The sequence below is a fragment of the Rhinoderma darwinii genome, assembly GCF_050947455.1.
Source record: "Rhinoderma darwinii isolate aRhiDar2 chromosome 4 unlocalized genomic scaffold, aRhiDar2.hap1 SUPER_4_unloc_12, whole genome shotgun sequence".
NCBI classification, from domain to species: domain Eukaryota; kingdom Metazoa; phylum Chordata; class Amphibia; order Anura; family Rhinodermatidae; genus Rhinoderma; species Rhinoderma darwinii.
The window spans coordinates 321,578-465,756 of record NW_027461756.1 but is presented as its reverse complement, the minus strand read 5'-3'; the positions used below and the strand labels follow the sequence as shown (position 1 = coordinate 465,756).

Here is a 144,179-nt window from a genome sequence, read left to right as displayed (position 1 = left end):
CATTATACCTGACTCCTGACAACACCTACTACATTATACCTGACTCCTGACAACACCTACTACATTATACCTGACTCCTGACATCACCTACTACATTATACCTGACTCCTGACAACACCTACTACATTATACCTGACTCCTGACATCACCTACTGCATTATACCTGACTCCTGACATCACCTACTACATTATACCTGACTCCTGACAACACCTACTACATTATACCTGACTCCTGACAACACCTACTACATTATACCTGACTCCTGACATCACCTACTACATTATACCTGACTCCTGACATCACCTACTACATTATACCTGACTCCTGACAACACCTACTACATTATACCTGACTCCTGACAACACCTACTACATTATACCTGACTCCTGACAACACCTACTACATTATACCTGACTCCTGACAACACCTACTACATTACACCTGACTCCTGACAACACCTACTACATTATACCTGACTCCTGACATCATCTACTACATTATACCTGACTCCTGACAACACCTACTGCATTATACCTGACTCCTGACAACACCTACTACATTATACCTGACTCCTGACAACACCCACTGCATTATACCTGACTCCTGACAACACCTACTGCATTATACCTGACTCCTGACAACACCTACTACATTATACCTGACTCCTGACAACACCTACTACATTATACCTGACTCCTGACAACACCTACTGCATTATACCTGACTCCTGACAACACCTACTGCATTATACCTGACTCCTGACAACACCTACTGCATTATACCTGACTCCTGACATCACCTACTACATTATACCTGACTCCTGACAACACCTACTGCATTATACCTGACAACACCTACTGCATTATACCTGGCTCCTGACAACACCTACTGCATTATACCTGACTCCTGACAACACCTACTACATTATACCTGACTCCTGACATCACCTACTGCATTATACCTGACTCCTGACAACACCTACTACATTATACCTGACTCCTGACAACACCTACTGCATTATACCTGACTCCTGACAACATCTACTACATTATACCTGACTCCTGACAACATCTACTACATTATACCTGACTCCTGACAACACCTACTACATTATACCTGACTCCTGACAACACCTACTGCATTATACCTGGCTCCTGACAACACCTACTACATTATACCTGACTCCTGACAACACCTACTACATTATACCTGACTCCTGACATCATCTACTACATTATACCTGACTCCTGACAACACCTACTACATTATACCTGACTCCTGACAACACCTACTACATTATACCTGACTCCTGACAACACCTACTACATTATACCTGACTCCTGACAACACCTACTACATTATACCTGACTCCTGACAACATCTACTACATTATACCTGACTCCTGACAACACCTACTACATTATACCTGACTCCTGACAACACCTACTGCATTATACCTGACTCCTGACAACATCTACTACATTATACCTGACTCCTGACAACATCTACTACATTATACCTGACTCCTGACATCACCTACTACATTATACCTGACTCCTGACAACACCTACTGCATTATACCTGACTCCTGACATCATCTACTACATTATACCTGACTCCTGACATCATCTACTACATTATACCTGACTCCTGACATCATCTACTACATTATACCTGACTCCTGACATCACCTACTACATTATACCTGACTCCTGACAACACCTACTGCATTATACCTGACTCCTGACATCATCCACTACATTATACCTGACTCCTGACAACACCTACTGCATTATACCTGACTCCTGACAACACCTACTACATTATACCTGACTCCTGACAGCACCTACTGCATTATACCTGACTCCTGACAACACCTACTACATTATACCTGACTCCTGACAACACCTACTACATTATACCTGACTCCTGACAACACCTACTACATTATACCTGACTCCTGACAACACCTACTACATTATACCTGACTCCTGACATCATCTACTACATTATACCTGACTCCTGACAACACCTACTACATTATACCTGACTCCTGACAACACCTACTACATTATACCTGACTCCTGACATCACCTACTACATTATACCTGACTCCTGACATCACCTACTACATTATACCTGACTCCTGACAACACCTACTGCATTATACCTGACTCCTGACAACACCTACTACATTATACCTGACTCCTGACAACACCTACTACATTATACCTGACTCCTGACAACACCTACTACATTATACCTGACTCCTGACAACACCTACTGCATTATACCTGACTCCTGACAACACCTACTGCATTATACCTGACTCCTGACAACACCTACTACATTATACCTGACTCCTGACAACACCTACTGCATTATACCTGACTCCTGACAACACCTACTGCATTATACCTGACTCCTGACAACACCTACTACATTATACCTGACTCCTGACAACACCTACTACATTATACCTGACTCCTGACATCACCTACTACATTATACCTGACTCCTGACATCACCTACTACATTATACCTGACAACACCTACTGCATTATACCTGACTCCTGACAACACCTACTACATTATACCTGACTCCTGACATCACCTACTACATTATACCTGACTCCTGACAACACCTACTGCATTATACCTGACTCCTGACAACACCTACTACATTATACCTGACTCCTGACACCTACTACATTATACCTGACTCCTGACAACACCCACTGCATTATACCTGACTCCTGACAACACCTACTACATTATACCTGACTCCTGACACCTACTACATTATACCTGACTCCTGACAACACCTACTGCATTATACCTGACTCCTGACATCATCTACTACATTATACCTGACTCCTGACAACACCTACTACATTATACCTGACTCCTGACAACACCTACTACATTATACCTGACTCCTGACAACACCTACTACATTATACCTGACTCCTGACAACACCTACTACATTATACCTGACTCCTGACAACACCTACTACATTATACCTGACAACACCTACTACATTATACCTGACTCCTGACAACACCTACTACATTATACCTGACTCCTGACAACACCTACTGCATTATACCTGACTCCTGACAACACCTACTACATTATACCTGACTCCTGACAACACCTACTGCATTATACCTGACTCCTGACATCATCTACTACATTATACCTGACTCCTGACAACACCTACTGCATTATACCTGACTCCTGACATCACCTACTGCATTATACCTGACTCCTGACAACATCTACTACATTATACCTGACTCCTGACAACACCTACTACATTATACCTGACTCCTGACATCATCTACTACATTATACCTGACTCCTGACATCATCTACTACATTATACCTGACTCCTGACAACACCTACTACATTATACCTGACTCCTGACAACATCTACTACATTATACCTGACTCCTGACAACACCTACTGCATCATACCTGACTCCTGACATCACCTACTGCATTATACCTGACTCCTGACAACACCTACTGCATTATACCTGACTCCTGACAACACCTACTGCATTATACCTGACTCCTGACATCATCTACTACATTATACCTGACAACACCTACTACATTATACCTGACTCCTGACATCACCTACTGCATTATACCTGACTCCTGACAACACCTACTGCATTATACCTGACTCCTGACATCATCTACTACATTATACCTGACAACACCTACTGCATTATACCTGACTCCTGACAACACCTACTGCATTATACCTGACTCCTGACAACACCTACTACATTATACCTGACTCCTGACATCACCTACTGCATTATACCTGACTCCTGACAACACCTACTGCATTATACCTGACTCCTGACATCATCTACTACATTATACCTGACAACACCTACTGCATTATACCTGACTCCTGACAACACCTACTGCATTATACCTGACTCCTGACAACACCTACTACATTATACCTGACTCCTGACAACACCTACTACATTATACCTGACTCCTGACAACACCTACTGCATTATACCTGACTCCTGACAACACCTACTGCATTATACCTGACTCCTGACAACACCTACTACATTATACCTGACTCCTGACAACACCTACTGCATTATACCTGACTCCTGACATCATCTACTACATTATACCTGACTCCTGACAACACCTACTGCATTATACCTGACTCCTGACATCATCTACTACATTATACCTGACTCCTGACAACACCTACTACATTATACCTGACTCCTGACAACATCTACTACATTATACCTGACTCCTGACAACATCTACTACATTATACCTGACTCCTGACATCACCTACTACATTATACCTGACTCCTGACAACACCTACTGCATTATACCTGACTCCTGACAACACCTACTACATTATACCTGACTCCTGACAACATCTACTACATTATACCTGACTCCTGACAACATCTACTACATTATACCTGACTCCTGACATCACCTACTACATTATACCTGACTCCTGACAACACCTACTACATTATACCTGACTCCTGACAACACCTACTGCATTATACCTGACTCCTGACAACACCTACTACATTATACCCGACTCCTGACAACATCTACTACATTATACCTGACTCCTGACATCACCTACTACATTATACCTGACTCCTGACATCACCTACTACATTATACCTGACTCCTGACAACACCTACTACATTATACCTGACTCCTGACAACACCTACTACATTATACCTGACTCCTGACAACACCTACTGCATTATACCTGACTCCTGACAACATCTACTACATTATACCTGACTCCTGACAACACCTACTTCATTATACCTGACTCCTGACAACACCTACTACATTATACCTGACTCCTGACAACACCTACTACATTATACCTGACTCCTGACAACATCTACTGCATTATACCTGACTCCTGACAACATCTACTGCATTATAACTGACTCCTGACAACACCTACTACATTATACCTGACTCCTGACAACACCTACTGCATTATACCTGACTCCTGACATCATCTACTACATTATACCTGACAACACCTACTACATTATACCTGACTCCTGACAACACCTACTACATTATACCTGACTCCTGACAACATCTACTACATTATACCTGACTCCTGACATCACCTACTACATTATACCTGGCCCCTGACAACACCTACTGCATTATACCTGACTCCTGACAACACCTACTGCATTATACCTGACTCCTGACAACACCTACTGCATTATACCTGACAACACCTACTACATTATACCTGACTCCTGACAACACCTACTGCATTATACCTGTGAAGGATGATTTATTTGCTTATATTCTCTGTTTGAAATTACATTGTGAATTATCAAGCAGGAGGCCGAATTACTAAGATATGTATTATGTGAAAGTGATGATAATGTTTAAATGATTTAGTTTCGTGCAGCAGCCATCTTGTCTGGAGTTCCCATCTTGGTTTTATTGTAGTGAATAGAAAAGTCATTGTTCCTTTAATACAAGTAATGTTGATTTCGTATGTTTTATCTTTGACCTTGGTTCCCATGCGAAGATGGACAGGGAGTGAGATGGGAGTGAGATGGGGGGATGGCAAGTATGCGTGAGGGAAGGTCTCCCCCCATCTCCACGAGGACATTCTGTCCAAAAGAGAGATAAGAAACCTGTAAACATAATGTGTGGAGAATTATAATGATGTATTTTATTGTATGCTTTTTACTGAATAACAAATATTGTTACATTGTCTCTGATTGGTTTACCTCAAGCCTACACCCCTTCTGAATTTCAGTTTAACAGTTTGAGTTTGGTAATAAATCCTTCAGATGAGAATTTTGAACATTTCAGCGTGTCTGTGTGTTTTCTTCTCGTCTCTCGATATATATCGGTGAAATATCCTAATTAGGATTCTGACTAATGGAGTCTGGCCTTGAGAGTCTGTTGGGACTCGTATAAATTTCAGTCTAATATATTTTGAGCGATGCATTTCCACGACAGTAATGGTGCCGAAACCCGGGAAGATTGCACGTCTGATAAGCTGTCACTGGAGAGGTCTGGCTTTGCATCTGTGAATTACAAAAACCGCGGTAGGTAAGGAGCTTATTCTTACACCATTCACACATGTATTGCGTAAGCCTTGGAATCCAGCTGTCAGAACGTCACTTCTATGGACGAGACTCCTTAGTCAGTGGGTTGAAAGATGGATCCAAAAAGGTATGTTGAAGCTTTTTGTGTGATGAAGGATTGCAGGTGTGTACGTGATCTTAAACTGTTGATATGAAAGACATGAGAGAATTTTTGCCAGCAAATACATAGTTAACCAGGAAAAATTGTGAGAAGCCTTTGGAATGCAGTGACGTAGCGCATGGCAGAGAGAAGTCGTAACTCACATGTGAAGTATTTGAAATGCAAAGAGTTGTTTTGGACTGTGAGGAAAAAACAAAACTTCTGCTTGCTGCTTTGTTGTAGCGTTATTTGTTATTTAGTTGTGTAAAATTGTTGAGGATTAATAGTTGTTCTGTTACCCGTTTGTCTGGGATTATAGTTGGGAGGTACTGACTGGTATTGGCTCAGACCCATAGAAAGTTGGATAGTTATGAGTAATATCATGTAGTACCACAGGGGCTTCAATGGTTAAGTCCTGATAATGTAGAATCCAGTGCAAGGAGAAGCAATTGTGTCTATATTGAATTTGCACTCAATACCATTACCCAGTGCAATAGGGAAAACTTTGAATACTGTATTAGAAAATCATTTATATTTTCCTAACGCATTGCCAGCCAGTGATATTGTGTGTAAGGCTCCATAAACCAGTTGTATGCATTGCCAGACTGGCATAAGGTGGGAATCAGTACAGACTGATTTCTAGCACATGTGATAATCCGGCATATACACTTTGATGTAAAATAACATCCAAGTAATTAAGTCTGTAGTAGTATAACATCAGACCGCTGGATTGAATACCGTTGTAATATAACATCCTGTATTCATTGAATGACCCTGACACTTATCCCAGGTGCCACCTGTGTCGTAGTAGTAATTACAGTGAAGAACATTGGTATTGGATCAGACCCATAGCCCGTAAAGAAATTATCACCAACATACATAACAGCCCCCTAAACTACAACCCACAAAGTGAACGGCTGAGCGGGGAGGATAATATATATATGTTACCAAATATAATTTGCATGTGAAACCATTGCAAAGTGCTAGAGGAAAGAGTTTGGGATATATGTTACATCATGGGCTCTATGAACTGAAAGACACCCCCCGGCAGCAAGTGTTCTGCATAAGTGAAGTGTTACCAACTCCTGCTTGAATCAATGGAGGTTCATGAATGTCGATTGTGTTGAAGAATTTGCTCTTGTAATTGTTGATTGGCAGCATTTTGTCTGTTCTTGATGTTCAATCCAGTGAGGGATCAGAGGATCCTACTGCTAGAATGTCTGGAGGAACGACTTGTGATATCGTATTGGTAAGACAGTCTAGGAGATAGACTGGTCTGAGATATCTGTCGGCAAACGTGGCCTGTTTGCCTGGAGGTGGGGGATTTACCGGAAATCACCCTACTGCTCTCCGACCATGGGGTCAGGAGGAAGTTGGACAAAGATGCTTTGGGGCACTGGTCCCGGCCAACATTAGAATGAGCAAAAGGAGCTGGGGCTTTAATTATAAAGTATGTGAAGGCAAAATAACACACTGTAAAAAATTGTTGAAAAGGCTGGCAGCGGTAAGAAGGATGTTTGCATGTGAGAAAGAACAATTTAAATACAGGTGTAAATTTTCATTGGAAGAGTGAAGAAAATGGAGCAGCCAGGTACATTGCAGTGACTAACGTGGGTCAGAACGGGGGGAGTGCAATGTGAACATGTGTGATGTGATGAAACATCTGTGTGATGTGTGTAATGTAACATGTGTGATGTGATGAGACATCTGTGTGATGTGTGTAATGTAACATGTCTGAAGTTTGAAACTAATGGCCACAATAAAAGCAGAACTATATTGTATGTTTCCTATTTTTAACAGCAGTAATGTCTAAAAATGTTAGTGTTTTGTGTATGGGGTTAAAATCAGTTCTACGTGTTTTATTTTCGCGCAGCGCAGTCGTCTGTAACTACACCAAGCGAGAAAAATATTACAGCCGGCTGGATCTGTTTGTAGAAAGATAAAAGCTACACTGCAGATTAATGTGTTATAATGTGATAAGATTTATTGTTGGAATGTTTTAATGTTAATTCAAATGTATTAAACTACAGATATTGTGAGACACGGGGTCTTGAACATGTATGTGCCCCCACTGTTCCCTATTCTTATGTACAGCTTATTGGTTTGCAGTAATTAATATTACCAGATATATTATTTTCTGTGTTATTGAATAACTAATTACAATTGTCTTGTTTTTTGTTTTCACACATGAGGCACGTGCTATGGTGCTGCCTAAATGTTATTTTTTTAAAATGTGAGATGTTTTACAGGTAAATGGTTGCAGGTCATTTTAAAGATAAAATGTATTTTTGTCAGGAGAAAGTAATCTTTTTTGTTCCAGGCTGTTGTGTATTACAGGGGGTTAAACTAGTGCTCCCCCGATAGAGTGCCTAATCTCATTATGTTGATATGTAGTTTTGAACCCTGCTACATTACTTTCGCAGAGTCCAAATAGGAGGGAATGTTGAAGGGACTGATCTGTTCTCCTTTTTACAGGCAATTTTATGACCCCTTCACAGCCAGAGGGAGCTATGCCAAGCACTGCCCTATCCCAGTGGCTGAGAAAGGGTTGAAGATTTCCCAATGGTGAAGGGACTGATCAGATAGTTTTGTTTTGTGTTTTATTTTGTTTTGAATTAATGAATTTGGTTCTAGGAGATCTACAAAATGTGTATGAGTTTCAAGGAGTAACCCAGATTAAATGTGTATGACAGTAACTTATATTTTGAGGTTTTTCTGTGTAGATGGTTCCAGATCCCCCTCCAGCCAATTTACACAGGAGGTGAGGTGACGTCACTCACAGATGAGTCTTTACAGATTTAGATGGGGAGAAGGCAAAACAAAAAAAAAAATTGTTTGAATATTGTTTCTTTTATGCCAGATTTCAGTAACATATTTTGTTTGTTTTTGTATTAATCAGGTATTTACAGGACCTGGTGGGTGGGATGTACAAGTGTTCTGGATCATCAGATAAATGTGGAACAATAAAACTCCACCCTTTTGAAATGTTCTATCTATATGTGACATGGGTTTCCAATGTAAATTTGTAATGTAGACATACTTTATCATATACAGCATGTGTAGAACAGGATACGAGGCACCAGGTAAATTACCCAGAAACCACTCTCACCTTCTTGTTCATCTCAAGGAGCGGAGCTGGAGGTGCTCGCTGAGGCTGTAACCTGGCAGAAGGTAAGACGGCCGACATATACACTGACTCTAGGTACGCTTTTGGCATCGCCCACAATTATGGGCCCATTGGTAGTAGGAACTTTATTGGATCATTGGGTAAGCCAATTGAGAGAGCAAGAGAAAACAGAACTGACAACAAGGGTATATGCAGCCAGGTGTCAGTAAATTGGCTTGTCCCTGGATACAATAATGCCACCACTAGGTTTGTAGCAGCCGGCATGATGTGCGCACGGCATGACATAGGTAAAACAGCAAAGGTACCTGTGAAAAGTGCATCCCAGCCAGATTACCCGTCCCAGCGACTGCAGAACATACAACTACCCGAGGTAGAAGTGTATGACAATGTGCTCATGTGTGTAGACCTGTTCTCAGGGGGGCCTGAAGCCCGGCCTGTATTTTCCCCACTGCAGACGTTGTGTGTAAGTGACAGGGGAATAGTGTTATCCCAAGTATTGACCTGATGTTTGTACAATACGATATCAGCAGTTCTTCAGATGTTATTCCAAAGTTAGTTTGTTTAGTAATTGTATTTAAGAAGGGCTGTGGGAATATTAAATACTGAAGTTAAGTTTTATGTAAAGTTCTGGACCAGCTTTAGCATTGGACTATTAGAGTCATGCGTCAGATAAAAAGTACAGAAGTGGAATATTCCCATTTGAAAATATTTTTAGTTATTTGTTTTTTGTCGTTGTTATTGTGAAAGGAAAATTCTGTGCAGTGTTCGTGTGTGTGTGTGTATATATATATATATAAAGAAGAAAAATGAGTTTGCATGTATCATCTCTAGTTATTGCTCAATGTGAACGTTTGATGTAAAGATGTTATTTGTTAATGTTTTTCTTCAAATTAATTATTTGATTAAGATCAATTAATGTTTATACAATGAAAAAGCTTGTTCTCCATAGGACGAGTCCAACTGGGAGCGGAAGGCGTGAGAACCAGATTCTAACAGAATGTGGACGGATAAGGGAACGTGAACCGGTAAGACCCAAGGCACTCTTGATGGCTTTTGCATTGATGGTGTATGACCTCACATATGCCCCAAGACTGCAAGGATCGATTTGGTAAGATCTAATTGGTATGTCCCAGGCTTTACAGCTGTTGCTGCTAAATTCTGTTAGAGCTGTTTGATTTGCCTACAGAACAGTCCTGGTAGACCGGTGCCAACCTTATCATACCCGCCTCCCACGAAGAGAACAGACCTTGAGAGGCCTCCCCATGCAATACAAATTAGAGTAAGGAAAATTGGTTTGTGACATTTGTCAGATAAACATGTGGAATCTGTGTATATTTTGGTGAGCTGGAAATGTTCCAGGCAATCAGCTCAGATCAACGTACAAATCCTGCTGGAAAGCGTGACACCAAGTGCATATGAAATGTACCCAATAATTACACATCTTCTAGGTGCCCTGTCCATTGGAACAGAGAAGTTTTTCTTATATAAAAGGTGTTTGTTTGTTTGATTTAGTTTAAGGGCCTGACATTGTTATTGTATGTACTTAGAACAACTTTTATAGTACGTAGATGTTATCACCAGATTAGTAACAATTGACAAGGGTTGGGGTTCCCCAGAAAGTGCCAGTAAACATGAACTAAAAGATTTTTGATACGATGAACTCCATTACTGAGGTGCGGCAGGCGCAGCCGGAGCCAGTACAACGCGTTTGTCATGAACTGACGGCAGTGTCACAATTCCAAGCAGCCGCCCAGACAAGATAAGAAGACAGATGAGCGGAGGGTTTGTGGGGTCACAATAACACCCCACTAATCCGCCTACGTGGGATCTCACACCAGGCTCACAGCATGAGGTGTTGTGTATAGCCCGGTGACGTAAACTAAAAGAGACGGTGTCTGACAGATGAAAAAGACCAAATCAAGTCCTGATGACATCAGCAAAGATCAAAGTAAGGACCAAAGACCTGAGTGAATCCATCAGCAGTATCAAGTGTTCTAATCAGAAGACAGGAGAAGAAGAGGACGATGATGTACATGACTTGTCAATACACTGGTGCGACCCCATACCCTAACCGGACATTGGTGATGGCATCATATTAGTTGTGGCCCTATTGATATATTGTTTGAGTTTCATAATCATAATATATAATTTCTGTAATTTAATATGAGAAAAAGGGAGGTTTGTGAAGGATGATTTATTTGCTTATATTCTCTGTTTGAAATTACATTGTGAATTATCAAGCAGGAGGCCGAATTACTAAGATATGTATTATGTGAAAGTGATGATAATGTTTAAATGATTTAGTTTCGTGCAGCAGCCATCTTGTCTGGAGTTCCCATCTTGGTTTTATTGTAGTGAATAGAAAAGTCATTGTTCCTTTAATACAAGTAATGTTGATTTCGTATGTTTTATCTTTGACCTTGGTTCCCATGCGAAGATGGACAGGGAGTGAGATGGGAGTGAGATGGGGGGATGGCAAGTATGCGTGAGGGAAGGTCTCCCCCCATCTCCACGAGGACATTCTGTCCAAAAGAGAGATAAGAAACCTGTAAACATAATGTGTGGAGAATTATAATGATGTATTTTATTGTATGCTTTTTACTGAATAACAAATATTGTTACATTGTCTCTGATTGGTTTACCTCAAGCCTACACCCCTTCTGAATTTCAGTTTAACAGTTTGAGTTTGGTAATAAATCCTTCAGATGAGAATTTTGAACATTTCAGCGTGTCTGTGTGTTTTCTTCTCGTCTCTCGATATATATCGGTGAAATATCCTAATTAGGATTCTGACTAATGGAGTCTGGCCTTGAGAGTCTGTTGGGACTCGTATAAATTTCAGTCTAATATATTTTGAGCGATGCATTTCCACGACATACCTGACAACACCTACTGCATTATACCTGACTCCTGACAACACCTACTACATTATACCTGACTCCTGACAACACCTACTGCATTATACCTGACTCCTGACAACACCTACTACATTATACCTGACTCCTGACAACACCTACTACATTATACCTGACTCCTGACAACACCTAATGCCTCATAACTGGCCTCACTATCGTCCTGACAACACTTACACCACCACTGCCACACTATATGAACACTACGCCCCCCGTCACCTCAGCCACTAGCAGTGACCCCATAACTGAGACATAACCGAGACATAGAGAACGCAGTAGTAATATTACGTCACAATGACAGCGGTCAATGACGTCACCATTGCCGCGTCACACACATCCGCCCACACGCCCCTCACGCTACATGGTATTGCACGACTGTTGGGGGACGCGCACAACCAAGGCGTGGCTTCACCAGGCCGGATCCTGATTAGTAGGCGTGGCTTGGGTGACAGTTGTGTGCGAGCGGAAAACCAAGCGTAAACGTCACGACGTCGGCAGCCATATTTGGAAATATAGCGCGCTCGGGGGACATCTTTGATGTGGGCACGCATCTTACGTACTATACCCAGTGTATGCATGTTTGCTACGTTAGGACTAATTACGAAATGGCCGCAAGGGGGCGCGCTGTGCACATGTAGACGTCTCGTAATAATCATCTATCACCCAGTTCTCCGTCCTAGTGCGAGATCTGAAATATGAAGTAAGATATGGAGAACATCAGCTGAAACACAGTGCCCCCATAACAGTGTGACAGCAACAGTGCCCTTTAAGGGTATGGCTGCGGACCACCACACTGGGCTCTCTGGACCACTGCATTATGGGGGCTGCGGACCACCACACTATGGGCTCTTCGGACCACTGCATTATGGGGACTGCGGACCACTGCATTATTGGGGCAGCAGACCACTGCACTATGGGGGCTGCGGACCACCACACTATGGGCTCTGCGGACCACTGCATTATGGGGGCTGCGGACCACTGCACTATGGGGGCTGCGGACCACCACACTATTGGCTCTGCAGACCACTGCATTATGGGGGCTGCGGACCACCACACTATTGGCTCTGCAGACCACTGCATTATGGGGGCTGCGGACCACCACACTATTGGCTCTGCGGACCACTGCATTATGGGGGCTGCGGACCACCACACTATTGGCTCTGCAGACCACTGCATTATGGGGGCTGCGGACCACCACACTATTGGCTCTGCAGACCACTGCATTATGGGGGCTGCGGACCACCACACTATTGGCTCTGCAGACCACTGCATTATGGGGGCTGCGGACCACCACACTATTGGCTCTGCAGACCACTGCATTATGGGGGCTGCGGACCACCACACTATTGGCTCTGCAGACCACTGCATTATGGGGGCTGCGGGTCACCACACTATTGGCTCTGCAGACCACTGCATTATGGGGGCTCTACAGGGGGGGGCTCTATCTACAGGGGGGTCTATATGTGGGGATGTGGAGCACTATATACAGGGGGAGCTATATGTAGGGCACAATCTACCGGGGTGGGACACTATATATAGGGGAGCTATATATAGGGCATAATCTACAGGGGAAGGTTATATGTGGAACACTATATACAGGGGGAGCTATATGTAGGGCACAATCTATCGGGGTGGGCTATATGTGGGACACTATATACAAGGGAGCTATATGTAGGGCACTATCTACAGTATCTACAGGGGAAGGCTATATGTGGAGCACTATCTATTGGGCGAGCTATATGTAGGGCAGCACAGTGGGTCAGTGGTTGGCACTATTGCCTTGCAGCTCTGGAGTCCATGTGAGCACTATCTACAGAGGGGCTATATGTGGGGCACCATCTACAGGGAGCACGGTGTGAGAGTGTGGGGCACAGTGTATGGTGCTATTATAATCAGGAACACAGTGTATGGCGCTATTATAGTTAGAGGTACAGTGTATGGCGCTATTATATTAAGGGATGTTGAGAATTTTATCTTCGTTTATAGGTGCAGAACTGTTTGAATAGAGAGAAGCCGAAGACATCTGAGCGGAAAACTGCAGAAATGGGCTGTGACCAGGAGAAGTCATCATAGAGAAAAAGAACAACTAGAATCTGAGACTTCACCTGTGAGTCACTTCATGTCACTTATTCTGCCTCTAATCAGTAATGTAGGAAATATATAACCCCAGCACACACAGAGGTACAAGAGATCCAGATGCAAGCAAATGTAAGTTTTATTGCAACAAAAGTTGGTAAAGTTGAGGTAGTAAGCGACTTGGTAAGACGTTCCGGCGGACATCCCATACCAGCGATATCGACGAACAGCGACAGTGACAAAGGCCAAGGGTCGACCGAAACGTCTTACCAAGTCGCTTACTACCTCAACTTTACCAACTTTTGTTGCAATAAAACTTACATTTGCTTGCATCTGGATCTCTTGTACCTCTGTGTGTGCTGGGGTTATATATTTCCAATATTGTGGGATTCTCGTCCCTACCTTACTAGCACCACGCCAATAGACTGAGGAGTGCATCCCAATATCTCATTTTAATCAGTAATGTAGTCACTGTATGATCTGCAGCGAGATGATGGGTGGTGTGATTATGATATGATTTTTTTTTGTGAAACAGCAACTCCCAGCATATCCTCACCATTGTTCGGGCCATGCTGGGAGCTGTAGTTTTACGCCGTACAAACCTGTACGGCAGGGGTTACACTAAATTGAGCTGTATTTGTTCTGGTGCTGTATATATGTACTGAGCTTGTGTAATGATGGGGGTAGGGAAACAGACAGTGAGCCGTAATCTACCCGCCACTCAGTCCCTGCCTACTTGCAACGACCCGCCCTAGGCGACGGGGTACAACTGGGCGACGGTCCCTACGCTCAATAAGTGCACGACAGACAAACAGACATTGGTACAAAGAAGAAAGGGAAAAGGGGCAGTTGCCCACGGCAACATCGTGAGCAACAAGAGAGGTGAACGAGCCGACTCAAACCAGGAGTGTACGAGGTACCAAACGCAGAGCAGGAGAGTAGTCAGTAAGCCGGGGTCAATACGAAGCAGGGACAAATAGTTCAAGAAGCTGCAGCAGGGCCAGGAAACCAACAGAGAAGAATCACAAGCAAGGAGGCTGTGATAGGTTCTCCCACTCCTAAGCCTGCCATCCTGAGTGGTGGAAGATGGAGTCAGTCTCACAGACATAGAAGCAGGTGCAGACTGATTACCTGTGGGCGTGGATACAGAAGCTGTGCCTGGCAGATCCTTAACAGTACCCCCCCTTTTATGAGGGGCCACCGGACCCTTTCTAGATGGACCTGGTTTATTGGGGAAACGAAGGTGGAACCTCCTGACCAATACCCCAGCGTGAACATCCCAGGCGGGTACCCAAGTCCTCTCCTTAGGCCTGTATCCTCTCCAATGGACCAGGTACTGGAGGGAGCCTTGGACCATCTTGCTGTCCACAATCTTGGCCACCTCGAATTCTGAACCCTCAGGGGTGAGAACGGGGACAGGAGGTTTCCTCGAGGGAGCCAAGGACGGGGAGCAGCGTTTAAGGAGGGAGGCATGAAACACGTCGTGTACTCGAAAAGATGGGGGCAACTCCAGTCGGAAGGAGACAGGATTGAGGACTTCAATGACCTTGTACGGCCCTATAAACCGGGGAGCAAACTTCTTGGACGGGACTTTAAGGCGCAAGTTCTTTGACGATAGCCACACCAGATCCCCGACCATAAACAAGGGGTTAGCAGAACGTCTTCTATCTGCCTGAGTTTTTTCTATGCTCTGGGACGCCTCTAGGTTCTTCTGAACCTGGGCCCAGACTGTGCACAGTTCCCGATGAACGACCTCTACCTCAGGATTGTTGGAACTACCAGGTGAAATGGAGGAGAACCGTGGATTAAACCCAAAATTACAGAAAAAGGGGGAGACCCCTGACGAGTTACTGACCTGGTTATTAAGGGAAAATTCGGCGAGGGGAATGAATGAGACCCAATCATATTGACAGTCAGAGATAAAACACCTTAAATATTGTTCTAGAGACTGGTTAGTCCTCTCCGTTTGGCCATTAGTTTCAGGATGGAAGGCAGATGAGAAGGACAGATCAAACTCCAACTTTTTACAGAAGGCTCTCCAAAACAATGAAACAAATTGTACCCCTCTGTCAGAAACAATATTGACAGGGACCCCATGGAGACGCAGGATGTGTTTGACAAACAAGGTAGCTAACGTCTTGGCGTTGGGTAGTTTCTTGAGGGGCACAAAGTGGTACATCTTACTGAAGCGGTCTACTACAACCCACACCACCGACTTGCCTTGAGATGGAGGCAAATCGGTGATAAAATCCATGGAGATATGGGTCCAAGGTCTCTGGGGAATGGGCAAAGAACATAGTAAGCCCGCTGGTCAGGACCCGGGAGTCTTGGACCTAGCACAAACCTCACAAGTGGCGACGTAGGCCTTAACGTCTTTAGGCAACCCAGGCCACCAATAGTTTCTGGCAATGAGGTGCTTGGTACCCAGGATGCCTGGTTGACCAGATAGTGCGGAGTCATGATTTTCCCTAAGTACCCTTAGCCGGAATTGCAGGGGAACAAACAGCTTGTTCTCAGGAAGGTTCCCGGGTGCTGAACCTTGATCAGCCGCAATTTCAGAGACTAAATCAGAATCAATAGAGGAAATAATTATACCTGGAGGCAAAATACAAGCAGGAAGCTACGTGACAGTGCATCAGCCTTAAAATTTTTAGACCCAGCCCTATAGGTAACCAAAAAGTTGAATCTGGTAAAAAAATAACGCCCATCGAGCTTGTCTCGGGGTTCAGCCTCCGGGCAGATTCTAGGAAAACCAGATTCTTGTGGTCGGTAAGGACCGTTACCTGGTGCCTAGCCCCCTCCAGGAAGTGGCGCCACTCTTCAAATGCCCATTTAATGGCTAAGAGTTCGCAGTTGCCAATATCATAGTTACTCTCAGTGGGCGAAAACTTCCTGGAGAAGTAGGCACAGGGACGGAGATGGGTGAGGGACCTGGTACCCTGGGACAAGACAGCCCCCACTCCCACCTCGGACGCGTCAACCTCCACGATAAATGGCTCCATTTGGTTGGGCTGAACCAGCATCGGGGCTGAGATAAAGCACTTCTTAAGGACCTCAAAAGCCTGGACAGCCTCTGGAGGCCAGTGGAGGAGGTCAGCACCTTTGCGAGTGAGATCCATAAGAGGCTTAGCGATGACCGAGAAGTTAGCAATAAATCTCCTGTAATAATTAGCGAACCCCAGGAAGCACTGTAACGCCTTCAGGGAGGCAGGTTGGACCGACTCCGCCACAGCCTGGACCTTGGCGGGGCCCATGCGGAATTCATGAGGAGTGAGGATTTGACCCAAAAACGGTATCTCCTGCACCCCAAACACACATTTTTCGGTCTTAGCAAACAGTTTGTTTTCCCGAAGGACCTGGAGCACCTTCCTGACATGCTCAATGTGGGAGGACCAGTCCTTGGAAAACACCAGTATGTCATCAAGGTACACTACAAGAAATACCCCCAGGTAATCTCTTAAAATCTCATTTATGAAATTCTGGAAGACCGCGGGAGCATTACACAACCCAAAGGGCATGACGAGGTATTCGAAATGACCTTCAGGCGTGTTAAACGCAGTCTTCCACTCATCCCCCTCTTTGATGCGGATAAGGTTATACGCCCCCCGTAGATCAAACTTAGAGAACCATTGGGCCCCCTGAACCTGATTAAAGAGATCAGGAATCAAAGGAAGGGGATACTGGTTCCTTACAGTGACCTTATTCAAGTTTCGGTAGTCAATGCATGGCCTAAGACCACCATCCTTCTTCCCTACGAAGAAGAAGCCAGCACCTACCGGAGAAGTAGAGGGGCGAATGTAACCCTTGGCCAGGCATTCCTGGATGTACTCTCTCATGGCTTCACGTTCGGGACAAGAAAGATTAAATATCCTACCCTTAGGGAGCTTAGCTCCTGGTACCAAATCGATAGCGCAATCGTATTCTCTATGAGGAGGTAACACTTCGGAGGCCTCCTTAGAGAAAACATCAGCGAAGTCCTGAACAAACTCAGGTAGCGTGTTCACCTCCTCAGGGGGAGAAATAGAATTAACAGAAAAACATGACGTCAAGCATTCATTACCCTATTTGGTAAGCTCCCCAGTATTCCAGTCAAACGTGGGATTATGCAACTGCAACCAGGGAAGGCCTAAAACCAAATCGGACGATAATCCCTGCATCACCAGTACAGAGCACTGCTCCAAATGCATGGAGCCAACATGGAGTTCAAAAACAGGGGTATGCTGTGTAAAATAACCATTAGCAAGAGGAGTGGAGTCGATACCCACTACCGGGACAGGTTTAAGCAAATCCATCAAAGGCATAGCTAGAGACATAGCAAATTCCACAGACATGATATTAGCAGACGACCCTGAATCCACGAAGGCACTGCTGGTAGCAGACCTACCACCAAAAGAGACCTGAAAGAGAAGCAAGATTTTATTACGTTTCATATTTACGGGAAATACCTGTGCGCCCAAGTGACCTCCCCGATGATCACGTAGGCGCGGAAGTTTTCCGGCTGCTTATTCTTACGCCTAGGACAGGTGTTCACTTGATGCTTGTCATCCCCACAATAGAAGCAGAGACCATTCTTCCTGCGGAACTCTCTACGTTGTTGGGGGGACACGGAAGCCCCGAGTTGCATAGGTACCTCCGAGTCTTCCGTGGAAGAACGAAGCAATGGAACCTCGGGAGGCATCATGGGGGAGTCAGAGGGGAAAACACAAAAACGTTCAAGTTGTCGTTCCCTGAGACGTCGGTCAAGTCGTACCGCTAAAGCCTGGTCTAGGGAGTCAGAAGAGGGATAGCTTACTAGCAGGTCTTTCAGGGCGTTCGACAGACACAACCTAAACTGGCAACTTAAGGCAGGGTCATTCCACCGAGAAGCTACGCACCACTTCCTAAAGTCAGAACAATACTCCTCAACAGGTCTCTTACCCTGACGTAAGGTCACCAGCTTACTCTCGGCAAAGGCAGTCCTGTCAGTCTCGTCATAAATGAGTCCGAGAGCAGAAAAGAAAAGATCAACGGAGGAAAGTTCAGGGGCGTCAGGAGTCAAGGAGAAGGCCCATTCTTGGGGCCCTTCCTGGAGCCTGGACATAATTATACCCACCCGCTGGCTCTCAGAACCTGAGGAGTGGGGCTTTAAGCGAGAATAGAGCCTACAACTCTCCCGAAAGGAGAGAAAAGTCTTCCGGTCCCCTGAGAACCGGTCAGGCAACTTGAGGTGGGGTTCAAGAGGTGAGGTGAGGGGCACTACCATGGTAGCATCAGGCTGGTTGACCCTCTGAGCCAGGGCCTGGACCTGTAGGGAGAGACCCTGCATTTGCTGAGCCAGGGTCTCAAGGGGGTCCATAGTAGTGTGAGGGACCAGGGTAGACTAGGTATATGGCTTGTGATTATGTAATGATGGGGGTAAGGAAACAGACAAGTGAGCCCTAATCTACCCGCCACTCAGTCCCTGCCTACTTGCAACGACCCGCCCTAGGCGACGGGGTACAACTGGGCGACGGTCCCTATGCTCAATAAGTGCACGACAGACAAACAGACAAGGGTACACAGAAGAAAGGGAAAAGGGGTAGTTGCCCACGGCAACACCGTGAGCAACAAGAGTGGTGAACGAGCCAATTCAAACCAGGAGTGTACGAGGTACCAAACGCAGAGCAGGAGAGTAGTGAACAAGCAGAGTCAAACCAGGAGTGTAAGAGGTACCAAACGCAGAGCAGGAGAGTAGTCAGTAAGCCAGGGTCAATATGAAGCAGGGTCAAATAGTACAAGAAGCGGCAGCAGGGCCAGGAAACCAAACGAGAAGAATCACAAGCAAAGGAGGAACAGGAAAGGCAGGTATAAATAGACAGAGGGCGGGAGCTAGCTCCGTCTGGCCAGGCTGTGATAGGCTCTCCCACTCCTAAGCCTGCCATCTTGAGTGGTGGAAGATGGAGTCAGTCTTACAGACATAGAAGCAGGTGCAGACTGATTACCTATGGGCGTTGACACAGAAGCTGTGCCTGGCAGATCCTTTACATCTTGGTTCTGGGGCTGTATATATGTACTGAGCTTTGTTGTGGTGCTGAATATATGTACTGAGCTTGGTTCTAGAGCTTTATTTATGTACTGAGCTTTGTTTTGGAGCTGTTCATATGTACCTAGCTTGGTTCTGGTGCTGTATATATGTATGAGCTTTGTTCTGGCGCTGTATTTATGTACTGATCTTGGTGCTGGTGCTGTATATATGTATTGAGCTTGATTCTGGTTCTGTGTTTATGTACTGATCTTGGTTCTTGTGCTGTATATATGTACTGAGTTTGGTTCTGGTGTTGTATATATGTGACTGAGCTTTGTTCTGGAGCTGTATATATGTACTGAGCTTTGTTCTGGGGCTGTATATATGTACTAAGCTTTGTTGTGGTGTTTATGTACTGAGCTCGGTACTGGGGCTGTATATATATGTACTGAGCTTGGTTCTGGTCCTGTATATATGTATTGAGCTTGGTTCTGTTACTGTATATATGTACTGAGCTTTGTTCTGGAGCTGTATTTATGTATTGTGCTTAGTTCTGGTGCTGTATTTATGTAATGAGCTTTGTTCTGGTGCTGTATATATGTACTGAGCTTCGTTCTGGTACTGTATATATGTACTGCGCTATGTTCTGGCGCTGTATATATATACACTGAGCTTGGTTCTGGTTCTGAATATATGTACTGAGCTTGGTTCTGGAGCTGAATATATGTACTGAGCTTGGTTCTTTTGCTGTATTTATGTACTGAGCTTGGTTCTTTTGCTGTATATATGTATGAGCTTTGTTCTGGTGCTGTAATGATGGGGTAGGGAGACAGACAGACAGGTGAGCCCTAATCTACCCGCCACTCAGTCCCTGCCTACTTGCAATGGCCCGTCCTAGGCGACGGCGCACAACTGGGCGACGGTCCCTACGCTCAATAAGTGCACGACAGACAAACAGACAAGGGTACACAGAAGTTAGGGAAATGGGGCAGTTGCCCACGGCAGCACCGTGAGCAACGAGAGTAGTGAACGAGTCGAGTCAAACCAGGAGTGTACGAGGTACCAAACGCAGAGCAGGAGAGTAGGGAACGAGCCGAGTCAAACCAGGAGTATACGAGGTACCAAACGCAGAGCAGGAGAATTGTCAGTAAAGCCAGGGTCAAGATGAATCAGAGGACAAAATGTTCAAGCAGCAATAGCAGAGCCAGGAAACAGAATCACAGGCAAAGGAGGAGCAGGAAATGCAGGTATAAATAGACAGAGGGCGGGAGCTAGCTCTGTCTGGCCAGGCTGTGATAGGCTCTCCCACTCCTCAACCTCCCAGCCTGACTGGTAGAAGATCGTGTCACTCTCTCAGACTTAGGAGCAGGTGCAGACTGATTACCCACAGGCGTCGACACAGAAGCTGTGTCTGGCAGATTCTTTACAGGTGCTGTATATATGTATGAGCTTTGTTCTGGTGCTGTATATATGTACTGAGCTTTGTTCTGGTGCTGTACATATGAGCTTTGTTCTGGAGCTTTGTATATGTACTGAGTTTTGTTCTGGCGCTGAATATATGTACTGACCTTGGTTCTGGAAATGTATTTATGTACTTAGCTTTGTTTTTGGAGCTGTACATATGTACTGAGCTTTGTTCTGGTGCTGTATATATGTATGAGCTTTGTTCTTGTGCTGTATTTATGTACTGATCTTGGTGCTGGTGCTGTATATATGTATTGAGCTTGATTCTTGTGCTGTATTTATGTACTGATTGTCACGTAGCGGGTTTGTGGACCCACTAGGCCATACCGCCGTAGCGGTGAGGCAGCTGGCCAATCAACAGGGAACCCTAGCAATACAATGTCCCGCACAAGGTACCTGGATAGTCCAGACAGTGGCCTCAGCTCTGGTACTGATGAAGATGGATGCAGCAGATAACGCCAAACGTGGCAGTTTGCGCCAGACTTGGCGAATTCCGCCGGACGTGGCAGATGACACAGGACGTGGCCGATGGCACAGAAGCCGCAGGTTGCGCCAGCCGGGGCGAATTCCTCCGGACATGGCAGATGACACAGGACGTGACACGACTCCGACACTAATAGGTACACGGACAAGAACAGCACAGGATACAGTAACAGGTAACAAGGCACGGGTAACAACTAGAACAGGAAACACTAAGGGACCATTTGCAAGACAGACTTGGGATAACTAACAAGGATCAGAAGGGCTGGGAACTTCTAATAGGCCAGGAAATCATGGGCAGTTGATGATGATGATTCTCACCTGTGTCCGCGCTGGCCCTTTAAGGCCGAGCACGAGCGCGCGCACACACCCCGTGGGACACAGCAGGCTGGAGCAGTAGTGAGCGCTGGCGTCTCCTAGGAAGGAGATGGGAACCAGCGCTCACGGATCCATGGCTGCGGGCGTCGGGAGGTAAGTAAACCCGACGGCCCGTGGCCATGGACGCTGCACTGATCTTGGTTCTTGTGCTGTATATATGTACTGAGCTTGGTTCTGGTGTTGTATATATGTACTGAGCTTTGTTCTGGAGCTGTATATATGTACTGAGCTTTGTTCTTGGGCTGTATATATGTACTAAGTTTTGTTGTGGTGTTGTATTTATGTACTGAGCTTGGTTCTGGTGCTGTATATATGTATTGAGCTTGTTTCTGTTACTGTATGTATGTACTGAGCTTAGCTCTGGTGCTGTATTTATGTATTGAGCTTGGTACTGGTTATGTTTATATGTACTGAGCCTTGTTCTGGTCCTGTATTTATTCACCGAGCTCAGTTCTGGTGCAGTATATATATACTGTGCTTCGTTCTGGTGCTGTATTTATGTACTGAGCTTCGTTCTGGTGCTGTACATATGTACTGAGCTTAGTTCTGGTGCTGTATATATGTACTGCGCATTGTTCTGGCGCTGTATATATATATTGAGCTTTTTTCTGGTGCTGAATATATGTACTGAGCTTGGTTCTGGAGCTGTGTTTATGTAATGAGCTTGGTATATGTATGAGCTTTGTTCTGGTGCTGTATTTATGTACTAACCTTTCTTTTGGAGCTGTACATATGTATTGAACTTGGTTCTGGTACTGTATATATGTATGAGCTTTGTTTTGGTGCTGTGTATATGTACTGAGTTTTGTTCTGGTGCTGTACATATGTATTGAGCTTTGTTCTGGTGCTGTATTTATGTACTGAGCTTTGTTCTGGTGCTGTATATATGTACTGAGCTTTGTTCTGGTGCTGTATATATGTATGAGCTTTGTTCTGGTGCTGTATATATGTACTGAGCTTGGTTTTGGAGCTGTATATATGTACTGAGCTTGTTTCTGATGCTGTAAATATGTATGAGCCTTGTTCTGGTGCTGTATAGATGTACTGAGCTTTGTTCTGGTGCTGTATATATGTACTGAGCTTTGTTCTGGTGCTGTATATATGTGTGAGCTTTGTTCTGATGCTGTATATATGTCAGAGCTTGGTTCTGGAGCTATATATATGTATTGAGTTTTGTTCTGGCACTACATATGTATGAGCTTTTTTCTGGTGTTGTATTTATGTAATGAGGTTGGTTCTGGTGCTGTATTTATGTACTGAGCTTGGTTCTGGTGCTGTATTTATGTACTGAGCTTGGTTCTGGTGCTTTATATATACTGAGCTTGGTTCTAGTGTTGTATTTATGTATAGAGCTTGGTTCTGGTGCTCTATATATGTAATGAACTTGGTTCTGGTGTTATATATATGTGCAGAGCTTTGTTCTGGTGTTGTATATATGTACTGAGCTTTGTTCTGGTGCTGTATATATGTACTGAACTTGGTTGTGGTACTGTATTTATGTACTGAGCTTGGTTCTGGTGCATTATATATGTACTGAGCTTCGTCCTGGGGCTGTATATATGTACTGAGCTTGGTTCTGATACTGTATATCTGTATTGAGCTTTGTTCTAGTGCTGTATTTATGTACTGAGCTCGGTTCTGGTGCTGTATATATGTATGAGCTTGGTTCTGGAGCCGTATATGTCAGAGCTTGGTTCTGGAGCTGTAATTATATAGGATATAAAATGATAGTTTTTTACCGCTCAGACGGTTGTAGTTGTAAAGTCTGAAGTGTCCATCAAGGGTTTGACCTTCCCCCAGCTAGCATGCAGAAAGATATATTTATAACAACAAAAATGCAGGGCAGATAGAATTGTTCTCAAGTCATTGTATAGTTCATGGGAACCGGTCTGGTAGTTTTAACCCCTTGAACCACCACCATGCGGTAATACATGCCCTGACAATATTTCCAAATATATGTTTTTTTCAGATGCAGCAAAATCTTTAAAATCAACTTTTAAACCGGCGCACACTATATGCTAATTACTCATTAAAGGGTCATGGGGCGGTGCCGCTATCCTGAAGAGTCACATAGTCCTGCCTCCAAACCCACCTTTCCATGTTTGGCTGACATCCCCGTGGCTGATAAAACTTTCTCGGATTTGCCATTGCCTTGTACTACTTGGGCACGCCCCGTCCAGCGAGGTGTACTTTGCCCGGCTTCATCACTGCACCGCACATGCCAGGGGAGTACAAGGCAACGGCGCATCCGCAAGAGTTTGAGGTGGCTGATAGTGATGTAGAATAGCCTGGGGGATGTCAATTAAAATCTGGGGGGCGCCATTTAAATTTTCGCATCAGGCAGCAGAAAAGCTAGAATCAGCCCTGACAGGGACATTGTAATTAATAGGGTTGTAGAATGTGGTCGTTGACTAGTCCTGTCTGTGTAATGAGCGTGAACGAGGTGCAGTAATGACAAGAACTCCTCATTAGTGTGGAAACAGCCCCTCCTTACAGAATGTCTCCAGAATGAATTGCGCATTGTTACTGGGGACGAGGATGTTTATTCTGATGAATGCAGCTCTGAAGCATCACAATGTCTCACAGTATAATGTACAGAGGAGATAATAATAAATAAATGGAGGAGATAATAATAATAATAATAATCTTATTAGATCTGATCCCAGTCACCTGTAAGTGTTATTATCATCTGCTAGATCTGCCCCAGTCACCTGTAAGTGATATTATCATCTGCTAGATCTGCCCCGGTCACCTGTAAGTGTTATTATTATCTGCTAGATCTGCCCTGGTCACCTGTAAGTGGTATTATTATCTGCTAGATCTGCCCTGGTCCCCTGTAAGTGTTATTATCTGCTAGATCTGCCCCGGTCACCTGTAAGTGTTATTATTATCTGCTAGATCTGCCCTGGTCACCAGTAAGTGTTATTATCTGCTAGATTTGCCCTGGTCACCTGTAAGTGTTATTATTATCTGCTAGATCTGCCCCGGTCACCTGTAAGTGTTATTATTATCTGCTAGAACTGCCCTGGTCACCTGTAAGTGTTATTATTATCTGCTAGATCTGTCCAGCCACCTGTGTAATTATTATCTGCTAGATATGTCCAGTCACCTGTAAGTGTTGTTATTATCTGCTAGATCTTCACTGGTCACTTGTAAGTGTTATTATTATCTGCTAGAATTGCCCGGTCACCTGTAAGTGTTATTATCTGCTAGATTTTCCCAGGTCACCTGTAAGTGTTATTATTATCTGCTAGATCTCCCCTGGTCACCTGTAAGTGTTATTATTATCTGCTAGATCTGTCCAGGTCACCTGTAAGTGTTATTATTATCTGCTAGATCTGCCCTGGTCACCTGTAAGTGTTATTATTATCTGCTAGATCTGTCCAGCCACCTGTGTAATTATTATCTGCTAGATCTGCCCTGGTCACCTGTAAGTGTTATTATTATCTGCTAGATCTGCCCTGGTCACCTGTAAGTGTTATTATCTGCTAGATTTGCCCTGGTCATCTGTAAGTGTTATTATTATCTGCTAGATCTGCCCCGGTCACCTGTAAGTGTTATTATTATCTGCTAGATCTGCCCTGGTCACCTGTAAGTGTTATTATTATCTGCTCGATCTGTCCAGCCACCTGTGTAATTATTATCTGCTAGATATGTCCAGTCACCTGTAAGTGTTGTTATTATCTGCTAGATCTTCCCTGGTCACTTGTAAGTGTTATTATTATCTGCTAGATTTGCCCGGTCACCTGTAAGTGTTATTATTATCTGCTAGATCTGTCCCGGTCACCTGTAAGTGTTATTATTGTCTGCTAGATCTGCCCCGGTCACCTGTAAGTGTTATTATTATCTGCTAGATCTGCTCCAGTCACATGTAAGTGTTAATATCTGCTAGATCTGCCCTGTTCACCTGTAAGTGTTATTATTATCTGCTAGATCTGCCTTGGTCACCTGTGAGTGCTATTATTGTGAAGGGGAAGCATTTAGGTGTAACTACAGCTCAGCCACGAAGTGGTAGACCACCTAACTTCCAGAGCGGGACTGCCAAGGGCTGGAGTGTAACAATCGCCTATCCTCTGTTGTATCTCTCAGTACAGAGATCTGGAAGGGACAGCAGAATCAGAAATGTGCGTCCGGATCTTCATGAAATGGGTTTCCATGGTCGCTACACACAAGCCTAAGATCACCATACACAATGCCAGACAGTGGCTGGAGTGGTGTAAAGCCACTGGACTCTCGAGCAGTGTGTTCTCTGGAGAGATGAATGATAGCTCACTATCTTGCAGTCTGATGGAGAAATCTGGGTTTGGTGGATGCCCGGAGAACGCCGCCTACCTGACTGTATTGTGCCTGCAGAAACATGTTGTAGAGGAGGGGTAATGGTCTGCACTGTTTTTCATGGTTTTGCCCCTTATTTCCAATGAAGGGTTAATATTACAGCATACAAAGACGTCACACAATTGTAGCTTCCATCTTTGTGGTAACAGTTTGGGATTCGGCCATTTCCTGTTCCAGCATGACTGCGCCCCAATGCACACAGAGAGCTCCATAATGACATGAGGTGAGGAGTTTGTTGTGGAGAACGCGAGTGGTTGCACAGGGCCCCGTCCTCAACCTCATCAAACACCCCCAACATCAGCGCCTCACCTCACAAATGAGTCCTTTTCACTTCATACCACCATTGTCAGCTACTCTCTGATAACAATCTCTCTATTTGGGTTGTAGAGAAGAGCAGCCATGGGGAGAAAAAAACAACACCAGCAGAATATAAGCAATGTCTATATAGGAGGGCGTCATCTGTTCACTCCACTCAGACAAGGCAAGCCACTGTAGACAGAGCTGTCTGCTGCTAACATGGCCATAATGGCAGTCTGCAAGCACTATTAACCAAACTGTTCCTCAGGGGCGGGGCAAACTCTCTTGGTGCACCACCCTTATTCCTAAAGGCCAGCAGGTTAATTGTCAAATGAACAATCATTACCCTTTCCCAATCACTCCATAGTGATATAATACATAATCTACATTTTCCTCCACTTATATACCCCCACATATGTGCAGCTGTCAATGCAGGGCAGTCTTACTACCCTACCATATATGGGTCCATAAGCTCCTACAGGGCCTTCCCCAGCTCCATTCCTTACCTCCTCATATATATATATATATATATATATATATATGCATATGCCCTGGGTGATTTGAATTTGTTTAATGCTGGTTCCTACCATCCCTGGATATATGTAGGTTTAGTCCCAGTTCTGGGTGTATGTGCAGCGTAGGGACCCACCTTATTGAGGGCGCCTTGTCGTGGCGGGTCATAGCTTTGCCTCTATATCAATCACTTTTCAGACCACACATGGAATGTTGTGTACAATTTGTGTATAAGAAAGACATAGCTGAACTACAGTGGGTGCAAGAGGATGACCAAGGAAATGGGTGGACAGCAGTACCAAGAAAAGTTATCAAACTTGGAGTTATTCCGTTTGGAAAAAAAAACGTCTTCGGGTCGTCATAATTGGAGTCGGGAAGGAATTTTTCACTTTTATAAGGGGCAAATTGCGTCTGCCTCATAGGGGTTTTGCCCTCCTCTTGATCTCTGGACCCTGTTCTTGACTGTACCCAGCTCGGAGAACTGCGAAATAACAGCTGCCAGTGAAGCACAAAGTAAAGGTCTCCCATGACATCTTCAAACTCTCGAACCCATCATATGCGTGAGATGGAGTAAGGCTTATGGGACCATTCAGCTGCCACTGCCCATAACTTCAGTTTGTCCATGAGACTCTTTTTTTAAGGTGACTGTATAAAGCTGCCCATACCTGACGAGACATCTTACCTCTAGTCTCTTGTTCTTAGATCCCTCACCCCCAACATAGCGGAGGTCCTCTCCTTCCTTCTTAATATAACTGCACGTTGGACAATGTCCAATACCGAGTGCAACTTATTATAATAAAAGGGGTGGTCTCATGAAGACAGAGAAGCCAGTCCAAAAATCATTGCCAGGGGAACCCGCGTCTGACCAGACATTCAAAAATATGGCCGAGCATGGAATACATGGACGGGCTGGATCCACCAGTGGTTCTCCATTCTGGCTCATAAAAGGGGGACTACCAAACTCGAGACCCCCGACTGACATCTAATACGGATTATGGACAACCCCAAAATATTGCACCAATTATGGTCGGCTAGAAACACAAAAAGACTCAACATTTGCCAAATTTTAAGGGTCACTTTATTTAGAGAAGGAAGTTCCAGAGGACAATGGCAGAGATTTCCCCAGATTTCTCCAGTCACATGACGATTGGGGAAAGTTTTGGTTCATTGATGATCCCGGGATATTCAGGAAATATTCTAATCATTTTCTAAGTCCTGATCATGTCGTCCTTCTATGGTCACTGTGGAAGATACAATATAAAGTCAATTTCAAGGCAGAGACCGGAAGATGATTGACCCATAGTCGCCCAAATGTGTAAATTTTTTATGAGGACACTTCAGCTTTGACAGGACGTGGTTTGTTTGGGCATGGTTTGCCATGGGGGGCAGGTTGTTTTTCTTTTGAATATTCCCTGTTTACGTCCCATACAGTGAGCACAGTATAGAGGAAGGGGATTGTACACAACGAAATTCTAAACTAAAGGTATTATTTTTATAAAGCCTCGATAGCCCCTTTAATCCAGATCAGCCCCCATATTTCAGACCCCATTATTCAGACACCAGGCCAGACCCCATAATAAAAACCCCAGACCCTATAATTTACACCATAATATTTAGACCCCAGACCAGATCCTGAACATCAGACCCCATATCAAACCCTTTTAATTACTCATATCTCCTTGCTCCCGGCTCATTTTAGCAGCTCCGGCTCCTCGTCGGCTTCGTACACCAACGTACTGGCCAGCTGAAGAGGAGACGGGCCCGGAGAGGTGAGTAATATTGGCCGTTATCCATTTAAAAGACATTATCCCACGAAAACCGTTTATCACCTATCCACAGGATAGGTAATAAATGTATGATTGCTGGGTTCCCCACCACCGGGATCCTCACCGATCATTAAAATGGGGGCCCGAGCTTCCTGTTCCTCCTCACGGCACAACCAGGATCAGTTGTCCCATCAACCCCATAGACATTGAGTGGAGCGACAGGATGCATGCGTGACCATCGGTCCATGCAAAGTCCTTCTCATTGCGGTCTTTGTGATCCCTGTGGGACCTAGTTGTAACGTCTACGGCTGGGGGCCGTCATTCAGACTTACCCTCTGACGGCCCCGGCCATATACATCTGTCTTCCCGGCGTCTGCTCCCTCCAGGGAAACGCCGGCACGCACTTCCGGGTTCTCGGACTGTTTCCCGCAGGGCGCGCGCGCCCGCACGTGCACAGCCTTAAAGGGTCAGTACGCGTCCAGCTGTCATCCATCAATAATTAGCCCAAATAGCTGCTGGACTATAATAAGGGACTCTGCGCACTTGATCCTTGCCTGAGCATTGTTGTTTACCTAAGTTTGTCTTTAAAATGGTCTCCCAGTGTTTCCTAGTTCCCAGTGTTACCCGTTCCTGTACCCTGTATCCCGTGCTATCATATCACCTGCTGTGAAAGTCAAGTCGTGTCTTCCGCTGCATCTGCGGTGCCACAAGCTGTGAAAATCAAGTAGTTCCTCCACTACTGTCTACATTGCCTCAAGTACCCGTTCTGAACTATAGACATTGTTTTGTACCTTGTTGGCCAGCTACAACCCCGCTACGCGGTATGGCCCAGTGGGTCCACACCCCGCGCCTTGACAGTACGCTCAGGCCATGGACCCCGCTGGCCAAGTCAAGGGCCTGTCATCCTCCCAAGCCATGCAGGCGGACCTGCAGGATCTGCAAGCACGACAGGATCAACTCCTTGTGGCAGTAGACTCCATGGCACAGCAGCTAGGGGCGCTAGCTAATTCCTCCACTGCTCCTATTCAATCTCCGATCGACCCTGCTGCTACACCTCCTGGCAGTCCCAGTTTGGACCCTCGGTTCTCGTTGCCATTGCCACCTCGGTTCCATGGAGACGCAAGTTCGTGCAGGGGGTTTCTGAATCAATGCCATATCCACTTCAATTTTCACGCCTGAGCATTCCCTTTGGACGGAGCCATGATCGCCTTCATTATATCTCTACTTGCCGGCAAGGCCCTGGCGTGGGCGAATCCAATCTGGGAACGACAGGGACCCGAGACTTCCAGGGGTTCATACGGTTGTTCCGTTACGTATTTGAGGAGCCTCGTTGGCAGACACTGCTATCTTTAACATGCGCCAGGAGGACGCCTCCGTGGGAGAATACACCATCCATTACCGGACTCTGGCAGGAGAATTGTCCTGGAACAATGAGGCCTTGGTAGCATCCTTCTGGCATGGCCTATCGCCCGAGATCAAGGACGAACTGGCTGCTCAAGATCTATCTCCCAGCTGCCATGGACGACCTGATTCTACTGGCTACCCGAGTGGACATAAGGCTTAGAGAGAGAGCCCAAGAGATTCTACAGGAGAGACGGCTTCCTAGACTGGCACCCAACTTCCAGCTACCCCTCTTGCCTTGTTCTTCTGCTGTGCCCAGGGTTCCGATGCAGGTGGATCGGCTTAAACTGTCCGTTCAAGAAAAACAGCGCAGGCGCACCTCTGGACTCTGTATATTGCGGCCTCGCTGGCCATGTGTTCCCAGAGGCCAAAGGAACCCCAACGCCTGGGATTGGTTGGAGAGACAACCCTGGGCGCTACGGCGTTTAATAGTGAACTCTCTTCCAAACTGTTCATTCCTGTGACCATTGTCGCTGGCGAGAGACCTCATCCAGTCTCTGCCTACCTGGACTCTGGCTCCGCAGCCAATTTCATCTGCCAAGACCTTGTGGATCTTCTTCAATTGCCTACTGTTTTGCTGGAGTCTGTTGATCGTTGCCTCGGTAGATGGACTGCCTTTGCCTGACCCAGTGTTGTCTGTGACCAAGCCATTAAGACTTCAAGTGGGAGCCCTTCATTCTGAGCTCATCTCCCTGTATGTCCTGTTCAAGACCATGAACCTCGTGCTGCTGGGTTTGCCTTGGCTCTGTCTTCACGCCCCAGTCCTGGATTGGAACTCCGGAGAGGTTCTCCAGTGGGGCCCCAAGTGTCTCGACCGCTATCTGATGCATGTCCATCCGTCCCAGCCTTCTCCGCATCAGTCATTGGCAGGGTTGCCTCCTTGTTACTCTCAGTTCGCTGATGTCTTCAACAAGAAGGAGGCAGAGACATTGCCACCACATCGAGCATACGATTGTCCTATCAACTTGGTTCCTGATTCGTCCCCTCCTTGCTGTAGAGTATACCCTCTCTCCTTGCCAGAGACCCAGTCTATGTCGGCCTACATTAAGGAGAATCTGGAGACGGGCTTCATACATAAGTCTTCATCCCTCGCTGGAGCCGGGTTTTTCTTTGCCAAAAAGAAGGATGGATCCCTCCGTCCCTGCATTGACTACCGAGGCCTCAACCAGATCATGGTGAAGAACAGGTACCCATTGCTGCTGATTTCGGAACTCTTTGATCGCATACGGGGCTCAAATTTTTTTTCCAAGCTAGACCTGCAGTTGACGAGTAGAATACTGCATTTAACACACGTGATGAACACTACGTATATATGCTCTTGCCCTTCGGGCCTGTGTAACGCCCCTGCAGCATTTCAAGAATTTGTCAATTAAATTTTTCGTGATCTCCTCTATGTCTGTGTTGTGGTGTATCTCGATGATATCTTGATTTTTTCCCCAGATCTTGTGACTCATCAGGGTCATGTCCGCCAGGTGTTGCTTCGATTAAGGGAGAATCATCTTTACGCCAAGTTGGAAAAGTGCGTATTTAAAAAGAAGTCTCTTCCCTTCCTGGGCTATATCATATCCGATCAGGGTCTCCAAATGAACCCTGAGAAGGTCAAGGCTGTCCTGCAGTGGCCACGTCCCCAAGGCTTAAGGGCCATACAACGCTTCCTGGGATTCGCCAACTTCTACAGACTGTTCATTCCCAACTTCTCTTCTTTGACAGCCCCCATCTCTACCCTCACTAAAAAAGGTATGAATGCCAAGGTATGGACTCCAGAGGCGGAAGTCACATTTAAAACCTTAAAAAAGGCATTCACGTCAGCCTCTATTCTTCATCATCCTGATGTATACCTACAGTTTTTATTAGAGGTGGACGCTTCCTCTGTTGGTGCCGGTGCACTATTGTTCCAGAGGGGTTCGAAGGCCAAGAATGTGGTATGTGCTTACTACTCCAAGCTGTTTTCTCCCGCAGAGCGCAACTACTCGATTGGGAGTTACTGGCCATCAAGCTGGCCCTGCAGGAGTGGAGACACCTACTGGAAGGCGCAGCTCATCCTATCCTGGTCTTCATGGACCACATGAACCTGACCTACCTACAGACGGCTCAACGGCTGAACCCTCGTCAAGCCAGGTGGTCATTGTTTCTTGCACGGTTCCAGTTCGAACTCCACTACCGACCTACCGACAAGAATGTGAGGGCCGATGCCTTGTCTAGGTCATTTGAGACAGAGGACACTGTGCAGTCCCCACAGAATATTATCGATCCTTCCTGCATCTCCTCTGTTAACCCTTTGCAGGTTAGAGACATTCCTCCGGGAAGAACTTTTCTGCGTAAGAGGGAGGATACTGTAACGTCTATGGCCGGGGGCCGTCGTTCAGACTTACCCTCTGACGGCCCCGGCCATGGACATCTGTCTTCCCGGCGTCCGCTTCCTTCAGGGAGACGCCGGCACGCTCTTCCGTGTTCTCGGACTGTTTCCAGCAGGGCGCGCGCACGGCCTTAAAGGGCTAGTACGTGTCCAGCTGTCATCCATCAATAATTAGCCCAAATGGCTGCTGGACTATAATAAGGGGCTCTGCCCACTTGTTCCTTGCCTGAGCGTTGTTGTTTACCTAAGTTTGTCTTGCAAATGGTCTCCCAGTGTTACCCGTTCCTGCTTCCTGTACCCTGTATCCCGTGCTATCGTATCACCTGCTGTGAAAGTCAAGTCGTGCTTCCACTACTGTCTACATTGCCTCAGGTACGCGTTCTGAACTATATGTGTAAAGGTTCAGATAGCACCAGATACGTGGAAGGGTGAGGTTTTGCACGGATAGGGGCCCAACCCAAACATAAATATAAAAGAGTATCCGGCACACCAATATAGAAAAAAAGGTATTTTTTTATTTTGTTTTTGTTTCTAATGCCAGTGGCAGAATGCGACGTTTCGGTCTAGGTGACCTTCATCAGGCACTAAGCCGTGCTGGGCAACTGAATTGATGAGCGCTAGTGGTGCTGATAGCGGCTGGCCGCTGTATCATGGCGCTTTAGAAACAAAAACAAAATAAAAAAATACCTTTTTTTCTATATTGGTGTGCCGGATACTCTTTTATATTTACGTTCTGAACTATAGACATTGTTTTGCACCTTGTTGGCCAGCTGCTACCCCGCTACGCTGTACGGCCCAATGGGTCCACACCCCGCGCCGTGACACTAGTGTTGGGGTATTATTGGAAACACATTTATCACTTATGTGATGAAGGTTTTTCATTGGATCACCCCTTTCAGCCAAAAGATAATGGTCATTATCCAACTGATGGTGTAATCTGGGAGGTGGTGTGGGTGGTCGGAAAGGGGGTATAAATGTCCCCATCATCCTCAAATTTGGGACTGTTGGCAACAATGTTAAAGGGGGGCTATAATAGTCTGATTGATGTGTGTTCATTTCCGGGGTCCCCCCAATCTCAATAACAAGCCCTTCTAGTCCAGCAATGGAGATTCATTGTGCGGACACAATCTGTTTGCAGAGAATGGGATATAGGAGACTCTCTAAGAAGATTCTAACCTCTGCGTTGATAGCTGAACCAGGATGGGATCATTGTTAGAATTGATGAGGGCCCCAGCACGGGTCTCCTTGATCAGACTTGTCCAACTTATGTTTTAAAAGTCTGTTGTGGTACTGCCACTTTAAATATGTACATGGGACGTCACTATCACTGATTCACTGCAACCTGCAGTTTTTTTTAAAGCTACCTGGAAATAGACTTTTGTAGTAGATCGTCCATATGTCAAACCTTCTCCGTACATGAAGGGTCAGCCAGAGCTGCTCACAACCGATGCCTTCAGAACAAAAGAAATGAATCAGTTCAATAAACTAACTCTATATATTATATGACTAAAAGTGTAAAATAATCACAGTCATGATCAACTATAATCCAAGAAAATAATAAACTTGAATTTCTATACTTGTGCTGAGCCCAGGTTAGGGCCTGTTCACATGGAGAAAGCTCCCTACGAACATGCTAAATATGTCCATAGGGCTCCATTATCCTGATGGAAACCAAAAGAGTGTCCTCTCCGCCTCCGTCTGTCTGTTTTTGAAGGATGGAATTACGTAGTATACACTACTCTATCCCGAGGGATTCCACAAAAAAACAAAATGCATTCCGGCCCTGGGGAAGCCCATGACGTCATTGTCCATGTATGGGCTTTCTTCTTCGGAGTCCACGGCCAGAGTATTGGTATTACCTTTGCTGGGGACTGGAGAAGTCCCTGACGTTACTGTACATATATGGACAGTTACGTCAAGGACTTTCCCAAGGCAGGAGTCCCTGGGCCAGAGCACTTGAGATGCACTGTCCGGGGACTTCATAGTTGAAATTCCCTGACATTATTGTCCATACATGTACAGTGACGTCAGGGGCTTGAAGTAGGCGTTCTGGCGACGTATCCCACTGTATGCCTATACAGTGGGATGCGTCGCTACGTTCCGTTGGAGGTATACGTCCGGACTCCCAGCGTATACCTCAGACGGAAGGAAAAAAAGTTATTGTAAACAGGCACTTACAGCCTGTATTATACTCTAGAGCTGTACTCACTATTCACAATCTTTTTATCAGGTCTCCTTAACAGCTTAGTTAAAAACTCCTATAATACAGGAAAGCAGTTCGATTTTACTACATCAGATGACTATGAAGTTCCTGACATAAAGATAAAACTTCCCAAAATACAAAGTGTCAGAGCAAGCTCTGTGAAAACGCTGAACAAGCAGGGAATGGGGGAAGATTATAGCTCGGAAGTCTGCAGAATAGTGAGTACAGCTCTGAAGTAAAATAAAGGCAATTAATGAAGAATCAGTGCAAATTAAGTAGTGTAATGTATGTACACAGGGACTCCACCAGCAGAATAGTGAGTGCAGCTCTGGAGTATAATACAAGATGTAACTCAGGATCAGTACAGGATAAGTAATGTAATGTATGTACACAGTGACTCCACCAGCAGAATAGTGAGTGCAGCTCTGGAGTATAATACAGGACATAACTCAGGATCAGTACAGGATAAGTAATGTAATGTATGTACACAGTGACTCCACCAGCAGAATAGTGAGTGCAGCTCTGGAGTATAATACAGGATGTAACTCAGGATCAGTACAGGATAAGTAATGTAATGTATGTACACAGTGACTCCACCAGCAGAATAGTGAGTGCAGCTCTGGAGTATAATACAGGATGTAACTCAGGATCAGTACAGGATAAGTGATGTAATGTATGTACACAGTGACTCCACCAGCAGAATAGTGAGTACAGCTCTGGAGTATAATACAGGATGTAACTCAGGATCAGTACAGGATAAGTAATGTAATGTATGTACACAGTGACTCCACCAGCAGAATAGTGAGTGCAGCTCTGGAGTATAATACTGGATATAACTCAGGATCAGTACAGGATAAGTAATGTAATGTATGTACACAGTGACTCCACCAGCAGAATAGTGAGTGCAGCTCTGGAGTATAATACAGGATGTAACTCAGGATCAGTACAGGATAAGTAATGTAATGTATGTACACAGTGACTCCACCAGCAGAATAGTGAGTGCAGCTCCGGAGTATAATACAGGATGTAACTCAGGATCAGTACAGGATAAGTAATGTAATGTGTGTACACAGTGACTCCACCAGCAGAATAGTGAGTACAGCTCTGGAGTATAATACAGGATGTAACTCAGGATCAGTACAGGATAAGTAATGTAATGTATGTACACAGTGACTCCACCAGCAGAATAGTGAGTGCAGCTCTGGAGTATAATACTGGATATAACTCAGGATCAGTACAGCATAAGTAATGTAATGTATGTACACAGTGACTCCACCAGCAGAATAGTGAGTGCAGCTCTGGAGTATAATACAGGATGTAACTCAGGATCAGTACAGGATAAGTAATGTAATGTATGTACACAGTGACTCCACCAGCAGAATAGTGAGTGCAGCTCCGGAGTATAATACAGGATGTAACTCAGGATCAGTACAGGATAAGTAATGTAATGTGTGTACACAGTGACTCCACCAGCAGAATAGTCAGTGCAGCTCTGGAGTGGGTGGAGTAGGACGTGTGGAGAGAGCTGCTGAGACTTCCGTGCAGGCCTTGGATCCAGGGACTTTCCTTATCCTATCTGCCCAGGCCTCATACCATCTGCCTGGGCTTAGAAAGTACCCTGAGGGGGGTTCCATCCTAGGATGGAGCCTCAGACCTCTACCTCCCGGAGCATGCCAGCGGGGGGTAGAGGGTCATCCCAGCTAGCTGGGAATATGCAAACGGTCGCGGGGGTGAGGAGATCATCTCGGGGCAAGGCTGTCCTGGCTCCCCCCGTTGCTGGAACCCTGGATAAGGGTATGGAGACGCGGTCCGGCATGGTGATAGAGGTGTTGTCGTCTGGAGAAGGACCAGCACTGCCCGGACATTTGGATGACGGTCGTGTGGAGGAATGGGGACAGCTGAGGACCGGAGAGACGGTGGAGAACTTCAGCTCCCGTCTGGCTATGCGGTTGGAGGAGTATCGGGACCTCAGGAAGTCGCTGCAACGGCTCCGTGCGGACTTGGCGGTCGCCAGAGGAAGGGCTGCAAAAGCCACAGGAGGTAAGAGGTCCCGATACCGTTTAAATGTGAAATCCTTGTTGGAGGAAATAAAAGAAGTGGAAGAGAGACGTGAGGAGATTTTAGCAGGCGGAGGGGTGTTTGGAGAAAAGTTAAAAAACGAAGAGAGGTTTGCCGAGATGGCAGCACCTATAAAAATAGAAACTATGGAGGAAGACAGCAGAGCCCCAGACACAGCAAAGGAAAATGTGGTGGAGACAATGGAGCATGAAAATGTAAAGTCCAGAGAAGGCACAGATTCTGAGGCACCCAGGAGCAGTGAGGAGGAGGAGGGTGGACTCACAGCTGGGAATAATCATGACCTGCCTAAGTAGAGTCGTGTGTTAACCTTATACCATACTATCCCCCCACCCCCACTTTAGTAAAGACACATGACACCGAGGTTGGATGTGAAATGGCCACAGCAGCCGTTTATTAATTTCACAGTTTTATAAAAACAATTTAAATCCGAAACATTCGGATAACTAGTTAGGAATCCACCAGAGAATTCCTCCTAATAATTCACATGACCCAACATGGGTCATAACATTAACCCGAGCAGAGGAAGTCCTTGAAGCCCCCTCAGATAGTCCTTTTTAAAGAACACACCGAATTAGCCATCTGCAAACCACCAATTACCTCCAGCCGTAAACCAGCTCGGAAGCACCGTTCACCTCTGCAGATGGCTCCAACCACTAGAAGTCCACTTCAAGGGGATAACACCCGATGAAGCCCTCAAGTGATATACCGACCACTAGAAGTCCACTTCAAGGGGATAACACCCGATGAAGCCCTCAAGTGATATACCGACCACTAGAAGTCCACTTCAAAGGGATAACACCCGATGAAGCCTTCAAGTGATATACCTTCTACCAGTAGACCACTTCAAAGGGATACCACCCGATGAAGTCTTCAACCATGTACCTTTTTTGGGGGACGCATACCCCCGATGCGACCCCCCCACCATTTTGTACTGACTGGCCTCAAGGACTCCCCCCGCCAGCTGCCATGACAACAGAACCTACTCCGGAAAAAGAAAAACATGTTAAATAAGCACACAAATAAAAAACCAACGCTCATAGACGGACGTACATAAGACCTAAAGAGTAACAAACCAAGGGCGGGAGGGTGGGAGCTTACTATTTCTGTGTTACTCCTCCCGCTGCTTCCGGCTCAATGCCGAGAAACAGCGGGAAGCTCAGTAACTGCCCCCCGTCCCCCTTAACTCCTCCCCGTCCCCCCTCCAACTCCCTCCAACTCTCCCTCACCTAATTAACCCTTTCCCTACTAGGACGGTCATGTCGGCTTCCCTTAATCCCTGCAGGCTGCGTCCAGCCTCTTCTTGACCTGCCTAAGTAGAGTCGTGTGTTAACCTTATACCATACTATCCCCCCACCCCCACTTTAGTAAAGACACATGACACCGAGGTTGGATGTGAAATGGCCACAGCAGCCGTTTATTAATTTCACAGTTTTATAAAAACAATTTAAATCCGAAACATTCGGATAACTAGTTAGGAATCCACCAGAGAATTCCTCCTAATAATTCACATGACCCAACATGGGTCATAACATTAACCCGAGCAGAGGAAGTCCTTGAAGCCCCCTCAGATAGTCCTTTTTAAAGAACACACCGAATTAGCCATCTGCAAACCACCAATTACCTCCAGCCGTAAACCAGCTCGGAAGCACCGTTCACCTCTGCAGATGGCTCCAACCACTAGAAGTCCACTTCAAGGGGATAACACCCGATGAAGCCCTCAAGTGATATACCGACCACTAGAAGTCCACTTCAAGGGGATAACACCCGATGAAGCCCTCAAGTGATATACCGACCACTAGAAGTCCACTTCAAAGGGATAACACCCGATGAAGCCTTCAAGTGATATACCTTCTACCAGAAGACCACTTCAAAGGGATACCACCCGATGAAGTCTTCAACCATGTACCTTTTTTGGGGGACGCATACCCCCGATGCGACCCCCCCACCATTTTGTACTGACTGGCCTCAAGGACTCCCCCCGCCACAGCGAAACAGGCCTTGACCACCTTAAGCCTGTGAGTTCCTCCACACCACCACCGCCCTTTCTATGCCTTCTGCTATCGCCAAGCTCCAAAGATCAATGCCAACCTCGGTCAGATGAACCCCGTCACTCCTCCAGAAATTCCCCACTCCTGACTCCAAATCCCTATGCCTCACGCAAATGCCCCCGTTTTTTGCCACAAAACGGGACACCGCCCGATTAACTTTAATGCGAGCCTTATTGACTCTCTCCACAGATCTAGCTAACCGCCAATGCTTTCTTGGGACTATGTCCGACCACACTATCACCAACTTGGGATAAGATACCCACAAACACAACATATCATGTTTGATATCCCGCACCAACTCACGAAAGGGGCGGACTCCTAAGTCATTCCCACCCACGTGCAACACTAAGACCTCCGGAACCCTATCAAGCCGAGCATATGTCTGGAATTCCGCCAACACCCTGCTCCACGACATACCTCTAAAACCCAGCCAATGCACAACCGCATCCTGTCGCGGAATGCGCAACTGGCGACCATTCGGGCGGACGTCCGCCCTCAAAGCCCCCCAGTGCACGTAAGAATGACCCATCAACCACACCAAACACGGAGGCGAATCTGAAACGGAAAAAACAATTAGGCACCACCATATAACATTTGTAAAGCGTTAACAGCAAAATTCATAACATATGGGGGCGGACATAGGACTTAAACCTGTTGGACTCCCAACGACCAATACGCCTCACCCCCTCATCATCCAACCCCCAGCGCCCCGCTTCTGTTGCTGCGCCAATCCTGAAGGAATGAGATGAATATGAGCCTGCCGCGACACCAACCGCCGTCAAACATTTTTTAAATACAGCTCCAAACTGAAACCTGGACAAAAACGACCTGTCCACATGACGTAACAAAGGCAAATCTGGAGACCCCCTGTTTGGCGTAAAACCCCGCATGCACTCTACTGGGCACATAACCGACCCCGGGGCGCAACCCCTTCAAAGCCTGCGATACCAGAAATTCCTTCGATACATCCTGAAAGCCCCGCAACTTAAACCCAAAACGCCACCGCAGATATGAACCGGTTCACCTTCGCCACTGAAAACCCCGCCTCCCAGGCGTCCCCTAACCAGTACAAAAGTGCCACCAACCTGTCTCTATCCGTATTGACGTCACCCAACTCTCTTACCCACTCCTCCCACTGCCTCCAACAAGCAGCATAACCACTCCACGTCGTGCGCGCCAAAGACCTTTGTACCAATTGTTCTACGGGACCGAGACCAGATCCCAAATATGCTCCGGACAAGCCAAACCGAGACGTTCCGCTCCCGGTGCCAATTGCCGAAACCGGTCCCACTGCGAGCGAGAAAGAGCATCAGCGATACAATTCCGTACACCCGGGACATGCACCGCCACCACCCACGCGTTCAACGACAAACATACCAACACTAAATGTCGCAACAATTGAACTACCGGAGGAGAGGACGCCGTGATGTTATTAATGGCAAGCACCACCCCCATGTTGTCGCAGTAAAAAACGGACCTTCTTATCCCTGAGCCTGTCCCCCCAAATGGTAGCCGCCACCACGATGGGAAACAGCTCGAGCAGGGCCAGATTCCGCGTGAGTCCACTGGACACCCAGCTAGCCGGCCATTGACCTGCGCACCACGGACCTCCCCCGTAAGCTCCAAAACCACCCGCCCCAGCCGCATCCGTGAAAATATTCAAATCACTCGTATCCTGCGCTGGGGCCATCCATAGCGAGCGACCATTGTACTGGCCCAAGAAGTCATCCCAAACCTGAAGATCAGCACAGTGCTCCTCCTTGAGCCGCACAAAATGATGCGGCGCACGCACTCCCGCCGTTGCCGCCGCCAACCTCCTACCAAACACCCTCCCCATCGGCATAATCCGGCAGGCGAAATTCAACTTCGCCAGCAGCGACTGAAGCTCCCTCAGCGTCATTTTCTTCATTCTACAAGCCCGTCGAACCTCCAGCCTCAAAGCACCCAACTTATCCGCCGGGAGACGACACTCCATTGCCACCGAGTCTATTTCGATTCCCAAAAAACAAATCGTCGCTACCGGGCCCTCCGTTTTTCCCGGCGCCAAAGGAATCCCAAAATCCCTCGCCACCTTCTGTAGAGCATGAAGCAAATTACCGCAAACCGGCGAACCCCCCGGGCCAACGCATAACAAATCATCTAAGTAATGGATCAACGAGTCGACCCCGGATACTCCCCTCGTTACCCACTCCACGAAGCTACTCAACGCCTCGAAGTATGCACAAGAAAGGGAACACCCCATCGGAAGGCACTGATCCACGTAAAAGGCCCCATTCCAAAAACAACCCAACAGCCGTTGGCTTTCTGGATGGACCGGCAACAACCTGAACGCCGCCTCAATGTCAGTTTTTGCTAGCAGCGCCCCAGGACCCGCAGCCCGCACTAACCCCACCGCCTTATCGAATGAGGTATAAACTACGGAGCACAACTCGTGATCAATCCCGTCATTTACCGACGAACCCTTGGGATACGATAAATGTTGAATCAAACGAAATTTTCCGGGCTCGCGTTTAGGGACAATACCCAACGGGGACACAACTAACTCTTTTACCGGCGACTCAACAAACGGCCCCGACATGCGGCCCAACGAAACTTCTTTTTAACAACTTTTCCGACACGACTTTTGCATGCAAGTAAGCCGATTTTAAATTCCTCCGCGTAACCGGAACCTCATAAGGAGGCGGAGGAATAACAAAACCAACACGAAACCCTTCATAAAGCAACTTAGCCGCCGCCCTATCCGGATACTCATTTAGATAAGGGGCCATCTTTTCCACCCTCACCGGCGACACCCCCTTGACCAGCCGCGTGCTGGTTACCTGACCTCTTTTTTCGCAGACATTTTGCCGCCCCGTGTGCTGCACCATTACACTCGGAACATACGTGCTTGAACTTGCACGTGGCCCCGAACTTGCACTGACCTTCATTAAATTGCCAGCAAAACCCCGCCTTTCCCCCGCCGCTTTGTCCAACCTGACTAGACTGGCCTCCCTGGCCGGCGCTCCCGGGAAAGGACTGCCTAACCGGAGCCGTAACCCGTAACCAGAGAGCAATATCCTTCTGGTCCCACCGAATCGCCGGCCGAACCGCCTTCCGCTGACGGAATTGCTCATCGTATCGCAGCCATGCTTGACCCCCATACGCCCTGTGAGCCTCCCCAATGGCATCAAAATAACAAAACAACGCCGAACAATTTTCCGGCGCCTTTTCCCCTATCACACTAGCCAATATGGCGAACGCCTGCGACCAATTAACGAACGTCTGCGGGATAAGCCTATACCGCCGCCGTTCCTCCTCGTCCTTTTTACTCTCATCCCGCTTGCTCTTATCCAAATTAAATTTAGCGAGCGGCAAGAGAGAAAAAATTTCAACCTACTCGTCCTTCCAGATCCGCTCGCGCACCTCCTGCTTTAAATGCGCCCCCAACGAACCTTCAAAACAAACGTACACCTCCCCCCGAGCACGATCATCAATACGCACTCGATCGCCATCCTTTTGTGCCTCGGTCTGTACCGACACCGCGACCGCCTCTCTAACCGCCATCACGGGACGCGCCTGTACCGATCCCACGTCCCTGGGGCCTTCCCAAACTACCGCAGGGGACACTTCCGTTACTACCGGCGCCGCGGCCCTGTCTATGCGCCCCACCAGCTCCCGTAAGCAACCCACTAAGTCCGCCAAACCCGCTCCGTCGCGTCCGCCCGCGCCACTACCGGCCCCCGATGCAATACTAGCAGCCCCCCCGCCGACACCCGACATAAAAATCGCTGGATAAGACAGAGATGGAGTTATACACTCACCGGGCTGCACAGGCGCTGTGTTCCCGTCAGCCGGACCATCCTGACCTCGACGATACACGTCCAGTTCACCTTCCTCCAGCTCTTCTCTCGCCGACGACTGTCCATCCCAACGACATCTGTGGAACGGGGATGAGGACGCGCTGACCGATGGGCCGGCAACCTGCCGCCCGACCGCCGGGACCCAGACTTCCGACCGGACCTGTTGCCTCGACGTCGCTGCAGATCTAGGCGTCCGTCTAGACGATCCTGACGAAGCCTGCCCCCTGGCCGGAACATCACCAGGCGGGGCGGCCGTACCTTGTCCTCCAAATCTTCCATCTGATGGGGGAGGGGTGACAGGGAGCCCAGCCTGCGACTCCCTGCTTACCGCCGGACCCCGTCGCGGCCTGGGATTCCTGCCAGGACGCAGGGCCTGAGAAGGGGCGGTCCTCCCAGATGCCTGGCCTGCAGCGTCCGGGATCGGGCTCCCTCTGCGACGCCGTGTCCGCGGGACTGCCTCCGGACTGAGGCGCTCTGGAGGTCGGGACCGCCGAGAGGGACGGGTCGACCCGGCCTGCGTCGCCGTCACCCCCGGCAACGCTCTCTGCCTGCTCTGCGCAGGAGCGGTTGTTGCCGACTCCCCCCCCGCCGCCATAACCATGCTTGTAAGGGGGCCGGGGGAGGGGAGCCTGTCCTGTGCAACAGACCCCGAACGCCGGGCCCGACGTGGCGAAACGGCGTCCGGGATCTTAGTTATTGCAGCCACGGTCTCCTCTAGCCATCCGGGACCGTGGTGCACAGCAGCGGCCCGCAGCCGCTCTAACATTAAAGCCTCTGCCATCCTGAGAAGCACGGGCAACGGGGAGCTTACTATTTCTGTGTTACTCCTCCCGCTGCTTCCGGCTCAATGCCGAGAAACAGCGGGAAGCTCAGTAACTGCCCCCCGTCCCCCTTAACTCCTCCCCGTCCCCCCTCCAACTCCCTCCAACTCTCCCTCACCTAATTAACCCTTTCCCTACTAGGACGGTCATGTCGGCTTCCCTTAATCCCTGCAGGCTGCGTCCAGCCTCTTCTGGAGTGTTTTGAAACTGACAGTGAGCGGCCTCCAGGATTACTCACTCAGATCCGTAATGTGGAGTCGCCGGTATCCTTCCAGGGATTTTGTTTCGGTGCGGAGTTACCCGCAGAGGAGGAAAAGGAAAAGAAAAAAAAATTTAAGAAGAAAAAAAAGGAAAAGGAAAAAAAATCTGATAAAGGTTCATTTAAACTTGTGTATACAGCAAGATCCTTCCTGTGCTCTGAGCCTGATGAAAGTCAGGATCAGGGCGCAGGTCCCGCAAGACCCCCAGCTCAAGCCTCTGCAGTGGGGCTGGAGCGGGAATGCGGGGAGAGTGTTACGGGTCCGGCATTAGAACACGTGGTGGTCAAAATGGCGCCGGACGCCAACCCCTGCAAAGGGGGCGGTACTGGTGGCCTGGTGACGCCAGGGGGTGTGTCCCCGTGTCCGGTGAATGGCGAGCCCGGGAAACTGGTCTTTGATGCGAGTCAGGGGTCGGGAGAACGGGTAAACCAGAAACCGGATGTGGTGTCTGAAAGCCGGAAGTCTGTCGGTGTCGCAGTAAAGCCGTCATACGTTCCGGACAAGGGCGGTCACAGAGGGGGCTCCAGCTCTGTTGGCCACTCCTCTGTGGGAGGGGGGAGTGGTCCGGCGCCGGAGGCGGCTCCAGTGACGTCAGTGGCTCCTTCGTCCGCATCGCTGAAAAGTGGTGTAGGCGAGAAGGGGGCTGCTGGCGTCGGGGGCGACGGTGGCCCCTTTCCCAAAAATGTTCCGCGCATAGAACAGATGGAGGTTAATGAGGCGGAGGGCACAGCGGGGACATCGCTTATAACATCTGGTGGCGTCCCTGCAAAGGTGCCTGATGATGCGGAGACTGAAGCAGTGTCTACCCACACAAAATGTACAGAAAAAATACATAACATAGAACCAGGCCTGGCCAGAAGGATGACTGCAGGGGGACCTGGTGGGTTAAATGAAAAAGTTGCAGCTGTGGATGTGGAAACTGCTGGGGGTATGCAGGTGTCTGTAAATAAAGTTGCTGGAGTGTCTACTGGTAATGGGGTGTTGAGTGCTGTGTCTGTGGGTGGTGGGGATGGGGTATCAACCAGGGGCAATGGGCCTGGCGCTCCTCTTGCTGTGACATCCGGCAGGTCTTATGCTGGTGTGGCAGCGGGGGGACAGCGGGCCCACCCATCTTCATCCTCAAGGTCCGGGGACGGTAACTTGCAACAACGTCTCTTGGACGCTTTAAGAGAGGGAAAGCAAACCCTAACCATAGGGGGAGTGCAGAAGGACCTGTCTTTCTGGATAGACAGATATGGTCTAAATGCCTTCCGAGAGCAACGAGGAGATCAGTGGTCGCTCCCAACAGCCGGGCAGGCTGTAGCCAGGAGGAATGTGGTCCGTCTCCGGTGGCGTGGCAATGATGCGTGCCCTCCCAGAAAGAGGGTGGTGGAGCTGCTGCTGGGGATGGGCTTCAAGGCGAGTGACATCTTTGCCTTGATACATCCTCATGGCTCGGTCGAGTTTGACATCAGCTTTGTTCACCTAGGGGGCCTTGAGGTCTTCTGGGGGAACTACGAGCTGATGAAGGACGAGCCTGGCTGGCGAGACTTTGCTGCACAAGCAATTTCTCGCCAAAGTGGTCCCAAGAGAGTGACCGTTCTTACCCGTAATGAGTCACTCTCTTGTATTGATATCATGACCTGGTTGGGAAGGTACGGAGAGGTAGTAGAGATGCCACGGAAGAACATGGATGAGTTTTGCATCTGGTCAGGGGCCTGGACGTTCATGGTTAAATTAAAGCGTCTGGGACAGACGGTGTCCCACATACCATCGTCTGCTTTCCTGGGAAGAGATCGGATCCTTGTCTTCTACCAGGGGCAGCCGAAGTTGTGTCACCGGTGTGGCGACCCCTCACATTTGAGTGCAGGCTGCAATGTGCAGAAGTGTGCTCATTGTGGGGGGATTGGTCATCTAGCCGCATCGTGTGACCGTATTCGGTGCAACCTGTGTGGTGACTTAGGTCACCCGTTCAGTCGGTGTCCTCGCTCTGTTGTCAATGCTTGTTCCAAACCTGCGGAGGATGAAAGGAGGGAGGCCTCCGTGGGTGAGGGTGCGGGCAGGGACGATGGGGCACAGGGGCAAGGGAAGAATGCAAAGAAGGGTCCCCCTTCTCGCCAGAGAAGGGCGGAGAAGCGAAGGAAGGAGAGGATTTGGAGGGCGCTCCAGGAAACTGGGACAACCTCTGATTCGGATCTGGATGCCCCCCCTGAATCTGATGCCCCTGGGGAGGCCGAATTGAATGGGGAGATGAGGAGGATCCAAAGGGAGCAGAGGGCTGAGGACTCTCAGTCCTCCCACTATGAAAGTGTGGGAGAGGAAGAGAGGACTCAGCCTACAGCAAAAGGGACACCGGGCAAAACCCAAGGGCCAAATACATCTGGCCCCGCCCTGGCCCAGGAAGGTAAATCCTGTACCCCCCTGGTGCGCTCTACTGATCGATACCATGCTCTCATGGACATTCCAGCCTCTCATACTAAGAGGGAGGGCATGGTAGGGCACCCTAGAGTCGTTGAGCCTCCCCTGCTGCAGGGGCCGTTGCCCCCAGAGGGGGAGGTTGACCCGGTACTTGGGGATGAAGATGGGAATAGGGTGGTGAATATGGACTCCTCAGTTTGCAAGAAGCGAGGCAAAGAAGGGGGGTCCTCATCAGATAGAGGGGGGGGTGGGAAGAAGAAAGCCGTCTAACTCAAACATCCATGATGGCGGCACCCACTCCGTTGACGCTGGCATCAATTAACGTTGCCAGCATTAAGTCAGATAGGGCGAGATTTGCAGCCTTTGATTTTCTTGGCCGAGTTGAAGCCGACATTTTGTTTTTGCAGGAGACCAGGCTGTCACTTTTGGCAGACGTCGTTAAATCTAGGAGGGAGTGGCGACGCGGGCCCTCCTACTGGTCTCTTGCGGCTGAGCCCTATAGCGGAGTGGCGGTCCTTTTCACCGCACCGGTAACATGCCGACGGATGATTGAGTTAGAAATGGGGAGGTGCTTGATCTTAGATGTCCTCATGAGGGGACAGGAATTAAGACTAATCAATATATACGGACCCCAGAGCAAATGGGACCGTAAAAGTCTCTTCATGAGGATTAAGCCTTTCCTTTTTTCAGGTCGACAAGTTATCTTTGGAGGGGACTTCAATACTGTCATGAGACCCCGAGATAGAGGAGGTTCCGGAGATAAAAAATTGACCTACGATAGTGTAGCATTAAAAAATATAGTTAGCGATGCTCGCCTGGTGGATATCCACATCAGGCATACCCCAGGCCACTCGGGTTTCACCTATCGTAGAGGTAGTTGTAGGTCTAGGATAGACAGGTTTTTTTTGAAGGAGGAAGCCATCTCTTCACCAGTGTCCGTTGTTGAGGTGGAGTTCTCCGATCACTGTATGATTATTTTCTCTTTGAACATTGCAGAGTCCCTCCAGATGGGAAGAGGTATATGGAGGCTGAATTCTACTCTCTTGGAAGAAGCGGAGATAAGACAGGCCTTTGAGGATTTTCTTCAGAGCCAGGTACCTTTGTTGGATCTCAGTGGTACTAAGTCTGAGTGGTGGGAGTTGTTTAAAGTCCGGGTGGCAGGATTTTTCCGCAGGCTCTCGAGCCTCAGGTCCATGAGTAGGTACCGCCTATATCAGGAACTGAGGAGGAAACTCGAACATCTGGTCCCAACCGGGGGTAGTGGGGAGGAGATCTCCGTGGTGAAAGCTTTGCTCAGGAGGTGTCAGTATGATAGGCACACATCTTTAGTTCTTGAGAGGGATTTCGGGAGGTACCGCTCGCCCGACCCCTACAGGAACTGTAAGATGTCAGTGAGTCGTAAGGTTGTGACAGGACTGATTGATAGTACAGGATCTCTGAAGAGATCCAAATCAGGGATCTTGGAGGTCGTCAGATCCTTCTACTCGCACCTCTTGGGGAAGCAAGATCCAAACCGAGACGAGATGTCGGCTTTCCTGGCTGAAACCATCCCTGAGCCAGGGGTAGACCCCTCTCTCGGTGTTTTGATAGATTCGATCAAGGAAGAGGAAGTGGGATTGGCGATTGATGGGCTTGCCCTCAAAAAATCGCCAGGGCCGGATGGCTTAACATCCGAGTTTTATAAGACTTTTAAAGGAACCCTAGTTCCCCTCTTGACTGAGGTGTTTAATGAGTGCCTTTCCTCGGGTACTTTGCCAATGTCAATGAGGAGGTCGGCCTTGATCGTTTTATCGAAGGGTAAAGACTCGACCCGTATTGAGAATTGGCGTCCCATAGCGCTGCTCAATACGGACAGAAAGGTTCTCGCAAAGGTGCTGTTTAATCGGCTGGTGAAGTTTGCATCCCGGCTCCTTTCGCCGGTCCAGCATTGCTCTGTTCCAGGCCGCAGCACATTTAGTGCTGTCCTCAGTGTCAGAGAGGCAGTGGAGCAGGGAAATTCTGGTCGGTGGGAGGGGTACATCCTGTCCTTGGACCAGGCCAAGGCTTTTGACCGGGTGGACCACGAGTACCTCTGGTCGGTCCTTCTGAGGTACGGCCTACCGAGGGGGTTTGTCAATTGGCTACAGACCTTATACACTGGGGCTGAGACTTTTGCGCTGGTGAACGGTTGGGTTGGAACCCCCTTTGAGGTTGGGTCTGGTGTCCGCCAGGGTTGTCCCTTGAGCCCTTTGCTATATGCGTTCGCAATTGATCCTTTTCTTAAAAGGATCGATCGTGGGCCATTGGCGGGAGTCGGGGCCGGCCTGGAGGGGCCGGAGGCCACTCAGAGGGTGGTTGCATACGCAGACGACGTCTCCATTTTTGTCTCCTCGAGAGGGGAGGCAGAGTGGGTGATGTCGGAAGTGGAGCGTTACTCATTGGCATCTGGGTCCAAGATCAACCGGGATAAGTGCAAAAGTCTCTGGCTGGGAGGAGGAGATCCTGGTTTTGATCTCCCGGACACCCTTCCAGAGCCTCAGGGGTCTGCTAAGATCTTAGGAGTCGAATTTGGCCCGGGTGATTACCCCAAGAAGAACTGGGAGGATAGGCTGAATCTAGTTGCCCAGAAGGTCGACCAATGGAAGGGTTGGTCCTTAACCCTGAGGGAAAGGGTTCACTTGGCCAAGGCCTACCTGGTGCCCATGTTGCTTTACCTGGGCAGTGTGTGCATCTTGCCAGAACCTCTCTGGACTCGGGTCTATAGCCTGTTCTTCCAGCTGTTATGGGGGAACAGGCTCAACCTAATCAAGAGGGAGGTTACTTACCTACCAAGGACACTAGGCGGGTTAGGTATGGTTAACCCGGTGGTGTTCCTAGTGAACACCTTTGTTAAGATCAACCTGGCAAACCTCTGGCAAGAGAGGGCTCCTTGGTGGATATCCTCCTGCAGGGGGTGGTTTCGGCCTTTCTTCCAGGAATGGGAGAGAGGAGGGCAAGTGAAAGACCTGCGTACACCTCACGGACATCTCCCGGCTTATGCCACCCTGGCGCTGAAGATTGTTCGCCGGTGGGGTCTGGAGGTGTGGGAGATCAGGACCATGTCGAGAAAATTTCTTGACAGGAGGGTCCTGATGACCCACTTCCAGAAGCCCCTGGCGCTCAAAGACTGCCCAAGTAGTGACCTCGGGGTGGGATTAAAACTTTTAAATTCAGCGAGGATTCCCCAGAAGTTTTGGGATCTGGCTTGGCGTTGCTTCCATGGGAGACTGTATGTGAGGGACAATCTAAAGTGCAGAAGCTCTGATGATCGGGATTGCCCCCGGGAGGAGTGTGGCGGAGTGCTGGAAAGCATGGAGCATTTCCTGCTTCATTGCCCTTTCAATACAGAGGTATACAAAAGGGTGGGAGCCTCCATTGGTTGGCCAGGCCTAACCAGCCTCTCCTATGCTGGGTGGGCCTATGGAGTGTTCGGAGACCTCGGTGGTAGGGACCATTGCACCTTGTTTCTAGTCAGTATAGTGGTCAGGCACTTTATGTGGAATGCACGATGTCTAGTTTCTACCCAGAAGAAAATCCTCCTAGTGGATGAGGTTGTTAGCAATATCATGGGTGACCTGGTGAAGGTGCATTCTTTGGAGGTTGGCAGATTGGGAGCATCCAAAGCCTCTCGTCTTTGGAGGGGCTTTTCCTTTTGGGTGCCTTAATGTGTCTGCCTTCATGAGGGAGGGGGAGTCGTCACCGGTGCTCAACTGGAGGTGGGGGTCTGCGTTCCGCTGAGGCACCAATAAAAAATATAGCGATAGGACTCGGAATAAGGGAAAGGTGAGGGTCAGCATAGGGTCAGCTTTCAATAGGGTCAAGAAAGGGTTAGTAATAGGGTAAGGAGATAGGGCAAGCGATAGGGAGGGTGCAGCGGTGGACGTGGTACCTTGGCCTCTGGGGGGGAGCTGGGGGGGGCTTTCCCTTCTCTCTATCTGGTGATGGGCTAGGTAAGCACTGGAAGATTTTTGTTTTGTTTAGGATTGAAATGGCAGGAAAAAGGTTTACAAGCGACCGAACTTGGTGCTTTCGGGTACGGTGTATTTTGTATATGGTTTGGTATTTGGACAAGTTGGTGACGTGTATTGTATTATAATGTAGAAATGTTGTTAGAATAGGGATAGACTTAAGGGGGTTAATAGATAGGTTGGGAGGGGGTCGGGGGGGGGGGGGTTTGCCTGACCCAGCCCCGGACTATGCGGACATGGGAGGACATGGGGCGGGGGGCTGGGCTGGGGTGTTGGGTGTGGTGGTGGGGGCCAGCATCTGGACTATGCGGACGTGAGAGGACATGAGGCGAGATGCTGGCTGGGGTGGTGGAGTTTAGGTAAGAAGGGTAAGGTTAGGGAAAGTCAGGATGTGTATAGTGTGATTAAAAAATATATATATATAAAAAAAAAAAAAAAATTGGGATTAGTATTATTATATTTTGGATTTTTGGGGTTATTATTATTATTATTTTATTATTATTATGTTGTTGTTTTATTATTATTATCATTATTATGTTGTTTCTTTAGGCCCTTGGTTGACGCGGGTCGGGGGATTTTCTGTTGGTACTTTGGATTACGTTTATATGATGTTTGTATATATTCTAGTTATTGTTTAGCTTCGGATGAAGTGTAGATGTAAGTATATAAGAGTGGGGTGTATGTGGCCGGGTCTGGTATCGTTTTCTCTTCTCATATACAGAGATGCATATAAGAAAATTTGTTTATAAGAATTGGGTTGTGACTTTTTGGTTATATGGAATTAGTTATGTATTTGTTTTTCAGTTTATGTTTTGTAAATTTATATAAAATAAAGAGATACAGGATGTAACTCAGGATCAGTACAGGATAAGTAATGTAATGTATGTACACAGTGACTCCACCAGCAGAATAGTGAGTGCAGCTCTGGAGTATAATACTGGATATAACTCAGGATCAGTACAGGATAAGTAATGTAATGTATGTACACAGTGACTCCACCAGCAGAATAGTGAGTGCAGCTCTGGAGTATAATACAGGATGTAACTCAGGATCAGTACAGGATAAGTAATGTAATGTATGTACACAGTGACTCCACCAGCAGAATAGTGAGTGCAGCTCCGGAGTATAATACAGGATGTAACTCAGGATCAGTACAGGATAAGTAATGTAATGTGTGTACACAGTGACTCCACCAGCAGAATAGTGAGTACAGCTCTGGAGTATAATACAGGATGTAACTCAGGATCAGTACAGGATAAGTAATGTAATGTATGTACACAGTGACTCCACCAGCAGAATAGTGAGTGCAGCTCTGGAGTATAATACTGGATATAACTCAGGATCAGTACAGCATAAGTAATGTAATGTATGTACACAGTGACTCCACCAGCAGAATAGTGAGTGCAGCTCTGGAGTATAATACAGGATGTAACTCAGGATCAGTACAGGATAAGTAATGTAATGTATGTACACAGTGACTCCACCAGCAGAATAGTGAGTGCAGCTCCGGAGTATAATACAGGATGTAACTCAGGATCAGTACAGGATAAGTAATGTAATGTGTGTACACAGTGACTCCACCAGCAGAATAGTCAGTGCAGCTCTGGAGTGGGTGGAGTAGGAGGTGTGGAGAGAGCTGCTGAGACTTCCGTGCAGGCCTTGGATCCAGGGACTTTCCTTATCCTATCTGCCCAGGCCTCATACCATCTGCCTGGGCTTAGAAAGTACCCTGAGGGGGGTTCCATCCTAGGATGGAGCCTCAGACCTCTACCTCCCGGAGCATGCCAGCGGGGGGTAGAGGGTCATCCCAGCTGGCTGGGAATATGAAAACAGTCGCGGGGGTGAGGAGATCATCTCGGGGCAAGGCTGTCCTGGCTCCCCCTGAGGCTGGAACCCTGGATAAGGGTATGGAGACGCGGTTCGGCATCGTGATCGAGGTGTTGTCGTCTGGAGAAGGACCAGCACCGTCCGGACATTTGGATGACGGTCGTGTGGAGGAATGGGGACAGCTGAGGACCGGAGAGACGGTGGAGAACTTCAGCTCCCGTCTGGCTATGCGGTTGGAGGAGTATCGGGACCTCAGGAAGTCGCTGCAACGGCTCCGTGCGGACTTGGCGGTCGCCAGAGGAAGGGCTGCAAAATGCACAGGAGGTAAGAGGTCCCGATACCGTTTAAATGTGAAATCCTTGTTGGAGGAAATAAAAGAAGTGGAAGAGAGACGTGAGGAGATTTTGGCAGGCGGAGGGGTGTTTGGAGAAAAGTTAAAAAATGAAGAGAGGTTTGCCGAGATGGCAGCACCTATAAAAATAGAAAGTATGGAGGAAGACACAGCAAAGGAAAATGTGGGGGAGAAAATGGAGCATGAGAATGTAAAGTCCAGAGAAGGCACAGATTCTGAGGCACCCAGGAGCAGTGAGGAGGAGGAGGGTGGACTCACAGCTGGGAGAAATCAAGAGTGTTTTGAAACTGACAGTGAGCGGCCTCCAGGATTACTCACACAGATCCGTAATGTGGAGTCGCCGGTATCCTTCCAGGGATTTTGTTTCGGTGCGGAGTTACCCGCAGAGGAGCAAAAGCAAAAGAAAAAAAAATTTAAGAAGAAAAAAAAGGAAAAGGAAAAAAAATCTGCTAAAGGTTCATTTAAAATGGTGTATACAGCAAGATCCTTCCTGTGCTCTGAGCCTGATGAAAGTCAGGATCAGAGCGCAGGTCCCGCAAGACCCCCAGCTCAAGCCTCTGCAGTGGGGCTGGAGCGGGAATGCGGGGAGAGTGTTACGGGTCCGGCATTAGAGCATGTGGTGGTCAAAATGGCGCCGGACGCCAACCCCTGCAAAGGGGGCGGTACTGGTGGCCTGGTGACGCCAGGGGGTGTGTCCCTGTGTCCGGTGAATGGCGAGCCCGGGAAACTGGTCTTTGATGCGAGTCAGGGGTCGGGAGAACGGGTAAACCAGAAACCGGATGTGGTGTCTGAAAGCCGGAAGTCTGTCGGTGTCGCAGTAAAGCCGTCAGACGTTCCGGACAAGGGCGGTCACAGAGGGGGCTCCGGCTCTGTTGGCCACTCCTCTGTGGGAGGGGGGAGTGGTCCGGAGGCGGCTCCAGTGACGTCAGTGGCTCCTTCGTCCGCATCGCTGAAAAGTGGTGTAGGCGAGAAGGGGGCTGCTGGCGTCGGGGGCGACGGTGGCCCCTTTCCCAAAAATGTTCAGCACTCAGAACAGATGGAGGTTAATGAGGCGGAGGGCACAGCAGGGACACCGCTTATAACATCTGGTGGCGTCCCTGCAAAGGTGCCTGATGATGCGGAGACTGAAGCAGTGTCTACCCACACAAAAAGTACAGAAAAAATACATAACATAGAACCAGGCCTGGCCAGAAGGATGACTGCAGGGGGACCTGGTGGGTTAAATGAAAAAGTTGCGGCTGTGGATGTGGAAACTGCTGGGGGTATGCAGGTGTCTGTAAATAAAGTTGCTGGAGTGTCTGCTGGTAATGGGGTGTTGAGTGCTGTGTCTGTGGGTGGTGGGGATGGGGTATCAACCAGGGGCAATGGGCCTGGCGCTCCTCTTGCTGTGACATCCGGCAGGTCTTATGCTGGTGTGGCAGCGGGGGGACAGCGGGCCCACCCATCTTCATCCTCAAGGTCCGGGGACGGTAACTTGCAACAACGTCTCTTGGACACTTTAAGAGAGGGAAAGCAAACCCTAACCATAGGGGGAGTGCAGAAGGACCTGTCTTTCTGGATAGACAGATATGGTCTAAATGCCTTCCGAGAGCAACGAGGAGATCAGTGGTCGCTCCCAACAGCCGGGCAGGCTGTAGCCAGGAGGAATGTGGTCCGTCTCCGGTGGCGTGGCAATGATGCGTGTCCTCCCAGAAAGAGGGTGGTGGAGCTGCTGCTGGGGATGGGCTTCAAGGCGAGTGACATCTTTGCCTTGATACATCCTCATGGCTCGGTCGAGTTCGACATCAGCTTTGTTCACCTAGGGGGCCTTGAGGTCTTCTGGGGGAACTACGAGCTGGTGAAGGACGAGCCTGGCTGGCGAGACTTTGCTGCACAAGCAATTTCTCGCCAAAGTGGTCCCAAGAGAGTGACCGTTCTTACCCATAACGAGTCACTCTCTTGTATTGATATCATGACCTGGTTGGGAAGGTACGGAGAGGTAGTAGAGATGCCACGGAAGAACTTAGACGAGTTTGGCATCTGGTCAGGGGCCTGGACGTTCATGGTTAAACTAAAGCGTCTGGGACAGACGGTGTCCCACATACCATCGTCTGCTTTCCTGGGAAGAGATCGGATCCTTGTCTTCTACCAGGGGCAGCCGAAGTTGTGTCACCGGTGTGGCGACCCCTCACATTTGAGTGCAGGCTGCAAGGTGCAGAAGTGTGCTCATTGTGGGGGGATTGGTCATCTAGCCGCATCGTGTGACCGTATTCGCTGCAACCTGTGTGGTGACTTAGGTCACCCGTTCAGTCGGTGTCCTCGCTCTGTTGTCAATGCTTGTTCCAAACCTGCAGAGGATGAGAGGAGGGAGGCCTCCGTGGGTGAGGGTGCGGGCAGGGATGATGGGGCACAGGGGCAAGGGAAGAATGCAAAGAAGGGTCCCCCTTCTCGCCAGAGAAGGGCGGAGAAGCGAAGGAAGGAGAGGATTCGGAGGGCGCTCCAGGAAACTGGGACGACCTCTGATTCGGATCTGGATGCCCCCCTTGAAGCTGATGCCCCTGGGGAGGTCGAATTGAATGAGGAGATGAGGAGGATCCAAAGGGAGCAGAGGGCTGAGGACTCTCAGTCCTCGCACTATGAAAGTGTGGGAGAGGAAGAGAGGACTCAGCCTACAGCAAAAGGGACACCGGGCAAAACCCAAGGGCCAAATACATCTGGCCCCGCCCTGGCCCAGGAAGGTAAATCCTGTACCCCCCTGGTGCGCTCTACTGATCGATACCATGCTCTCGTGGACATTCCAGCCTCTCATACTAAGAGGGAGGGCATGGTAGGGCACCCTAGAGTCGTTGAGCCTCCCCTGCTGCAGGGGCCGTTGCCCCCAGAGGGGGAGGTTGACCCGGTACTTGGGGATGAAGATGGGAATAGGGTGGTGAGTATGGACTCCTCAGTTTGCAAGAAGCGAGGCAAAGAAGGGGGGTCCTCATCAGATAGAGGGGGGGGTGGGAAGAAGAAAGCCGTCTAACTCAAACATCCATGATGGCGGCACCCACTCCGTTGACGCTGGCATCAATTAACGTTGCCAGCATTAAGTCAGATAGGGCGAGATTTGCAGCCTTTGATTTTCTTGGCCGAGTTGAAGCCGACATTTTGTTTTTGCAGGAGACCAGGCTGTCACTTTTGGCAGACGTCGTTAAATCTAGGAGGGAGTGGCGACGCGGGCCCTCCTACTGGTCTCTTGCGGCTGAGCCCTATAGCGGAGTGGCGGTCCTTTTCACCGCACCGGTAACATGCCGACGGATGATTGAGTTAGAAATGGGGAGGTGCTTGATCTTAGATGTCCTCATGAGGGGACAGGAATTAAGATTAATCAATATATACGGACCCCAGAGCAAATGGGACCGTAAAAGTCTCTTCATGAGGATTAAGCCTTTCCTTTTTTCAGGTCGACAAGTTATCTTTGGAGGGGACTTCAATACTGTCGTGAGGCCCCGAGATAGAGGAGGTTCCGGAGATAAAAAATTGACCTATGATAGTGTAGCATTAAAAAATATAGTTAGCGATGCTCGCCTGGTGGATATCCACATCAGGCATACCCCAGGCCACTCGGGTTTCACCTATCGTAGAGGTAGTTGTAGGTCTAGGATAGACAGGTTTTTTTTGAAGGAGGAAGCCATCTCTTCACCAGTGTCCGTTGTTGAGGTGGAGTTCTCCGATCACTGTATGATTATTTTCTCTTTGAACATTGCAGAGTCCCTCCAGATGGGAAGAGGTATATGGAGGCTGAATTCTACTCTCTTGGAAGAAGCGGAGATAAGACAGGCCTTTGAGGATTTTCTTCAGAGCCAGGTACCTTTGTTGGATCTCAGTGGTACTAAGTCTGAGTGGTGGGAGTTGTTTAAAGTCCGGGTGGCAGGATTTTTCCGCAGGCTCTCGAGCCTCAGGTCCATGAGTAGGTACCGCCTATATCAGGAACTGAGGAGGAAACTCGAACATCTGGTCTCAACCGGGGGTAGTGGGGAGGAGATCTCCGTGGTGAAAGCTTTGCTCAGGAGGTGTCAGTATGATAGGCACACATCTTTAGTTCTTGAGAGGGATTTCGGGAAGTACCGCTCGCCCGACCCCTACAGGAACTGTAAGATGTCAGTGAGTCGTAAGGTTGTGACAGGACTGATTGATAGTACAGGATCTCTGAAGAGATCCAAATCAGGGATCTTGGAGGTCGTCAGATCCTTCTACTCGCACCTCTTGGGGAAGCAAGATCCAAACCGAGACGAGATGTCGGCTTTCCTGGCTGAAACCATCCCTGAGCCAGGGGTAGACCCCTCTCTCGGTGTTTTGATAGACTCGATCAAGGAAGAGGAAGTTGGATTGGCGATTGATGGGCTTGCCCTCAAAAAATCGCCAGGGCCGGATGGCTTAACATCCGAGTTTTATAAGACTTTTAAAGGAACCCTAGTTCCCCTCTTGACTGAGGTGTTTAATGAGTGCCTTTCCTCGGGTACTTTGCCAATGTCAATGAGGAGGTCGGCCTTGATCGTTTTATCGAAGGGTAAAGACTCGACCCGTATTGAGAATTGGCGTCCCATAGCGCTGCTCAATACGGACAGAAAGGTTCTCGCAAAGGTGCTGTTTAATCGGCTGGTGAAGTTTGCATCCCGGCTCCTTTCGCCGGTCCAGCATTGCTCTGTTCCAGGCCGCAGCACATTTAGTGCTGTCCTCAGTGTCAGAGAGGCAGTGGAGCAGGGAAATTCTGGTCGGTGGGAGGGGTACATCCTGTCCTTGGACCAGGCCAAGGCTTTTGACCGGGTGGACCACGAGTACCTCTGGTCGGTCCTTCTGAGGTACGGCCTACCGGGGGGGTTTGTCAATTGGCTACAGACCTTATACACTGGGGCTGAGACTTTTGCACTGGTGAACGGTTGGGTTGGAACCCCCTTTGAGGTTGGGTCTGGTGTCCGCCAGGGTTGTCCCTTGAGCCCTTTGCTATATGCGTTCGCAATTGATCCTTTTCTTAAAAGGATCGATCGTGGGCCATTGGCGGGAGTCGGGGCCGGCCTGGAGGGGCCGGAGGCCACTCAGAGCGTGGTTGCGTACGCAGACGACGTCTCCATTTTTGTCTCCTCGAGAGGGGAGGCAGAGTGGGTGATGTCGGAAGTGGAGCGTTACTCATTGGCATCTGGGTCCAAGATCAACCGGGATAAGTGCAAAAGTCTCTGGCTGGGAGGAGGAGATCCTGGTTTTGATCTCCCGGACACCCTTCCAGAGCCTCAGGGGTCTGCTAAGATCTTAGGAGTCGAATTTGGCCCGGGTGATTACCCCAAGAAGAACTGGGAGGATAGGCTGAATCTAGTTGCCCAGAAGGTCGACCAATGGAAGGGTTGGTCCTTAACCCTGAGGGAAAGGGTTCACTTGGCCAAGGCCTACCTGGTGCCCATGTTGCTTTACCTGGGCAGTGTGTGCATCTTGCCAGAACCTCTCTGGACTCGGGTCTATAGCCTGTTCTTCCAGCTGTTATGGGGGAACAGGCTCAACCTAATCAAGAGGGAGGTTACTTACCTACCAAGGACACTAGGCGGGTTAGGTATGGTTAACCCGGTGGTGTTCCTAGTGAACACCTTTGTTAAGATCAACCTGGCAAACCTCTGGCAAGAGAGGGCTCCTTGGTGGATATCCTCCTGCAGGGGGTGGTTTCGGCCTTTCTTCCAGGAATGGGAGAGAGGAGGGCAAGTGAAAGACCTGCGTACACCTCACGGACATCTCCCGGCTTATGCCACCCTGGCGCTGAAGATTGTTCGCCGGTGGGGTCTGGAGGTGTGGGAGATCAGGACCATGTCGAGAAAATTTCTTGACAAGAGGGTCCTGATGACCCACTTCCAGAAGCCCCTGGCGCTCAAAGACTGCCCAAGTAGTGACCTCGGGGTGGGATTAAAACTTTTAAATTCAGCGAGGATTCCCCAGAAGTTTTGGGATCTGGCTTGGCGTTGCTTCCATGGGAGACTGTATGTGAGGGACAATCTAAAGTGCAGAAGCTCTGATGATCGGGATTGCCCCCGGGAGGAGTGTGGCGGAGTGCTGGAAAGCATGGAGCATTTCCTGCTTCATTGCCCTTTCAATACAGAGGTATACAAAAGGGTGGGAGCCTCCATTGGTTGGCCAGGCCTAACCAGCCTCTCCTATGCTGGGTGGGCCTATGGAGTGTTCGGAGACCTCGGTGGTAGGGACCATTGCACCTTGTTTCTAGTCAGTATAGTGGTCAGGCACTTTATGTGGAATGCACGATGTCTAGTTTCTACCCAGAAGAAAATCCTCCTAGTGGATGAGGTTGTTAGCAATATCATGGGTGACCTGGTGAAGGTGCATTCTTTGGAGGTTGGCAGATTGGGAGCATCCAAAGCCTCTCGTCTTTGGAGGGGCTTTTCCTTTAGGGTGCCTTAATGTGTCTGCCTTCATGAGGGAGGGGGGGGGGGGGGGTCATCACTGGTGCTCAACTGGAGGTGGGGGTCTGCGTTCCGCTGAGGCACCAAAAAAAAAAATATAGCGATAGGGCTCGGAATAAGGGAAAGGTGAGGGTCAGCATAGGGTCAGCTTTCAATAGGGTCAAGAAAGGGCTAGTAATAGGGTAAGGAGATAGGGCAAGCGATAGGGAGGGTGCAGCGGTGGACGTGGTACCTTGGCCTCTGGGGGGGTGCTGGGGGGGGCTTTCCCTTCTCTCTATCTGGTGATGGGCTAGGTAAGCACTGGAAGATTTTTGTTTTGTTTAGGATTGAAATGGCAGGAAAAAGGTTTACAAGCGACCGAACTTGGTGCTTTCGGGTACGGTGTATTTTGTATATGGTTTGGTATTTGGACAAGTTGGTGACGTGTATTGTATTATATTGTAGAAATGTTGTTAGAATAGGGATAGACTTAAGGGGGTTAATAGATAGGTTGGGAGGGGGTCGGGGGGGGGGGGTTTGCCTGACCCAGCCCCGGACTATGCGGACATGGGAGGACATGGGGCGGGGGGCTGAGCTGGGGTGTTGGGTGTGGTGGTTGGGGCCAGCATCTGGACTATGCGGACGTGAGAGGACATGAGGCGAGATGCTGGCTGGGGTGGTGGAGTTTAGGTAAGAAGGGTAAGGTTAGGGAAAGTCAGGATGCGTATAGTGTGTTTAAAAAAAAATAAAAAAATGGGATTAGTATTATTATATTTTGGATTTTTTTTTGTTTATTATTATTATTATTATCATTATTATGTTGTTTCTTTAGGCCCTTGGTTGACGCGGGTCGGGGGATTTTCTGTTAGTACTTTTGATTACGTTTATATGATGTTTGTATATATTCTAGTTATTGTTTAGTTTCGGATGAAGTGTAGATGTAAGTATATAAGAGTGGGGTGTATGTGGCCGGGTCTGGTATGGTTTTCTCTTCTCATATACAGAGATGTATAGAAGAAAATTTGTTTATAAGAATTTGGTTGTGACTTTTTGGTTATATGGAATTAGTTATGTATTTGTTTTTCAGTTTATGTTTTGTAAATTTATATAAAATAAAGAGATACAGGATGTAACTCAGGATCAGTACAGGATTAGTAATGTATGTACACAGTGACTCCACCAGCAGAATAGTGAGTGCAGCTCTGGAGTATAATACAGGATGTAACTCAGGATCAGTACAGGATAAGTAATGTAATGTATGTACACAGTGACTCCACCAGCAGAATAGTGAGTGCAGCTCTGGAGTATAATACAGGATGTAACTCAGGATCAGTACAGGATAAGTAATGTAATGTATGTACACAGTGACTCCACCAGCAGAATAGTGAGTGCAGCTCCGGAGTATAATACAGGATGTAACTCAGGATCAGTACAGGATAAGTAATGTAATGTATGTACCCAGTGACTCCACCAGCAGAATAGTGAGTGCTGCTCTGGAGTATAATACAGGATATAACTCAGGATCAGTACAGGATAAGTAATGTATGTACACAGTGACTCCACCAGCAGAATAGTGAGTGCAGCTCCGGAGTATAATACAGGATGTAACTCAGGATCAGTACAGGATAAGTAATGTATGTACACAGTGACTCCACCAGCAGAATAGTGAGTGCAGCTCCGGAGTATAATACAGGATGTAACTCAGGATCAGTACAGGATAAGTAATGTAATGTATGTACACAGTGACTCCACCAGCAGAATAGTGAGTGCAGCTCTGGAGTATAATACAGGATGTAACTCAGGATCAGTACAGGATAAGTAATGTAATGTATGTACACAGTGACTCCACCAGCAGAATAGTGAGTGCAGCTCTGGAGTATAATACAGGATGTAACTCAGGATCAGTACAGGATAAGTAATGTAATGTATGTACACAGTGACATCACCAGCAGAATAGTGAGTGCAGCTCTGGAGTATAATACAGGATGTAACTCAGGATCAGTACAGAATAAGTAATGTAATGTATGTACACAGTGACTCCACCAGCAGAATAGTGAGTGCAGCTCTGGAGTATAATACAGGATGTAACTCAGGATCAGTACAGGATAAGTAATGTAATGTATGTACACAGTGACTCCACCAGCAGAATAGTGAGTGCAGCTCTGGAGTATAATACAGGATGTAACTCAGGATCAGTACAGGATAAGTAATGTAATGTATGTACACAGTGACATCACCAGCAGAATAGTGAGTGCAGCTCTGGAGTATAATACAGGATGTAACTCAGGATCAGTACAGAATAAGTAATGTAATGTATGTACACAGTGACTCCACCAGCAGAATAGTGAGTACAGCTCTGAAGTATAATACAGGATGTTACTCAGATTCCTCCTATATAAAACCTGTTTAATGTTAATGCACATTGGCTTTTAACATGGGAACTGGCCCCTCTGGGATCGTAAGTCTTACCAGGCTGCTAGCAGAGGATTTCTGCAGGAAGTATTTCTTCACAAGATCTATGACCTAGAACACAAGAAATATTTTACTCAATAACTATCCAGAGCCGCCTGTCGACACTGCAGCAGTTTATAGAAGATCAGGTCATTTTGGCAGCATAGATAATAAAGTGCCCATTCTGTGACCATGTCTTATATTCAAGTACTACATGTCACCTCATCTTAGCCTGGCCAGATCTTCCTGATGCAACCACCAGCCTGTATCTGGCTATTGCAGCAGAAGACTGCTTCCCTCCTATCCGCTACAATCAGACAGCATTGTGGACTGGTCTACTTTGGTTGACTGTTACTCAGGCGGATGTCACAGCAGCCTACAGCCATTGGACTGTATGACATAATGGACTGTCACAGGGCCTAGTCATTAAATTGTACCAATGAGGACTAGAGAAGAATTTGTAGCCCCAGAAACTGCACCATATATTATTATAGGGGGTCAAATTTTCATATACTGAGCCCCAAATCTCCCCACACATGGCTTTATCATTTAACTCAATGCAAGAAACTGTTTTTTTTTATTCCCTGTTTAGGAAAAACCCAGCTCTCACCCCTTATTAAGATGTCTGGGGCAATTTATTAATGCTATGAGCCTTAGGGCAGTGCCCAATTACCTGAATGGTCAGTTCACTCCAGCACGCTGTACCCAGTCTCCAACTACTACTTTTAGAAGGGTAATCCACTACATCACAAACCACACAGTCACCAGATCTCAGCCACGTCTCACAATTTTGTTCCAAAAATTTATAACATTCTTACAAATTTTCAGCAAACTAGTATTGCTAAGATGTGACATGAATCTGTAAGGAAGGTGTCCAGCACCCTGTAGTATCCATGTTACACACAATTCCAGCTGTTCTGATGGTCAAGAGGAGGTCCTACCCAGAACTAGAACAGTCTAAACAAGTGTCCACTTAAAAGGTGGTTTCATAGAAAATTGGAGCCCTGGGGAAAATGCAGGTGCTAAATAGTTCCCACATAATACTGCCATATAGTCCCCACATAATACTACCATATAGTTCCCACATAACACTGACATATAGTTCCCAAATAATACTACCATATAGTTCCCAAATAATACTACCATATAGTTCCCAAATAATACTACCATATAGTTCCCACATAACACTGACATATAGTTCCCAAATAATACTGCCATATAGTTTCTACATAACACTCCCATATAGTTCTCACATAATACTGCCATATAGTTCCCACATAATACTGCCATATAGTTCCCACATAATACTACCATATAGTTCCCAAATAATACTGCCATATAGTTTCTACATAACACTCCCATATAGTTCCCACACAATACTGCCATATAGTTCTCACATAACACTCCCATATAGTTCTCACATAATACTCCCATATAGTTCCCACATAATACTACCATATAGTTCCCACATAACACTGACATATAGTTCCCAAATAATACTGACATATAGTTTCTACATAACACTCCCATATAGTTCTCACATAATACTGCCATATCGTTCCCAAATAATACTACCATATAGTTCCCACACAATACTGGCATATAGTTCCCACATAATACTGCCATATAGATCCCACATAATACTACCATATAGTTCCCACACAATACTGGCATATAGTTTCCACGTAACATTGAACTATAGTTCCCACATAATGCTGCCATATAATTCCCACATAATACTACATAGTTGCCACATAGAACTGCCATATAGTTCTCACATAATGCTGCCATATAGTTTACACATAACACTGCCATATAGTTCCCACAATACTGCCATATAGTCCCCACGCAATACTGCCATATAGTCCCCACGCAATACTGCCATATAGTTACCACATAATACTGCCATATAGTTCCCACATAACACTTATATAGTTACCACATAATACTGCCATACAGTTCCCACATAATGCCGCCATATAGAGCCCACATAATGCCGCCATATAGAGCCCACATAACACTGCCATATAGAGACCAAATAACCTGCCATATAGTTCCCACATAACACTGCCATATAGAGACCAAATAACCTGCCATATAGTTCCCACATAATACTGCCATATATTTCCCACATAATACTTCCATATAATTCCCACATATTACTACCATATAGTTCCCACATAATACTTCCATATAATTCCCACATATTACTACCATATAGTTCCCACATAATACTACCATATAGTTCCCACATAATACTTCCATATAATTCCCACATATTACTACCATATAGTTCCCACATAATACTGACATATAGTTCCCACATATTACTACCATATAGTTCCCACATATTACTACCATATAGTTCCCACATAATACTAAATAAAGAGAAAGAAACTGCAGCACTCCAGTAGAAAGTTTTTGTCTTTTATTCACCAAAACATCACCTGCAACGTTTTAACCCTCACATGATCTATGTCAAGCAGTCACATAATGCTGCTATATAGAGCCAACATAACCTGCCATATAGTTCTCACATAATACTGCCATATAGTTATATCGTTCCACATAATATTGACATGTAGATACCACATAATACTGCCATATAGTTCATATATAATACTGCTATATAGTTCCCACATAATACTGCCATATAATTCCCACATAACACTGCCATATAGTTCCCACATATTACTGCCATATAGTTCCTACATAACACTGCCATATAGTTCCCACATAATACTGCCATATAGTTCCCACATAATACTGCCACATAGTTCCCACATATTACTGCACATAGTTGCCACATAATACTGCCATATGGTTTCCACACAATACTTGTAAAGGATTTGCCTGACACAGCTTCTGTGTCGACGCCCGTGGTTAATCAGCCTGCATCTGTTCCTAGGTCTGCTAGAGTGACTCGATCTACTACCACTCAGGCTGGTAGGCTGAGGAGTGGGAGAACCTATCGCAGCCTGGCCAGACGGTTCTAGGTCCCGCCCTTGGTCTGCTTATACCTTCATTTGCTGCTTGTCCTTTGCCTGTGATTCTCCTGTTTCCTGGCTCTGCTGTTCCTGCTGTTTCCATTGACCTCTGCTTCATATCGACCCTGGCTTTACTGACTATTCTCCTGCTCTGCATTTTTTACCACGTACACTCCTGGTTTGACTCGGCTCGTCCACTACTCTGTTGCTCACGGTGTTGCCGTGGGCAACTGCCCCACTTCCCTTGCTTTTGTGTACCCTAGTCTTGTTTGTCTGTCGTGCACATATTGAGCGTAGGGACCGTCGCCCAGTTGTACGCCGTCGCCTAGGACGGGCTGTGCAAGTAGGCAGGGACTGAGTGGTGGGTAGATTAGGGCTCACCTGTCTGTCTCCCTATCCTGACATTACATAATCACAGGCCCATATACCTTTTCTACCCTGGTTCCTGACACACTATGGACCCCCTTGAGGCCCTGGCTCAGCAAATGCAGGGTCTCTCCCTACAGGTCCAAGACTACCCTGGTAGTGCCCCCCACCTCACCTCTTGAACCCCACCTCAAGTTGCCTGACCGGTTCTCAGGGGACCGGAGGACTTTTTTCTCCTTTCGGGAAAGTTGTAGGCTCTATTTCCGTTTAAGGCCCCACTCCTCAGGTTCTGAGAGCCAGCAAGTGGGTATAATTATGTCCCGGCTCCACGACGGCGCCCAGGAATGGGCCTTCTCCTTGGCCCCTGACGCCCCTGAATTCTCTTCTGTTTACCTTTTTTTTTCGGCTCTCGGACTCATCTATGACGAGACTGACAAGACTGCCTTTGCCGAGAGTCAGCTGGTGACCTTACGTCAGGGTAAGAGACCCGTTGAGGAGTACTGCTTTGACTTTAGGAAGTGGTGTGTAGCTTCTCGGTGGAATGACCCTGCCTTGAGGTACCAGTTTAGATTGGGTCTGTCGAACGCTCTGAAAGACCTGTTAGTTAGTTATTCCTCTTCTGACTCTCTAGATCAGGTTATGGCTTTAGCGATACGTCTTGACCGACGTCTCAAGGGACGACGACTTGAACGTTTTTGTGCCTTCTCCTCTGGCTCCCCCATGATGGCTCCCGAGGTTCCATTGCTTCGTTCTTCCACGGAAAACTCGGATGAACCAATGCAACTCGGGGCCTCCGTGTCTCCCCAACAACGTAGAGCGTTCCGCAGGAAGAATGGTCTCTGCTTCTACTGTGGGAATGACAAGCATCAAGTGAACGACTGTCCTAGGCGTAAGAATAAGCTGCCGGAAAACTTCCACGCCTAAGTGACCATCGGGGAGGTCGCTTGGGCGCACAGGTATTTCCCGTATACATGAAACCTAATAAGATCTTGCTTCCCTTTCAGGTCTCTTTTGGTGGTAGGTCTGCCACCGGCAGTGCCTTTGTGGATTCAGGGTCTTCTGCTAAGATTATGTCTGTGGAATTTGCTATGTCTCTAACTTAGCCATTGATTGACTTGCCTAAACCTGTCCCGGTAGTTGGTATCGACTCCACTCCACTTGCTAATGGTTATTTTACGCAGCATACCCCTGTTTTTAAACTCATTGTGGGCTCCGTTCATTTGGACCAGTGTTCTGTGTTGGTGATGCAGGGATTATCGTCCGATTTGGTTTTAGGCCTTCCCTGGTTGCAGATGCATAATCCCACGTTTAACTGGAATACTGGGGATCTTACTAAATGGGGTAATGAATGCATGACGTCCTGTTTTTCTATTAATTTGCTTTCTCTCGCTGAGGAGGTGAACACTCTACCTGAGTTTATTCAGGATTTCGCTGATGTTTTCTCTAAAGAGGCCTCCGAAGAGTTACCACCTCATAGAGAATACAATTCCGCTATCGAATTGGTACCAGGAGCTAAGCTCCCTAAGGGTAGGATATTTAATCTCTCTTGTCCCGAACGTGAAGCCATGAGAGAATATATCCAGGAAATCCTGGCCAAGGGTTACATGCGTCCCTCTACTCCGGTAGGTGCTGGCTTCTTCTTCGTAGGGAAGAAGGGTGGTGGTCTTAGGCCATGCATCAATTACCGAAACTTGAATAAGATCACTGTAAGGAACAAATATCCCCTTCCTCTGATTCCTGATCTCTTCAATCAGGTTCAGGGGGCCCAATGGTTCTCTAAGTTTGATCTTCGGGGGGCTTACAACCTTATCCAAATCAGAGAAGGGGATGAGTGGAAGACTGCGTTTAACACGTATCTCTGCCCCAGTGCTGATTCAGCCTAACCAAATGGAGCCATTCATCGTGGAGGTTGACGCCTCCGAGGTGGGAATGGGGGCTGTCTTGTCCCAGGGTACCAGGTCCTTCACCCATCTCCGTCCCTGTGCCTACTTCTCCAGGAAGTTCTCCCCCACTGAGAGTAACTATGACGTTGGCAACCGCAAACTCTTAACCATTAAATGGGCATTTGAAGTGTGGCGCCACTTCCTGGAGGGGGCTAGGCACCAGGTAACGGTCCTTACCGACCATAAGAATCTGGTTTTCCTTGAATCTGCACGGAGGCTAAACCCGAGACAAGCTCGGTGGGCGTTGTTTTTTACTTGATTCAACTTTGTGGTCACCTATAGGGCTGGGTCTAAAAATATTAAAGCTGATGCGCTGTCGCGTAGCTTCATGGCCAGCCCTCCTCCGGGGGAGAATCCTGCTTGTTTTCTGCCCCCAGGTATAATAATATCCTCTCTTGATTCTGACTTAGTCTCCGAAATTTCGACTGATCAAGGTTCAGCTCCCGAGAACCTTCCTGAGAACAAGCTGTTTGTTCCCCTGCAATTTCGGCTAAGGGTACTCAGGGAGAATCATGACTCTGCACTATCTGGCCATCCAGGCATCCTGGGTACCAAGCACCTCATTTCTAGAAACTATTGGTGGCCTGGGTTGCTTAAAGACGTTAAGGCCTACGTCGCCGCTTGTGAAATTTGTGCTAAGTCCAAGACTCCCAGGTCCCGACCAGCGGGCTTACTATGTTCTTGGCCCAATCCCCAGAGACCTTGGACCCATATCGCCATGGATTTTATCACCGATCTGCCTCCATCCCAAGGCAAGTCGGTGGTGTGGGTTGTAGTAGACCGCTTCAGTAAGATGTGCCACTTTGTGCCCCTCAAGAAACTACCCAATGCCAAGACGTTAGCTACCTTGTTTGTCAAACACATCCTGTGTCTCCATGGGGTTCCTGTCAATATTGTTTCTGACAGAGGGGTACAATTTGTTTCATTGTTCTGGAGAGATTTCTGTAAGAAGTTGGAGATTGATCTGTCCTTCTCCTCGGCCTTCCATCCTGAAACTAATGGCCAAACTGAGAGGACTAATCAGTCTCTAGAACAATATTTAAGGTGTTTTATCTCTGACTGCCAATATGATTGGGTCTCCTTCATTCCCCTCGCCAAATTTTCTCTCAATAACCGGGTCAGTTACCGGTCAGGGGTGTCCCCCTTTTTCTGTAATTTTGGATTTAATCCACGGTTCTCCTCCATTTCACCTAGTGGTTCCAACAATCACGAGGTAGATGTCGTTCATCGGGAACTGTGCACAGTCTGGGCCCATGTTCAGAGGAACCTTGAGGCGTCCCAGAGCATACAAAAGACTCAGGCAGATAAAAGACGTTCTGTTAACCCCTTGTTTGTGGTCGGGGATCTGGTGTGACTGTCTTCAAAAAATTTGCGCCTTAAAGTTCCGTCCAAAAAATTTGCTCCCCGGTATATAGGGCCATACAAGGTCATTGAGGTCCTTAACCCTGTCTCCTTCCGGTTGGAGTTACCCCCGTCTTTTCAAATACACAACGTGTTCCATGCCTCCCTCCTGAAACGCTGTTCCCCGTCCTTGGCTACCTCGAGGAAGCCTCCAGTTCCGGTTCTCACCCCTGAAGGGGTAGAATTCGAGGTGGCCAAGATTGTGGACAGCAGGATGGTCCAAAGCTCCCTCCAGTACCTGGTCCATTGGAGAGGATACGGGCCTGAGGAGAGGACTTGGGTACCCGCCTGGGATGTTCACGCTGGGTTATTGCTCAGGAAGTTCCATCTTCGGTTCCCCAACAAGCCAGGTCCACCTAGGAAGGGTCCTGTGGCACCTCATAAAAGGGGGGGTACTGTAAAGGATTTGCCTGACACAGATTCTGTGTCGACGCCCGTGGTTAATCAGTCTGCATCTGTTCCTAGGTCTGCTAGAGTGACTCGATCTGCTACCACTCAGGCTGGTAGGCTGAGGAGTGGGAAAGCCTATCGCAGCCTGACCAGACGGTTCTAGCTCCCGCCCTTGGTCTACTTATACCTTCATTTGCTGCTTGTCCTTTGCCTGTGATTCTCCTGTTTCCTGGCTCTGCTGTTCCTGCTGTTTCCATTGACCTCTGCTTCATATCGACCCTGGCTTGACTGACTATTCTCCTGCTGTGCATTTGTTACCACGTACATTCCTGGTTTGACTCGGCTCGTCCACTACTCTGTTGCTCACGGTGTTGCCGTGGGCAACTGCCCCACTTCCCTTGCTTTTGTGTACCCTTGTCTTGTTTGTCTGTCATGCACATATTGAGTGTAGGGACCGTCACCCAGTTGTACGCCGTCGCCTAGGACGGGCTGTGCAAGTAGGCAGGGACTGAGTGGTGGGTAGATTAGGGCTCACCTGTCTGTCTCCCTATCCTGACATTACAATACTGCTATATAGATCCCACATAAAACTGCCATATCGTTCCCACATAACACTGCCATATAGTTCACACATAATACTACCATTTAGTACCCACATAACACTACCATACAGTTCCCACATAATACTGCCATTTAGTTCCCACATAATACTGCCATATAGTTCCTACATAATACTGCCTTATAGTTTCCACATAACATTGCGATATAGTTTCTACATAATACTGCCTTATTGTTCCTACATAATACTACCATATTGTTTCTACATAATACTGCCATATAGTTCCCACATAATACTACCATATAGTTCCCACATAATAGTGCCATATAGTTCCTACATAATACTGCCTTATAGTTCCCACATAATACTACCATATAGTTCCCACATAATACTGCCATATAGTTCCTACATAATACTGCCATATAGTTCCTACATAATACTACCATATTGTTCCTACATAATACTGCCGTATAGTTACCACATAATACTGCCACATAGTTCCCACATAATACTGCCATTTAGTTCCCACATAACACTGCCATATAGTTCCTACATAATACTGCCTTATAGTTCCCACATAACACTGCCATATAGTTCCTACATAATACTGCCATATAGTGCCTACATAATACTGCCATATAGTTCCTACATAATACTACCATATTGTTCCTACATAATACTGCCATATAGTTCCCACATAATACTACCATATAGTTCCCACATAATACTGCCATTTAGTTCCCACATAATACTGCCATATAGTTCCTACATAGTACTGCCTTATAGTTCCCACATAACATTGCCATATAGTTCCTACATAATACTGCCTTATAGTGCCTACATAATACTGCCTTATAGTTCCCACATAACACTGCCATATAGTTCCTACATAATACTGCCATATAGTTCCTACATAATACTGCCATATAGTTCCTACATAATACTACCATATTGTTCCTATATAATACTGCCTTATAGTTCCCACATAACATTGCCATATAGTTCCTACATAATACTGCCTTATAGTTCCTACATAATACTACCATATTGTTCCTACATAATACTGCCATATAGTTCCCACATAATACTACCATATAGTTCCCACATAATACTGCCATTTAGTTCCCACATAATACTGCCATATAGTTCCTACATAATACTGCCTTATAGTTCCCACATAACACTGCCATATAGTTCCTACATAATACTGCCATATAGTTCCTACATAATACTACCGTATAGTTCGCACATAATACTGCCACATAGTTCCCACATAATACTGGCATTTAGTTCCCATATAACACTGCAATATAGTTCCCACATAATACTGCCATTTAGTTCCTACATAATACTATTGTATAGTTCCCACATGATGCTGCCATATAGTTCCTACATAATACTACCATATAGTTTCCACACAATACTGCCATATAGTTCCCAGATAATACTGCCATATAGTTCTCACATAATACTGCCACATAGTTCCCACACAATACTGCTATATAGTTCCCACATAACACTGCCATATAGTTCCCACATAATACTGTCATATAGTTCCCACATAATAATGTCATATAGTTCCCACATAACACTGCCATATAGTTCCTACATAATGCTGCCATATAGTTCCCACATAATACTGCCATTTAGTTCCTACATAATACTGCCATATAGTTCCTACATAATACTGCCATATAGTTCTCACATAATACTGCCATATAGTTCCTACATAATACTGCCATATAGTTCCCACACAATACTGCCATATAGTTCCCACATAATATTGCCATATAGTTATCACATAATACTGCCATATAGTTCCCACATAATACTGTCATATAGTTCCCACATAATACTGTCATATAGTTCCCACATAATACTGCCATATAGTTCCCACATAATACTACCATATAGTTCCCACATAATACTGCCATATAGTTCCTACATAATACTGCCTTATAGTTCCCACATGACACTGCCATATAGTTCCTACATAATACTGTCATATAGTTCCTACATAATACTACCATATTGTTCCTACATAATACTGCCATATAGTTACCACATAATACTGCCACATAGTTCCCACATAATACTGCCATTTAGTTCCCACATAACACTGCCATATAGTTCCTACATAATACTGCCTTATAGTTCCCACATAACACTGCCATATAGTTCCTACATAATACTGCCATATAGTGCCTACATAATACTGCCATATAGTTCCTACATAATACTACCATATTGTTCCTACATAATACTGCCATATAGTTCCCACATAATACTACCATATAGTTCCCACATAATACTGCCATTTAGTTCCACATAATACTGCCATATAGTTCCTACATAGTACTGCCTTATAGTTCCCACATAACATTGCCATATAGTTCCTACATAATACTGCCTTATAGTGCCTACATAATACTGCCTTATAGTTCCCACATAACACTGCCGTATAGTTCCTACATAATACTGCCATATAGTTCCTACATAATATTGCCATATAGTTCCTACATAATACTACCATATTGTTCCTATATAATACTGCCTTATAGTTCCCACATAACATTGCCATATTGTTCCTACATAATACTGCCTTATAGTTCCTACATAATACTACCATATTGTTCCTACATAATACTGCCATATAGTTCCCACATAATACTACCATATAGTTCCCACATAATACTGCCATTTAGTTCCCACATAATACTGCCATATAGTTCCTACATAATACTGCCTTATAGTTCCCACATAACACTGCCATATAGTTCCTACATAATACTGCCATATAGTTCCTACATAATACTACCGTATTGTTCCTACATAATACTGCCGTATAGTTCCCACATAATACTATTGTATAGTTCCCACATGATGCTGCCATATAGTTCCTACATAATACTACCATATAGTTTCCACACAATACTGCCATATAGTTCCCAGATAATACTGCCATATAGTTCTCACATAATACTGCCATATAGTTCCCACATAATACTGCCACATAGTTCCCACACAATACTGCTATATAGTTCCCACATAACACTGCCATATAGTTCCCACAAAATACTGTCATATAGTTCCCACATAATAATGTCATATAGTTCCCACATAATACTGCCATTTAGTTCCCACATAACACTGCCATATAGTTCCTACATAATGCTGCCATATAGTTCCCACATAATACTGCCATTTAGTTCCTACATAATACTGCCATATAGTTCCTACATAATACTGCCATATAGTTCTCACATAATACTGCCATATAGTTCCTACATAATACTGCCATATAGTTCCCACACAATACTGCCATATAGTTCCCACATAATATTGCCATATAGTTATCACATAATACTGCCATATAGTTCCCACATAATACTGTCATATAGTTCCCACATAATACTGTCATATAGTTCCCACATAATACTGCCATATAGTTCCCACATAATACTACCATATAGTTCCCACATAATACTGCCATATAGTTCCTACATAATACTGCCTTATAGTTCCCACATGACACTGCCATATAGTTCCTACATAATACTGTCATATAGTTCCTACATAATACTACCATATTATTCCTACATAATACTGCCATATAGTTACCACATAATACTGCCACATAGTTCCCACATAATACTGCCATTTAGTTCCCACATAACACTGCCATATAGTTCCTACATAATACTGCCTTATAGTTCCCACATAACACTGCCATATAGTTCCTACATAATACTGCCATATAGTGCCTACATAATACTGCCATATAGTTCCTACATAATACTACCATATTGTTCCTACATAATACTGCCATATAGTTCCCACATAATACTACCATATAGTTCCCACATAATACTGCCATTTAGTTCCACATAATACTGCCATATAGTTCCTACATAGTACTGCCTTATAGTTCCCACATAACATTGCCATATAGTTCCTACATAATACTGCCTTATAGTGCCTACATAATACTGCCTTATAGTTCCCACATAACACTGCCATATAGTTCCTACATAATACTGCCATATAGTTCCTACATAATACTGCCATATAGTTCCTACATAATACTACCATATTGTTCCTATATAATACTGCCTTATAGTTCCCACATAACATTGCCATATTGTTCCTACATAATACTGCCTTATAGTTCCTACATAATACTACCATATTGTTCCTACATAATACTGCCATATAGTTCCCACATAATACTACCATATAGTTCCCACATAATACTGCCATTTAGTTCCCACATAATACTGCCATATAGTTCCTACATAATACTGCCTTATAGTTCCCACATAACACTGCCATATAGTTCCTACATAATACTGCCATATAGTTCCTACATAATACTACCGTATTGTTCCTACATAATACTGCCGTATAGTTCCCACATAATACTGCCACATAGTTCCCACATAATACTGCCATTTAGTTCCCATATAACACTGCAATATAGTTCCCACATAATACTGCCATTTAGTTCCTACATAATACTGCCATATAGTTCCCACATAATACTATTGTATAGTTCCCACATGATGCTGCCATATAGTTCCTACATAATACTACCATATAGTTTCCACACAATACTGCCATATAGTTCCCAGATAATACTGCCATATAGTTCTCACATAATACTGCCATATAGTTCCCACATAATACTGCCACATAGTTCCCACACAATACTGCTATATAGTTCCCACATAACACTGCCATATAGTTCCCACATAATACTGTCATATAGTTCCCACATAATAATGTCATATAGTTCCCACATAATACTGCCATTTAGTTCCCACATAACACTGCCATATAGTGCCTACATAATACTGCCATATAGTTCCTACATAATACTACCATATTGTTCCTACATAATACTGCCATATAGTTCCCACATAATACTACCATATAGTTCCCACATAATACTGCCATTTAGTTCCACATAATACTGCCATATAGTTCCTACATAGTACTGCCTTATAGTTCCCACATAACATTGCCATATAGTTCCTACATAATACTGCCTTATAGTGCCTACATAATACTGCCTTATAGTTCCCACATAACACTGCCATATAGTTCCTACATAATACTGCCATATAGTTCCTACATAATACTGCCATATAGTTCCTACATAATACTACCATATTGTTCCTATATAATACTGCCTTATAGTTCCCACATAACATTGCCATATAGTTCCTACATAATACTGCCTTATAGTTCCTACATAATACTACCATATTGTTCCTACATAATACTGCCATATAGTTCCCACATAATACTACCATATAGTTCCCACATAATACTGCCATTTAGTTCCCACATAATACTGCCATATAGTTCCTACATAATACTGCCTTATAGTTCCCACATAACACTGCCATATAGTTCCTACATAATACTGCCATATAGTTCCTACATAATACTACCGTATTGTTCCTACATAATACTGCCACATAGTTCCCACATAATACTGCCATTTAGTTCCCATATAACACTGCAATATAGTTCCCACATAATACTGCCATTTAGTTCCTACATAATACTGCCATATAGTTCCCACATAATACTATTGTATAGTTCCCACATGATGCTGCCATATAGTTCCTACATAATACTACCATATAGTTTCCACACAATACTGCCATATAGTTCCCAGATAATACTGCCATATAGTTCTCACATAATACTGCCATATAGTTCCCACATAATACTGCCACATAGTTCCCACACAATACTGCTATATAGTTCCCACATAACACTGCCATATAGTTCCCACATAATACTGTCATATAGTTCCCACATAATAATGTCATATAGTTCCCACATAATACTGCCATTTAGTTCCCACATAACACTGCCATATAGTTCCTACATAATGCTGCCATATAGTTCCCACATAATACTGCCATTTAGTTCCTACATAATACTGCCATATCGTTCCCAAATAATACTGCCATATAGTTCTCACATAATACTGCCATATAGTTCCTACATAATACTGCCATATAGTTCCCACACAATACTGCCATATAGTTATCACATAATACTGCCATATAGTTCCCACATAATATTGCCATATAGTTATCACATAATACTGCCATATAGTTCCCACATAATACTGTCATATAGTTCCCACATAATACTGTCATATAGTTCCCACATAATAATGTCATATAGTTCCCACATAATACTGCCATTTAGTTCCCACACAATACTGCCATATAGTTCCCACATAATACTGCCATATAGTTCTTACATAATACTGCCATATAGTTCCTACATAATACTGCCATATAGTTCTCACATAATACTGCCATATAGTTCCTACATAATACTGCCATATAGTTCCCACACAATACTGCCATATAGTTCTCACATAATACTGCCATATAGTTCTCACATAACACTGCCATATAGTTCAAACATAATACTGCCATATAGTTCCCACATAACACTGCCATATAGTTCCTACATAATACTGCCATATAGTTCCTACATAATACTGCCATATAGTTCCCACACAATACTGCCATATTGTTCCCACATAATACTGCCATATAGTTCTCACATAATACTGCCATATAGTTCCTACATAATACTGCCATATAGTTCCCACACAATACTGCCATATAGTTCCCACATAATACTGCCATATAGTTCTCACATAATACTGCCATATAGTTCCTACATAATACTGCCATATAGTTCTCACATAATACTGCCATATAGTTCCTACATAATACTGCCATATAGTTCCCACACAATACTGCCATATAGTTCTCACATAATACTGCCATATAGTTCTCACATAACACTGCCATATAGTTCCTACATAATACTGCCATATAGTTCCCACATAACATTGCCATATAGTTCCTACATAATACTGCCATATAGTTCCTACATAATACTGCCATATAGTTCCCACACAATACTGCCATATAGTTCCCACATAATACTGCCATATAGTTCTCACATAATACTGCCATATAGTTCCTACATAATACTGCCATATAGTTCCCACACAATACTGCCATATAGTTCCCACATAATACTGCCATATAGTTCTCACATAATACTGCCATATAGTTCCTACATAATACTGCCATATAGTTCTCACATAATACTGCCATATAGTTCCTACATAATACTGCCATATAGTTCCCACACAATACTGCCATATAGTTCTCACATAATACTGCCATATAGTTCTCACATAACACTGCCATATAGTTCCTACATAATACTGCCATATAGTTCCCACACAATACTGCCATATAGTTCTCACATAATACTGCCATATAGTTCTCACATAACACTGCCATATAGTTCCTACATAATACTGCCATATAGTTCCTACATAATACTGCCATATAGTTCCTACATAATACTGCCATATTGTTCCTACATAATACTGCCATATAGTTCCCACACAATACAATTTAATTCCAAAATAATACCACAATACACAGATAAATAATACTGGGTGGTTTTAGTTTGGTCCTGTCCTTAGTGGCCAGTATTAAATGGAGCCCTGGTGCAATTGCCAAATTTGCCACCCCCCCAAAACTAGTCTCTTGTCCGCTGAGTGCCACTTCCATTATTCTAATCTATTTAAGACATTAGAGATTAATTAATCCAGCTGATTTTTTATCCAAAAAGATCCAATTTTGTTAAATTTGGATCTCAGACTTGAGTTGATTCATACGATGAACCGTAATGGCCGATAGAGCTCAACCGGTCCTGTGTTTTTGTCTGAAGCACATGACTGTTCATGGGCCTGTAATAGGGTCTACGCAACGCATGCAGCAGCCGTGTCCATAGACCCTCAATGTGTCTAAAGCCCTCCCGTCCTCCACTGGGCAGTTCATATTAAGGATGTTCTTTTATTTATAAAGGTCAATAAGTGAAGGTTTCACTATGGAAATTTAGTGGGACAAAGCAGAAAGTTTACCAACCTTTTTATCCAGAAGACACCCAAAGAGCAATACAAAGACCCCCTGCGGGACAAAACGTAAACATTATTAGACAGAGCTGCGCTGTTAGGCTTCGTTCACATCTGCGCTAGGGCTCCGTTCCGACGTTCCGTCAGGGCTTTCCGTCGGAATGGAGCCCTGACTGACACAAACGGAATCTATAAGTTTCCATCACTATTGATTTCAATGGTGACGGATCCGGTGCCAATGGTTTCCATTTGTCTCGTTGTGCAAGGGTTCGTTTTGACGGAATCAGTGGCGTAGTCGACGGAAAGCTCCGATTGAACAGAGCCCTGACGCAGATGTGAACGAAACCTAATATGCACCAGTGTGTGTTTTGTACACATTTAGACACATTTGATAGAGACACCTATAAGATACCAAAGTGTGGTTAGTATAGTAAGAATTTTAGGGGTGCTGTAGTCCTTTTAATAGCATGTGTGGGGTTTCTGAAGGAGTACTCTGGCAGTCAGCAGCTTTCCAGTAGGTGGTGGTGCTAAAGCTGCTAGGCGCCACTAACGGCTTTCCACCTAGGGGTGCCCGCACATACATCCTAAGAGAACAGCTTATAGGACTCCTGTACACCAAACTATTATAACCACCCTTAGACTCACACATTAGATACTATGCAGTAAAATATGTTAATGCTACAGATGCAGTAGAGGCCCCACTCCGTGGCTAAATCTAGGCAGATCTAGTAGATAATAACACTTACAGGTGACCGGGGTAGATCTATTAGATAATAAAATTTACAGGTGACGGGGCAGATCTAGCAGTTAATGAAAGTACTTACAGGTGACTGAGGTAGATCTAGCAGATAATAACACTTACAGGTGACCGGGGCAGATCTAGCAGATAACAATAACACTTACATTTGACCGGGGCGGATCTAGCAGATAATAATAACACTTACAGGTGACTGGGATAGATCTAGCAGGTAATAATAACACTTACAGGTGACTGGGGCAGATCTAGCAGATAATAACACTTAAAGGTGACCGGGGCAGATCTAGCAGATCAGAAACTTCATCAACTGACTTGTGGTAAAGGTGGCATCCTATGACAGTGCCACGTGTAAAGTCACTGAGCTCTTCAGTACAGCCCATACTACTAGTAATGTTTGTCTATGGAGATTACATAGCTGTGTGCTGGATTTTATGCATCTGTTTGCAATAAGTGCGGCTGAAACACCTGAACTCAATAATTAGGAAGGTGTATAGAGATATATACTTCTTACAGATGACCGGGCAGATCTAGCAGATAATAATAACACAGGTGACCGGGGCAGATCTAGCAGATAATAATAACACTTACAGGTGACCAGGGCAGATCTAGCAGATAATAGTAACACTTACAGGTGACTGGGGCAGATCTAGAAGATAATAATAACACTTACAGATGACCAGGGCAGATATAGCAGATAATAATAACACTTACAGGTGACCGGGGCAGATCTAGCAGATAATAGTAAAGCTTACAGATGACTGGTGCAGATCTAGCAGATAATAATAACACTTACAGGTGACCAGGGCAGATCTAGCATATAATAACAACACTTACAGGTGACCAGGGCAGATCTAGCCGATGAGAAATGTCACCAACAGACTTGTGGTAAAGATGGCATCCTATGACAGTGCCACGTGTAAAGTGAGCTATTCAGTGCAAATTATTTTACTTCTAATGTTTGTCTGTGGAGATTACATGGCTGTGTGCTTACATTTTATGCACCTGTATGCAATGAATGTGGGTAAAAAATTTGAATACATTAATTAGGAGGGATGTCCACATACTTTTGGCCACATAGTGTATCTCCAAGGTAAGGCACTTAATTTCTTTCAAATCTTCTTATAATAGGGATCATAATGTCATACAAGTTTTATGTCATACTTAATTTACGTACCTGTAACGGGTTAAGCAGATCAAACAGGTAGTGCAAACATTCAGCATTTTCATTCATGAGTAGAGGAATCCCGATGGCCCAAGTCAACCCAAATTGTGGAGTGCAGATTAGGACAGCCTTTGCCACTTTCTTTACCACCTCTTCATCCTCGCCCTTCCCCTCTGAGATTGATGGCCGGAGGAGTTTACGGATCACAACAATAAGAACCAAAACATTCAATGACACGATGACTATGGCCGGGATGGTGAAGGCCATTAAGGCACCAGAATTGTTGTCTAACCAACATTCATCGTTCCTTCTGTAATTATGCGGGTAATAAGCCACGAAGGTTGCCACTGCCACAGCCAGAGGACACACATATCCTAGCACCACTGACAAAACCATAAACTCTGTCATGGTAACATGGTGTAAAACAAAAACTAAGCAATGAACGAGAAAAGTTCCCTGAACCAAGGTCCAACCAAAGTAACACAAGAGAAACAAATGGGTGCAGAAGGTGAGGGCCACACAAAGCTTCTCCTGAACATTGGGTTCAATGAAGCTCGATGCTAAAAATGAGGCATGGCTTAGTAAGAGGAATATGGACAAATGAAGAATAGCCACGTGCCTATGAGAGGCCATACGGTTACGGGTTGATCTCAGCAGAATTACTTGGATTGAGATGCAAAGAAGGAGAGACACGATGGAGGCCGTGAGTCCAGTCTTCGTGATATAATCCAGAGCTGGTGTATTTACAATATGAGACCCTGACATTAAAATTGAGAATGAAGTCAGGTGGTGACATGAGCAGTTGGTGGCTCCATCGATGACTTGTGTATGACAACCTTTTGATGACCACTTATTGAGATTGAAATCCCAGAATACACATATTGCGGTCTTGTCGCACGTCCTGTTCCAACACGTGAAGGTCATATTGATGTCAGCCACGTGGTGAGTTATATTGTTCAACCTCAAAACATATGTCTGGATGTTACTGACCAAGGAGTAGGAACAAACTGGATCTCCATTACAGTCATACTGGCTACTGAAGCTTCCACCCTGTGCTCTGTAAGTCATAGACAACATGTTCACAAGACATCTAGAATGATCATCAGTATCTTCACTGGACAGTGATATCGTGGTTCCCAAGTCTAGGCTCATGAACCCATTATCTTCCAGACTATCACAGGGGGATACAGAGCAATGCAGGTCGAAATGCCGAAAGAATAAACTAAAGGAATGTTCTGTGGTTGTCATGACTGACAGAAGATTCTCCAGACACATCAGTAACTGAGGACCTAAGTTTTTTTCCATACTTATTGAAGGTTCTGAGGAGATGGTTTCCATCAGTTGGTCGGCAATTACAAGCACCTTCTAGAAAGAAAAAAACCCAAAAACATTTGACCTCCTAGCCCTTATAGCTAATCAGAATATGTGAATGACAGAACAAGCATGAATGTTTGGTGGGGGGCAGTGACCTGTTAGTGACCATGTTAGTGAGGACAGGTCTTCATGTGACAGGAGCAATGTTATGATGTAAGGAGGGGAATCGGGACAAATGGAGGTTCATAGACTGAGAGCTACATAGTGGAAGGAGCAGGGTCCCCTACGTGCTACGAGTATTTCCGGAGAAGTGTGCGGATCTTATGGAAGGTCACAGACTGAGAGTTGGGCAGAGACCCCAGCAAACCTGAGTGGTGTTCCTAGTGAACACCATTATTAAAATAAATGTCACAAACTTCTGGAATGAGTGGACTCCTCTGTTGGGATGGTTTAGGCTTTTCTTCCAGGAATCGGAGACAGGTGGGAAAGTGAAGAATATTTGAACACAACATCATCATCTTCTGGCTTACGTTATCCTGGTTCTAAAGGTGAACTGCCTAAGGAAGTGGGAGATCAGGACTTAGTCGAGTAAGTTCTGTTGACCTATTTCCAGAAGCTCCTCACACTAAAAGATTGCCCTGCTGGGGATCTGCAGGTTGGGTTGTCCCTTTTAAATTCAATAAGGATTCTCTTAAATTTTAAGAACTTCCACGGTTAGCTGTATGTGGGGGACAATTTGAAGTATGGGATCTCTAAGGAAATAAGTTGTCCCTGGTAGAAGTGTGGCAACGTGCTGGAAAGCATGGAGCAATTTCTACTTCAGTGGCCCTTCACTACAGAGGTCTACAGTTGGCTGGTCCACCCTGGCAAGCCTGTTCTATGCAGACTGGGCTTATGGGGCATTCAAAGGCATAGAGCAGTAAGACCCGCATGTGGGAACGCACAATGTTTAGCATTGATGAGACAGAAAATCCTCCCTCTGGATGTGGTGGTTGGGGGAGATACTCGATGACCTGGTGCGTTCTCTAGAGTACGAGAGGTTGGGTACAAGTAAAGCCTCTCTCCTCTGGATGTGGTGGTTGGGGAGATACTCAGGGATCATGCGTGTTCTCTAGAGTACGACAAGCAGGGCCGCCATCAGGGGGGTATTACTGGTACTCCCGTCAGGGGCCCGGCCACATGGATGAAGAAAAGGGGCCCGCCGGGCTGCCGTCGCCCCCCCCCTCCCTCGGACTGTTGCCCCCCCACTCGCAACGCTCACGGCCCCCCCTCGCAACGACCGCGGCACCCCCCTAGCGACCCCCCCTAGCGACACCCCCCTAGCGACACTCCCCTAGCAACACTCGCGGCAGCCCCTGCATACCTGTTGTAGCTTCACTGGAGGGGAAGATGCAGCATGTGCTGAAGCTGCGTGTGGAGATCCCGCCCCCCAGCTCCTCTACACTGCCGACCGGACCTGCAGGCTGGTGAGTATGTTCCCCTATCCATTCTGATTCCCATCCCCCTGACCCCATTTGTAGATTGTATAAAGTTGGTTAAAAAGTTTTTTGGTATTTTTTCGTTTTCCTAGCGTTTTTTTGCCGCGATTTTCGTAATCGCGGCAAAAATGGCGCAGTTTTGCCGCGATTATATAAAAATCGTGGCAAAACCGCGTGATTTGTGCCGCAATTACGAAAATTGCATAAAAAAAAGATACAAAACATGAAAAGTGCTGTTAGGCTATATTCTCACAGTGCGGTCAAGTCACGTTTTTGCAAAAATTGTGGCAAAAAAATGGGATTTCACCGCACTGTGTAACTAGACTAAGGCCTTATTCAGACGGCCGCATTCGGTCCGTGACATACGGAGCGTGTATCGGCTGTATCTCACAGGCTGACCACAATTCATGAAGCCGGACTCCTAGCATCATAGTTATCAGTGTTGCTGGGAGTCCCTGCCTCTCCGCGGGAATACTGTCCCATACTGTAATGATGCTTTCAGTACGGGACCGGGGACAGTATTCCCACGGGAAGGGAGGGACTATGAGCATAGATAACTGTGATGCTAGAAACCCGGCTCCCTGAACTGTGGTCGGTCCGGGAAATATGGCCGATACACGCTCCGTATATCACAGACCGAACATGGACATCTGAATAAGCCACTTACTTGCCTCCTATTTTTGGTGCGGATTGCGCACTGAAAATTCACTACAAATTACAATATAAGGCCTTATTCACACGAACGTGTTATACGTCCATGATACTAGCGGGATTTTCACTGGCGTCGCACGGACTTATGTTAGTGAATGGGGCCGTTCAGACTGTCAGTGAATTTCACGCAGCGTGTCTGCGCTGTGTAAAACTCACGACATGTCATATACTTGCCCGTGTTTCGCGCAGCACGCACACATTGAAGTCATTGGGTGCGTGCAAATCGTGCACGGCACACGGAAGCACTTCCGGGTGACGCGCGTGATTCGCGCTACAGCTGGTAAAGAAGAGAAGGGAAACATAAAAGCCCCTCCTTCTTTACTGTGTTGTAACATCAAAACAGAGTGTCATAATGATGCCGGCTGCGCGAAAATCACACAGCCACGCACCATATGCTGACGCCACACTGAACTTTTGCTCGGGTAAAATGCAGCGTTTTTTGCGCGTGCAAAACGGACACGTTCGTGTGAATAAAGCCTAAGGCGATATTCAGACCAACGTGTGTGAAGAACGGCCGTTTTTTGTGGCCGAATTGCAGCCGTGCGGGACCCGTTTTCACACATCCCTCATAGACTTGAGTCTATTGAGGGATCCGTGAAAACGCACAAAAATAGGACATGTACTATTGTTATACAGGCCCTTCACACGGTCCGTTAGAACAACAACCGTGTGAATAGCCCCATAGAAATACCTGCAGCCGTGTGACGGCCATTAAAAAAACGTCCTTCACACGGACGATTAACACCTTAGTCTGAATAAGCCCCAACTCATGTGAATGGGGTTTGTCAGAACCTCACGCACGTGCAGCATTTCATCCCACAAATAATTATTTTTCAGCTTCCCAGTACATTATGCGGCACAATAAATGGTGCCATGAAAAACTACAACTTGCACCGCAAAAAACAAGCCCTCAAGTAAAAAAAATTATAGCTTTTGGAAGGTGGAGAGGAAAAAACAAAAGTTAAAATCCAAAAAATGGCTGAGGAGGGAAGGGGTTAAATAAGCTGCATGCCTATTAGCCCTTATTCACACGACAGGGTTTCCCGGCCGGGTGACGGCCGTTCATAAATCGGCCGGCACCCGGCTGCAGTAGGAACAATAGACCCCTAAAGGGCTATTCACACGACCGATTTTTTGACGGGCCGGGAAAACCAGCCGTCAAAAAATGGGACATGCCCTATTTTCGTCCGTTTACCCGGCCGCCCGGCTCCCATAGAAGTCTATGGGGCCGGGTAATACACGGCCATCACCGGAATGTTTCCCGAGTGATGGCCGTGTCTACCGTCGCTCGCTCTCTCCTCCTCACAGCGCAGAGTGCATGTAAGGAGGAGGAGTGTATCTCATTCAGAAGAAGCGCTCTATGCTGGAGGTAACACTGTGGGGGTACTGCTGTAGCGACGTCACTGCTCTTCTATGTGCAGGGGTACTGTGTGGCAGGGCTGGGGTGTACAGCAGGTGGAAGGGGGCGCTGCGCTGGCTCCCTTCCCAAATCGCCCTGGCCCTGCGAATCAGCCTCCTTTCCGCCCTGGCGCTTCTTCAGGCATCGCTACCGCTATAGCAGCCATAGCAGCTGCTAGCGGCGACACCTACCATGGCCGATGGCGCCGCTAGCAGCTGCTGCGGCTGCTACTGCTGTAGCTTCGTCCCTCCTCTGCTATGTGCTAGCCCCACTTTAGCTCCCTGAAGGAGCGGAATCCCTGTGTGTTAGGGGATTCCGCTCCTGGACAGAGCGCTTGATGTCTCTGTCCATATCTGGGCAGTGACACCAGGGGAAACTCCTGAAGCGGAATCCCCGAACACTCTGTGACCGGGGATTCCACACCAGGAGAAGCCAGTAACGTTCAGTGTCCATAAATGGACACAGACAACAGGGGCTTTTCCTGAAGTGGAATCAGCGGTCACATGGGGATTCCCCTTCAGGAGTTGCCCCTGATGTCACTGTCCAGATATGCCCGGCCCGGAACGGATGCAAAACTAATGCAAACCGGCCGGGAAAAACGGCGGGACACTGTCGTGTGAATAAGGCCTTAGGGTATGTTCACACAATTATCAAAATCAGTCTGAAAATACAGAGATATTCAAGGGAAAACAGCTCCTGATTTTCAGAAGTTTTTTAAGCAAACTCGTGTTTGCTCATCCACTTCTCTTCGTTACCACCCAGCTTCTGGCAGTGCACAGACGCACAGCGTGTCCTCGCGAGATCACGCTGTGACGTCACTCACTTCCTCCCACAGGAACTTCATCGCGTCGGACGAGCGAGGACACGCTGTGTGTCTGTGCACTGCCAGAAGCTGGGTGGTAACGAAGAGAAGTGGATGATGCTGATTCGTCAGCATCATACACTTCCATTCACAACGCCCAGCTAGTAAAAGAAGGAAAAACGCCCCGATGTACATACACAATACACGCCCACTCGGACATAACTTTAAACACGCCCAGTTGTACTTAAGAAAGGCTCATTTGCATAAATATAAAAATGGTCATAACTTGGCCAAAAATGCTCGTTTTTGAAAAAAAAACAAAAACGTTACTGTTCTCTACATTGCAGCGCCTATCTGCTACAATAAGAGATAGGGGTTTGAAAATCTGGTGACAGAGCCTCTTTAAGGCCCCTTCACATCGTATTGTTGCCCTAAGTTTATCGTGTAGTCAGGAAATCTCCTACCTTACAGTATAAACAACGTAGACGATAATTCACAGGGCTCCATTATGTCCTTTTAGCCTCCGTCGGGCTGGTGGACGTCGGTTTACCTTCTTTTTGAAGGATCAAATGGCGTAGTAGACTTTGTTATTCCGGAGTCCCCAGGCAGCATCACAAGTGCTCTACCCGTGGACTTTGTCCCTGGGAGCTCCTGACATCACTGTCCATATATGTAAAGTGACATCAGGGGATTCTCCAGGGCCGGAATCCCTGGCCAGAATGTTGCCGACGCTCCGGCCGTGTACTCAGGCTTTGTGCAGCTTCTGACGTCACTTTATGTATATGGACATCAGGAGCAGCGCCATAGTCCCTGGGCAGAACGCTGGTAGAAGGCTCCAGCCCTGTTCATGAACAGTGACTTCAGTAGTTTCCCAAGGGCCATTTCCCAGGCGACGTTTCCCACTGTTTGCCATACAGTCGGATACGTTTTAGCTAAATAGATCAAAATCCGGAGCATGAACCGGTCACTGCCGACTCCATGGTTTCCTTCACTGTAATTGACATCAGCACCAAAATCATTTAATGCGAATAACGTACAAACGTGAGCGCCACACATTCTGTTGCCCACCCCCGGTAATGGAGGGGGGGGCCCAGACATCATGGCTGTATGGGGCCCAGAAATTGCTGATGGCGGCCCTGGGTACAAGTAAAGCCTCTCTCCTCTGGATGTGGTGGTTGGGGAGATACTCGGGGACCAGGCGTGTTCTCTAGAGTAGGAGAGGTTGGGTACAAGTAAAGCCTCCTCTGGATGTGGTGGTTGGGGAGATACTCGAGGATCAGGTGCGTTCTCTAGAGTACGAGAGGTTGGGTACAAGTAAAGCCTCCTCTGGATGTGGTGGTTGGGGAGATACTCGGGGACCTGGTGCATTCTCTAGAGTACGAGAGGTTGGGTACAAGTAAAGCCTCCTCTGGATGTGGTGGTTGGGGGGATACTCGGGGACCTGGTGCGTTCTCTAGAGTACGAGAGGTTGGGTACAAGTAAAGCCTCTCTCCGCTTGATGTGATGGTTGGGGAGATACTCGGGGACCTGGTGCATTCTCTAGAGTACGAGATGTTGGGTACAAGTAAAGCCTCTCTCCTCTGGATGTGGTGGTTGAGGAGATACTTGGGATTGTGGTGCGTTCTCTACATTACGAGGGGTTGGGTACAAGTAGGGCTTCTCTCCTGTGGAGGGGATTCTCTTTTAGGGTACCCTGACCTTGTTTGCACCCTCCCAGTGGTGGGCTGATCTCTGCCACTTACATTTTTATTTTGTTTCATCTATTACAGGCGCTGAACTTGGGATTTGGGTGTGGTCATTGTAATTGTACGTGTTGTGATAAGTTGGTTTGGGTGCTTGGTGACGGATATTGGACTTTTCGCTTTATATTATGGAATGGGATAGAGCTGTGGGACCATTCGAATTTTTTTTTTCGGTGGTGGGTTTTGTTGGTTTATTTATATTGGCTTATTTTGTGCTTTATTTTGCATTATCTGTGTTTAATTTAGAGCCTGAATGGCAATATTTTCATTTTTCTTTGTGTGTTTTCTGTTCTTTTGCTGTTTTCGGGCTGTAGATGTGGAGGTTTATGGTCTTGTATGATGTGATTTAGGACAGAGCAGCATTAGACATCAGCAGTGCTGTGATGTGGAGAATAGAGACGTGATGGTCACAGTGAAGTCCAATGATATTTATTATACTCAGTTATCAGCTATTTCCGGCTGCGGAGTGGCTAAATGTAGTAAAAGTATAAGGAGCAGGGGGCCAGCAGCACAGAGAATTTAAGGAGATTTATGTTTTGATATATTGTGGGAGGTGACAAACTGAGGGTTACATAGACGAAGCAGCAGCAGCACAGAGTATTTAAGGGGGAATAAGGTGCTGATATTGTGGGAAGTGACAGACTGAGGGTTACATTGAAGAAGCAGCAGCACAGAGTATTTAAGGGGGGATAGTGTGCTGATATTGTGGGAGCTGACAGACTGAGGGTTACATAGGAGAAGCAGCAGCACAGAGTATTTAAGGGGGTATAGTGTGCTGATATTGGGGGAGGTTACAGACTGAGGGTTACATAGAAGAAGCAGCAGCAGCGCAGAGTATTTAAGGGAGAATAGGGTGCTAATATTGTGGGACGTGACAGACTGAGGGTTACATAGAAGAAGCAGCAGCAGCACAGAGTATTTTAGAAACTAGAGAGTATGCAGTTTGAAGACCAGGATGGAGAACCGTCTGTTAATAACTCGCTGCGCTCCACTCACTTTTACCGTGTCCACGTCCAGACACAGATTTCTAAGCTGAACGTTTCTTGTGATGTTTCCTAGAACGGACAGGACTAATGGCAGATCATTCTGCTGAAACCCGGCTGAGGCGACTGTGATGAAACTCCAGAGTGACTGCAAGACGCTGCCCCCTGCAGAGCTCAGGAGAGACTGGAAACCAAAATATGACTATTATATATAAATGATGTCCATAATAACACTGCAATAATACACAGCACAAATGCCAAACCTAGGACGTCGTATGTAAAGACCCTCTAATATCCTAACAAAAGTGCCAACTACAGTGCCCAGCGTCCATCACCAGCCCCGAAACAAGACACTGACCATAGGAGCTTACAATCTATAAGAGGAGATACAAGAGGTTGGGGAGGGGTAAGAGTCCTGACCATAGGAGCTTACAATCTATAAGAGGAGATACAAGAGGTGGGGGAGGAGTAAGTGTCCTGACCATAGGAGCTTACAATCTATAAGAGGAGATACAAGAGGTGGGGGAGGAGTAAGAGTCCTGACCATAGGAGCTTACAATCTATAAGAGGAGATACAAAAGGTGGGGAGGAGTAAGAGTCCTGACCATAGGAGCTTACAATCTATAAGAGGAGATAGAAGAGGTGGGGGAGGATTAAGAGTCCTGACCATAGGAGCTTACAATCTATAAGAGGAGATACAAGAGGTGGGGGAGAAGTAATAGTCCTGACCATAGGAGCTTACAATCTATAAGAGGAGATACAAAAGGTGGGGAGGAGTAAGAGTCCTGACCATAGGAGCTTACAATCTATAAGAGGAGATAGAAGAGGTGGGGGAGGATTAAGAGTCCTGACCATAGGAGCTTACAATCAATAAGAGGTGATACAAGAGGTGGGGACGAGTAAGAGTCCTGACCATAGGAGCTTACAATCAATAAGAGGAGATACAAGAGGTGGGGAGGAGTAAGAGTCCTGACCATAGGAGCTTACAATCTATAAGAGGAGATACAAAAGGTGGGGAGGAGTAAGAGTCCTGACCATAGGAGCTTACAATCTATAAGAGAAGATACAAGAGGTGGGGGAGGAGTAAGAGTCCTGACCATAGGAGCTTACAATCTATAAGAGGAGATACAAGAGGTGGGGAGGAGTAAGAGTCCTGACCATAGGAGCTTACAATCTATAAGAGGAGATACAAGAGGTGGGGGAGGAGTAAGAGTCCTGACCATAGGAGCTTACAATCTATAAGAGGAGATACAAGAGGTTGGGGAGGGGTAAGAGTCCTGACCATAGGAGCTTACAATCTATAAGAGGAGATACAAGAGGTGGGGGAGGAGTAAGTGTCCTGACCATAGGAGCTTACAATCTATAAGAGGAGATACAAAAGGTGGGGAGGAGTAAGAGTCCTGACCATAGGAGCTTACAATCAATAAGAGGAGATACAAGAGGTGGGGAGGAGTAAGAGTCCTGACCATAGGAGCTTACAATCAATAAGAGGAGATACAAGAGGTGGGGGAGGAGTAAGAGTCCTGACCATAGGAGCTTACAATCTATAAGAGGAGATACAAGAGGTTGGGGAGGGGTAAGAGTCCTGACCATAGGAGCTTACAATCTATAAGAGGAGATACAAGAGGTGGGGGAGGAGTAAGTGTCCTGACCATAGGAGCTTACAATCTATAAGAGGAGATACAAAAGGTGGGGAGGAGTAAGAGTCCTGACCATAGGAGCTTACAATCAATAAGAGGAGATACAAGAGGTGGGGAGGAGTAAGAGTCCTGACCATAGGAGCTTACAATCAATAAGAGGAGATACAAGAGGTGGGGAGGAGTAAGAGTCCTGACCATAGGAGCTTACAATCTATAAGAGGAGATACAAAAGGTGGGGGAGGAGTAAGTGTCCTGACCATAGGAGCTTACAATCTATAAGAGGAGATACAAGAGGTGGAGGAGAAGTAATAGTCCTGACCATAGGAGCTTACAATCTATAAGAGGAGATACAAAAGGTGGGGAGGAGTAAGAGTCCTGACCATAGGAGCTTACAATCTATAAGAGGAGATAGAAGAGGTGGGGGAGGAGTAAGAGTCCTGACCATAGGAGCTTACAATCAATAAGAGGTGATACAAGAGGTGGGGACGAGTAAGAGTCCTGACCATAGGAGCTTACAATCAATAAGAGGAGATACAAGAGGTGGGGAGGAGTAAGAGTCCTGACCATAGGAGCTTACAATCTATAAGAGGAGATACAAAAGGTGGGGAGGAGTAAGAGTCCTGACCATAGGAGCTTACAATCTATAAGAGGAGATACAAGAGGTGGGGGAGGAGTAAGAGTCCTGACCATAGGAGCTTACAATCTATAAGAGGAGATACAAGAGGTGGGGGAGGAGTAAGTGTCCTGACCATAGGAGCTTACAATCTATAAGAGGAGATACAAGAGGTGGGGAGGAGTAAGAGTCCTGACCATAGGAGCTTACAATCTATAAGAGGAGATACAAGAGGTGGGGGAGGAGTAAGAGTCCTGACCATAGGAGCTTACAATCTATAAGAGGAGATACAAGAGGTTGGGGAGGGGTAAGAGTCCTGACCATAGGAGCTTACAATCTATAAGAGGAGATACAAGAGGTGGGGGAGGAGTAAGTGTCCTGACCATAGGAGCTTACAATCTATAAGAGGAGATACAAAAGGTGGGGAGGAGTAAGAGTCCTGACCATAGGAGCTTACAATCAATAAGAGGAGATACAAGAGGTGGGGAGGAGTAAGAGTCCTGACCATAGGAGCTTACAATCAATAAGAGGAGATACAAGAGGTGGGGGAGGAGTAAGAGTCCTGACCATAGGAGCTTACAATCTATAAGAGGAGATACAAGAGGTTGGGGAGGGGTAAAAGTCCTGACCATAGGAGCTTACAATCTATAAGAGGAGATACAAGAGGTGGGGGAGGAGTAAGTGTCCTGACCATAGGAGCTTACAATCTATAAGAGGAGATACAAAAGGTGGGGAGGAGTAAGAGTCCTGACCATAGGAGCTTACAATCAATAAGAGGAGATACAAGAGGTGGGGAGGAGTAAGAGTCCTGACCATAGGAGCTTACAATCAATAAGAGGAGATACAAGAGGTGGGGAGGAGTAAGAGTCCTGACCATAGGAGCTTACAATCTATAAGAGGAGATACAAGAGGTGGGGAGGAGTAAGAGTCCTGACCATAGGAGCTTACAATCTATAAGAGGAGATACAAGAGGTGGGGGAGGAGTAAGAGACCTGACCATAGGAGCTTACAATCTATAAGAGGAGATACAAGAGGTGGGGGAGGAGTAAGAGTCCTGACCATAGGAGCTTACAATCTATAAGAGGAGATACAAGAGGTGGGGAGGAGTAAGAGTCCTGACCATAGGAGCTTACAATCTATAAGAGGAGATACAAGGAGGTGGGGGAGGGGTAAGAGTCCTGACCATAGGAGCTTACAATATATTTAGAGGAGATACAAGAGGTGGGGGAGGGGTAAGAGTCCTGACCATAGGAGCTTACAATCTATAAGTAATACATGGAGATACAAGAGGTGGGGGAGGGGTAAGTGTCCTGACCATAGGAGCTTACAATCTATAAGAGCAGATACAAGAGGTGGGGGAGGAGTAAGAGTCCTGACCATAGGAGCTTACAATCAATAAGAGGAGATACAAGAGGTGGGGAGGAGTAAGAGTCCTGACCATAGGAGCTTACAATCTATAAGAGGAGATACAAGAGGTGGGGGAGGAGTAAGTGTCCTGACCATAGAAGCTTACAATCTATAAGAGTAGATACAAGAGGTGGGGAGGAGTAAGAGTCCTGACCATAGGAGCTTACAATCTATAAGAGGAGATACAAGAGGTGGGGGAGGAGTAAGAGTCCTGACCATAGGAGCATACAATCTATAAGAGGAGATACAAGAGCTGGGGGAGGAGTAAGAGTCCTGACCATAGGAGCTTACAATCTATAAGAGGAGATACAAGAGGTGGAGGAGTAAGAGTCCTGACCATAGAAGCTTACAGTCTATAAGAGGAGATACAAGAGGTGGGGGAGGAGTAAGGGTCCTGACCATAGGAGCTTACAATCTATAAGAGGAGATACAAGAGGTGGGGGGAGGAGTAAGAGACCTGACCATAGAAGCTTACAGTCTATAAGAGGAGATACAAGAGGTGGGGAGGAGTAAGAGTCCTGACCATAGGAGCTTACAATCTATAAGAGGAGATACAAGAGGTTGGGGAGGGGTAAGAGTCCTGACCATAGGAGCTTACAATCAATAAGAGGAGATACAAGAGGTGGGGGAGGAGTAAGAGTCCTGACCATAGGAGCTTACAATCTATAAGAGGAGATACAAGAGGTTGGGGAGGGGTAAGAGTCCTGACCATAGGAGCTTACAATCTATAAGAGGAGATACAAGAGGTGGGGGAGGAGTAAGTGTCCTGACCATAGGAGCTTACAATCTATAAGAGGAGATACAAGGAGGTGGGGGAGGGGTAAGAGTCCTGACCATAGGAGCTTACAATATATTTAGAGGAGATACAAGAGGTGGGGGAGGGGTAAGAGTCCTGACCATAGGAGCTTACAATCTATAAGTAATACATGGAGATACAAGAGGTGGGGGAGGGGTAAGTGTCCTGACCATAGGAGCTTACAATCTATAAGAGCAGATACAAGAGGTGGGGGAGGAGTAAGAGTCCTGACCATAGGAGCTTACAATCTATAAGAGGAGATACAAGAGGTGGAGGAGTAAGAGTCCTGACCATAGAAGCTTACAGTCTATAAGAGGAGATACAAGAGGTGGGGGAGGAGTAAGGGTCCTGACCATAGGAGCTTACAATCTATAAGAGGAGATACAAGAGGTGGGGGGAGGAGTAAGAGACCTGACCATAGAAGCTTACAGTCTATAAGAGGAGATACAAGAGGTGGGGAGGAGTAAGAGTCCTGATCATAGGAGCTTACAATCTATAAGAAATAAGAGGAGATACAAGAGGGGGGGAGGGGTAAGTGTCCTGACCATAGGAACTTACAATCTATAAGAGGAGATACAAGAGGTGGGGGAGGAGTAAGAGTCCTGACCATAGGAGCTTACAATCAATAAGAGGAGATACAAGAGGTGGGGAGGAGTAAGAGTCCTGACCATAGGAGCTTACAATCTATAAGAGGAGATACAAGAGGTGGGGGAGGAGTAAGTGTCCTGACCATAGGAGCTTACAATCTATAAGAGGCGATACAAGAGGTGGGGAGGAGTAAGAGTCCTGACCATAGGAGCTTACAATCTATAAGAGGAGATACAAGAGGTGGGGGAGGAGTAAGAGTCCTGACCATAGGAGCTTACAATCTATAAGAGGAGATACAAGAGGTGGGGGAGGAGTAAGAGTCCTGACCATAGGAGCTTACAATCTATAAGAGGAGATACAAGAGGTGGGGGAGGGGTAAGAGTCCTGACCATAGGAACTTACAATCTATAAGAGCAGATACAAGAGGTGGGGGAGGGGTAAGAGTCCTGACCATAGGAGCTTACAATCTATAAGAGGAGATACAAGAGGTGGGGGAGGAGTAAGAGTCCTGACCATAGGAGCTTACAATCTATAAGAAATAAGAGGAGATACAAGAGGTGCGGGAGGGGTAAGAGTCCTGAGCATAGGAACTTGCAATCTATAAGAGCAGATACAAGAGGTGGGGGAGGGGTAAGAGTCCTGACCATAGGAGCTTACAATCTATAAGAGGAGATACAAGAGGTGGGGGAGGAGTAAGAGTCCTGACCATAGGAGCTTACAATCTATAAGAAATAAGAGGAGATACAAGAGGTGGGGGAGGGATAAGAGTCCTTACCATAGGAACTTACAATCTATAAGAGCAGATACAAGAGGTGGGGGAGGGGTACGTGTCCTGATCATAGGAGCTTACAATCTATAAGTAATTAGTAGAGATATAAGAGGTGGAGGAGGGGTAAGAGTCTTGACCATAGGAGCTTACAATCTATAAGAGCAGATACAAGAGGTGGGGGAGGAGTAAGAGTCCTGACCATAGGAGCTTACAATCTATAAGTAATTAGTGGAGATATAAGAGGTGGAGGAGGGGAAAGAGTCTTGACCATAGGAGCTTACAATCTTAAAATCTATAACGAGGCGATATAAGAGGTGGGGGAGGGGTAAGTTTTGAGGTCTTGTTAGGCCTTATTTACACAAACGTGTTTGATGTCCGTGATACACACTTGAAAATCACGCGCCTCGCACGGACCTAAGTAAGGCAATGGGGACATTCAGACATTTCGTGATTTTCACGCAGCGTGTGTCCGCTGCGTGAAATTCACGACATGTCCTATACTTGGCCGTTTTTTGCGCATCACTCACCCATTGAAGTCCATGGGTGCGTGAAAATCACGCCACAGCACACGGACGCACATCCGTGGGATTTGTGCTACAGTAGATCAAGAAATAAAGGAAAAAATAAAACCAACTCCTTCATTTCTTTTTCTAAACCTCAAAACCGCGTGTCATAAGCATGGCATATGCGCGAAAATCACGCAGCCACGAAGCAAACACTGATGACACGGAACTGCGTCTTCTTACACTTCTGATTATTTTATAACTTCACCAATAACTAGAAATCTTCGGTATCAGGGCGGTTGGATTGATAGATTTCTGTTACACGTGTTTCTGAGGACTGTTATAAGGGACTTCTAATGTTTTCTGCCGTTCCCCACATTATGACCCAGGGACCTACCTGAGATATCTGCTCCATGGATATCTGCAGACTGTTCTCAGCGGTAGACGAGGGGCCAGCTCCTGGTACAGGATATAATAAGCAGAGCTCAGATGGTGGAAATGTATAAGACTCTAAAGTCCACTGGACTATGTTTTAGGTCGGGATATTACATGTAGGAGATCTGTAAACCCCCACCCTCTGCGTTTAGCAGTTGACGGAGCTTTTATTGAACATTGCATGATAATAACTCGCACCGTTGGTATCAGGTTAGGGGATAAATATATTATGGAATTTCTGAATATTGGAAAACGTCATACAGCAACTGACCAGCCAGAAACCGAGGACACCATAGACCCAACCAAACCATGGAGGGCACCAGGGGCATAGCTATAGGGTGTGGAGTGAAGCCCTGGTGTGGAGTGAAGCCCTGGTGTGGAGTGAAGCCCTGGTGTGGCGTGAAGCCCTGGTGTGGAGTGAAGCCCTGGTGTGGAGTGAAGCCCTGGTGTGGAGTGAAGCCCTGGTGTGGAGTGAAGCCCTGGTGTGGAGTGAAGCCCTGGTGCCACATAAGAAGACACCAGTGGTATCGATAGTACATGATGGGTGGCATGGCGGGTAAGAGGCCCCATTACAGGTTTTTTATTGGGGCCCAGAAGCTTTAATTGACCCCTCTGGAGGCCACTACAACCCTGGGCATCACTTAGAGGTGGCTCAGTACTCTTCTGTAGCAGAACAAATTAATGTGACCACCGGCAGGCATGGAGAACTGTACACCCAGCCAAACCAAGGAGGACACACAGGGCGTGACTAGTGGTTCGGTAATTCGTTTGTAGCTCAACAAATTGAAACCATGGGCTTCACCTGTACAAGCCATGGGGACAAAAGACACATTACAAAACTGCGGCCATTCCCCACGCGTTTCTCTGCGATGCGTCCTACTATAGCAGCCGACGTGTGTTTGGGCACCCTGACATAGACGAGCTTCTTGGTCGCTTCCTACTGTAATAACCAAGGGTACAACTAGTAACGCTATGGCCCCAGAGCATAATGAGGACTAGAGCCCACGCCACCACAAACACCGTCAGCGGTGTCAGTTAAAGACCTGAAAGGCTCTCCTGTGTCTTCTCCTCCTTTCCTCGGTCTACTAGTGATCTATCATCCACGAGGATCTGAGTAGAGGCGGCCTCCATGGCTGCTGGGCCATATAGTAGTTCCTGCTAGTTACAACCCTGCTCCTCAAGGAGCTAACAAGTCATCTACAACTGCGGTCCCTAACTTTTTTTGCACCAAGGACCACTTTCATGCAAGACCATTTTTCCACAGATTGGCTCATCCACACGCTGCGTAAATAGTGAGCGGGAAAAAAGCTCAGTAATTGACCCGAGGTGCAGAGTTTTATTCCGCAGCATGTCAATTGTATTTACTTAAGCGCTGATTATTTGTTGCGGGTTTTCCCCATTGAATTCAATGGGGAGGTAAAACCCACGACAAATCCGCAAAAAATGCAACTCAGAAAAAAATTAAAATCCTACATTTACCCAGAAGTCTGTGAATCTTCCTCCAGGCCGGCCTCCTGGGATGACGTTTCATCCCATGTGACCACTGCAGCCAATCACAGGCCAATCACAGGCTAGCGGGCTCCTGGGATAAAACGTCATGACAGGAGGTCGGCCTGCTATCAGGGGGGGGGGGTAAATGCTGCAATTTTCCGCAGTGAACATTCCGGGAGAAAAACTGCACCACAGTTTGGTGCGGTTTTTCGACCGGAATTCCCTGCGGCCACCAGGGTGGATACCGGATACCACGGCCCGGTATCTTGTGATCCACGGCCCAGTATCGGTCGGCGGCCCGGTGGTTGGGGATCACTGATCTACAACATCTTATTGATGAAAGGTGCACATTAGGAGAGAGTGTAAAACTGTATAGACTTTTTACATCCACAATATGATGTTTTTTATATTTTTTATATTCGCATCTATATATTGTGACAGACCATGTGGACAGGTAGTGGATGGGGGTCTATATTTCCCCAAGATTTCTGTCTTCTACTATCTGAAAACAACCAGGGAATAAATTCAGCAGAGAATGTGGTTCTCCCTCTGCAATAGGTTTTGTCTAAAACCTGGAAAAGGGCCTGGTTGTTGGAGTGGGGAGAGACGGGAGGGTCCTCACTCCATCTACACAGTCCTGGTCTTGGGCTGTCTAGCTATTAATCAGGGGTCAGGTGTGATAGCCCTTTAAAAAGGCTGCAGTTCAGTCACACTCTCTCTCAGCCTGGGGGGAGGAGCTTGTGAGAGCAAAACCGACTGCGTTCATAACAGGTTATCTGGTCTGCATGGTTTATGGTGCCTGGCATTAGGCCTGCACTGTGTTAGTTAGGATACCTACTGTATAGTTAGTGCCGGACAGGCATAGCGTTTTCTTTTATTTGTTTTATTTTTATTTCATGTACAACCTGTAAATAAAACTGGCTGAGGCCGGTAGAACCACATCTCTGCTGTGCGGACTGAAATTTACTGGCGTGTTTGATACCGAGTGCCCGTCTACCCCAGGAGACGACTGTCCCGCTACCTAATTCCCTTACAATACACATAATAGAACTGACAAGGATTTAGCCCAACATAAAAGTATCATAGAAATAAGAAAATAATATTACTGTTACCAGAGGAGCCTTTGGTGAGGACTGGAGAGGGTGACGGAGTAGCATCCAGTGTTATACCGGTACCAACCGCTGGACGAGTGTCTGTTGTTGATGTCATTGATGAGACAGTTATTGGGGATGATGGAGTTGTAGTTGATGTTGATGTCATTGAGGAGACAGTTGTTGGGGATGATGGAGTTGTAGTTGATGTTGATGTCATTGATGAGACAGTTGTGGATGGTGAAGTTGTTGATGTCATTGATGAGACAGTTGTTGGGGATGATGGAGTTGTAGTTGTTGTTGATGTCATTGATGATGCAGTTGTGGATGGTGAAGTTGTTGATGTCATTGATGAGACAGTTGTTGAGGATGATGGAGTTGTAGTTGATGTTGATGTCATTGATGAGACAGTTGTGGATGGTGAAGTTGTTGATGTCATTGATGAGACAGTTGTTGAGGATGATGGAGTTGTAGTTGATGTTGATGTCATTGATGAGACAGTTGTGGATGGTGAAGTCGTTGTTGATGTTATTGAGGAGGCATTTGTTGGGGATGATGGAGTTGATGTTGATATAATTGATGAGACAGTTGTGGATGGTGAAGTTGTAGTTAATGTCATTGATGAGACATTTGCTGGGGATGATGATATCATGTTGTTTGTAGAGGTCGTAGTAGAGTTCGATGCTGTAGGGACCATTGAAGCTGTGGAGAAACACATCTCATTGCACTTCTTATATCTACATACATCGTACAGGGGCGTAGCTAGAGGGGGGCAGGCAGGGCATGTGCCCCAGGCGCAACTAAGAGGGAGGGTGGGGGGCGCCAGGGCCGCACCGTCCATGACGGCGGCTTGCTGCCTATCTCAGGGGGAGGCCGCGCCACTGAAACCAGCCGCCGCCACTCCCTTCTGCACTTTAATTGTACCTGCGTCTTTCAACAAAGCAAGCGGCGCAATTACTTCTTTGCGCCGCTTACGTCGTTGAAAGGCGCTGATTGACAGGGCACGTTATTCTGCCCTGCCAATCAGCGCCTTTCAACAAAGCTTTCATCGTTCAACCCCAGCAGACCTGCTCAGAAGAGAGCAGGTCTGCATTGCCACTGGACGGCGCGGGAGTGGGATTAAAAAAAAATTCTCCTAATAAAAATGTGAGTGCCATTATCTACAGGGTTGGGCTATATGTGGAGCACTATTGGGGAAGCTACATGTGAGGCAGTATATACAGGGGTGGACAATATGTGGAGCACTATTTATAGGGGGAGATATATGTAGGGCACTATCTACAAGGGTGGGCTATATGTTGGACACTATATACAGGGGTGGGCTATATCTACAGGGGCGCTATATACAGGGATGGGCTATATGTGTAGCACTATAGGGGAGCTATATGTGAGGCACTATATACAGGGGTGGACTTTATGTGGAGCACTTTTCGGGGAGCCATATGTGAGGTAGTATATACAGGGGTGGGCTATATGTGGAGCACTATTTATAGGGGGAGATATATGTAGGGCACTATCTACAGAGGTGGGCTATATGTTGGACACTATATACAGGGGTGAGCTATATCTACAGGGGGGCTTTATAGAGTGGGCTATATGTGGAGCACTCTAGGGGGAGCTATATGTGAGGCAATATACAGGGGTGGCTATATGTGGAGCACTATAGGGAGAGCTATACTGTATGTGAGGCACTGTACAGGGGTGGGCTATACGTGGAACACTATATATAGGGGGAGCTATATGTGAGGCACCATCTACAGGGGTGGGCTATATGTTGGACACTATACAGTGGTGGGCTATATGTGGAGCACTATCTACAGGGGTGGGCTGTATGTGTGACACTATCTACAGGGGCTCTATGAGGTCACTATCTACAGGGGGATCTATGTATGGCACTCTCTACAAGGGGCACGGTGTGTGTGTTTGTGTGTGTGTGTGTTTGCACAGTGAATGGCGCTATTATATTTAGGGGCACATTGTCTGGCACCATGAGAACTTGATCTTCGTTTATAGGTGCCGAGATGTTTGAAAAGTGAGAAGTTGAAGACATCTGAGTGGCAAACTACAGAAATGGGCTGTGGCCGGGAGAAGTCGTCATAGAGGTCTGGACTAGATGGAGAAGAAAAGAGAAAAAGAACAACTAGAATCTGACATCACCTGTGAGTCACTTAATGTAAATGTTTATTCTGCCTCTAATCAGTAATGTAGTCACTTTATGATCTGCTGCGAGATGATGGGTGGTATGATTTCTTTTGCGAAACAGCAACTCTCAGCATATCCTTACCATTGTTCGGGCCATGCTTGGAGCTGTATACAATTTAGTCCAAACCTATACGGCAGGGGTTGCACTAAATTGAGCTGTACTTGTGCTGGTGTTGTATTTATGTACTGAGCTTGGTTATTGTACTGTGTGTGTATATATATATATATATATATATATATATATATATATATATATATATTTATTGAGCTTGGTTATTGTGCTGTGTGTATGTACTGAGCTGGGTTCTGGTGCTGTATCTATGTACTGATCTTTGTTCTGGTACTGTATAATATATATATATATATATATATATATATATATATATATGTATATATATATTGAGCTTGGTTGTGTTGCAGTATATATGTAATGTCGGGGTAGGGAGACAGACAGGTGAGCCCTAATCTACCCGCCACTCAGTCCCTGCCTACTTGCACGGCTCGTCCTAGGCGACGGCGTACAACTGGGCGACGGTCCCTACGCTCAATATGTGCATGACAGACAAACAGACAAGGGTACACAGAAGCTAAGGGAGATGGGGCAGTTGCCCACGGCAACACCGTGAGCAACAAGAGTAGTGAACGAGCCGAGTCAAACCAGGAGTGTACGAGGTACCAAACGCAGAGCAGGAGCGTAGTCAGTAAAGCCAGGGTCGATATGAAGCAGAGGTCAATAGGAAAAGCAGGAACAGCAGAGCCAGGAAACAAGAGAATCACAGGCAAAGACAAGAAGCAAATGAAGGTATACATAGACCGAGGGCGGGAGCTAGAACCGTCTGGCCAGGCTGTGAAAGGTTCTCCCACTCCTCAGCTTACCAGCCTGAGTGGTAGCAGCTCGAGTCACTCTATCAGACCTAGGAGCAGATGCAGACTGATTAACCACGGGCGTCGACACAGAAGCTGTGTCTGGCAGATCCTTTACAATATATGTATGAGCTTGGTTCTGGTGCTGTATATATATATATTGAGCTTGGTTCTTGTGCTCTATATATATATTGAGCTTGGTTCTGGTACTGTATATATGTCAGAGCTTTGTTCTGGTGCTGTATATATGTACTGAGCTTGGTTCTGGTGTTGTATATATGTACTGTTGCGGCCGCGGTTCATGGACCGCAACCTCCCCTTACCTGCCTCCCACAGGTCATCCTCTTCCTGCCGATGTCACCCTCCTCTGAGACGCTAGCACATGCGTCCGCACTGTCCCGTAGTGTTCACTAGGGGGCGCGCGCTGGTTTCCGGTCTTAAAGGGCCAGAGCGCACATATGTAATTAATTAATTATGCTCAAGATCACCTTCAACTATAAAATGGGTCCTGCCCTTTTGATCATTGCCTGAGCGTTGTTTGTAATTCCCATGTTAGTCTTGCAAACGGTCCCTTAGTGTTACCCTGTTCCCAGTGTTCCCATGCCCTGCTACCTATATCCTGTGTCTAGTGCTGTGTTATTGCTCCTGAGCCTGTTTAGTGATTGGAGTCGTGTCCTACTGCTCCTGCTGTCGTCCGCCACATCTGGCGCAACCTGCTTCACCTGCTATCATGTGCCACGTTTGGCGCAACCTGCTGCACCTGCTGTCATCCGCCATGTCTGGCGCAACTTGTTGCACCTGCTGTCACCCGACACTTCTGACGCAACCTGCCACATCCACCTACATCCGTGCTAAAACCCCTGCCAATTGTCTGGACTATCTCAGATACTTTTGTGCTACGTACTTCTTGTATGGACTTGTGCATTGACTGACTTGGCAAGCTGCCTCTCCGATACAGGGCGGAGCGGCCTACTGGGTCCACATAACTCTAGATCGTGACAGTACACTTAGGCCATGGAACCTGCTGGCCAGCCGAAGACCGCAGTGCAAAGGATACAGATGGAGATGCATGACCTACGGACACATCAGGATCAAATCCTTGAGGCTGTAAATTCCATCATGGTCCATCTGGATCAACTCACTGTTGCACCTCCAGTTCCTCCTCCAGAGACTGCTGCCACTCCACTGCCCGTTGCTCCTCCTGTTTGTTTCGGATCCACAGTTCCTCTTCCTCCTCGCTATGACGGTGACCCCAGAGCCTGTAGAGCGTTCATCAACCAATGCACTGTTCATTTTAGGCTACGAGCTCATTTCTTCCCCCCTGAGTAGGCCAAAGTAGCGTTTATTATCTCCCTCCTCTCTGACAAGGCCCTTGCATGGGCGAATCCCATCTTGGAACAACAGGGACCTGAATCCTCAGACCTAGCCTTGTTCCTGCAGTCTTTCCTTGCCATGTCCGAGGAATCGGGCCGAACATATTCTGCCGTGGCCACTCTGCTGACGCTCAAACAAGGAGGCTCCACAGTAGGAGAATATGCTATCTCCTTTTGTACCCTGGCAGCAAAGTTGGCATGCAACAATGAGGCGTTGGTGGCAACCTTTTGACAGGGACTGTCCTCACACATCAAGGACGAGCTTGCAGCCCGCGACTTCTCTTCTACCTTGGATTCCCTCATCCCGTTGGCCATCTGGGTTGACATGAGGATCCAGGAGCGCATTCAGGAGTTTTGACAGGAGAGCCGGTTTCACAGACTAGCACCCTCAGTCCAGAGACCACTATTGCCTTCCCCTAGTGCGCTACCTGAAGAACCTATACAGATAGGCAGAGTCAAGCTGTCCGCGCAGACGCTCATCTGGTTTATGTCTGTATTGTGGCCTTAAGGGTCATTTTGTGTGCCAATGTCCACAGAAGCCAGGAAACTCCAGCAACTAGGGTTGGTTGGAGAGGCAACTCTAGGGGGGACGTCTCCAAATGTCAAAACCTCTTCCAAATTATCGATTCCTGTGGCCATCATCTACAGAGAGACATCACATTCCTCCTCTGCCTATCTTGATTCTGGAGCAGCTGCAAATTTCATCCAGAAGGATCCAGTGGATCGCTTACATCTACCCACAGTTCTTCTGGAGATACCCCGGGCTGTTGCTTCTGTGAATAGTCTACCATTGCCCGATACAATTGTGTTCATCACAGAACCATTGACACTACAAGTCAGGGTTCTTCACTCAGAACAGATCGCCTTCCTTGTATTGCCTGAGGGTATGTTCACACGGCCAAATTTCAGACGTATACGAGGCGTATTATGCCTCGTTTTACGTCTGAAAATATGGCTACAATACGTCGGCAAACATCTGCCCATTCATTTGAATGGGTTTGCCGACGTACTGTGCAGACGACCTGTTATTTACGCGTCGTCGTTTGACAGCTGTCAAACGACGACTCGTAAAAATACAGCCTCGTCAAAAGAAGTGCAGGACACTTCTTTCAGACGTTTTTGGAGCTGTTTTCTCATAGACTCCAATGAAAACAGCTCCAAAAACGAGTTGGTAAAAAAATGAGTTGGTAAAAATGCGAGTTGGTAAAAAACGTCTGAAAAGCAGGGTCTGTTTTCCCTTGAAAACAGCTCTGGATTTTCAGACGTTTTGGTTGACTACGTGTGAACATACCCTAAAGCTTTTAACCCTATACTGGCTTCGTTTACATGCTCCGGTTCTCGACTGGAGTTCCGGAGAATTCCTCCAATGGAGCCCCAAATGCCTTAACCGCTGCCTGCTACAAGTTTATCTAGTTTTGCCTCCACTGCCTCAGTCACTCTCCGATCTACCCGCACACTATGCCAGTTTTGCGGACGTATTCAGCAAAAAGGAGGCAGAGACTCTTCCTCCCCATCGCAGCTACGATTGCCTAATCTAGTTACTTCCTGATGCCTCACCACCCCATGGGCGAGTCTATCCCCTCTCCCTGCCAGAGAACCTAGCCATGTCTGCCTACGTTAAGGAGAATCTGGAGAGAGGGTTAATCCGGAATTCTTCCTCCCCGGCCAGAGCCGGATTCTTCTTTGTGAAAAAGAAGGGTGGATCTCTTCATCCATGTAATCGATTACTGTGGTTTGAACCAAATCATGGTCAAGAATAAATATCTCTTGCCGCTCATTTCAGAACGTTTCAATAGAATTCGTGGGGCCAAGGTGTTCACGAAACTGGATCTACACAGGGCCTATAACTTGATCCGTATCCGCAAAGGTGACGAGTGAAAAACCGCATTCAACACCCGAGACGGTCACTACGAATATCTCGTAATGCCCTTTGGACTGTGTAACACTCCAGCTGTGTTCCAGGAGTTAGTAAATGACATCTTTTGGGATCTGCTGTATGTCTGTGTGGTGGTCTATTTGCACGACATCCTGATCTACTCACCTTATTTGACGACACATCGGAGGCATGTTCGCCAAGTTCTGTCTCGGTTAAGGGGGAATCTCCTCTATGTAAACTCTAGAAGTGTGTGTTCGAGAGGAACACTCTGCCCTTCCTGGGTTACATCGTGTCCGCCCGTGGACTCAAGATGGATCCAGAGAAGGTGAAATCCATCTGAGTGGCCACGTCCATAGTGGCTTCGGTCCATACAATGATTTCTAGGATTCGCAAATTTCTATCAGCAATTTATCCCGAACTTCTCGTCTCTGCCTGCCCCAATCTCCACCCTCACCAAGAAGGGGGTAAACGCCAAGGTTTGGCCTCTGGAGGCAGAGTCAGCATTTATAAACCTCAAGAGTGCTTTCACCTCAGCCTACGTTCTTCATCACCCTGATGCATCTCGGCTGTTCTCTCTGGAGGTGGACGCATCCTCTGTTGGTGCTGGAGCACTACTATGTCAAAAGAACTCTAAGGGCAAGATGGTGGGCTGTGGCTTCTTTTCTAAACTATTCTCTCCGGCTGAACGTAACTATTCCATTGGGGATCGGAAGTTGCTGTCTGTCAAGTTGGCATTAGAGGGGGAAGACACTTGCTGGAAGCTACGGTTCACCCTATTACCATTTATACAGATCACAAGAACCTCACGTACCTACAGTCAGCATAACGACTAAATCCTTGCCAAGTCAGGTGGTCGTTCTTTGCCCGATTTCAATTCTTGCTTAATTTCCGTCCTAAGAATGTGAAGGCTGACGCCCTGTCTCGATCAAAATATTATAAATCCTTCTAGGATTATTGCCGCTAACCTTTTGCCAATTAGAGACATTCCTCCTGAAAATACTTTTGTTCGGCTTGCAGACAGGAAGAGAATTCTCCGCTTGGGACACAGCACCAAACTGGCGGGGCACTCTGGTGTCCGAAAGACTCTGGACTTCATAGCCCGTCAGTACTTGTGTCCCACACTGCCTAGAGATGTTACAGACTACGTCTCTTCATGTACAAACTGTGCCTCGAGCAAGCCTACCCGCTCCAAACCTGCCTGTCTGCTCCTACCCCTGCCTGTCCCTGATGCCCCTTGGCAGCATATCGCTATGGACTTTATTACAGACCTTCCCCCCTCAGCTGGATGTACCATGGTCTAGGTAGTAGTAGATCGTTTCTCTAAAATGGCACATTTCATTCCGTTGACTGGTCTTCAGTCTGCTCCTCGCCTGGCAAACCTGTTTATTCTTCACATTTTCTGTCTACACGGACTTCCTCTGCACATTGTCTCGGATCTGGGTGTACAGTTCATGTCATCCATTACATCTGGCACAATCTGCTGCACCTGCTGTTATCCGCCATGTCTGGCGCAACCTGTTGCACCTGCTGTCATCTGCTGCGTCTGGTGCAACCTGCCACATCCACTTCCATGCGTGCTAAAGCCCCTGCCAATTGTCTGGACTATCTCAGGTACTTTCATGCTACGTACTTCTTGTATAGACTTGTGCAGTGAGTTGGCCGGCTGCCTCTCCGCTACGGCGGAGCGGCCTAGTGGGTCCTCATGCCCCTAGATCGTGACATGTACTGAGCTTGGTTCTGGTGCTGTAGATATGTACTGAGCTTGGTTCTGATGCTGTATATATGTACTGAGCTTTGTTCTGGTGCTGTATATTTGTACTGACAAAAATGAAAAAGATCCTGGGTAGTTGGTGGGCGCAATACACAATACTAGCTAGTTGCCGTTAGGCAAGAAAAGCCCTGTTTTCCAACTACCATAAAGATGAATGATAAATAAATAAAGTAAATTCTTTAATGTGCTATATATAGCAATGTAACAGACCACATGAAAATTAAAATTGTCACTGCTAGATTGCCGGGTAAACGTATGCAAGACAGCTGCCCATGCACTAGTGTAACACACCTATGAGCCAACGTAACACGACCGCTATCGTAGCCGTCAGTGATTGAGGTGTGTGCTTAAGTTTAGCCAGCAAAGCAGGAATTAAAATTTGAGAAGCCCCCCCGACATGTTTCGTTACTGCTGTAACGTCCTCAGGGGAAATGGGGCTAATGGCGGCGCGCCGGGAATTCCTCCCCTCTTGTAAAGTCCGTCTATGACGCAAACCAAAGTACGTCAGTGCCAACTACCAATCACCAGGAGTGAAAGGATACCAGCCTCCACAGCTGATCCGTGGACCAATAGGAGACCATTCGGGGAGCCAATCATACAGGGGGAGGTGCGCAAGCGCACACTTACCAATCGGAAACATAGTCTAAAAAGTCCTATAGTGATTAAATAGCTATACAGCGTCTACGCTGGTCCATTTAGGGACCGCGCATGCGCAGTGGTGCAAAGTCACAACTTAGAAAAAAGTGGAAATAAGAATAGGATTACAGTGATAATGATAATATAAGGCAGGCAATAGCGCCTGTGTATACATAAGAGAATAGGACTTCAATTCACTGGACCGAGAGGTAGCAGAGCCCCGTAGGTAAGTAATATAAGAGAACCTAATAGTATAAGAAAACCTGTATGATTATTCCAAAGCAAAGATATACGTATGTGGTATCCACTATTATTAGGAGAGATGGAAACATGGACCAATAGGAAGCGGCAATGTGCGCAAAGCACATACATATCATTCAAGGACATGGTTCAAAATGTAGTTAGTGGACAAATGCACAGCATATACAAGGATCCAGGTAGAAATGACGCATGCGCAGATGGATGATATCCAGACTTAGAATGGGTCGGCCATATAGATAAAAAAGGTAGCGTTTATAAATTCATAGATTTCTCGGACTTATTTACCCTGGACTAAGGTGTAACCAAAAGTCAAGTGCCCGCAGCAAGACAAGACGCAAATAATGTCATTATTCTATTAAGGAGCATATATAAATAAATAAATAAATCTCCACTTCATCCTGCATCGGAAATAAATGCTGATGAGCTACAGGGATTTCAAAGTCCATTGGGCTGACTATATGTCAGATGGATATCAATTCCAAATATTGATTCCAAATGTTAAGGGGAGAATGAAGGGGCCGCCATAGAAATGTGGTCCTAGATAGTATAAGATTTTTATTATTTTTTTTAAAAAATTTTATGGGATATTATTGCAAATAGAAACCCGTAGGGATTACGAAAGTATCCACAATTCATCGTTAGGGACAGGTATAGAGCTAAACTATCCACTCATATATCAATAAATACTGTGTGTATATACGTCTAAGAGAGAAGCCACAGTATACATCAGGGACACATAAACAAGAGATCAAAATCAGAAAAAACAAAACAAACAACAAAAAACAAAAAACAAACAAAAAACAAAAAACAACAAACAACAAACAACAAAAAAAAAAAAAAAAAAAAAAAAAAAAACAACAAAAAACAAAACAACAGAAACAACATCAGAGAAAAGCAGTGAAGGTAAACCCCTCATTCAGGCCCTGCGGGGTCATAGTGCCGAGCCGATGTATTTATTGATATATGAGTGGATAGTTTAGCTCTATACCTGTCCCTAACGATGAATTGTGGATACTTTCGTAATCCCTACGGGTTTCTATTTGCAATAATATCCCATAACATTTTTTAAAAAAAATAATAAAAATCTTATACTATCTAGGACCACGATGCAGGATGAAGTGGAGATTTATTTATTTATTTATATATGCTCCTTAATAGAATAATGACATTATTTGCGTCTTGTCTTGCTGCGGGCACTTGACTTTTGGTTACACCTTAGTCCAGGGTAAATAAGTCCGAGAAATCTATGAATTTATAAACGCTACCTTTTTTATCTATATGGCCGACCCATTCTAAGTCTGGATATCATCCATCTGCGCATGCGTCATTTCTACCTGGATCCTTGTATATGCTGTGCATTTGTCCACTAACTACATTTTGAACCATGTCCTTGAATGATATGTATGTGCTTTGCGCACATTGCCGCTTCCTATTGGTCCATGTTTCCATCTCTCCTAATAATAGTGGATACCACATACGTATATCTTTGCTTTGGAATAATCATACAGGTTTTCTTATACTATTAGGTTCTCTTATATTACTTACCTACGGGGCTCTGCTACCTCTCGGTCCAGTGAATTGAAGTCCTATTCTCTTATGTATACACAGGCGCTATTGCCTGCCTTATATTATCATTATCACTGTAATCCTATTCTTATTTCCACTTTTTTCTAAGTTGTGACTTTGCACCACTGCGCATGCGCGGTCCCTAAATGGACCAGCGTAGACGCTGTATAGCTATTTAATCACTATAGGACTTTTTAGACTATGTTTCCGATTGGTAAGTGTGCGCTTGCGCACCTCCCCCTGTATGATTGGCTCCCCGAATGGTCTCCTATTGGTCCACGGATCAGCTGTGGAGGCTGGTATCCTTTCACTCCTGGTGATTGGTAGTTGGCACTGACGTACTTTGGTTTGCGTCATAGACGGACTTTACAAGAGGGGAGGAATTCCCGGCGCGCCGCCATTAGCCCCATTTCCCCTGAGGACGTTACAGCAGTAACGAAACATGTCGGGGGGGCTTCTCAAATTTTAATTCCTGCTTTGCTGGCTAAACTTAAGCACACACCTCAATCACTGACGGCTACGATAGCGGTCGTGTTACGTTGGCTCATAGGTGTGTTACACTAGTGCATGGGCAGCTGTCTTGCATACGTTTACCCGGCAATCTAGCAGTGACAATTTTAATTTTCATGTGGTCTGTTACATTGCTATATATAGCACATTAAAGAATTTACTTTATTTATTTATCATTCATCTTTATGGTAGTTGGAAAACAGGGCTTTTCTTGCCTAACGGCAACTAGCTAGTATTGTATATTTGTACTGAGCTTTGTTCTGGTGCTGTATATATGTACTGAGCTTTGTTCTGGTGCTGTATATAGGTACTGAGCTTGGTTCTGATGCTGTATATATGTACTGAGCTTGGTTCTGATGCTGGATATATGTACTAAGCTCGGTTCTGATGCTGTATATATGTACTAAGCTCGGTTCTGATGCTGTATATATGTACTGAGCTTGGTTCTGGTGCTGTGTATATATATACAGTGAAGGAAATAAGTATTTGATCCCTTGCTGATTTTGTAAGATTGCCCACTGTCAAAAACATGAACAGTCTAGAATTTTTAGGCTAGGTTAATTTTACCAGTGAGAGATAGATTCTATAAAAAACAAAACAGAAAATCACATTGTCAAAATTCTATATATTTATTTGCATTGTGCACAGAGAAATAAGTATGTGACCCCCTACCAACCATTAAGAGTTCAGCCTCCTCCAGACCAGTTACTGCTCCAAATCAACTTGGTGCCTGCATTATAGACAGCTCTTACATGGTCACCTGTATAAAAGACTCCTGTCCACAGACTCAATGAATCAGTCTGACTCTAACCTCTACAACATGGGCAAGACCAAAGAGCTTTCTAAGGATGTCAGGGACAAGATCATAGACCTGCACAAGGCTGGAATGGGCTACAAAACCATAAGTAAGACGCTGGGTGAGGAGACAACTGTTGGTGCAATAGTAAGAAAATGGAAGACATACAAAATGACTGTCAATCGACATCGATCTGGGGCTCCATGCAAAATCTCACCTCGTGGGGTATCCTTGATCCTGAGGAAGGTGAGAGCTCAGCCGAAAACTACACGGGGGGAACTTGTTAATGATCTCAAGGCAGCTGGGACCACAGTCACCAAGAAAACCATTGGCAACACATTACGCCGTAATGGATTAAAATCCTGCAGTGCCCGCAAGGTCCCCCTGCTCAAGAAGGCACATGTACAGGCCCGTCTGAAGTTTGCAAATGAACATCTGGATTATTCTGAGAGTGATTGGGAGAAGGTGCTGTGGTCAGATGAGACTAAAATTGAGTTCTTTGGCATTAACTCAACTCGCCGTGTTTGGAGGAAGAGAAATGCTGCCTATGACCCAAAGAACACCGTCCCCACTGTCAAGCATGGAGGTGGAAACATTATGTTTTGGGGGTGTTTCTCTGCTAAGGGCACAGGACTACTTCACCGCATCAATGGGAGAATGGATGGAGCCATGTACCGTCAAATCCTGAGTGACAACCTCCTTCCCTCCCCCAGGACATTAAAAATGGCTCGTGGCTGGGTCTTCGGGCACGACAATGACCCGAAACATACAGCCAAGGCAACAAAGGAGAGGCTCAAAAAGAAGCACATTAAGGTCATGGAGTGGCCTAGCCAGTCTCCAGACCTTAATCCCATCGAAAACTTATGGAGGGAGCTGAAGATCCGAGCTGCCAAGCGACAGCCTCGAAATCTTAATGATTTACAGATGATCTGCAAAGAGGAGTGGGCCAAAATTCCATCTAACATGTGTGCAAACCTCATCATCAACTACAAAAAACGTCTGACTGCTGTGCTTGCCAACAAGGGTTTTGCCACCAAGTATTAAGTCTTGTTTGCCAAAGGGATCAAATACTTATTTCTCTGTGCACAAGGCAAATAAATATATATAATTTTGACAATGTGATTTTCAGTTTTTTTTTAAATATAATCTATCTCTCACTGGTAAAATTAACCTAGCCTAAAAATTCTAGACTGTTCATGACTTTGACAGTGGGCAAACGTACAAAATCAGCAAGGGATCAAATACTTATTTCCTTCACTGTATATATATATATATATATACTGAGCTTGGTTCTGGTATTGTATTTAGAACTATATTGCTTGTAAAATGGTTTTATGCTCAACTTACACATAAAAAAACGTGGGGGAAAAAATGACGCCTTATTGATTGGTAGAGAAAACAAACATGGTGAGGGGGAAGGGGATGTCGGGAAAGAGGTTGGGGGGTGCGCCAAACTGAATATTTGCCTCGGGTGCTTGAGAACCTAGCTACACCTCTGCATTGTATATAGCGATGATCAAATTTATTCTACACAAATCAAATTCGTTAGCAATTTCCCAAAAGTTCCTCACTTTTTGAGAATCCTTCCCCCACGGATTCGCTCAAAATGGCCGCTGCTATTTTACTAATTAGAACAAGACAGATAAAGAATCACATGACCTTGGGCAGTAGCCAGTGGATTTTCCCTTAATGCTTTGCAGGCATCCTTCCCTCTAGCACTGCCAATCATGAGGAGTATAGGTGTGAGTCACTGATGACGTCATGAGTCATAGCCACTATAAAAGGTCCAACCAGGAAATGCTGTTGCTTTGTGGGGATAAAGATTGGGGAGAGAGGACATCAGACAAAGAGTGAGAGATAGTAAACAGAGAATACAGATAGATAGTGGATTAGTGTCAGTGAGTATGTTTTAGGCCTCATTTACACGAGCGTGTGCGTTTTGCGCGCGCAAAAAACGCAGCATTTTGCGTGCGCAAAAGGCACTTGACAGCTCCGTGTGTCATCCGTGTATGATGCGCGGCTGCGTGATTTTCGCGCAGCCGCCATCATAGAGATGAGGCTAGTCGACGTCAGTCACTGTCCATGGTGATGAAAGAGTTAACTGATCGGCAGTAACTCTTTCAGCACCCTCGACAGTGCATTCCGATCACCATTTCGAGTAACCTATTTTAAAAAAAAGAGGTTCGTACTTACCGAGAACTTCCCGGCCGTTGCCTTGGTGACGCGTCCTTGGTGACGCGTCCTTGGTGACGCGCCTCTCTTGACATCTGGCCCCACCTCCCTGGATGACGCGGCAGTCCATGTGACCGCTGCAGCCTGTGCTTGGCCTGTGATTGTCTGGAGCTGTCACTTGGACTGAATTGTCATCCCGGGAGGTCAGACTGGAGGAAGAAGCCGGGAGTTATCGGTAAGTCAGAACTTTTTTTTTTTTTACACTTTCACGTATATTGGGATCGGAAGTCTCTGTCCAGGGTGCTGAACCAGTCTAACTCTTTCAGCACCCTGGACAGTGACTGTCAAAACGAGTTCGGCCGAACCCGGTAAAGTTCGGTTCGCTCATGTCTACGACACTCCGTTCGGATGTTTGTAAACAGAAAAGCACGTGGTACTTTTCTGTTTACATTCAGTTTGACAGCTCTTGCTCGAATCACGCAGTTCGCACGGAAGTGCTTCCGTGCGGCATGCGTGGTTTTCACGCACCCATTGACTTCAATGGGTGCGTGATGCGCGAAAAACGCACGATTATAGAACATGTCGTGAGTTTTACGCAACGCACTCGCGCTGCGCAAAATTCACGCATCGTCTGCACTGCCCCATAGAGTAATATAGGTGCGTACGACACGCGTGAAAAGCACGCGCGTCGCACGCGCGTATATTACGCTCGTGTAAATGAGGCCTTATAGTGAGGAGAAGAGAATACATAGTTAGATTTAGAATAATTTGAAAGAGAGATCGATTTTAGAGAGAGATCGGAGTCAGTCAGTGTCAGTGTGTTAGTTAGATAGGCAGCCATTGCTGTTGGTGAGTGCTGCTGCAGCTATACAATTCTTATATTAATCACCAATCTTCATCACATCATTCACAAATCTTCAATAATATTAATCCTGTTGTTGATAGTGTGCCGCTGCCTGCTGACACAGACATCATGGACATGATGCCACTCTATGGTTTACACATATCTAATAGTGCCACTTAAAATTGGACCACTTGTTAAAGTCATCGCTTTTTCCGATACCACTGTGTGTGCGTAAACACCAGCAGGCACCTGCCACCAAATAGGGATAATATTTGGACCGTTTTTTTTTTTCATTTGAAAAAGCACGTGCAATGTGTTATTAAACAGGCTGTTTGTTACCACCGGGTACCATCCACCCTACCCAGAGCCAGATACAGTATGTTGCTGTCACTTTAACGCCAAGGAAGCATTAGTAATGTCCAAGAGCTTAAAAGTAGTTGGATACAGTTCTAGAAGACCTCAGAGTGTCAGGCACAACTTTTCAGGACAATTGGGGCAAATTTATTCGCACATAATTGGATCTCATGGCCAGTTCGATGGAATCGGACACAAAACTAATTTTGGGAAATTTGCTCATCTCGAATTGCATAATCCCGTTAGTGACCGCCAATACGTCTTTTAACGGCGGCCACTAACGGGCTTTATTCTGATGCATATGCCTTTCTACGGCACTGCATCAGGATAAAGTAAGCAGAGCAGGGAGCGTCAAATCTCCCTGCTCTCATCTGCCAGAGGCAGCTGAGGGCTGGGGGTGTCCCTGCTCTGCAGGGTGAGATCGATATTAGTATCGATCTCACCCGTTTAACCCTTCAGATGCGGTGCGCAATAGCGAGCGCCGCATCTGAGTGGTTTTGGAGAGAGGGAGGGAGCTCCCTCTCTTCCCCACCGACACCCGGCGATACGATCGCCGAGTGTCTGTGTCTCCAATGGCAGCCGGGGGCCTAATAAAGGCCCCCAGGTCTGCCTTGAGCGAATGCCTGCTAGATCATGCCGCAGGCCTGTCCTGGCAGATGCCTGTCCGTTTTAAACGGACATGCAGTAATACACTGCAATACAAAAGTATTGCAGGGTATTATAATAGCGATCGCAGAATCGCATATTAAAGTCCCCTAGTGGGACTAGTAAAAAAGTGAAAAAAAAGTTTAATAAAGTTCATTTAAAAAAAATGTGAAAAAAATTGAAAAACCCAGCTTTTCCCCTCACACAATGCTTTACTATTAAAAAAACAAAATAAAGTAAAAAAGTTACACATATTTGGTATCGCCGCGTCCGTAACGACCCCGACTATAAAGCTGTTACATTATTTAACCCGCACAGTGAACGCCGTAAAAAATGTAATAAAAAACTATGGAAAAATTGCTGTTTTCTGTGAATCCTGACTTAAAAAAAATGTGATAAAAAGTGATCAAAAAGTGGCATCTACTCCAAAATGGTACCAATAAAAACTACAAGTCGTCCCGCAAAAAAAAAGCCCTCATGCGACCGCATCGGCGAAAAAATAAAAACGTTACGGCTCTTCAAATATGGAGACACAAAAACAAATAATTTTGAAAGAAAAAGCGTTTTTACTGTGTAAAAGTAATAAAACATACAAAAACTACACAAATTTGGTATCATTGCAATCGTAACAACCCGCTGAATAAAGTTATTGTGCTATTTATACCACACGGTAAAGGGTGTAGATTTAAGACGCGAAAAAGAGTGGCAAAATTTCAGATTTTTTTCTATTCCCCCCCCCAAAAAAAGTTAATAAAAGTTAATCAATAAATAATATGTCCCCCAAAATGGTGCTATTAAAAAGTACAACTTGTCCCACAAAAAACAAGACCTTATACAGCTATGTCGACGCAAAAATAAAAGCTTATAGCGCTTGGAATGCGACGATTGAAAAACGTAAAAAATGGCCTGGTCATTAAGGTTTAAAATAGGCTGGTCATTAAGGGGTTAAGTCTCATTAAATCATCATGTGACAAACTATGACTTACATGGAGCATCGCAGAATGCTTCTATATATGCGTTGTAATATGTCCCGGGTACCGTGCAGTGGATGGAGGCCAGGCTTAGACCTATGGCATCAGTTGGCCTGATAAGACAAAGAGCATTGCTACTGTTGGAGGACGGCGCAGCATAGCAGTCGGAAATCCCAAGATTCCCTACAAGAAATCATAAATGCATTAACATTCGGCCTCCTGGTTTATTACATGTCCAGATCAGGAATTTTTCAATAGACAACACACAATGACGGATGAAGTACATTAATATGGAACCGCAATGTTAATTTCCTTACCTGGTCCGGAGCAGAAACCCCATAGTAAATCTGTGTCGACGTTGTAGCTGTGTCCACACCAGTAAAAGTGCGTCCCTCCATCATTGGTGCATTGATAATGGACGTTTCCATTAAAAGTAAACGGGAATGTGCACATACCAAAAAACAGAGACGCTAGAGACGGAACGAAACAAAGGACACTGTAAGAGTAATGTAGATTAACTGAAAGCAGGGAGTTATAGAAAAAACCTCAAACTCCTGATACACCGAACATTGTGTGTGTCTGGGTTATTCTCCGGCCGTATATTGGAATGTATATATGTATACTTGGAAATTGATCAACCTATGAGAGCAACTCTAACAACACTAATAAACTCCATGACAAACATTTCACTACGACATTTAAAGAAATTTCTAGAAGCCGCAAAACGTCCTGATCACCGCCTCTGTCTAGACGCTGGGTGAGCACTGCTACATGATATAACAGGGACTCCTCCTGTACATACCTGATCGCCAGACTTTACCTCCTCCGAGCAACCTATTATATTAGGAAAGCATTTTAGATACCAACATCATACTTTTTGTCACGATCTGTGGGTATGTGGACCCACTGGGCCGTACCGCCGTAGCGGGATAGTAGCTGGCCAAACAGTGTACCAAGTCAATGCAAATAATGTCCAAGCACAAGGGTACCTGTAGTAGTCCAGACAGTAGCAATTGCTAGGCACAGATGGGACCTTGGCAGCAGACACCAGGCGTGGTGTAACACAGCAGGCGTGACCGGCGGCACAACACGACTCCAACTTTCTAAGGCACAGGAACAAGGTAGCACGGGATACAGGATACAGGTACGGGAATACTGGGAACAGGATAACACTAAGGGACCATTTGCAAGACTAACACTGGTAAACACAACAACGCTCAGGCAAGGAGTATGGGGGCTGGGCCCTTCATATAGTCCAGGGGATCATAGGCTAATTAATGATTATTTTCATGTGCACGCGCTGGTCCTTTAAGGCCGGGCACGAGTATGCATGCACACCCTACGGGACACAGCAGAACGGAGCGGAAGGGAGGAGATGCGGGCCAGCGCTCACAGATCCATGGCTGAGGCCGTCGGGGGGTGGAGTATTCCCGACGGTTCGCGCCCGTGAATGCTAAACTTTTTATTTGTCCCATAAATAATATGGTTAGCAAAGTATCCAACACAAACCGTGCCCACATAGCGCCCCCCAAACAAACAGCGACAGAGTTCAATAGCTGCCTCCAATCACCACTAGTTAATAGTTAACTAGAGGTCCCTGCCCATAAGAGCTTACACTCTACAGGAGAGAGATCCTTGCCCATAAGAGCTTATACTCTACAGGAGAGAGGACCCTGACCATAAGAGCTTACACTCTACAGGAGAGAGGACCCTGACCATAAGAGCTTACACTCTACAGGAGAGAGGATCCTGCCCATAGGAGCTTACACTCTACAGGAGAGAGGACCCTGCACATAAGAGCTGACACTCTACAGGAGAGAGGTCCCTGCCCATAAGAGCTTACACTCTACAGGAGAGAGGACCCTGCACATAAGAGCTTACACTCTACAGGAGAGAGGTCCCTGCCCATAAGAGCTTACAGTCTACAGGAGAGAGGTCCCTGCACATAAGAGCTTACACTCTACAGGAAAGAGGACCCTGCACATAAGATCTTACACTCTACAGGAGAGAGGACCCTGCTCATAAGAGCTTACGCTCTACTGGAGAGAGGACCCTGCCCATAGGAGCTTACGCTCTACAGGAGAGAGGTCCCTGCCCATAAGAGCTTATACTCTACAGTAGAGAGGACCCTGACCATAAGAGCTTACACTCTACAGGAGAGAGGACCCTGCCCATAAGAGCTTACACTCTACAGGAGAGAGGACCCTGCACATAAGAGCTTACACTCTACAGGAGAGAGGACCCTGCTCATAAGAGCTTACGCTCTACTGGAGAGAGGACCCTGCCCATAGGAGCTTACGCTCTACAGGAGAGAGGTCCCTGCCCATAAGAGCTTATACTCTACAGTAGAGAGGACCCTGACCATAAGAGCTTACACTCTACAGGAGAGAGGACCCTGCCCATAAGAGCTTACACTCTACAGGAGAGAGGACCCTGCACATAAGAGCTTACACTCTACAGGAGAGAGGACCCTGCTCATAAGAGCTTACGCTCTACTGGAGAGAGGACCCTGCCCATAGGAGCTTACGCTCTACAGGAGAGAGGTCCCTGCCCATAAGCGCTTATACTCTACAGTAGAGAGGACCCTGACCATAAGAGCTTACACTCTACAGGAGAGAGGACCCTGCCCATAAGAGCTTACACTCTACAGGAGAGAGGACCCTGCACATAAGAGCTTACACTCTACAGGAGAGAGGACCCTGCACATAAGAGCTTACACTCTACAGAAGAGAGGAAAGAATCACAGGCAAAGACAAGCAGGAAATTAAGGTATAAATAGACCAAGGGGGGAGCTAGAACCGTCTGGCCAGGCTGTGATAGGTTCTCCCACTCCTCAGCCTACCAGCCTGAGTGGTAGCAGATTGCGTCACTCTAGCAGACCTAGGCACAGATGCAGGATGATTAACCACGGGCGTCGACACAGAAGCTGTGTCTGGCAGATCCTTTACAATATATTTGTCATTACAGAATTGTGATGTTCATACTTAGTGATCTCTTGCTCCGTCTTTCCGTCTTCTGTAGGATATTCTTCCAAGGATTATAGTCATAGTCCACCTGCCAAAGTCACACAAAGATACAATGAGTGCGGTGGTCTAGAGAGGTGGTGACTTCACACCTGCCCAGTCCAGTCTTTAGGGATGCAAAAAGTTCCTTCCATAGACGCCCCATTGAGGATGTCCTCTTTGGCAACATCACAGTATAGTAAAGCCACCTGCTAACGAGAGATTAGTCTTCCCTACAGAACATCTTCAAGTCAAACACATCATAGGAACAGAACTCTTATCATTTTGGAATTTGTTTGCTGATCAACGAAAGCCTTGGCCGTCATGAGACACCCTCCCCCGCCCAAACCAGCACATTGCAGCTCGAGTATAGAGTGGTAACCCTCATCATCCTGCTCTATGACACTCCTCACTATTCTCCTCACTCACGGCTCTATAAGAAGAATTTCTTCCAGTGCCGGTGAAGCAAAAGTTCAGAGGTTTTCTCATCTCTGGTCAGTATATTCCTCAGCCCTGGACCCAAAATACATTCACATCAGTCCAGCCTCACAATCTAACGTCTATGTCAGAGGACCACACACTGGGGCCAAGTTCATACAAAGCCAATTGAACATGTTGTGTCACATACGAGAAAACTGGAGAAGTCTTGGAAACCAACCCAAGCCAACGAGAACATACAAACTCCATGTGGATGTTGCCCCTAATTATTAGAAGCAGTGGTCTACATGGAAGAGAAGGGCGCCCAAAGCAAAGACCAAAATGGGCCTCCTATGATGGTGCCAGGTTTTGTCTCCTGCCCCAGCTGAAGACCCTGGTGTCCCCTTTCCATGACCCTCAGGCTTATCTTATATGGAGAATGGCATCCTGTATAGGTATAGCAAAGGGGATGAGATCAACCAGGGCTGGGCCCTTCTCTCCAAGGGCCCCATAGTGTGAGCTTCCTTATGATATGTCAGGCTTGGGTTACAACTCTACAGAGAAGGGGTTGTAGGCAAACGCTGTCCATTTAGATTGATGGCACATTTCGTGGATCTATGGACTGGAGGGGATGTTGTATATGTGGCTGCCGGCATGCACCCTGGACCCACCCATTACCTACATATCCAGTTACCAGCCAGAGGCGCCCGGAGGATCAGGTATGTCCTTTGCATGCAGAATCTTGAAACCATTTGCATAACAATAAAGGACAATGTATAGATTGCAGGAATCTTATACCATTCAAATCTCAGACATGTCCTACTGGAGACAGATTTGCAAAGGAAAGTAAGAGAAGACCGAACATACGATGGAAGATATAGGGGTTGAGTGTAATTGCCTCATGGAACGTCATTTTCTATTTTACTCCCTGAAGTTTTTGGGCTTTCGCCTCTGCACATGTAACTATGGGGCGTTACTCGAATAGTCCACGTTATTGCAGGTAGAAAGAAAAAAATAACCATTATATGATATGACCATAATGGAAAGGGACTGAGACTTTCTTTTACCACACTATATTATTTTAAAAAAGTACTAAAAAAAAATAAAAAATAACTTTTTGGGTCATTTTTTATAATTTTTCCCAAAATATCACCAAAAAAATAAAGCGAAAACAGATTACTAACTAAATTAATAATAAGAAGTTATACCACTCATGTCAACTCTCAAAACATATGTCCTGGGTGCTGCATGTCCTCACCTCTCCCCGTTGCCGTATTCTTCTTCACTCCTGGGCGCCGCCGACAACGATCAGACTCAAGGATCAACATCAGGATCTGGTCTATGGCGTCGCCCAGGAGTTAAAGGGACGCTGGAACGGAGAGAGGTGAGTATCTGAGCGTCTGGTCTGAGGTTTGCTTTAAGGAGGGGGATTGGTCTGGTTATGTATTAAAAGGGGGTCTGGTCTGGGGTTTATATTAACCTGGTTCTGGTCTGGGGTCTGTTTTAACAGGTGGGTCTGGTCTGGGGTTTGTAATTCTTTACGGGTCTAGTCTGGGGCCTGTATTTGGGGGGGGGGGTTAGTATTTATTTAGGGGGTCTGAGGTCTGAATTAATTTAGGGGTCTGTATTAGTTTAGGGGTCAGGTCTGGGGTCTGTATTTAGGGGGTCTGGTCTGGAGTCTGTACTAGTTTAGGGGTCTCTATTAGTTTAGGGGTCTGGCCTGGCATCTGTATTAGTTTAGTGGCCTGGTGGTCTGTATTAGTTTCGGGGTCTGGTCTGGGGTCTGTATTAGTTTTCGGGTCTGGTCTGGTGTCTGTATTAGTTTAAGGGTCAGGTCTGGTGTCTGTATTTAGGGGGTCTGGTCTGGGGTCTGTAATTAGGGATCTAGTCTGTATTAGTTTAGGGGTCTGGTTTGGGGTCTGTATTTAGGGGTCTGGTCTGGGGTCCATCTTAATTTAGGAGGTCTGGTCTGGGGTCTGTATTGAGTTTAGGGGGTCGGGTCTTGGGTCTGTATTTAGGGGTCTGGTCTGTATTAGTTTAGGGGTCTGGTGTCTGTATTTAGGGGTCTGCTCTGGTGTCTGTATTTAGGGGTCTGGTCTGGGGTCTGTATTTAGGGGTCTGGTCTGGGGTCCGTCTTAGTTTAGGAGGTCTGGTCTGGGGTCTGTATTGAGTTTAGGAGGTCTGGGGTTAGGGTTAGGGTTTTTTGGATGCGATGAATAAGGTCATATGCACTATTTGTGATTCCAAGTCCGTGGGTTTGGGGCGTGTCCTATGTAAAAGGGTTTAAGGCCAAAAATGTTGTGTGTTGCGTGCTGCCTCATGCCATACTTTTCAGAATCTCCTTGATGTCCCTTTACAAAAGTTGTCAAGTATGAGTTGTAGTCGCGAGGGGTAATATACTGTATGGAGAAGAGATAGAAGCAGGCAAGAACTATAAGGAGGACAATTAATAAGAATATATGAAGGGTATGACATGACATCACTAGTCTTTACCATGTATAGATTAATAGGAAGGAAAACATTGAATATGAAGTGAGAACCAAGAACCATAGGGAGATGAGAACCGATCGTGATCGCTGTCTGAGAAGAGAAGAACACCGTATATGAGGTCCACGTGGGAGACATCAGTATAAAGTCTTAATAAAGAAGAAAAAAATGATACAAAGTCTATAAAGAAGTCATCATATGTATAAGGGTAAGGCCGTGCGTACTGGGAATTCTACATCACAGATTTGCCGCAGATTTCTCCCTTTGCAAAAGCTGAAATGTGTAGTGAAGATCCGGATAATTTCTGCAACAGAATCGGCATCAATATTCGCAGCATGTCCTGACCTCCACCCTGATTGTTTTTCCCGCTATGTGTGGATGGGCTTTCGGAAACCCCATCCCTTTGTATAGTGCTGTAAATTGTCATGGATTTTCAGTGCAGGATCCACACGGAAAATCTGCTACAGATGTCTGAACGTGACCTGAGAAGAACGGGGAATAGGAGATCTTTACAGAAGACACTGGAGTCTATGTAACGCCCATGGCCACGGACCGTCAGGATTACTCACCCGTCGACGGCCGCACTCATGGTTCTGTGAGCGCTGGCCCGCATCTCCTCAGGAGATTCCAGCGCTCACTTCTGCTTCATTCTACCATGTCCCGTAGGGTGCACACGCACGCTCGTGCCCGACCTTAAGTAGAAAATCTGTAATTAGCCCACTACACTGGACTATAAGAAGGGCCCTGCCCCTTCCTTCATTGCCTGAGCGTTGTTGTGTTTACCGGTGTCAGTCCTTGCAAATGGTCCCTAAGTGTTTTCCAGTTCCCAGTGTTCCCGTTCCTGCTACCTGTATCCTGTATCCCATGCTACCTTGTTCCTGTGCCTTAGAGAGTTGGAGTCGTGTTGTGCCAACGATCACGTATGCTGTGCTGCATCACGCCTGGTGTCTGCTGCCAAGGTCACATCACTACTGTCTGAACTACCACAGGTACCCTTACTCGGACTATAGACGTTGACTTGGTACTCTGTTTGGCTAGCTGCTATCCCGCTACGGCGATATGGCCCAGTGTGTCCACATACCCACAGATCGTGACAGTGTATAAGAATGATATGGAGAAGAATAAGGAATATGATGTCTATGTAGTAATTCTCAATGTGTATACAGTGTATAGGAAGAATAACCATGAATATGAGGTCATCACTGAATACAACAGTATATATATATAGGTCAGTATGGGGAAGAGGTCTATAGAGAAGAACCATATGAAGAACACTACAGATGAGGTCTATATAGAAGACTTGAATGTGCAGAAGGTCTAAATAGTGAAGAACATCATATGAGGTTGGGTATGAGTATGAAGTATGAGGTCAGAGGTCAATGTAGAAGACAAATGTTTGGATAAAGACTGGAGAGGAACAATGAACATGATGACTATAGAGAAGACACGAGGATGCACAGCATGTCGACCAGTGGTGTCCAACTTGTGGCTATTCAGAGTTGTAGTTGTACAAAGCCGGAGAGTCTCAGGTTTGGACACCACTGGTGTAGATGGAGACAAACCCTGAGTATAATGTCTACATAAAAGATGCAGTATATATAAGACCTACACGTCGAAGAGCTGCCAGTGCATGCTGGGAGATCTAGTTGTGCAAAGTTGGAGAGTCACAGGTTGGTCACTACTGGTGTAGATGGAGACAAACCCTGAGACTAAGGTCTGCATAGAAGACAGCAGTATATAAGGACTATATGTTGATGTATGTAAGAGCTATATGTAGAAGAGCTCTTCATGGACGTCTTTTTAGAAGACAGTCGTGTAGAAGGACTATGAGGAGATAGGTCTATGCAGTAGACAGCAGTGTATATGTAATGTATGTAGCGGAAGACCCAGCAGCATGTCTACAAATATGAGTATTGACACTCAGATGATTGATAGAAAAATTACAAAACTTTATTAGGACATAAATACACATATAATGAATAATAAAAATAGAACCATGCTATGCAGAGAGTGTCCTGCAGTTGGAAGCAATATAGGAAGACTAGGATCCAAAAAATGTCGTGCGGTGCAGAAATCCGGCGTTTTATAATATATATTAATAACAAGAGTCAAGTGACACATGTATTATCGCCCAGTGTTGCCTGCATGTACCATTGTGGAGTCTAAACATGGGCCAGATGTAAGGTCAAGAGAAGACTTACCCATGAGTGATTGCTCCTGCAACTGCAGAGACACCAACCCGACGCGCGTTTCGGCAGAAATGCCTTCGTCCGGGGGTGGCATCTCTCCAGCGGAACAAGGTATTTAAACAGCCAATATCCAATGAAAATGTTAGGGGCACATACGGAGAGATAATCAATGTGATTAGCCACTATAGAGCGACACGCGTGAGGTACAGAGCGAGCCCGTGACGTACTTCCGGTACTGCGTCATCAGGGAGGACGGAACAGGAGCGCACCTGGCGCGCATGCTACGCCCCTCCAGATGAAGACACATAGACGAAAGACGTCCGAGACACTCCCCCCTGACGTGAGCGCTGGGCTAATCATCTGTCAAAATGCAGTATGTATGTAAACTCCGCCCTACATGGGATACACGGCTGTTGATGGGAAAGAGATAAGACAGAATAAAAGATGAGGCTACAAATAAGATATCGAAACATATAGATGGAGCAGGTATTGAAAAACAATACTGATCATAATGAAACATAATACAGCATATTATATATAAATCGAAAATTACAAATAACAAGGTGGTCTTAAAGCTATAAATACACAGAGTAATAAAAAAACTAAACAGACAAAAATAGGCATTAAATATGCCACAATTATTCTATATATATATATGTACTGTGTAAAAACTAATAAATGCCAACATTTGCCGTACAAAACATTTGTATAATCATAAACAAAACGAAAAAATTCATAAATGCACAAACCTGTATTGCTGACAAATGGACTAAAGCATGATACAAGAGAATTTGATAACAATGAAAATGAAAAATGGGTAAAAATAATAATAATAAGAATAATAATAAAAGTGAATATGGGTAATAAAAAATAAATGAATAAAAAATAATAAATAATAAATAATAAATAATAAATAAATGCAAAATAAAAAATAAAAAATAAAAAATGATAAATAAAAAATGAATGAATAAATAAATAAATAAATAATGATGACGCAGTACCGGAAGTACGTCACGGGCTCGCTCTGTACCTCACGCGTGTCGCTCTATAGTGGCTAATCACATTGATTATCTCTCCGTATGTGCCCCTAACATTTTCATTGGATATTGGCTGTTTAAATACCTTGTTCCGCTGGAGAGATGCCACCCCCGGACGAAGGCATTTCTGCCGAAACGCGCGTCGGGTTGGTGTCTCTGCAGTTGCAGGAGCAATCACTCATGGGTAAGTCTTCTCTTGACCTTACATCTGGCCCATGTTTAGACTCCACAATGGTACATGCAGGCAACACTGGGCGATAATACATGTGTCACTTGACTCTTGTTATTAATATATATTATAAAACGCCGGATTTCTGCACCGCACGACATTTTTTGGATCCTAGTCTTCCTATATTGCTTCCAACTGCAGGACACTCTCTGCATAGCATGGTTCTATTTTTATTATTCATTATATGTGTATTTATGTCCTAATAAAGTTTTGTAATTTTTCTATCAATCATCTGAGTGTTAATTGACCTTGGTTTATAGGTATACTTATGATATTTTAAGGTCAATACACCAAGTTTTACTTGGTTTCACATCAAACCTTTGTTGTCTGTATTTCAGCTAACAACTGCAGGTTTATTCCTGAATGTACAAATGAGTTATTTGTTATAAATATGAGTATTGGCGATCTGGACATGGAGTCTATGTAGGAGCAACATGGACTATTGAGGAGAACATGAAGAAGAAGATGTATGAGGTCCCTATAGTCCAACCTAACCAGATGCCAAAATTGGAACTATTCTATGATTTAACCTGATAAGACAATAATATAATGGTATACAGTATATATGTTGCGTGGTTGGTATAGATGTACATTTGGCTAGTTAATAGTATGAAGGGGCCACCTCTGCTGGATCTCAGTGGCATACATTATGGGTTTCCAAGAACATCTTCATCGCTCCTATATACTTATTACTGTGCTCATTATTGTACTCACATTGGAAGGTTCTTCTGTGATATTTTCTGGATAAACATAGGAAACCACCAGCATGGAGAGCGTTAGGAGGCATCTCAGCATGGTCCTTGGCCAGTCCATCATCAATGTCACCATGTTACACGCAGAGCTTCATGTACGGGCCGGGCTGACAGATGCAAATTTACATCAATCTTGTTTAGATTTCAGAGAATACATTAACACACCCGACTATGTGAGGATGATGAGAGAGGATGATGAGAGTATTTTTATAAGAGTACAATGGTCCTGGAATAAGAAAGTCTCGGAGATTCTTCTGGATTTTCTATTTCCAGACATGTTCAGTCTCCACTTCTTCTCACAATAACCCCGCAATGTTACATAATATTCTGCCATACACACAATATATAGCTAAAGATCCAACGTCCCACTCCAACAACCCCCATAGCAAATAAGAAGACGTTACCCACAGACCATCTGGCCAAGAATAATTTGATGAATAATACATGAAAATTCGAAAATCTGATCTCTACCGCAATGTCTAACAATCTATAGCGTGAGTACAATAAAACGTAAAGAAAATGTGATGCACTCGACACAGTCCGGCCGAGATTATGTCTATAATTCACTTAATCCCCAATTTATGTTTGTGGACTCCATGGGGCAGATTTATTAATAGTTGGAAATTAGGACATTAAAAAACTAGAAGTGCCAAATTAGTGCCGTGGTGTGTGCGGTGTGTTCAATGTGGCGCACCTTGGTTCATGTCATACACCGTTCTCTTCCTTACACAACCTCGAGGGGTTTACTTTAAACTGGTCAATTAGGACGTAAATATGACACGATATGATTTACTTACCCACATCCACATATCAAAACACTTTACAGGAGTCTAAGGCCTCATGCACACGGCCGTGCTCGTAATTACGAGCACGGCCGTTCACGGGCGGACACGGGCAGCCGGCCGCTTTTGCGAGCCGTGCTGCCATTATAAAGTATAGCAGCACGGCCCGTAAAATAGAAAAATAGAACATGTTCTATTTTTTTAACGGCACGGGCACCTTCCCGTGAGAAAACGGGAAGGTACCCGTGGCTAACAGAAGTATATGAGCCCGTTATTGCGGGTCGTAATTACGACCCGCAATAACGGGTGTTTTTACGGTCGTGTGCATGAGGCCTAAGACACTTAAAAAAAGCGGAGCACCAGTTTTTTTCCTCAATTTGTGCCAGAATTATGGTGCATTTTAATAGTAAATCTGCCCCGATGTCCGTTACTCACACTGCATAACTTATAAAGCAAATATGTTATACTACAGTCTGCAATCTGCAACCTATGGCCGCTCATAATATCACCCAGGAAAAGAAAAGGGGAGGAGGGTGCTATCTGACATCCACACTGCTGTAATAGGCAGCAATGACTAGATTAATCTTCATAGGGGGCAGTATTATAGTAGTTATATTCTTGTATATAGGGGGCAGTATTATAGTAGTTATATTCTTGTATATAGGAGCAGTATTATAGTAGTTCTATTCTTGTATATAGGAGCAGTATTATAGTAGTTATATTCTTGTATATAGGAGCAGTATTATAGTAGTTATATTCTTGTATATAGGGCAGTATTATAGTAGTTATATTCTTGTATATAGGGAGCAGTATTATAGTAGTTATATTCTTGTGTATAGGGGGCAGTATTATAGTAGTTATATTCTTGTATACAGGAGCAGTATTATAGTAGTTATATTCTTGTATATAGGGGGCAGTATTATAGTAGTTATATTCTTGTATATAGGGGGCAGTGTTATAGTAGTTATATTCTTGTATATAGGGAGCAGTATTATAGTAGTTATATTCTTGTATATAGGAGCAGTATTATAGTATTTATATTCTTGTATATAGGAGCAGTATTATAGTAGTTATATTCTTGTATATAGGGAGCAGTATTATAGTAGTTATATTCTTGTATATAGGAGCAGTATTATAGTAGTTATATTCTTGTATATAGGAGCAGTATTATAGTAGTTATATTCTTGTATATAGGAGCAGTATTATAGTAGTTATATTCTTGTATATAGGGGCTGTATTATAGTAGTTGTATTCTTGTATATAGGAGCAGTATTATAGTAGTTATATTCTTGTATATAGGGGCAGTATTATAGTAGTTATATTCTTGTATATAGGGGCAGTATTATAGTAGTTATATTCTTGTATATAGGGGGCAGTATTATAGTAGTTATATTCTTGTATATAGGAGCAGTATTATAGTAGTTATATTCTTGTATATAGGGGGGCAGTATTATAGTAGTTATATTCTTGTATATAGGAGGCAGTATTATAGTAGTTATATTCTTGTATATAGGGGGCAGTATTATAGTAGTTATATTCTTGTATATAGGGGGCAGTATTATAGTAGTTATATTCTTGTATATAGGGGGCAGTATTATAGTAGTTATATTCTTGTATATAGGGGCAGTATTGTAGTAGTTATATTCTTGTATATAGGGGCCATATTATAGTAGTTATATTCTTGTATATAGGAGCAGTATTATAGTAGTTATATTCTTCTATATAGGATCAGTATTATAGTAGTTATATTCTTGTATATGGGGACAGTATTATAGGAGTTATATTCTTGTATAGAGGGCGGTATTATAGTAGTTATAGTCTTGTATATAGGGGCAGTATTATAGTAGTTATATTCTTGTATATAGGAGCAGTATTATAGTAGTTATATTCTTGTATATAGGAGGCAGTATTATAGTAGTTATATTCTTGTATATAGGGGGCAGTATTATAGTAGTTATATTCTTGTATATAGGGGTCAGTATTATAGTAGTTATATTCTTGTATATAGGAGGCAGTATAAGGCTGGGTTCACACGTGGCGGAATTTCACTTAAATTCCGCTGCGGACACTCCGCAGCGTTAATCCGCAGCCGAGCCGTTTCTCCATTGACTTTCACTTTAATTTAGCAGTGTTCGTTTAGACGATGCGTACAATTCCGCTGCGGAGCATAGGCTGCGGAGCGGAATTTGGTGTCCGCAGCATGCTCTGTCTGTTGCGGAGCAGTGGCGGACTCATGGCGGAATTTCTCCATTGACTTCAATGGAGATTCTAATTTCCGCAATGAAGTCCGCAGCTGTCATGCACATGTTATGTGTGCTGCGGATGCGTCTTGCTTTTTTAACTTGACATTTCTTCATTCTGGCTGGACCTATGTATTTCTAGGTCTACAGCCAGACTGAGGAAGTCAATGGGGCTCTCGTAATGACGGGAGCGTTGCTAGGAGACGTCTGTAAATAGTCACTGTCCAGGGTGCTGAAAGAGTTAAGCGATCGGCAGTAACTGTTTCTGCACCCTGGACAGTGACTACCAATCACAATATAGAGCAACCTGTCAAAAAAATATAAGTTCATACTTACCGAGAACTCCCTGCTTCTGTCTCCAGTCCGGCCTCCCAGGATGACGTTTCAGTCTAAGTGACGGCTGCAGCCAATCACAGGCCAAGCACAGGCTGCAGCGGTCACATGGACTGGCGCGTCATCCAGGGAGGTCGGGCTGGATGCCGAAAGAGGGACGCGTCACCAAGACAACGGCCGGTAAGTATGAAAATCGTTTACTTTCACTAGGGAAAGTGCTGTCCCTTCTCTCTATCCTGCACTGATAGGGAGAAGGGAAGCACTTTTCCCGCAGTCCGCAGCAGCTAGTCCGCATCAATGTACTGCACATTTTGTGCAGATCCGCAGCAGAATCTGCAATGCAGATTCTGTGCGGCATTGATGCGGACAGTTGCGGAGGAAATCCGCCACGTGTGGTCATGCCCTTATAGTAGTTATATTCTTGTATATAGGAGCAGTATTATAGTAGTTATATTCTTGTATATAGGAGCAGTATTATAGTAGTTATATTCTTGTATATAGGAGGCAGTATTATAGTAGTTATATTCTTGTACATAGGATTAGTTTTATAGTAGTTATATTCTTGTATATAGGGGGCAGTATTATAGTAGTTATATTCTTGTATATAGGAGCAGTATTATAGTAGTTATATTCTTGTATATAGGAGGCAGTATTATAGTAGTTATATTCTTGTATATAGGAGCAGTATTATAGTAGATATATTCTTGTATATAGGAGGCAGTATTATAGTAGTTATATTCTTCTATATAGGAGCAGTATTATAGTAGTTATATTCTTGTATATAGGAGGCAGTATTATAGTAGTTATATTCTTGTATATAGGAGGCAGTATTATAGTAGTTATATTCTTGTATATAGGAGCAGTATTATAGTAGATATATTCTTGTATATAGGAGGCAGTATTATAGTAGTTATATTCTTGTATATAGGAGCAGTATTATAGTAGATATATTCTTGTATATAGGAGGCAGTATTATAGTAGTTATATTCTTCTATATAGGAGCAGTATTATAGTAGTTATATTCTTGTATATAGGTGGCAGTATTATAATAGTTATATTCTTGTATATAGGAGGCAGTATTATAGTAGTTATATTCTTGTATATAGGGAGCAGTATTATAGTAGTTATATTCTTGTATATAGGGGCAGTATTATAGTAGTTATATTCTTGTATATAGGAGCAGTATTATAGTAGTTATATTCTTGTATATAGGGGGCAGTATTATAGTAGGTATATTCTTGTATATAGGAGCAGTATTATAGTAGTTATATTCTTGTATATAGGTGGCAGTATTATAATAGTTATATTCTTGTATATAGGAGGCAGTATTATAGTAGTTATATTCTTGTATATAGGGGCAGTATTATAGTAGTTATATTCTTGTATATAGGGAGCAGTATTATAGTAGTTATATTCTTGTATATAGGGGCAGTATTATAGAAGTTATATTCTTGTATATAGGAGCAGTATTATAGTAGTTATATTCTTGTATATAGGGGCAGTATTATAGTAGTTATATTCTTGTATATAGGGGGCAGTATTATAGTAGTTATATTCTTGTATATAGGAGCAGTATTATAGTAGTTATATTCTTGTATAGGGGGCAGTATTATAGTAGTAATATTCTTGTATATAGGAGCAGTATTATAGTAGTTATATTCTTGTATATAGGGGCCATATTATAGTAGTTATATTCTTGTATATAGGGAGCAGTATTATAATAATTATATTCTTGTATATAGGGGGCAGTATTATAGTAGTTGTATTCTTGTATATAGGGGGCAGTATTATAGTAATTATATTCTTGTATATAGGGGACAGTATTATAGTAGTTATATTCTTGTATATAGGGAGCAGTATTATAATAATTATATTCTTGTATATAGGGGGCAGTATTATAGTAGTTGTATTCTTGTATATAGGAGGCAGTATTATAGTAGTTATATTCTTGTATATAGGAGCAGTATTATAGTAGTTATATTCTTGTATATAGGGGGATGTATTATAGTAGTTATATTCTTGTATATAGGAGCAGTATTATAGTAGTTATATTCTTGTATATAGGGGTCATATTATAGTAGTTATATTCTTGTATATAGGGGCAGTATTATAGTAGTTATATTCCTGTATATAGGGGCAGTATTATAGTAGTTATATTCTTGTACATAGGGGCAGTGTTATAGTAGTTATATTCTTGTATATAGGGGCAGTATTATAGTAGTTATATTCTTGTATATAGGGGCAGTATTATAGTAGTTATATTCTTGTATATAGGGGCAGTATTTTAGTAGTTATATTCTTGCATATCGGGGCAGTATTATAGTAGTTATATTCTTGTATATAGGGGCAGTATTATAGTAGTTATATTCTTGTATATAGTGGCAGTATTATAGTAGTTATATTCTTGTATATAGTGGCAGTATTATAGTAGATTTATTCTTGTATATAAGAAGCAGTATTATAGTAGTTATATTCTTGCATATCGGGGCAGTATTATAGTAGTTATATTCTTGTATATAGGAGCAGTATTATAGTAGTTATATTCTTGTATATAGAGGCAGTATAAGGGCATGACCACACATGGCGGAATTCCTCCGCAACTGTCCGCATCAATGCCGCACCTAATCCGGGTTGCGGATTACGGCTGCGGATCTGCACAAAATGTGCAGAAAATTGATGCGGACTGGCCGCTGCGGACTGCAGGAAAAGTGCTTCCCTTCTCCCTATTCAGTGCAGGATAGAGAGAAGGGACAGCACTTTCCCTAGTGAAAGTCAAAGAAATTCATACTTACCGCCCGTTGTCTTGGTGACGCGTCCCTCTTTCGGCATCCAGCCCGACCTCCCTGGATGACGCTCCAGTCCATGTGACCGCTGCAGCCTGTGCTTGGCCTGTGATTGGCTGCAGCCGTCACTTACACTGAAACGTCATCCTGGGAGGCCGGACTGGAGACAGACGCAGGGAGTTCTCGGTAAGTATGAACTTATATTTTTTTTACAGATACATGTATATTGGGATCGGTAGTCACTGTCCCGGGTGCAGAAACAGTTACTGCCGATCGCGTAACTCTTTCAGCACCCTGGACAATGACTATTTACAGACGTCTCCTAGCAACGCTCCCGTCATTACGGGAGCCCCATTGACTTCCTCAGTCTGGCTGTAGACCTAGAAATACATAGGTCCAGCCAGAATGAAGAAATGTCATGGTAGTAAAAACAATACGCTCCGCAGCACACATAAGATCTGCGGACTTCATTGCGGAATTTTGACTCTCCATTGAAGTCAATGGAGAAATTCCGCCATGAGTCCGCAACCAGTCCGCCACTGCTCCGCAACAGACAGAGCATGCTGCGGACACCAAATTCCGCTCCGCAGCCTATGCTCCGCAGCGGAATTGTACGCATCGTGTAAACGAACACTGCTAAATTAAAGTGAAAGTCAATGGAGAAACGGCTCCGCTGCGGATTAACGCTGCGGAGTGTCCGCAGCGGAATTTAAGTGAAATTCCGCCATGTGTGAACCCGCCCTAATAGTAGTTATATTCTTGTATATAGGAGCAGTATTATAGTAGTTATATTCTTGTATATAGGAGCAGTATTATAGTAGTTATATTCTTGTATATAAGGACAGTATTATAGTAGTTATATTCTTGTATATAGGGGCAGTATTATAGTAGTTATATTCTTGTATATAGGGGGCAGCATTATAGTAGTTATATTCTTGTATATAGGAGGCAGTATTATAGTAGTTATATTCTTGCATATAGGAGCAGTATTATAGTAGTTATATTCTTGTATATAGGGGCAGTATTATAGTAGTTATATTCTTGTATATAGGGGGCAGTATTATAGTAGTTATATTCTTGCATATAGGAGCAGTATTATAGTAGTTATATTCTTGTATATAGGAGCAGTATTATAGTAGTTATATTCTTGTATATAGGAGCAGTATTATAGTAGTTATATTCTTGTATATAGGGGCAGTATTATAGTAGTTATATTCTTGTATATAGGGGCAGTATTATAGTAGATTTATTCTTGTATATAAGAAGCAGTATTATAGTAGTTATATTCTTGTATATAGGGGGCTGTATTATAGTAGTTATATTCTTGAATATAGGAGCAGTATTATAGTAGTTATATTCTTGTATATAGGGGCAGTATTATAGTAGTTATATTCTTGTATATAGGGGGCAGTATTATAGTAGTTATATTCTTGTATATAAGGACAGTATTATAGTAGTTATATTCTTGTATATAGGGGGCAGTATTATAGTAGTTATATTCTTGTATATAAGGACAGTATTATAGTAGTTATATTCTTGTATATAGGAGCAGTATTATAGTAGTTATATTCTTGTATATAGGAGCAGTATTATAGTAGTTATATTCTTTTATATAGGAGCAGTATTATAGTAGTTATATTCTTGTATATAGAGGCAGTATTATAGTAGTTATATTCTTGTATATAAGGACAGTATTATAGTAGTTATATTCTTGTATATAGGGGCAGTATTATAGTAGTTGTATTCTTGTATATAGAGGGCAGTATTATAGTAGTTATATTCTTGTATATAGGGGCAGTATTATAGTTGTTATATTCTTGTATATAGGAGCAGTATTATAGTAGTTATATTCTTGTATATAGGAGCAGTATTATAGTAGTTATATTCTTGTATATAGGGAGCTGTATTATGGTAGTTATATTCTTGTATATAGGGAGCAGTATTATAGTAGTTATATTCTTGTATATAGGAGCAGTATTATAGTAGTTATATTCTTGTATATAGGAGCAGTATTATAGTAGTTATATTCTTGTATATAGGGGCAGTATTATAGTAGTTATATTCTTGTATATAGGAGGCAGTATTATAGTAGTTATATTCTTGTATATAGGGGCAGTATTATAGTAGTTATTTTCTCGTGAAAATTGGGGCAGTATTATAGTAGTTATAGTCTTGTATATAGGGGCAATATTATAGTAGTTATACTCTTGTATATAGGAGCAGTATTATAGTAGTTATATTCTTGTATATAGGGAGCAGTATTATAATAGTTATATTCTTGTATATAGGGGCAGTATTATAGTAGTTATATTCTTGTATATAGGGGGCAGTATTATAGTAGTTATATTCTTGTATATAGGGGCATTATTATAGTAGTTATATTCTTGTATATAGGGGCAGTATTATAGTAGTTATATTCTTGTATATAGGAGCTGTATTATAGTAGTTATATTCTTGTATATAGGGGGCAGTATTATAGTAGTTATATTCTTGTGAAAATTGGGGCAGTATTATAGTAGTTATATTCTTGTATATAGTGGCCAGTATTATAGTAGTTATATTCTTGTATATAGGAGCAGTATTATAGCAGTTATATTCTTGTATATAGGGGCAGTATTATAGTAGTTATATTCTTGTATATAGGGGGCAGTATTATAGTAGTTATATTCTTGTATATAGGGGGCAGTATTATAGTAGTTATATTCTTGTATATAGGGGCAGTATTATAGTAGTTATATTCTTGTATATAGGGGGCAGTATTATAGTAGTTATATTCTTGTATATAAGGACAGTATTATAGTAGTTATATTCTTGTATATAGGGGCAGTATTATAGTAGTTATATTCTTGTATATAGGGGTCAGTATTATAGTAGTTATATTCTTGTATATAGGGGCAGTATTATAGTAGTTATATTCTTGTATATAGGGGGCAGTATTATAGTAGTTATATTCTTGTATATAGGGGCAGTATTATAGTAGTTATATTCTTGTATATAGGGGCAGTATTATAGTAGTTATATTCTTGTATATAGGAGCAGTATTGTAGTTATATTCTTGTATATAGGAGCAGTATTATAGTAGTTATATTCTTGTATATAGGAGGCAGTATTATAGTAGTTATATTCTTGTATATAGGACCAGTATTATAGTAGTTATATTCTTGTATATAGGGGGCAGTATTATAGTAGTTATATTCTTGTATATAGGAGCAGTATTATAGTAGTTATATTCTTGTATATAGGGGCAGTATTATAGTTGTTATATTCTTGTATATAGGAGCAGTATTATAGTAGTTATATTCTTGTGAAAATTGGGGCAGTATTATAGTAGTTATATTCTTGTATATAGGAGCAGTATTATAGTAGTTATATTCTTGTATATAGGGAGCAGTATTATAGTTGTTATATTCTTGTATATAGGAGCAGTATTATAGTAGTTATATTCTTGTGAAAATTGGGGCAGTATTATCCACTCCGGGGATTCTGAAGACTATGTAGATATCCTCTTCTGTTAAGGATCTGTTATAGTAGAATAACCTTATCACCGGGGCTTTTCCTACTTATGAATTCCTTCCATACAAGTCCAGATAAAAAACGAACAAATAAATGAATAAGCAGACACGCTGGATGTCATACACTTTATTACCTCTTCAATAGATTTACGGTGTCCTAGAATAAATGTAATTTGATAGTTAGAAATAATATCAGGATTAATTTCAAGTTCTATTACTTTGCAACAATTTTTTAAATTTCTATTCAATAACAATTAAAACAAACGTGCCGGTGTTCCTCCGTGAGTCACGGGGTCCGGGTTTCTGGATTAGGGAGACGTATGTTCTGAGGATTTTATACTGTTGAGTTGTCACTTTCTGAAGACAGCTGTACGATTGTGCGGCCGACATCTATTCCTAACGACTCCCCCATATACACGCACGCTCGTTATGTGTTCTCAGGGAGAAAGCCTCCGACATACTCATCTGGCGGCTGCTTATCTCCAAATGAACAAAAGGATTGTGCATTTTGAAATGTAACATGCCCGACATTTTTCTTCCGACATCTGCCATCATCGGGACGCCGCCATGCACATCAGATGGTTGACCAGTCTCTCCGAAATCGGTGGGTTTGGCCGATATCAATCTAAAGTGTGTGGCCAGCTTTAGTCTTAGACTTTTAACAGGTGGTCTCATCACAAATAGCTCCTTTCTTTTTGGTTCACATCTCGCAGGCAGCTGATTTTGCCGGAATTGCCTCGGTCAGCCAGACATTTCCACTGCAGGTGAAATGTGGTATTACAAGGCGACCATTCCGATGTATGACTGTCCATTTAATACATGGACGGCTTGTGTCCCCCAGAAGAATAGCTGCTCTTAGACACCTGGTCTCTATACTAGCACATTGAGGTGGGTCTCATGCGGAAGACCCCGCTCTATGACGTCATAATAGGGCACATGGACAGGGGTCGGCGTGTGAGGACACGAGTTATAGTTCGAATAGTTATGAATGGACAATGGTATTGAGTAATGTCAGATCCGGGGGACCAGGCATCGAATCTTCTGACCACCTCGCCACGGGTGACCCTGCAGGAAATAAGAGGTGGACACAAGTTACTGAAAGTAAAAGTCCAGGCAAAAGCTGAAAAAAAACATTCTGACTGAAGTTATGACCTTCTGAAGCCCCCTAAAGTTTGGTAGACCTCCCCCGTCCTCATCTAGGCTGCAGATGAAGAGTTTGCTGGTCTAGAACTCCAGAGAGAAAGGGGGAAATCTATGAAAGTTTCAAAGGGTTAAATGGTGGCAAAACATTAGAGAAATGCTCTTTATACCCAAATTGTAAGAGCAGTCACACTATGGAACCTCTACTGTAAGAGCAGTCACACTATGGAACCTCTACTGTAAGAGCAGTCACACTATGGAACCTCTACTGTAAGAGCAGTCACACTATGGAACCTCTACTGTAAGAGCAGTCACACTATGGAACTCTCTACTGTAAGAGCAGTCACACTATAGAACTCTACTGTAAGAGCAGTCACACTATGGAACTCTCTACTGTAAGAGCAGTCACACTATAGAACTCTACTGTAAGAGCAGTCACACTATGGAACCTCTACTGTAAGATCAGTCATACTATGGAACCTCTACTGTAAGAGCAGTCATACTATGGAACCTCTACTGTAAGAGCAGTCACACTATGGAGCCTCTACTGTAAGAGCAGTCACACTATGGAACTCTACTGTAAGAGCAGTCACACTATGGAACTCTCTACTGTAAGAGCAGTCACACTATAGAACTCTACTGTAAGAGCAGTCACACTATGGAGCCTCTACTGTAAGAGCAGTCACACTATGGAACTCTACTGTAAGAGCAGTCATACTATGGAACCTCTACTGTAAGAGCGGTCACACTATGGAACCTCTACTGTAAGATCAGTCATACTATAGAACTCTACTGTAAGAGCAGTCACACTATGGAACTCTCTACTGTAAGATCAGTCACACTATGGAACCTCTACTGTAAGAGCAGTCACACTATAGAACTCTACTGTAAGAGCAGTCACACTATGGAACCTCTACTGTAAGAGCAGTCACACTATGGAACCTCTACTGTAAGAGCAGTCACACTATGGAACCTCTACTGTAAGAGCAGTCACACTATGGAACCTCTACTGTAAGAGCAGTCACACTATGGAACCTCTACTGTAAGAGCAGTCACACTATGGAACCTCTACTGTAAGAGCAGTCACACTATGGAACCTCTACTGTAAGAGCAGTCACACTATGGAACCTCTACTGTAAGAGCAGTCACACTATGGAACCTCTACTGTAAGAGCAGTCACACTATGGAACCTCTACTGTAAGATCAGTCACACTATGGAACCTCTACTGTAAGAGCAGTCACACTATGGAACCTCTACTGTAAGAGCAGTCACACTATGGAACCTCTACTGTAAGAGCAGTCACACTATGGAACTCTCTACTGTAAGAGCAGTCACACTATGGAACTCTCTACTGTAAGAACAGTCACACTATGGAACCTCTACTGTAAGAGCAGTCACACTATGGAACCTCTACTGTAAGATCAGTCACACTATGGAGCCTCTTCTGTAAGAGCAGTCACACTATAGAACCTCTACTGTAAGAGCAGTCACACTATGGAACCTCCACTGTAAGAGCAGTCACACTATGGAACCTCTACTGTAAGAGCAGTCACACTATGGAACTCTCTACTGTAAGAGCAGTCACACTATGGAGCCTCTACTGTTAGATCAGTCACACTATGTAACCTCTACTGTAAGAGCAGTCACACTATGGAACCTCTACTGTAAGAGCAGTCACACTATGGAACCTCTACTGTTAGAGCAGTCACACTATGGAACCTCTACTGTAAGAGCAGTCACACTATGGAACCTCCACTGTAAGAGCAGTCACACTATGGAGCATCCACTGTAAGAGCAGTCACACTATGGAACCTCCACTGTAAGAGCAGTCACACTATGGAGCATCCACTGTAAGAGCAGTCACACTATGGAACGTCTACTGTAAGAGCAGTCACACTATGGAACCTCTACTGTAAGAGCAGTCACACTATGGAACCTCTACTGTAAGAGCAGTCACACTATGGAACTCTCTACTGTAAGATCAGTCACACTATAGAACTCTCTACTGTTAGAGCAGTCACACTATGGAACCTCTACTGTAAGAGCAGTCACACTGTGGAACCTCTACTGTAAGAACAGTCACACTATGGAACCTCTACTGTAAGAGCAGTCACACTATGGAACCTCTACTGTAAGAGCAGTCACACTATGGAACCTCTACTGTAAGAGCAGTCACACTATGGAACCTCTACTGTAAGAGCAGTCACACTATGAAACCTCTACTGTAAGATCAGTCACACTATAGAACCTCTACTGTAAGAGCAGTCACACTATGGAACCTCTACTGTAAGAGCAGTCACACTATGGAACCTCTACTGTAAGAGCAGTCAAACTATGGAACCTCTACTGTAAGAGCAGTCACACTATGGACCCTCTACTGTAAGAGCAGTCACACTATGGACCCTCTACTGTAAGAGCAGTCACACTATGGACCCTCTACTGTAAGAGCAGTCACTATGGACCCTCTACTGTAAGAGCAGTCACACTATGGAACTCTACTGTAAGAGCAGTCACACTATGGAACCTCTACTGTAAGAGCAGTCACACTATGGAACCTCTACTGTAAGAGCAGTCACACTATGGAACCTCTACTGTAAGAGCAGTCACACTATGGAACTCTCTACTGTTAGATCAGTCACACTATGTAACCTCTACTGTAAGAGCAGTCACACTATGGAACCTCTACTGTAAGAGCAGTCACACTATGGAACCTCTACTGTTAGAGCAGTCACACTATGGAACCTCTACTGTAAGAGCAGTCACACTATGGAACCTCTACTGTAAGAGCAGTCACACTATGGAACCTCTACTGTTAGAGCAGTCACACTATGGATCCTCTACTGTAAGATCAGTCACACTATGGAACCTCTACTGTAAGAGCAGTCACACTATGGAACCTCCACTGTAAGAGCAGTCACACTATGGAGCATCCACTGTAAGAGCAGTCACACTATGGAACCTCCACTGTAAGAGCAGTCACACTATGGAGCATCCACTGTAAGAGCGGTCACACTATGGAGCCTCTACTGTAAGAGCAGTCACACTATGGAACCTCTACTGTAAGAGCAGTCACACTATGGAACCTCTACTGTAAGAGCAGTCACACTGTGGAACCTCTACTGTAAGAGCAGTCACACTATGGAACCTCTACTGTAAGAGCAGTCACACTATGGAACCTCTACTGTAAGAGCAGTCACACTATGGAACTCTCTACTGTAAGATCAGTCACACTATAGAACTCTCTACTGTTAGAGCAGTCACACTATGGAACCTCTACTGTAAGAGCAGTCACACTGTGGAACCTCTACTGTAAGAGCAGTCACACTATGGAACCTCTACTGTAAGAGCAGTCACACTATGGAACCTCTACTGTAAGAGCAGTCACACTATGGAACCTCTACTGTAAGAGCAGTCACACTATGGAACCTCTACTGTAAGAGCAGTCACACTATGGAACCTCTACTGTAAGAGCAGTCAAACTATGGAACCTCTACTGTAAGAGCAGTCACACTATGGACCCTCTACTGTAAGAGCAGTCACACTATGGACCCTCTACTGTAAGAGCAGTCACACTATGGACCCTCTACTGTAAGAGCAGTCACTATGGACCCTCTACTGTAAGAGCAGTCACACTATGGAACTCTACTGTAAGAGCAGTCACACTATGGAACCTCTACTGTAAGAGCAGTCACACTATGGAACCTCTACTGTAAGAGCAGTCACACTACGGAACCTCTACTGTAAGAGCAGTCACACTATGGAACTCTCTACTGTAAGATCAGTCACACTATGGAACCTCTACTGTAAGAGCAGTCACACTATGGAACCTCTACTGTAAGAGCAGTCACACTATGGAACCTATACTGTAAGAGCAGTCACACTATGGAGCCTCTACAGTAAGAGCAGTCACACTATGGAGCCTCTACAGTAAGAGCAGTCACACTATGGAACTCTCTACTGTAAGAGCAGTCACACTATGGAACCTCTACTGTAAAAGAAGTCACACTATGGAACTCTACTGTAAGAGCAGTCACACTATGGACCCTCTACTGTAAGAGCAGTCACACTATGGAACCTCTACTGTAAGAGCAGTCACACTATGGAACCGCTACTGTAAGAGCAGTCACACTATGGAACCTCTACTGTAAGAGCAGTCACACTATGGAACCTCTACTGTAAGAGCAGTCACACTATGGAACCTCTACTGTAAGATCAGTAACACTATGGAGCCTCTACTGTAAGAGCAGTCACACTATGGAACCTCTACTGTAAGAGCAGTCACACTATGGAACTCTCTACTGTAAGATCAGTCACACTATGGAGCCTCTACTGTAAGAGCAGTCACACTATGGAACCTCTACTGTAAGATCAGTCACACTATGTAACCTCTACTGTAAGAGCAGTCACACTATGGAACCTCTACTGTAAGAGCAGTCACACTATGGAACTCTCTACTGTAAGAGCAGTCACACTATAGAACTCTACTGTAAGAGCAGTCACACTATGGAACTCTCTACTGTAAGAGCAGTCACACTATAGAACTCTACTGTAAGAGCAGTCACACTATGGAACCTCTACTGTAAGAGCAGTCACACTATGGAACCTCTACTGTAAGAGCAGTCACACTATGGAACCTCTACTGTAAGATCAGTCACACTATGGAACCTCTACTGTAAGAGCAGTCACACTATGGAACCTCTACTGTAAGAGCAGTCACACTATGGAACCTCTACTGTAAGAGCAGTCACACTATGGAACCTCTACTGTAAGATCAGTCACACTATGGAACCTCTACTGTAAGAGCAGTCACACTATGGAACCTCTACTGTAAGAGCAGTCACACTATGGAACCTCTACTGTAAGAGCAGTCACACTATGGAACTCTCTACTGTAAGAGCAGTCACACTATGGAACTCTCTACTGTAAGAACAGTCACACTATGGAACCTCTACTGTAAGAGCAGTCACACTATGGAACCTCTACTGTAAGATCAGTCACACTATGGAGCCTCTTCTGTAAGAGCAGTCACACTATGGAACCTCTACTGTAAGAGCAGTCACACTATGGAGCCTCTACTGTTAGATCAGTCACACTATGTAACCTCTACTGTAAGAGCAGTCACACTATGGAACCTCTACTGTAAGAGCAGTCACACTATGGAACCTCTACTGTAAGAGCAGTCACACTATGGAACCTCTACTGTTAGAGCAGTCACACTATGGAACCTCTACTGTAAGAGCAGTCACACTATGGAACCTCCACTGTAAGAGCAGTCACACTATGGAGCATCCACTGTAAGAGCAGTCACACTATGGAACCTCCACTGTAAGAGCAGTCACACTATGGAGCATCCACTGTAAGAGCGGTCACACTATGGAGCCTCTACTGTAAGAGCAGTCACACTATGGAACGTCTACTGTAAGAGCAGTCACACTATGGAACCTCTACTGTAAGAGCAGTCACACTATGGAACCTCTACTGTAAGAGCAGTCACACTATGGAACTCTCTACTGTAAGATCAGTCACACTATAGAACTCTACTGTTAGAGCAGTCACACTATGGAACCTCTACTGTAAGAGCAGTCACACTGTGGAACCTCTACTGTAAGAACAGTCACACTATGGAACCTCTACTGTAAGAGCAGTCACACTATGGAACCTCTACTGTAAGAGCAGTCACACTATGGAACCTCTACTGTAAGAGCAGTCACACTATGGAACCTCTACTGTAAGAGCAGTCACACTATGAAACCTCTACTGTAAGATCAGTCACACTATAGAACCTCTACTGTAAGAGCAGTCACACTATGGAACCTCTACTGTAAGAGCAGTCACACTATGGAACCTCTACTGTAAGAGCAGTCAAACTATGGAACCTCTACTGTAAGAGCAGTCACACTATGGACCCTCTACTGTAAGAGCAGTCACACTATGGACCCTCTACTGTAAGAGCAGTCACACTATGGACCCTCTACTGTAAGAGCAGTCACTATGGACCCTCTACTGTAAGAGCAGTCACACTATGGAACTCTACTGTAAGAGTAGTCACACTATGGAACCTCTACTGTAAGAGCAGTCACACTATGGAACCTCTACTGTAAGAGCAGTCACACTATGGAACCTCTACTGTAAGAGCAGTCACACTATGGAACTCTCTACTGTTAGATCAGTCACACTATGTAACCTCTACTGTAAGAGCAGTCACACTATGGAACCTCTACTGTAAGAGCAGTCACACTATGGAACCTCTACTGTTAGAGCAGTCACACTATGGAACCTCTACTGTAAGAGCAGTCACACTATGGAACCTCCACTGTAAGAGCAGTCACACTATGGAGCATCCACTGTAAGAGCAGTCACACTATGGAACCTCCACTGTAAGAGCAGTCACACTATGGAGCATCCACTGTAAGAGCGGTCACACTATGGAGCCTCTACTGTAAGAGCAGTCACACTATGGAACCTCTACTGTAAGAGCAGTCACACTATGGAACCTCTACTGTAAGAGCAGTCACACTGTGGAACCTCTACTGTAAGAGCAGTCACACTATGGAACCTCTACTGTAAGAGCAGTCACACTATGGAACCTCTACTGTAAGAGCAGTCACACTATGGAACTCTCTACTGTAAGATCAGTCACACTATAGAACTCTCTACTGTTAGAGCAGTCACACTATGGAACCTCTACTGTAAGAGCAGTCACACTGTGGAACCTCTACTGTAAGAGCAGTCACACTATGGAACCTCTACTGTAAGAGCAGTCACACTATGGAACCTCTACTGTAAGAGCAGTCACACTATGGAACCTCTACTGTAAGAGCAGTCACACTATGGAACCTCTACTGTTAGAGCAGTCACACTATGGAACCTCTACTGTAAGAGCAGTCAAACTATGGAACCTCTACTGTAAGAGCAGTCACACTATGGACCCTCTACTGTAAGAGCAGTCACACTATGGAACCTCTACTGTAAGAGCAGTCACACTATGGAACTCTCTACTGTAAGATCAGTCACACTATAGAACTCTCTACTGTTAGAGCAGTCACACTATGGAACCTCTACTGTAAGAGCAGTCACACTGTGGAACCTCTACTGTAAGAACAGTCACACTATGGAACCTCTACTGTAAGAGCAGTCACACTATGGAACCTCTACTGTAAGAGCAGTCACACTATGGAACCTCTACTGTAAGAGCAGTCACACTATGGAACCTCTACTGTAAGAGCAGTCACACTATGAAACCTCTACTGTAAGATCAGTCACACTATAGAACCTCTACTGTAAGAGCAGTCACACTATGGAACCTCTACTGTAAGAGCAGTCACACTATGGAACCTCTACTGTAAGAGCAGTCAAACTATGGAACCTCTACTGTAAGAGCAGTCACACTATGGACCCTCTACTGTAAGAGCAGTCACTATGGACCCTCTACTGTAAGAGCAGTCACACTATGGAACTCTACTGTAAGAGCAGTCACACTATGGAACCTCTACTGTAAGAGCAGTCACACTATGGAACCTCTACTGTAAGAGCAGTCACACTATGGAACCTCTACTGTAAGAGCAGTCACACTATGGAACTCTCTACTGTTAGATCAGTCACACTATGTAACCTCTACTGTAAGAGCAGTCACACTATGGAACCTCTACTGTAAGAGCAGTCACACTATGGAACCTCTACTGTTAGAGCAGTCACACTATGGAACCTCTACTGTAAGAGCAGTCACACTATGGAACCTCTACTGTAAGAGCAGTCACACTATGGAACCTCTACTGTTAGAGCAGTCACACTATGGATCCTCTACTGTAAGATCAGTCACACTATGGAACCTCTACTGTAAGAGCAGTCACACTATGGAACCTCCACTGTAAGAGCAGTCACACTATGGAGCATCCACTGTAAGAGCAGTCACACTATGGAACCTCCACTGTAAGAGCAGTCACACTATGGAGCATCCACTGTAAGAGCGGTCACACTATGGAGCCTCTACTGTAAGAGCAGTCACACTATGGAACCTCTACTGTAAGAGCAGTCACACTATGGAACCTCTACTGTAAGAGCAGTCACACTGTGGAACCTCTACTGTAAGAGCAGTCACACTATGGAACCTCTACTGTAAGAGCAGTCACACTATGGAACCTCTACTGTAAGAGCAGTCACACTATGGAACTCTCTACTGTAAGATCAGTCACACTATAGAACTCTCTACTGTTAGAGCAGTCACACTATGGAACCTCTACTGTAAGAGCAGTCACACTGTGGAACCTCTACTGTAAGAGCAGTCACACTATGGAACCTCTACTGTAAGAGCAGTCACACTATGGAACCTCTACTGTAAGAGCAGTCACACTATGGAACCTCTACTGTAAGAGCAGTCACACTATGGAACCTCTACTGTAAGAGCAGTCACACTATGGAACCTCTACTGTAAGAGCAGTCAAACTATGGAACCTCTACTGTAAGAGCAGTCACACTATGGACCCTCTACTGTAAGAGCAGTCACACTATGGACCCTCTACTGTAAGAGCAGTCACACTATGGACCCTCTACTGTAAGAGCAGTCACTATGGACCCTCTACTGTAAGAGCAGTCACACTATGGAACTCTACTGTAAGAGCAGTCACACTATGGAACCTCTACTGTAAGAGCAGTCACACTATGGAACCTCTACTGTAAGAGCAGTCACACTATGGAACCTCTACTGTAAGAGCAGTCACACTATGTAACCTCTACTGTAAGAGCAGTCACACTATGGAACCTCTACTGTAAGAGCAGTCACACTATGGAACCTCTACTGTAAGAGCAGTCACACTATGGAACCTCTACTGTTAGAGCAGTCACACTATGGAACCTCTACTGTAAGAGCAGTCACACTATGGAACCTCCACTGTAAGAGCAGTCACACTATGGAGCATCCACTGTAAGAGCAGTCACACTATGGAACCTCCACTGTAAGAGCAGTCACACTATGGAGCATCCACTGTAAGAGCGGTCACACTATGGAGCCTCTACTGTAAGAGCAGTCACACTATGGAACGTCTACTGTAAGAGCAGTCACACTATGGAACCTCTACTGTAAGAGCAGTCACACTATGGAACCTCTACTGTAAGAGCAGTCACA

General features: G+C 45.3%; 1 protein-coding gene across 3 annotated transcripts; it reads right to left on the bottom strand.

The window, feature by feature from the left end:
* Positions 1–28,906: 28,906 nt before the first annotated feature.
* On the bottom strand, positions 28,907–124,560 carry LOC142684057 (adhesion G-protein coupled receptor F1-like). Of its 3 annotated transcripts, XM_075847447.1 has the most exons (11): positions 124,230–124,560; positions 114,472–114,624; positions 114,170–114,337; positions 97,335–98,015; positions 94,694–94,755; positions 87,994–88,164; positions 79,564–80,916; positions 77,646–77,687; positions 62,030–62,083; positions 34,718–34,804; positions 28,907–29,071 (listed from the first exon to the last, which is right to left on the bottom strand). In XM_075847447.1, the coding sequence occupies exons 1-10, from the start codon at positions 124,300–124,302 to the stop codon at positions 34,778–34,780; spliced, it is 2,784 nt and encodes a 927-aa protein (XP_075703562.1). In that variant the 5' UTR covers positions 124,303–124,560; the 3' UTR covers positions 28,907–29,071; positions 34,718–34,777. The 3 variants fall into 3 exon arrangements, with proteins under 3 accessions (XP_075703562.1, XP_075703561.1, XP_075703563.1); XM_075847446.1 differs by lacking the exons at positions 28,907–29,071; positions 34,718–34,804 and having other exon boundaries at positions 61,968–62,083; XM_075847448.1 differs by lacking the exons at positions 28,907–29,071; positions 34,718–34,804; positions 114,170–114,337; positions 114,472–114,624 and having other exon boundaries at positions 61,968–62,083.
* Between the last annotated feature and the right edge of the window lie 19,619 nt (positions 124,561–144,179).

Bases quoted from the DNA above. Each gene is read 5' to 3' on its own strand.
- LOC142684057 (XM_075847446.1), bottom strand. From the start codon at position 124,302: ATGCCTCCTAACGCTCTCCATGCTGGTGGTTTCCTATGTTTATCCAGA. The intron at 114,625-124,229 runs GTGAGTACAATA...TTCCGTCTCTAG, and splicing joins TCACAGAAGAACCTTCCAAT to CGTCTCTGTTTTTTGGTATG. The intron at 77,688-79,563 runs GTACGTAAATTA...TTTGTCCCGCAG, and splicing joins ATCTGCTTAACCCGTTACAG to GGGGTCTTTGTATTGCTCTT.